Below are 121,896 nucleotides of genomic sequence, written 5' to 3' on the forward strand. Positions count from 1 at the left end.
CAATCTCATAAGGACTTTAGGTCTCACCGCATGAACTCCTCGAAGTCAGCCAGGACACACGCCATATGCAGACTTTGGTGCTTTCCCAACCTTCTTGATATAAAGGTAAACGATTCTATTGCCAGGAGTTCGGGACAGCCTAGTTTTGTTAGAGGCTGTATTGTAGGACAGCCTACGACAGTATGTCAAACGCTGAACCATTCTGAACGCCTACGGACGCCGTCCCCGGAAGAGCTGTAGTTACAGTTTTATACGGTTAATATTCATTTGGGCTTGCCCACGTACTTACTTCATGCTCTTTATTCTGTTGTGCACTGTTAATGCTTCCAGTTAACAAGATAGTATTATGACTAAAGAATTTCTTTTAGCATTTTAGTGTGAGTCTGCTGGGTATATCATTAGGCTTTTTTTTTTTTTTAAGATTTTATTTATTTATTCATGAGAGACACAGAGAGAGAGGCAGAAACACAGGAAGAGGGAAAAGCACGCTCCCTGCAGGGGGACCGATGTGGGACTCGATCCCAGGATCCCTGGATCATGACCTGAGCCAAAAGCAGACACTCAACTGCTGAGCCAGCCAGGTCCCCCATCCAGGTTTTATTTGTCTGAAAATATGTTTACCTTCACTTTTGAGGAATATTTTTACTAAATAGAGAATTCCGTGTTCACAGTTATTGTCCTTCAGTGTTTTCATTGTCATTTGTTTTCCATAGTTTCCACTGAGGGGTCTGCTGTCTCCATCTCTGTTCTTGTTGCTCCTTTGACTGTTAAGGCTTCTTTTCTCCTCTAGCATTTTAAACAATTTCTCTTTGTCTATTGATTTCAGTAGGTTTACAACGATGTGCCTGGGTGAATTCCATTGCATTTATTATGCCTGGGGCTTATAGCAATATTTGAATCTATGGCTTGGTTTCTTTTGTAAGTTTTGCATAATTCTAGTCTATTTTTTCCAATAATGATTCTGAACAATTTCTCTCTTCCTCCTCCAATTATACATTAGATTTTTTTTTTACTGTGTCTCATATATTTCCTATAATTCTTTTTATTTTCCATTCTTTATTTTCTTTGGCTTTTATCCAGTTATTTTTCTACTGACCTACTGCCAGATAACTTACTCTCTTCAGCTGTGGCTAATCATCTACTTTGTACTAAATTTCAATCACGGTGTTTTTAATCCTCCATTTGATTCTATTTTATGGATTCCACTTCTCTGCGAAGTTATTGAATTATGTTAGTCACAGTTATTTTTTATCTGTATTCAATAACTCCAATATTGAAGTTATTATCTAGAAGTCTATTTCTATTGGCTGGACTCTTGGCATGATTGGTGCTTCCTGACTGAACGCTGGATATTGTGTTGTGAAATACTACAAGGACTCTAGAGGGGCTTCAGGTCTGGCATCTAGTTAGAATAAGAGATGATCATCTTGAGTTGTTTTATTATTATTTTTTTTTAATCTAAGGTCTTGAACTTTTTTTTAAGATTTTATTTATTTATTCATGAGAGAGAGAGAGAGAGAGGCAGAGACACAGGCAGAGGGAGAAGCAGGCTCCATGCAGGGAGTCCGATGTGGGACTCGATCCTGGAACTCCAGGATCACGCCCTGGGCTGAAGGTGGTGCTAAACTGCTGAGCCACCTGGGCTTCCCTTGAGTTGTTTTAACACCAGGTTTCAGTCTTTGTAAGATCTGGTCTATTTCCAGTTTCTCTTATTCTTTATTTCTACAGGAGTTCTGACTTAAATCTGAAAGAATTTACTGAGCCTTAAAGTTTATTTTTATCTTTATACAATGAAACTGCTTAAAATCTCTCCTTAGCTGCTCAGCCTCTTTGCTACCACTTTCTACTCACCTCATCTCTGCATGCACAGCAGAAGACTTAAAGAATGCTTTGAGAGGCAAACAGATCAGGTGTGGAAATTCACTACACTTCACATGCCTTTGCTTTGACACAAGTCCTGGCTGCTTCAGAAGCTCTGAACTCACATTTTGTATTCCTAGCCCTGGGGAATTCCTGAAAGCCTCTCAGGGCCTGATTTCTGCTCTGCTTCTCAGCCTCTCTGTGCTTGTGTAGGAATTTGCAAATGCCTCATTAGGAAAGCGAGCTTAGAACACAAAACTCACAACAGTGAATTGTCCTCTCTGGAATCTTGACCCCTCGGGTCCTTAGCATGCCTCCAGTGTCTGCACGTGTATTTTAATCAGGTTTCCAGTTGTTTTCAGTGGGATAATAGGTCCAATACTAACAAGCTTACCTCTTCCAGATGTGGACTCTGAGAAATGTTTATTATCCTGGGCAATAAAGATAGCAAATGAGTGAAAAAGTATTATGGGTAAAGATTTATAAGACTTGTTTATTTTTACACTTAGAAAAACAACACAAAACTGTACTCCCTCTTATAACTTGTGGTCTTTCTGATCGGAAAATAGTGCTACTGGCTATCATGAAGAAACACTCCAAGTTATTTCCTAAAGTTGGGAGGGTTCCCTTAAATCATTTGCTGTTCCCCATTCATCATAGACCAGTCTATCCAAGGACTTCCCCACCCCAACATGGTATCATGCCTCCGGGGACTTCAAGTTTATAATTATCAGACTCCCAGCTAGATGTGTTTCAGTGTCTGCTCAGTAGGTGTCCCAAAGAAAGAAGGAAAGGCAGAGTCCTGCCTTTGCTACTGTGTGCCAGCCTAAAGGTGTGAGTAAAATTAAAAGAAAAGAGCAGAACAAAAAGTGAAAAAGATAGTAGAGAATCTATTTAATTTAACATGCAGGAAATGTGTCATTAATCAACAGCAGCCCCTTACATGTATGGAGGGAACTCTGAAGAAGCAAGTGAGGAGGTTTTGTTCTGGTACAAATACAAGTGATTCCCAGGTACATCTGATCAAAATGCAATGTCAAGGAATTTCACTCTTATTTGGGTATCTATTTTGAATAGCAAGGTGATGGATTCTAAACAAGCACAAAAGAATTTGATTGAGAAACCCAAACTACAAATGAATGATGTGTTGTTTATGAATAGGTAACCTAACCCGTAAGCATAGAAGAGAAGTTCCAGCTCATGTACAATTATTTGTGATTCTAGTGCTAAGTTGTCATCCCCCCTCACTGGTTGAGCTCTCAGCCAGCAATCCTTTCATGCACACAGTCCTTCCCCATGAATGTACTGATTTGTTCCTCAAAAAGAGGTTCCTGGAGGAGCAGCTTCCACATCCTGGGGAACCTGTCAGAAGCAAAAGTGCCTGGGCCTTGGTCTGCTACATTATTCTAGGAGCTGGCACCTGCCTCAGGCTGTTACACTTCTAAACCATAAACTAAGACCAAATGCCAACAGACAGTCATATGCTTGAACCTGTGTCCCGAGACCTCCCCTGCTCCTTCAGGGGAAGTTGCCTCTGTCCAAAGGCAGCATCACAGGCTAATGCTGTGCTTGGGTGGACACATTTCAATCCTACTTCTTCTGAGAAACACACTTCAGAGGCCAGGAGCCTGCGGCATCCTCTCGCCCTGCAGTGGCATCAGTGAGACTTAAAACTCCGGATCAGCAGAGGGAAAACTCAGAGAGGAAGGAGCTGCGGTGGTCCTTTGCAGAGCCCAAAGCCTGTGCTCAGATGCAGGGTCTCTCTCTCCCAGTATCTTAACTGAATAGCCAGCAGCTCACCTCGATCGATCGGTTCACACAAGCATCTGCTCTGCAGTTAGACCCACTTTTTATTTTTTTAAAGATTGTATTTATCATGAGAGACACAGAGAGGCAGAGATACAAGCAGAGGGAGAAGCAGACTCCCTACGGGGAGCTCGATGTGGGACTCGATCCCGGGACCCTGGGATCACACCCTGGGCCAAAGCCAGATGCTCAACCACTGAACCACCCAGGTGCCCCTAGACCCACTTATTAAAAAGGTGCTGCTGTGCAGGAGTCCCTGTGTGCCCTGCACCGTGGCTCTTGCACAGGAAGAGATCATGGGTGCAGTGGTCCACTGTGTCTCTCCCTGGCCTGGAAGCTCCACTGCCTGCTTGACAGAGCCCAGCCTGCAAGTGACCAAGCAAACGCTTCACAGCCTGTGCTGGCCTCAAGCCCATCAGGATGGCGCTTACGTCAGGTTCTGGGGACCTTGCTGTCAGCATCGGGCAACATCACTGCTTTGATTCCAAGTGTGAGCTTCCCCTTCTCTGGAGTGTATGCAACCACATTTTCTAGAAACAACCCTGCAGAGACGAATCTGCCTCCTGGTGTGATTGGGAATAAAGCCAAGAGGCCTATTATGCCCACAGCATGGTCCCTTCTGGAAAAATAACCTCGTGGCCTTTCCCTTGTGAAAAAGGTAGTTTCTGCTCTGGTGTGGTCCTAGCTCTCTGACTGCCTTGAAAAGGGAAGCAGCCCCAGGAAGTCCCACGGCCCCGCCAGCCATTGCTCATGGAAGCATTGCTCACCGGCCGGACACTCACCCTACAGGGAGTGTACACACGTACATGTGTGCACACCACACATGCACTCATGTACAGATGATGCATGTATGAATGTGTGTATGTGCACACATGAGGCCACCAGTCCCTCCGCCCCCTCCCAGCAACTCTGGGACTTGAGCCCGAGCTGCTGTGCACAGAAACTCCACTGTGCCAAGACAATGGCACAGCTTAGACATGTCCACCCCACTGTGTCACTGGGGAGGCCATACTCAAGAGCCCTGTGTGGCCAGCATGCTGCAGCCACCAGGCAGGCTCACAGACAGGCCCAGCTTACCCTGAAAGCAATGCCCTAGAGCAACTTCAGCAAACATTTCTGTAAAGGGCCAGAGGGAAGATGTTTCAGGCTTTGCAGGTCATATGGCCTCTACTGCAGCTCAGCTGAGACCGTTCACAAATGGGTGTGGCCGTGTCCAATAAAATTCCCTTTATAGAATGAAGCCAGGCTTGGCCCATGAACAGATGCCCTGCTTAGAGCCACGCCATCCAGTAGAAGTTCTCAATGAAGGAAATGTTCTCGGTGGCCCTACCTGGTGTAGGCACCACCAGCCCCATAGGGCCTGCGAGCACTTGAAACATGGCCAGTGTGACCACAGAGCTTAAGTTTGCACTTTATTTAAATTAAAGTAATTTAACAGTAAATGGCCAATGGGTCTGGCGGCTCCCAGACCGTGCGGCTGCTCGGAGGGAGGCTCGGAGGCTTCATTTACCACATCTCTGGGTGCCCGGGGCCACTTTCCCTGCTTACCCTGACTCCTTAACGTCTCCCCAAGGCCCAGAGATGGTTTACTCCGCGTGACGGACGGGGCTGCTACACGATCTTGCTGGAAGTGAAGGAAATTCCATTTGAGTCTTTAAGAGGCTAAAAGTGGCGAGCCCAGAAAACACTTTTTTTTTTAAGACGTTACTTTTTTAAATGGCCGGAGTTGAAAGATATTTGTTAGAAAATGTGTTTCAGCTAAGGATGGCACATGATGTTTTTCAACTCACAATGCACTTTCACTGTGTGCGTCTGAACCCCTGGCAACCGTGCTTCAGAGGAGGCTCTGAGACCCCCACCGCCACGCCCGGCCCGGCGGAGAACACAGGGCGGGGCCGCCCCCTGCACCGGGACCACCCGGGCCCTGGCCACACCCAGCCCCAGCCGCCTCCAGGTGTCCTTGACTCTGAACAGGAGATGGTGGCATTCCACTTACAGGTCTAAGGATCCGCTGAGGCCACAATGATAAATGGAAATAGCCAGTTTGAGTCAATAGCCATAATTAACAATAATAATTGATACCCTCTTCCCATCACCAAGGGTGACGATGAGCCAGGCGGTGTCCAGAGGTTTCTGTTCAGACGAGCGCGTCCCACTCAAAAAGACCTACAGGAACACACGCCCTATCGTCCGTGCTGTAGGCCTCGCCCACCGTCACGGCACACCCCATCTCACTCCTCGCCGTCATGCACCCCGGCACACACTCCGCCAGGATGCCCCCTCCTCCTGCGGCCACGCACACTCTGGCTATCACCTCCTCCCACTGGCCCCTCACCCGTCACCCACCATGACTGTCACCCACTGCATCCTGCCACTGTACCACACTCCAGTACCTGTGGGAGTCGGGGCTGTCCAGGAAAACAGCAGGATGTGCGCGCTGGACGTTATTTTAAGAAATGGCGCTGCGACCCGCCTGGCGCTGGAGGCCCCTAAGCGCGGCCCACCGGAGCCGGCGGGAGGCGGACCCTGTGCCCGGGACGCCCGCGTTTCTGGGTTGGACGGAACGGCACAGCCCGCCACACCCCGGAGCACCGCCTGCTGCACTCGGATCCTTCAGAGCTACGTGTTATTCTGACATTAAAAATGGTCTTCGCAGCCCCGTCCTGACCGGTGCCGCACCAGACGCCTGCGACCCAGCCAGCGCGGCCCTGCCGCCCTCACCCCGCCTCGCCCTCCCCCTGGTGGCCCGGTCAGGACCTCAATCCCTGTCCTGCACCGCCTCTCCGTGGCTCGCCTAAGAACGACAGCCACCCTGCAGGCTCAGTTCAGGCTCCGGGAGTGGGGGGTCACCACCCTGCCGTAGGACGCGGCCATGTCGTGGACACCAGTGGTGGGGGCCCGACCCGGGCAAGCGTCCTCCACGGGGAAGGACGCTCGTCCTCAGCCCGGCACCGCCCACCCCACCGAGGTCAGACGGAGGGAGGAGGGGCTGCGGGCGGGCGGGCCTGGGCAGCGGAGCCCCCGCGAGGCTGCGCCAGGGCTGGGCACGGGCCCCGGGCAGAGCTAGCCGGGAGGTCGTGGGGGACGCGACAGCACTCGGGGCGGCCACCCTGTCCAGCCATGGAACTCGCCTTCTGCACAACGGCCCAATGCTAGGACGCTGGGCTGGCTGCAGCGTTTGGCCTGTGACTGGAGCGCAGAGACTGGGCTCAGCTGACGGGAACTCGATATGGCAGCGAGCAGAGCATCAAATCCCTCGCATCCTCCTCCTCATCTCCAAGAAGGCCATAGCCGCGTGAGGACCTCGGAGCGCCAGGCACAGTCAGGCTGCCCCAAGGTGGCCTCGGCTGGCAACGGGGGGGGGGGGAGGGGGGGCTGCATCGGGCCGGCTGCTGAGCTCGCTCCTGCATCTCCCTCTGAGGTGTCCCAGTGGACATCACAGCACTGGATGCTGACAACAAAGCCTGTGGGGGTCTGACCCCTCCCACAGCTGCCACCTGCCACTTTCTTTTCGTGAGGCGACAAGTTGGGTTGCTGTTTCAGCATTTCATGAAGGGCTCTGCGGCCCCAGAGGGAAGCCCCGGCTCCAGCCAGACTGCTCCTCCCTGGAGGCCCCAAGGCCTCGCTTCGCTGGCACCACCGTCCCTGTCCCTATCACCTTTTTCCCGTGGCCCCACCAGTGAGGAAATTGGGGGTGGAGTGGGCTGAACGCCACCAGCTCCTGAAAAATGAGCTGCTCACTCTGGAATTGGGGACCTGCAGGGAGACAGCACCCTGGTCATCTCGTGGAGCGACCGGGTTGACTCAGTGGCTGGCATGAGGTGGGGCCTGCCCGCTGCCTCTCGCCCTTTGGCACAGGCACCCAGCCACCCGCCATCCTGTGGGACTTTCTGCTGGGACTACATTGATTTGAGTCCAGTCCTCCAAGACATGTGTGATGTGATGGGACTGGTCATTCAAGAGGTGACATGTGCCCTGGGGCTGCAGGTCAGCTGGGAGCAGCAGGAGCAGGTTCGGCAGATGCAGCAACAAGTGCACCTTTCTCAAGGGCGCAGCTTCAGGCCTTACATGGTCACACACCTGGAGGCCTCAGTCCCCTGAGTGAGCTCGGGGTGGGCCTTTGTTTCAGACAGGATCCCAGCCCCGGGGACAGCACGACCACAGCCCCTCCTCCTGGACATGCCCCCACCCTGCCCGTGTGGCCTGACTCAGCCGTCCCCCAGTACCTGTTCCTCTCTGTGTCACCAGGCTGTGCCCACCAGCTCCTGCTTACAAGCACCACATATGCTCCCCTGATGTCCCTCCCAGGGGCCTGGGTCTTATTCATCCTTGCTCCCCCTACACAGGGACTGGGATTTGAATTTGGGTATTTCTGTGACCTTTGGGTAAGTTTATGTATCTGCCAACCTTAATTTTTTTCATATGTAAAATAAAAATCAGTGAATGGTCAGAGTAGACACGTGTTGGTTTGTTGACTTCAGGTGCCTGGGCTGTGGCTCTGTGCAGGCCTTTGGGGAAAGGCAGCCACTGAGCTGTGCCTATAGGGCAGGTGGCGTCTGCAGCTGCCCCCCAGGTCTTGGGCGGCTCCCCCCGTCTCAGGCATGGAGGTCTTGGGCATGCCAGAGCTTGGGAGGCGACAGCTGATCTCAGCACTCGGAGACGGCTCCTCAAGCCTCTGCGTCCCCCGGGAGCCCTGCCATGCGGGACGCTCAGGCTCTGCCAGGGGCCTAGCCACCGAGACCTTCCCATCACTTTGGGGAGGGGAGAAGGCCCAACGGCAGCGAAGTGTGGCCCGTGAACAGAGAGGACTGCTCCATGGTCTAGTCTCCCTTGCCGCTCATGTCTTCGAACACCTGGGCTCCACTTGGGGACCCGCATGGGTTTCCGGGAGCCGCGAGCTGTAAACACCAGGAAATGCTTTAAAAGGGCAAGTTGAGTTCTGCCAAACCACATCCCTGTTCCAGGTCCCTCGCACGGGACTGGTGTATCGAGGAGAGCCCTGTCCGGAAACCCTTCATGTATTTCCACTTGGATCTTATTCAACCAAACATGTGCTTGTGTGTTCAGCGGAAAGTAAACACTTGCCCGTGGCCACGGCGTGTTTGCAGGGGCTCAATTACAACATTAACGGGGCAGATTTCGAGGTCTCTGTGCAGCGGGAGAGATTACAACAGCACCTCTAATGAAGGGGGGCGCCTGAGATAAGACCTAAGGACAATACTCGGCTTGTTTACTCCCTGAACTGGATCCGCCACCCTGCTGTGGGCCTGGGTCTCAACACAGCGGAGGGACCTCGTGACCCCAGGCTGGAGCAGTGGCTCCGGAGGAGACCCAGGAGGCAGCAGACCATGCCAAGGGACGGTGGACGGCAGCAGGTGGGCATGGCATCGGCTGCCCCTAGCCGTGGTGTCCAAGTCCAGAGGGTCTGGGCTGGCAAGGTGACCCCGCAATGCCCAGTTATTGCACCAGAGCCCCGGGGCTTGCAGCAACCTCTGGAAATGGCACAGAAGCTCTGGAGAGAAGGCAGGCGAAGACTTGGCCCGCAGGCTGGATGGGACCCACCCCTGTGAGGGAGGAACCCACAGAGACTGGTCACAGGGCCCCCGGCCAAGCAGCCAGACAGTGGAGACGAGGGGGGATGGACAGTGGGGACGAGTGGGGGTGCAGCTCAGAGTGGACAGCCACCCCCCGCATTGTCCCTGCTGCCCAAGAGCATCTGCAGACCCCAAGCTGCTCCACGAAGGCAGCCAAGGGGCCCAGGTGAGGCAGGGGCCACTCAGACCCAGCAGCCCCCTCCATGGTGGACTTTGCTGCTCCTTCCCAGGGGATAGATGACTGTGGACGAAGGATAACAGTCTGGACTCAGCACCTCCTGCAGGTCACAGGTGTCGTCAGAGACTGAGGAAGCGGTTTGGAGCGAGTGTGGACGGCACGTCTCCACACCAGCCTCCCCAGAAGGACAAGTCAGGAAAACTTGACACGAGGACATGTCCAAGGGCGTCCATTGGTCTCGCGCCCCCACCTGGAGTCTCCGATCAAGGAGGGAGTGCTCCACATCTGGAAGTGGTGCTCTGTGAGTCCAAGAGTCTCAAGCCGTCTAATCCTGAGCAGTTGGGGTGGCTGAATGGGACTCAGACATGGGCACTGGGCAGTGCAGGGTGGGCGCTTGCAGTGGTAGACAGGGGCGGGGGCATGGTGGCTGGCAGGAGCACCAGCAGGAGCATGGAGGTGCTCCTGTGGGGCTGGGGGTGAGCAGAGAGCCATCAACACTCTGCACCCGCCCCCCCCCCCCGCCCGCCACCTCCTCCCAAGGCCTGTGACCGGGGCCAGGTGGGTGAGCGCGGAGGGTACCCGTCATAGCCGTCTCTCTGGCCCCTAGCACCTGCTCCATCCTTTGAGGAGCCAGATGTCCCTGTGTAGCTGTCCTGGGGTCACCACAACAGAGCAGCACAAACCAGGTGGTTTACAACAGACACTCATTCTCTGAGTGCCAGAGACCAGGAGTCTGACATCAAGGTTCCCCCGGGGTCTGGGGGAGGACCCTCCAGGCCTCTTCCAGCTTCCAGCAGTGGATGGAGGTCTTTGGTTTGTCCTGTCTGTGCCTCTGTGCATGTCTCAGGAGGACATCCACCCAGATCATCCAGAACCATCTCCTCTCAGGAACAATAATTATACCTGAAGACCTTTTTTCCAAATAAGGCAAAGGAATTTGCAGTGACTTCATGGAAATGTGTCTTCAGGCCCCAGCATCCAAGCAGCACGGTCCCCTTTGTGGGGGCATATGAACCACCATTCGGTTGTGCAGCACCACAGGGGTGCCCATGTGAGCCTGCTCCCACCTGTGGTGTCCCACTGCAGGTGGTGGCTGCCTCCTCTGACCTCTCAGTGTCCAGGGAGGAGCACGTCAGAAGGGACACTGCCATCCACCAGGAAAACCAGCCTGCACGGCAGCGGGAGGCCAAGGGGCTGGCACACCTGGGGCAGAGCGTGTAGGACCCAGACGGCCTGCTGTGGGTGCCCCCAGGCAGCAGGAATAGATGGGGGCTGCAACCTGGCTTGGGAAGAGTGTGCCTGTCAGGGCCTCAGCCTCTTTGGAATGAGGGTTGGGCTCAAACCCCAAGGGAAGCAGCCCAAACCAGCAGAACAATGCAATGATGCAGGGGGAATGGGATGCAGGGGGATGGGATGTAAGGGGATGGGACGCATGGGAATGGGATGCAGGGGGAATGGGATGCATGGGTATGGGACGCACGGGGATGGGGTGCAGGGGGATGGGACGCAGGGGGATAGGGCTGACTCCCCCCACTGCCCCTTGGTCCCTTTCCCAGGCGCTCCCTGTCGTGGCCAAGGGCTGCTGCCTCTGCAAGCATGCTGCTCAGACCCTTCCAGGATCCGCCTCAGCTGTCAGGAGACTGGCATTGACAAGCAAGCTGGTGGCCCTGAGTCTGGCACAGGACTTGCCAACGAGGAGGCTCGGTCTGGGGTCCAGGGGCTCACTCCTCAGCCAACCTGCACCTCCTGGCACACCTGCCTGACCCCTCAAGGGCACGTCCACACTCCTGCTCAGTGTGTTTCCTAGAGGATCCAGCCTGCCGTGATGGACAAGCACACGGGGCTCCCTTGGTCTTAAGCCCAGAGCACAAGAACCCCAATAAGGAGCCAGCAAGAGGGGACAGGCAGGATCAAGAAGGGTACAGGCAGGAGCCAGGACCACTCATTGGGCTGACCTCCATCCCAGAACCGGGCAGAGCAGTTAACCAGCAGCTGTAAACTGCTGTGTAACAACATCCACGAGGAGACACAATGAATGGATATTTCGGGGACGCATGGATCCTGGCACAAGAGGCCACCGCCACTGCATGAAATATGAATCAAGGACATGTGGATAAAGACAGCAAGCTAAGGATAGGGTTGATGACACATCAGCTTGGGAAGGAGCAGCAGTCAGATCCTGTCTTGGAAACGAGGCAAGGCTTCTCTTCCCTCTTCAGAGGAAATTAATAAAAATATTTGCAAGTTATTATGAAAAAATATGTATTAGCTCCCGGAGTGATCATTTAAAATCAGTTACTTGGGAGACCAAGCACATCAGGATGGAGGGGACAGGCCACGAGGCAGAGGAGAGCAGATGTCCCAAACAGGGAAGCCGAGGGGTGACAATGGGGTATATAACCCAAGACTACATTTGTCTTATGCTGTTACCTCATATTTTAATCCTATAAAAACTAAAGCACATCAAAACTGCTCCCCTGGAGGTGGGGTGTAGGTCCAGCATTACCTTCCCAGGGGGACCCACAGCATGCTAGCGACACCCACCAAGTCTGGGCACCCTCCGAGAGCCCCAAGGGGTCTCTCTCCTGGCTCCAGCACGGGAACCAAACACCGGCCATGGGCAACGGGGACCATCTGGTCCCTGCCAGCACCCCCGATGGCCGTTCCTCCGGGTCCTGAGACCCAGAAACAGAAAATACACGAGAAGTGGAGAGAGGCTCAAGGCAGGGCCTATGAATCTCTACTTGTACGCTGAGGAAACCAGCGAGCACAGCCTCCAGCCCACAGGCAGAGCACTGGTCCACGGGGCCCGCAGCACAGACACCTCGGTCTGACGGCATCTGAGGAAGCCACAGGCAAGGGCGCTGAAGACCAAACCACCAGAGAACCAAGAAGTCCGCACACAGGGTGAGCCCCGCACACACACTGAGTCTCGCACCCAGACTGAGTCCCTGCACACGGGGTGAGTCCCACACACAGAGTGAGGCCCACACACGGGGTGAGGCCCACACGTGGTGTAAGTCCTGTATTAGCCGTGGCAGAAAGAGGATGGGACCAGTTCCACATCCGGCCAGGGTCCCAGCAGCCCGAGCACCCTTCAGCACCACGGCTGCCGGTGGGCCTGTGCAGTGCCGCTCCATCCTCTGGGGTTTGTGTTCATGCTTGTGGTGAGGTGTTGGCCTCGTCTCCTTTGCTGCACACCCTCCCCGCTTCCTGTGTCCCATCTCCCGACGTGTCCGGTGTGCACCCCAGCCTGGCGGCCACCGGGCTGAAACATGGGGGCTCTTAGTCCCCTTAGGGCACTCCCAATTTCCCCCGTGGCTGGGACACATCTCCCGCCCCTATGGAACCTGCCTTGAGGTCTCATGTGCAGCACCTCTGGATTCAAGAGGTGATGGCTCAGAGCTCAGAGCTCAGGTCTGATTCTTAGAGCCCCACTGCAGGGTGCAGCCACAGCCTCAAGGGGCTTCGACCCTCCCAGCTCTACCCTCCCCATCACCTCAGGGGAGGCACTGGGCTCTGCTGGAGGGATGGGGGGCACAGTGCAGCTTCCCAGACCACAGGACCCCCACCCAGTGGGAGTGGATGGCCCTGCCCCAGTGTCCCCAGCCAAGTCCCCGTGGGCAGGACACTCAGCCCCCTCTGATGACAAGGGCCCCAGACTTCAGGCCAGGGGGGAAGTGGCAGGGCGCTGTCTTGGCCGGCACAGGCGCTCCCTGCCCGTGTGAGGCAGGACAGCCTGAGGCTCCTGTCAGCGGCACGACTCTTGGCTCCAGGCAAGCTGCTATGCGGTATTATTCCCTTGCTGCATTTTTATTAAAACCTTAAACCCAGAATAAAGGCAGAGAAATACAAATTTATTTCTCTTCTTGAAGAGACACCTGGCAACACGTCCACAGAACAATATCCATAATCACTTAGCCAAATTTCCATACCATTTGACTCAATTTTCTGGAAAGCAGAGGTATATTTTCGGAGCACAGAGATCGGTGTGTAATCTTCACCTCCCTGCCTCCCACCTGGAGCCCCACAGCGCGCAGGCACCTCCCTCCAGGCAGGCGGCCAGGGTGCAGCCCGAGCAGGGGAGCGCCTGTGCTGGACCTGCCCCCCGCCGCATCTCCCTCCCGGGCTCCCATGCAGGTCACAGCCCCACTGGATGGCCCCACAGGCTGAGGGGTAGGGCTCCGGGACGGGATCATGATCAGGGAGGAGCCAGATTAGAGGTGTGAACACCCTCAGGGCACCACACAGGGCAAGTGTGGAAACCTTCCCTCCTGCAAGGAGGAGGAGGAGGAGGAGGACGGCCAGATGAGCCTCAGGGTAAGACCTCTGCATGCCAGGGACCAGGGGACAGTCTCAGGTGAGACCCCCATGCGTGCGGATGCACCTGCCAGGTGATGCTAAGGTGCATACAGACATACACTCACCCAGCCACTGACCCAAGAGGTTCTCAGGCCCCCAGGCCAGGGTAGAGCCCAGACCCCTCAGGGATGGGGGAGAGGCTCAGAGAAGAGCCCTCAGCCTCACTGGCCGGCCACATACAGCTCACAGAACAGGCTTCCAGGACTTCAGCTAGGCTTCCCACACCCCAAGCCGACCACGGGGTGTACAACATGAGCTCGAGGGGGCTTGAGGTGTTTTCAGCAAGTGGGGAGATGACACACTGGAAACACACGTCCATGAAAACATCTTATCTTGTCTGTTCTTCAGCACAGCTTGCAAGGACACCCCTGAACCCAAAAGCACAACATCATGCAAGGCCCCGTTCAAAGCAGCCGCCATCGTGTCTCCTTCCCTCGATGCCGGTGTCCCGTAGCTTCTCCAACACCACTGGTCCCGTCCCTAAGCCTTCTGAGCCTGAACACTAGTTCTACTTCTATCGAATTTAGGAACGTGATCTGTTATGTCATTAAAGAATAAAACGTTTGAGGCACAAAACAGTTCAAGAAGGAACAAGAGGGCCTACAAGAGTCCCATTCTACAACCAGAGGGCGCCTGTCACTCAGGACAGATCGTCCTTCTCTGTGCACAGAAGCTGATACACATATCCATAAGCATGTTGATACATAAATGTAATTACATATGTACATCAAATGTAAACATGATTACATGCACGATAAGTACACAATGTGCACACATGCTACCACGCTCCCCCGAGCACACCTCCTGCTCCCATCTCAAACACACCACACACAATCATCCTCCTCCATGGCTCTGACCCTCATGTCCAATCCTCCTCAGTAATTAATTATTACCTGGTCCTGCAGTAATGCACGAGGCAGCGCGTCTGCTGCTGACCATGCAAGAAGCTCCCAGTCTGCCCACTGAGACCTCTGTAGCTGTCATGACCCTGGATACTCAGCTGCGGCTGCATGGCAGGAGGCCATGATGACACGGCAGTGGCGTGGACTGGGTGAAAACCCCGTGAGGGCCCAGGGCCAGCCCCTCGAGGGAGATTCGGGGAGTAGGGAGTGACCCATGGCCACGGGCTGAGCCACATGTACCCCATGGGGAACTTGGGTCCGCCTCCCCAGGGCAGGCCAAGTGCCCCCGAGGCATGGCTCTGCAGGTATCATGCACACGATGACAAGAGCCGATGACAAGAGCCGCTCCGTGGCACAGTGTCGCTGACAGCAAAGTTCCCAGGACTGCTAGGAGGGCAGCTGCAGACAGGTGAGGAGCCACCAAGCTGGTAGGAGTGGGATGGCACCCACGCTGGGACAGAAGGAAATATGCAGGGACCCACGGAACCCACGTGCACAGCTCCAGTCATTGACCTCCTTGGAAGGCAACAACCTGGCCCATAGGGTAGGGCTGCAGATTCAGATCCCTCCCCAGGAACGAAAGCTTGAGCCATACAGCAAGACACCAACATCAGCCAGAGGGACACCTGAGAATTAAGGATAGAGGGCCAGCCCTAGGCCAGCGCAACCCCCTCAACCCCTCCCTGCGAGCGCCCCCACAGAGGTGTGAGGAACACATCTACAGGCCATGAGTGTCTCAGATCTTCACCCCCAGGACTGTCACTGATCTGAAGCCCAGACACCACGCACCGATATCCACCACGGCCTTCACGTGGAGGCCATGCTCTCTGCAAGCAGCCTTGCGGATACCACACACCCATCTGCGGATGTGCAGGACCCCTCTGACAACTAACTCTGGCTCAGGAACTCCTGAAGCCTTGTCACACTTCCCCAGAACTGTCCTAGTCTGACATTTCACCGACTTCCTTCCTCCCCTCAGCCCTCTTCCATGAGGATCTGACCTGGATCTTGCTCAGCTGGCCTCACGAGCCTCCACCAAATCCTTCGCATAGTGTCCTTCTCCAGCATTTATCCTAATAAAGCTCTCACGTAAGTAATCCCCCTTGCTCTGCTTTGGGGGGACCCAGCACAGATGTGAAGAAAATCTAATAAAGCTACATGTAAGCTATTATGATGAGTGGACAATTGCTACGATTACTTAGCAAGACTCGTAGATACAAAATCAACATACAAAACTTAAGTGCATTTCTGTGTACCAGTGACAGGTAAAAATTCCATCTTAAAGAAAATACAAAAAAAAAAAAAAAAAAAGAAAAGAAAATATAATTGCATTTTTACAATGAGGCCCCTAAGAATAAATCTAATAAAAGTTGTGCAAAACATCACAAAGTTTACAGAATGTTGAAAGGCATTAAGACAAAAGTAAACGTAGAGAGGTATACAATGTTCACAGATTGAAATAATCATTGTAAATAGTTGACCTTCTCCAAACTGATTTATAGACAGTACAACCCTATTCAAAACAATATTTTTGGGGGAGGGAGGACTGGATTCTAAATTTTTTTTTTTGATTCTAAAAATTTATATGAAAAGAAAAAGGTCAGAAACTGCCAGGGTTTTTTTTTTTTTTTTCTTTTCTATAAAAGATCTTATTTATTTATTCGATAGAATGAACAAGCACACAAGTGCACAAGGAGGGGGAGGGACAAGAGGAGGGGGCTCAGATTCCCCACTGAGCGGGGAGCCCAACACAGGACTCGATCCCAGGACCCTCAGATCACAACCTGAGCTGAAGGCAGCCACTTCACTGACAGAGGCACCCACACAACCCAGCCGGGGGATTCCTGAAGAATAAAAGTTTGAAGTACTTTCCTTGAGATATCGATGTCTATTGTAAAACTACAGAAATTAAGTCAGTCTTGTTTTGATGCAAAGAGACACTACTTGACCAACGGAACAAAATAATGAATATACAGATTTTTGGCTTATGACAGCAGAATTTCAGATCAGACTTCTCAATTACTGGTGTCTTGAAATTGAACACATTTATGGAAAATAAATGAACTGGTCTCACACCTCACACCATTTGTAAAAACTCATTCCAGGTAAATTAAAAACAAAATGAGGAAGACAAAACTATTACATGTGTATCTTTCCTGATTCCAGAGTTGGGATGTATTTCTTAAACAAATGTGGCATTTGCTAATACAACATTTTTATAAAACAAAGACCAACAGATGGGTCTATATTGAAATTTAAAGAAAAGACAACCACCAAGAAAGCATACTAGAAGCTGAGAAAAGGTATCTGTAATATCTAGGACTGACAGAAGACTAATTTATAGAATATGAGACCCCCAAAAATCAGTAACAAATGGTAGGAAACTCTCAAAAAAGTACAAAGGGAAGGAACAAGCAATTCGCATGCTGGAAATCTCAATGGCCAGCATTTGCATGAAAACACACCCAACCTCATTAACAGTTAAGAAATAGAAGTTAAAGCATGAAATGCCAGCAGCAGTCAGCAGCCAGATTGGTGTTAAAGTCCGTCCATGTTTGTAAAAGCTAAAAATTGCAAATAATCCAAACACTCATGAACAATAAAATGACTGAACTGTGGTGACTCCAAAAACTGGAATAATTTAGAGCAATATGTGAACTTCAGTTACAACTGGAGGTCAGTTCTCAACATGAGACTTATGTTACGGGTATCAATATGACCCTACATGTAAAATGCTGAATTACATGGGGCACCTGCATGGCTCAGTCAGGTAAGCATCCAACTTCAGCTCAAGTGATGATCTCTGGGTTGTGAGATCGAGTGCCGTTTTGGGCTCTATGCGCAGCGTGGAGTCTGATGGAGATTCTCCCTCTCCCTCTGCCCCCCACCCGGCTCACTCGCTCTCAAGTCAACCTTTAAAAAAATAATAACAAAATGCTAAATTACAGATTCCATTAACAATCTGTTATTTTTGGCAGTGCAAACACAGGTGGCAAAATTACAATGAAAAGCAGGGGGTGACTGACACAGGAGTCAGGACGACTTATCTACACAGAGAGGGCAGGAAAACAGGAAGAGTCAAAGGAGGCTCCCAGATTATTAGAAATGCTCATATTTTAAACTAGGAGGTAGGAACATGTCTTCTGGCTTCATAATTAATCTTTAAACTTGACATATAGAAATTAATTATAGAGAAAAAACCATATATCACCAAAAGCTGCTTCTCAAAAAACACCACAAACAAAAAAACCACCAACAAACAAAAACCTGATAAAGAGCACTCCAATGGAACAGCTCTTGTCAAAATCATCTTCTTGCCAAATGCAATGATCAATTCTCTATCAGAATCCACGACTGTCTTTCAGCAGCATTCAAAAGAGCTGAGTACTGATTTCCTACCATGCTGTTCCCCTTGGCTTCCCCAACACTCCCATGCTCCTGCTTGGCCTCTGAATGTTGGGAGTACCTCTGGCTGAGTTGTGGATCTTCGTCTCTACACCTTCTTCCTGGGTAATCTAAGTCCCATGCCTTCAAATGCTCCTTTTATGTTGATAATCTCCATATGTTTATCTCTAGCTCTGAGATAAACAGAGCTCCTCTGAATCCCAGACTCATAAATCCAGAGTTAACATCTCTGACACTCTATCCTATAAACTTTAGCTGCTTTGGCTTCCCAGGACAACCACAGGCACTGAAGTTAGAGAAATTTCCATGTTCTGCCTAGGTTCCCTCTCCCTGCATGGCAGACTGCAGACCTCCTTCAGGTAGTAAGTCAGAGCGACTGGAGGGCTCATCTCGGTTGTTTGCCAAATCTGAGGTATCACAATCCTCCACTGCCAGGTATACATGGTCTCCACCTGGACATACCCAGTTTCTTTGGTTGCGTTTGGTTTGGTTTGTGTCAGGCAGAATATGTCTGGTCTCTATTATTCCATCTTAGCTAGAAATGGAGGCCCACCCTCTCTAATAACTCTGAACATACAAATTAATAATGGTACCTCATAAATGCTTAGTTATTTGGTGAATGAAGTCCCTAACTTTAAAACTAATGAGTACAAAGCAGAGTCTTGTCTTGACAGTGAGGAAAAACAAATAGCAAAGTGGTAGACTTAAATCCAATCACGTAAATAATCACATTAAAGGCAAATAGTCTAGAAATTCCAATTTAAAAAAAAAAGAGAGACTGTTCAAGTGAATTAAAAAACAATAAACATAAGTGTACCAACTATATGTTGTTTGCAAGATATCTACCTTAAATATACAGTCACAAATATGGTCAATATAAAAGGATGGAAAAGTTATACCATGTTAACACAAATGAAAAGAAAGCTGGAAGGACTATAATATTGACAGAGTATATTTCAAGGCAAAGAATATTACCAGAGATTGCAAAGGTCACTTTACAGTGATAAAGGAGGTCCATTCATCCAGGAAATATAATTCTAAATACTTATGAACCTAACAATATAAAGCAAAAACTAAAATTCAAGGAGACAAATTCAGAATTATAGTGAAAAGATTACACCCAACCTCATAAATCAAGAAGTAGACCAAAATTAGTGAGATGCAAAAGACTTAAACCAACCACCTTATCCTGACTTCACAGAACACAAGAACAGCAGAATAAACATTCTGCTAACGTGTACCCAGGACTTTACCACTATACACCCTATCTAAGGGCATAAAACAAATCTCAATAAATTTAAATGGAGGGGCACCTGGGTGGCTCAGTCACTCAAGTGTGTCTTCAGCTCAAGTCATGATTCCAGGGTCCTAGGATCAAGCCCCTTAGCAGGCTCCTTGTTCTGTAAAGGACCTCTTCTCTCTCTCTCTCTCTCCCTCTGCCTGCTACTCCCCCTGCTTGTGCTCTAATAAATAAAATCTTTTAAAAAATTTAAATGGTTTAGTCTCATATAAAGTATGTTCTCTCTGACCACAGTGGGATTATATTGTAAATCAGTAACAGAAAGGTATATGCAAATTCCATAAAAATTTGGAAACCAAGTGACAAACTTCTAAATAACCCATAGGTCAAAGAATTTTTAAATAGGAAAGCTGGAAAGTATTTTGAAAAGAAAAAAAATGAAGAACACATTAAAATTTGTAGAATGCGAGGAGCCCAGGTGGCTCAGCGGTTTAGCGCCACCTTCAGGCCAGGGCCTGATCTTGGAGATCCAGGATCCAGTCCCATGTCGGGCTTCCTGCAAGGAGCCTGCTTCTCCCTCTTCCTGTGTCTCTGCCTTTCTCTGTCTCTCATGAATAAATAAACAGAATCTTAAAAAAAAAAAAAAAAAATTGTAGGATGCACAAGAAGATCTTAAATCAATTACCTTCTATCTCAAGGAAAAAAAAGAGTAAGCAGAAGAAAAATAATAAAGATCAGAGTAGAAATCAATAAAATAAAAAGCGTTAAGACAATAGAGAAAATCAAGGACAACAAAAGCTCCATAATTGGGAAGATAAATGGAACTGATTAATCTCTAGCTAGTTATATAAGGAGACAAACCTCCCATGCAGAAGAATTTAACATAATTTATGTAGGTGCTCCCGCTCAAGGAGGTAGAACAGAACTCCTCTTCCCTAAATGTGGGCTGCACAGTGACCTCCTCCTGAAGAGCACAGGATGAAAAACCATCTCAGCCTGGTGATCAGGGTCAGTCAGCATTCACGGTGATGAGCCGCATTCGCAGTTTGCACCCTGGATTCCGTGTGATGAGAAGGGCATGTTACTTCTGTGGTCTTTCTCCTCAAAGCTTATAACCCCACACTAATCATGAGAAAAACATCAGACAAAACCCAGTTGGGGCATTCTATAAAATATCTGACCAGTACTCCTCAAAACTGTCCAGACCTTAGAAAAACAAGAAAAAAGCCTGAGAAACTGTCACAGTCAGAAGGAGCCTAACGTGATATAACAACCAAATGTTATGTGGTGTCCTGAACAGAATCTGAGAACAGAAAAAGCATCATCCAACAGAAATAAACAGGAGACACATACATAATTTATAGTTTTCTAGTAACAATATTAAAAAAGTAAAAAAAAATAAATAAATAAAACACACTGGTGAAATTTTAATATTATTTTATTTAAGCTAACATATACAAAATAGCACTTCAACATGTAGCTGTATGAAAAAATATTGAGCTATCTTACATTCTTTTTTCATACTAAATATTTGGAATTTGCAGTGTGTTTTACACTTATAGCACATCTCAATTCAGAATAGGCACATTTCAAGTGCTCAACAGCCACCTGTGATGGACAGGCAGCTCTAAACAAATAGCTATGATTTAAAGTTGACAACAATTGAAAACTACTATAGTCATAGTGATGACTCTTGGTTAATTGCAGGCTAATCCATAGATACCGCTTTTTCGGACAAGTTTCATTTTGTGGTTAAAATGACAACAACAAAAAAAGAGTAGCAGCTTTGTTCTGATTCTCTATGTATAGTCATTTGTCTGGATTCTTCTCCCTGCACACTGTACCTATGGGAGACTGTCGACACCATGGGCTGAAATAAAAATTTCTCCACTCAAGCACAGAGCCTGATAGATGCTTAAGTTTTTAAAAAAGAAACTGGGAGGAAAAATTTGCAAATCACTTACACGATAAAAGACTTATATCCAGATACATAACATAAACAATTCTTAAAACTCTGTAAGAAAACAACCCAATAAAAACATCAGCAAATATTTTAACAGACAAAATTTCATGGCAGATAAGCACATGAAAACACACCCAATGTCATTAGACACCAGAGAGATGGCACCACACACCTGTGAGGACCTCTCGTGTGGAGAGGGCACTCTGGGAAGCGCGGACAAGCATGGGCAGCAACTAGAGACAGTGACACACTCTGACCACAGTGGCCTGTCTCTGAACACCTCAGCCATAAACCTACCATAGATGGTCTAGCCGTTCCCTCTCCTAGTCACCAGAGAAATAACGGCATTTACTCAGAGAAAGAAGCTTACACACCTGTTCACAGCAGCTCTCTTTGTAACACCAGAAACAATGTGAATGGCATTTGTAGGTGAATGTGTTTTCTTTTGCCACAGGAGGTAAAGCTCTTAATTTTTTTTCCAAATGGTTTGTCCAAAGCCGTTTACCCCAAAGCATCTGTTGAGTAATCAGTTCACATATCTCTGAAGTGAACCTTCACAGACTCTAAGGACCCATGACAAACACCAGCTTTTGGATACTTTGTTCTAGTCCACTGATGTTTCTGTTGTGTCCTACCACTTCATACATAGTAGCATTTTCTTTTTTGATATATGATTTTTGATATATGACAAATTTCTGCGTCTTTTTCTATTCTTCTTTTTCAGAAACAAAAAATTGAGGGGAAAAAAAGGAAACTTCCTAGACATTCTGAACTGTACCTATATCCAGTCAGAAGGAAATAAGAGAATCACGGACTAGTTAGGAATTAAGGACATAGAAAAGCACCCCACGAAAGCCTGTGATGTAACTCAAGTTAATGCAGAGAATGATTCCATCAGAAGCACAAGAAAAAATTCCATTAGCATTCAATTCAGGAAAAAATAAACCAAACGAGGAAGAGGAAAAGCATTAAATACAGAACAGTAAATTACAAAAAAAGCAAAAAATGGCATCTATACATAGTAAAATGGTAATATCAAGAGATAATTCTTGAAAGACATAAGCTATAATTCCACTGGTAAAAGTGATCAGGAAGGAAAAAGAAAACACGAATATGTAATATTAGGAATGAAAGGGTTATAATTCAAATATAAGTATTTCAGGCATCAGTATAAAAATTAATGCCAACAAATTTGAAAGCCTAAATGAAAACATGATTTTCTAGAAAAAAAAAACGAGCTTGGAATTCAGAAATCTGAGTCTCATAAGCAAAGTAGAAAAGCAAATGGTTGTTTATAACCCACCCACCAAAAAGTGTCAGTGAGCCAGTATGGTTGAAACTGAGCAGAGTCACGGGAAGTGATCTTCCAAAAGGAGGCCAGAGAGCAGGCCAGAGCGCACCTTCTACCACGTCCAAGTCCAATAGACCTGAGCAACTCAGCCTGAGTCACCAACACAGAACTGACCAATTCTGCTTTCACATTTGAGCTGCACTCACTTATTTCCACACACCTGTAAATACCACTATTTCTGAATTCTAAATTCCTACATGCCACTCCACACCCCTTGTCCACTTAAATGCACATAACAGGGTGGTGCATCCTCTTGCTTACCGAGGCCCAGCCAGCTATGCTCAGCTTACACAAGTCTTCCGGGATGACTGGGGTAGGAAGCTCGTCTTCACTGCTTGTGGCCATAGCGTTCACACCAGCATTCCCAGCCACAAGGAGTCATGCTCACCACAGGTCACTAAACCAACCACCAGCTCTGCTGCACACATGACCCCCAGATGCTATACTTTCTGGTAACACTCTTCATGTAGATTTTGTGCCTTGTGACTCCCCTTGAGTATGACCATGGTTATTTGATAAAAGTGCTTTCTTCCTAGTAAGTGGGGTTTTCATGATGCCTGTACCATTCTGTCCTATGAAGCCATAGGACAAGGAGAATCACGATGCCATGAGTTCTGCTGGTGACATACATGTACACAAGAAGGAGAGACGGCACCCTTCCCTCTTCAGTCAAGCCCATCAACCCAATAGGACTTGTGGGAGACAAGTTCTATCTGGGGATGAACTGCAGCCACAGTACCTGACCTTCCTGGGCAGTAAAAGGCACCCTCACTGGCAGGAAAGCTAAGCTGGACTCACGTGAGCTGCCCAGGGCAAAGGCTCCCCTCCACCAGGATCACAGAGCTCTCTTTATGAAGAAACTGCTAAGGGCCTGACTCAATGCAGTCATCTCTGATCTTTACAACCACCCTGGAAGGTTAGCACAATCATTCTCTGGATGAAGCAGCAGCTCTCCCACGGCCACACCAGGATATAGGTCTCCAGAGACGACTCCCCACTGCCTGCTATGAGCTCTCCCACTTCACTCACCAGGTGGGAGCCCCGAGTCATCACTGATGATGATGGCTCTGGGCCAGGCCTGCCCATTCATGCAACGCCTCCAGTGGGGTCTAGAATGAGTTCTCGCAGGGCCATGTCAATTGAGACAGCGTGCTCGGGCTCTGCGGCCCCCCCCCCCCCCCACCGGGGCACCCTATCAGACAGTGCCTCCATAACTTGCAAACCATGCCTGAGTACTTGACAAGCTCCTGGGCTCTGACAGAGTCTCAGTCCCCAGATCTGGATCAGCATTTTTTCAGAGTGGGTTCTACTGAGGACTAGAGGAGAAAGGCCTTTTAAAAAAAACAGACTCCAAGGTCAAAAATCTTCGGGACATCTCTCTGGGAAATACAGGTGGCCCCTGTTTTCAAAAGTCTGTGTCATATCACTCGGGCGTTACAAAAGACCTCCATCAGTACCCATTCCAAGAGGATTTCACTTTATGAAGAGAGGCAGGAAGCACACAGAAGGCCCAGCACTGGATCTGCAGCAGTGGAGTGGCAGGGATGGTAGTTCCCACACCCTCTGGGGCCATGCTAGCACCTCGGCACCCAGTGCCCTCTGGGGCCATGCTGGCATCTTGGCGCCCAGTGCCCTCCGGGGACACGCTGGCACCTCAGCGCCCAGTGCCCTCTGGGGACATACTCGCATCTCAGTGCCCAGCTGCCAGAGCCTTTATCCAGGCTTTCTCTTGATTTTGTGCCTCTGTTGGCAGCATGTGTCCTCAGGAAAGCCTGAGGAAGGTGACTTTGGGGTCTGGGAGCATGCGAACACTTCTCTACGGGAGCCCATGGCAATGCTCCTTCACCTACTCCATTCGGGCATGCCAAAGTTTGCCTACAAGTGTCCACTTTGGGATGGTGGGGGAACCTGTACACAACACATCATCAGTTTTGGGAAACTTCCAGTAGAGATACTGCTTCAAATTTCCAATTTTACAGATTTTTAAACTAAAACTGGTACCATAAAAAGTTCTGGCCTTCACCACAGATTTCATCTTTGCAGAGCCAGCACCTGAACTGCTCCTCTGGTTTTAAAGGGCCTCGGACGGGAACCTAAGACAGCTAAAAAGGGATGGGGGTGGTACCCCTCTGGCCACACCCTGAGGGCTGCCAGGTTTCATGCCAGTCCACATGCCAGGTTTCGTGGACGGCACAGCTCATGCACTGGTGTGACAAACTCCTGACAAACTGCCAGCCTGGCCTGCGAACCTAGAGGGTGACCTCGCTGTCTTCACAGAATAGTCAAGGAAGAGCCGATACATCTGAAAGATAATTGCTTTTAATTCTATAAGTTTCACTTATGCAACACCATAAAGGCAGATTTATGTGACTTGATACGACATTTTTACAAAAAACAGTTTCCCCCACATCTGGTCAGTAGTATATAAATATTTACAATGAAAAAATAGGCAAGGAAAAAGGAAATCTTCATTATTCAAGTCAGTTTCTTTCCAATGCTTATCAGAATTTGAAAATAAAATAGTTCATTAACTTTGTAGTCATCCGTATTTACATATCACTTCAGCCAACAGATCAAGAAATGGAGGCTTGTGGGTCTTCTGTTCATGACCCCTATGTAGGCTCTACACTAATTTTAGAAGTTATCGGAAAGAGTAAATTAAATATAAAAATGTAAACTTTGAAAGAAGATAAACTTTGAAAGAAAGATAAACGTGTAAAGGTTCTTACAGAGGTTAATATTTTACACACTACAAACCAAAATAAAATGCTCTATATATTTTCTTAGAAGGGACATTCTGTTTCAATTTAATTTGATTATATAACAAAAACTGCCTCTAAGGAGGATGTTAAAAAAATAGCAATGACAATACCATCTTAACTGATGAACATCCATTCGCTCTAATTTCCTCTAAAAGCAACTGTGATTTCTTAAAAAATGACAAATATAAATTATATCATGGAGAGCTTATGAAGCCTCAACAAAGTGTGGTATCTCTTAAATATGAAGACTTTAAAAAATAAATTTGAATAGTGCAAACCAGCCTATTTAACTTAGTGATATTACAAATATATTCAACTTTCCAATGTATAAAAACATGACTTTGATTCTATCAGACGCCATGCCATTGAAAACACTGAAGTACTTGTGGGCAGGAACAGTAGGCGTCTGTAGCATGCCAGTGGCCTTGAGGATTTAAATGTGAATGTTTATGTCTCATAATGCAAGTAGTAGCGTCCATAGATCCCTGTGAGGACACAGAAGGGTTCACGTGTGGGAGCCACGCCGCCCTCGAGAGCCCAGAGACACTCGGAGCCTTGGCTCTCTGGCTTCGTAATGCTCATTAAAGTCCAACCTGAAGCTAAGAAACCGAAGACTTTCATCAGAGCTGGTTGTCAGCAACACCAGAAACTGCTGCACGATGCCCTAAGAACAAAAAAAAAGGAGTATCCACTTTAAAGAGGAGCTATCCACAGAACATAATAGCCCCCCCATGCCACTGCAGCCTCATTTGGGGTGGTTTTTCCTCCCAGATCAACAATCTTGCAGGAACACCCCCACCACAGCAGGCATCCCAAGGAAGGAAAGCCAGTCCGGGAACCCGAGTTTCACAGCCATGTTAGGAAGAGATACCCACATCCACAAATACAAATGCACAATCCATACATTTTATTTAAAAGAATTAACCTATAGATTTTTCCTTTTGCCCTAAGTTCTATATGAATAAGCAAAACAGCAAAGCTTCTGACGTTAAAGAAGCCTATTCTTTTCATTTTAAATTTAAAACCCAGTGTTACACACTCCCTCTTTTACCTGAGTTATGAAAGAGCCCGAATCGTGGAGCCCTCAAGGGAAAACAGAGGGTGAACATGAGAGACAAGGGATTATAACTGAAGTTTACTCAAACTTTCAAATAACAAAAACTGGCTGCTTCTCTGCAGGGCTGAGTTGCTTAGGAGCACAAACCCCATCCCTGCCAGGCTCCTGAGCCACAGCCAGCAGATGTGGGTCTGTCCGATATAGGTGATGTGGGTCTCCACACTTGCAGACCTGGGAAAGGCCCCCTGCAGAGAAGTCGCCACTGAAACTCCAATCCCACCAGTCTTTTCAAACCCTAACAGCATCTCTGTCCCTCCCCAGTCCCTTCCCATGCTCCTGCAGATTCAGGAATGTCACACAAGGGAACTCACACCTGAGCAAGCACACAGTCGGAGGCCATGGACACCCCTTTGTCTTTCTGGGAGACCGAAAGCTTAGGATACAGTCCCTCTCCTGAGAATGCTACTACCAAAAGTATAGGTGGAGGCTTCTTGTCAGGAGCTGTGAGGGACACTTCTGTCCTTGGGTTGAGGATTCCAGATGAGACTGCTCCTGAGCAGTGGGGCATGGCACTGCTAACACCCTGTTGTTTCAGGCACCAATAATTCAAAAGAGAACAGAAAAGGGCTTTTTCTGTTAAGCAAAAGAAATCCTAATAGCCATGATTTAGAAAGAAGGTTAAGATTATAATCTGAGTAAAACTGGGATTATACAGATTAAGATTACTTTTCAAAAACGTATGAAGTCTCCCAGGAAATGTGTACCCATTCCTATCTCTTTCAGAAATGAGCACAGCGACACACATTTTTAAGTTACAGATAACTGCGTTACAGATATACTACTATCTTCACCAACAGTTTGGAACTAACCATTCCATTTTAAATAGAAATGTGAATTCAAGTGGTGTAGGTATTTCATTATCCAAACACCCATCCGGTGAAGGTATTTTTGCACTGAGCATAACCTCATCTTTGCCACCATTTAGGAAACATATTTTCAACAAACGTGCCCTGGTCACTAATGTGAGAGGAAGCCCATCTGCAAAGGGACAAAGTCCTCCCCAGCTCACATTATGCTGAAGACAGCTACAAAAGTATGAGGACCCTGGGAAGCAAACCAGATGCCTATGGAACACAGAGGTTGCTTCATTTTAAATCATGAACCACATGGAGACATTAGCACACAGAAACAGAATTTTTAAACATTTCAACGTCAATGCTTGTCTTTCTAATTAGTTACCAGCAACCAAATGTAAAACTTCTTCATAAAACCTTTTCACCTTTATCTCCATCACTAAAATCACACTGAGACACAGATGGACTCAGAAACCAAACCACAACATAGAAATAAAAAGCAGAGCACACAGACTCTGTATATCCGCTTTTCTCACAGCCTCCTGGGTCTGTGGCCCTGAGTTAAGCACCTGCTGCCTCGTGCTCCCCGCACGGCAGTTCCCCGCACACCTATGCACTTCCTGTCTCACCTCAGGCTCCCACAGGGTTCTGGGGCTGCAGAGCTCAGCCCCTACAGGGCTCCCACTTGCTGCTGACAACACCAAAACCACTCCAGGCCAGCACCCTTAGCCCAGGACCTCCACGAAGGTCACAGCCAAAACTGGGCCCCACTGAGGGTGGTGTGTGGACCAAAAGGACTCTGTGTGAATCATTTGACCGCAGTGCTCAATTGCAGAAAAAGAACAATATGACTGGGACACTGTTCTGTCACTCCAATGCGCACCTGGTAGAAATGTGTCAAAATCCGCAGCTGTGAGCACATTTTCGGAATAGATTCTCGAAATTCTTGAATCCTCTTATTCTCCTCCTCCTCTTCTGCTGCTGTCACTCCCCACCGGCCCTGAAGAATCAGAAGGACCAGGAAAGTAAAATCTGGGTACAAGAAGCTTCCAGGGTAGGACTGGGCTGGAAGGTGAAGGTAGGGAAATGTATGTTTTCTACACCCTTTGTGTTGCTAAACACCTTCACCATAATCTGTTGATGCCCAATCGCACTCTTGCTTACTTTTTCCAATCAGTAAGATACCTTGGAAATATTTTATATCAATACATATGAGCACCCAGAGAACTTGCTCCTTGTTTTAGTAACTATAGGACTCCATTGCATAATTGTAACACTTGCAATAATTTGTCACAAAATAACCAGTCTTTAGTTACTGAAAGCTATGTCTTGTATCTTTCCATCATTGTGGACACAATCACAGACCTTGGAACCAATAGTTCAAAGTCCTAGAGCCCATTAACCCTTCACTTTGGTGGGAACGCTTCTGGCTATTTCTCCTAAGCATGGTGGATCTTTTTATTTTGGAAACAGATCTACTTCTATTTTTAAAAGATTGTTCTTAATGAATGGTGAGTCTAACTAAATGCTTTTCAGCTAGCCTATATAGGAATTAGAGTACGATTCTTGTCTTTTTATCAATGGGGTTATTCCGTTGTGATGATAAAACTTTAATTTCTTTTACTATTCTCTATGTTACCTTCTGGGAGCTTTAGTATTTTAACTTCCATGTTCAGCCCATGTCATGGTGCTTGGCATGTGTGAGGCAGGGTTGAAATACAGCCACCCAGCACCACTTATCGATGTTCCATTCCCCACTGTTCCATTAAGAACTAATGATCTCAATGTGTAGGGCTGTCTCTGGACCTTATTCTACTCCCCTGATTGTCCTTGCTTGAGCCAACACCATTCTTCTCATTGATGAAGTTTTATTAAGTCTCGAGGATGTCTCGAGTTGAGTATATGTATACTCAACTATAAATGTATTCTTGTTCAAAACTCTCTTCACTGCATGCTACACCTTTCCACATAAATTTTACAATTTATTGTTTTCTACAAAAAATAAAAAAAAATTATACCCACCAAAAAAAAAAAACTGTTGGGGATTAGAACTGGGATTGCACTGAATCAATCAGTTCTCCAATTCACAAACACAGTATACTCTTTGACTTCTCAAAACTGTATACTCCTTGACTTATTGAGGGCCTCATTACCATCTCTTGTGATGCAGTGATAAGCAAGCTTTCTTTGTAAGGGCCAGAGGAGCACATACGTTGGGGTTTGTGGGCCACCTGGTCTATGTTGTTACTCAGGTCTACCACTAGAGCACACGAGCAACCACAGACAACACAGAAATCACTGGCATGGCTGCTCCAATAAAACTCCAACTACAGAAACACAGAGGGGGCCAGGCCGGGCCTGCAGACCCTTGGTTGTCAAGCCCTGTTTTATCGTTTTCTGTACAAAGATCTTCCATGTATATTTTTTATTACATTATAATGCTCTTTTAAAGATATTTTTTAAATTTATTTCATTTGTGGTTGATTAGAAATATAACTGATTTTTGTATACTGACCTTGTTTCCTGTTACTTTGATAAATTCATTTATTAACCCCAGCTAACTTATCTAAAGATTATTTTGGATTTTCTATGTCCACAACCATGACACCGAACCCTCTCACCAAAAAAAAAAAAAAAAAAAAAAAGACAGCCTGCTTATATGCTTGCACTTTGTATTCTTTTGTCTTGGTTTATAATGTTGATAGACCATCACTGTCACACTGAATGAAGAGCTGATGGTTCTGGGTCTCACTCCCAGGACTGCACCATTAAGCATGAGGTTTGGACTCAGATATTTCAAGCAAACCTTCTTTCAGATTTTCCTTAGAATCAAATGATCTCTCTCTATTGAGACGATTGTGCAATTTTCTCCTTTAGATTGTAAATATGGTGAATTTCAATATTTTCATCAGAATGACACACAAACTTTGTACTGCTAGGACAAACAGAAACTTGTTTATAATGTCCTACCCTTTGATACATCATAACTTGGTGACACTGCCTTTGGGCTTCATGACATAGACCAGTACAGAACAGAAAGCAAAAAGGCCAGGCTTGTCTAAATGCTTTGTTTCATCAATTTGACCTTAGAACCAAATAACTATCTTACAAAATTAAATTCAATTTTGTTTTATAAGTTAAAAGCAAAAACAAAACCAATTAATCTGTGTACTGAGCTGGGGGCATAACCTCATGGGAGTAATTATGTCAAGTGCATTACAACTTGGATTCTGATATATAAAACTAGCATGTGTCCTTCTCAGTAACTACTGTTGCTACCCTGCTGGGGTCAGTACCAGCATGTATGTAGAGACAGCTGTGTGCACATCTGTGTATGCTGGGGGGTTGGGGGGGCTATCAGATAGCAAGTAACAGTCTGCTCATGTTAGAAACCAGGATTTCCAATGTAGAAGATAAACAAAGAAAAGAAAGTCCCTTTAATCCTAAACTTGAATTGGAAATACCATTATGAACATGGGGGAACAGAGGAAAGGAAGCACAGAACCAGGGGGAGGTGGGTGGCCCACTAGGGACAGAAGCAGGAGGCAGGCTCCTCACAGAGCTCGCAGGGCGCGGGGCTCGGGGCGGAGTCCCTCTTGCAGTCTCTTTAACACTGCAACAGTCTAAATGGTTGCTTCGTCAATCATTTTGCCCACTGAATTTAAATAATTTCTTACAGTTCCAGTTTTAACTGTCCTACAGTATCCCAAATCACATCTGAATAAAACACACTGAATAATCATGACTCATTGTGTAGATCTGTTCCACTCTAGCACTGACAGTTTATAGTCTGGAGAGAGAAACATCAACTCCCATATCACTGGCCGCCCTGCTATTATGAGGGTGAAACTCCCAAGGACTGATTTTTGTAGATTTTATATAGTTTAGTAATCCTCCAGAAGGACAGATTCTCTGGGGCTGTGTGAAGCTCTGGAAATCACAGCAGTGACTAGGTTTTACTGAATGCTTCCCAAATGATAAGTAACTAACATATCCTACACATGTCTATGGGGTTTTCCTTAGGTCCACTCCCATTTTACAAAGAAGGAAACCTTTCTTAGGATAGTCAAGCCCCCCAAAGGCATAATGCTGGTGAGCATGGTTGGGATGGGGTCTGCGGCAGGCCTAGCACCTTGGCATGCTCACAAAGAGGCCAGGCAGCATTTCAGGGTCACACACATACCCACTCTTGGTGAAAAATGGAGCAAGCCCTCCTTCTGTTTCCAAAAAACCCTGAGGAGACAGTATACACTCTAAGGGGGTTGAGAGCTTTCTAAGCTAAAAAGATCCTCACACAAATTTTAAGGGAACATTTAAAAACAAAACTAACCAAATTGTGTTATCTAAAAAAATCTGACGCTTGGGTGGGGCGATCAGTTAAGTGTCCAACTCTTGATTTTGGCTCAGGTCATGATCTCACGGTTTTGAGATCGAGCCCCACATTGGGCTCTGCACTGGTGGGCAGTCCGCTTGGATTCTATCTCCCTGTAACTCCAAAATAATAAATAAATAAAACCTTTAAAAAATTTGTCACCATCCCAAGAATAAGCACCTTGGGAAAGAAAAAATTACAGAGATGACACCAAATATAAGGAAGTCTATAATGAGCAACCTTGTTCAGTAAATCTTCACAACCCAAGGTCATACAGGACATAATAACATCCTTTACTAAGGTCACTGGAGGTCGCTGTAAGTGCACAGCTCTGGTTCCCACATGTCCAGGTGTGTCCACCAGCTAGAGGTGACCAGGTATATAGAGCCAAAACCACTCCAAAGAGACAGCAGCGCCCATAGGCTATCAGGATTCTTGTGCACGCAGTCCTTATGCTCACAACGGGATGACAGTGAGGATGACCACTCTGCCTGGAACAGGGTCTCCTCAGGACTCTAAATGCAGGTGTCCAGGAACATTTCAGCAGGAAAATTATTTGTTGTATTTGCGATTGTAGTGGCAATGAACTCATTTATATTAAAACTATAAACCCACTGGTAGAAAAGCCATACCTCAATCTCATGCTGTTTCTTTTTCTCTTCAAACTGTAATCGTCTCTGTAGCTCTTCCAGGGCAGCTCTGTATATTGCATCCTGAGTGTTCTGAAGTTCAATGATTTGATCAAACACAGCTCTAAGTTGATTTAAAAGTGCCTGAGAACAGGAGACAAGGTTTTTTTCTTTTTATGATAAGAACTCCAACATGCTAATTACTAAGTTTTTCATAAAGACATTGGTAATTAGTAAGGAGAGAGTCTGTAAAACAAGTCATCGACTCACACTCCCAAAGTGCTCTTTGCCCGTCTACTCTCTTTTACTGAGTGCCCTGTGGTATGCGTTGCACTAGGTCCTGCCCAGCTCGGGGCTCCACGCATGCTTCACAGCCTCTTGCACCCTCAGAGCAGGCTCATAAACCATGGTGCAGCCCCAGATCACACAGCTGGTGTCAAGCAGGGGTCTCAGGAGTGCAGTGACTCCAAGGTCAGAAAGGAATAGGAAAGCAAGTCCATCCTATTCACTTTTTGGTGCCAAATACACCAAGGCCAGACACAGACAATATGAGAAAGGAGATTCTTAATCAAATAAAAAAAACAAATTCAGCACAGTTCTTCAAAAAACAGTTCACAGCAGGAAAGGATGGTTTAACAATGGAAACACATCCCTGTCACTGGCTCACTGTCCACATGTGCTGCACAGTGCCATACCTGAGCATCAGTCATCGTTTAGTTTTGTTTTCTCCCAGCATGGCATGGAAAGAGGGCAACAGAAAGAGATCTATACAAAAATCACTTATGTAAATCAAAACACATCCATTCAAAACACCAGATATACATCCGAGGAGGACTAGCAAACAAAGACAAGTGCACCAACGGTAGCGATAGGGCTAAGACAAAGCCCAGCAAACACAAGGGGTCTTTCATGGATGACAATAGTGCACCACAACTGAAGGGGAGGGTTACAGACTTAGAATTGAACAAGAAGGCTTTGGTCCTGAGGTAGAAACTCCCAGTCATTATTTTACGTTTTCTTTTTTTTTTTTTTTTTTTTTTATTTTTTTTATTTTACGTTTTCTTTATTTATTTTTTTTTTTTAATTTTTATTTATTTATGATAGTCATACAGAGAGAGAGAGGCAGAGACACAGGCAGAGGGAGAAGCGGACTCCATGCACCAGGAGCCCGACGTGGGATTTGATCCTAGGATTTGATCCTAGGTCTCCAGGATCACGCCCTGGGCCAAAGGCAGGCGCTAAACCACTGCGCCACCCAGGGATCCCTATTTTACGTTTTCTTTAATCCCTGCCCTAGTTTCTGTTTCTTGTCCCAGACATCTACCATTGAGATTCTTTTTGATTCTCACATCATTGTTCTGAGAGTTCCCGGCTCTATCCTCTGCCAGCTTAGATTTAAAAAGAAAAAAAAAAAAAAACCATTAACAACAATTTGAGAAGATAATTTTAAAATCACAGAAAAATAAGTCACATGTTAAAACTTAACAGCCACTCATGATTTATATAAGCTATCTAAACACACTAGAACTACAAAGACCCTCCTTAATTTGATAAAGATCCTACGAGATCTGCAGGCAAACATCATAGTGAATGGTCAAAGAATAAAACATCTCTTTAATATCGGGGACCAGATAAAGAGTCCTACCCATGCTCCTCAGGGACCCAGCTAACACCTCAAAGCAAGGAAAAGCAGAAAGCAGACCCTCTGGAAAGAAAGAAACAAAACTGGTTTTCCTTGTAAAAATAAAATTTAAGCAGATCTAGAAACTCTTGGAATTAAAAAAAAAATGGATAAAAGATAAAAGTAATGAAACAAATAGCAGGCCTCCAGACCAGCCAAATACCATAAATGTAGTAATAACCTACAAAAGATCTACAAGATGTTATGGGAGAAAGATGACATGACTTTATTGAGAAGCACAAGGGAGATGGAGTAGCAGGAGGGGTGCCAAGTTCACAGACATGAAGCAGCAAGGAAGCTGAGCTGGTGCAAACGAGCACCCTGGCTCATCACTGGTGGGCAGGTGCCAGGGCCAGTGAGGATGTGTGCAAGGCCATTCCCATTTTCCTGCCCAGGGTGGAACATGTCCCTTCGAAGGGTCAGTACCACACGTGCACAAACCCCACTCACTTGTGGCTGCTGCTGCTGAGGGTCAGGTGTCCTGGGACTCCCGGTGAACACTGGGTTCCCCATAAGGCTGCTTTTCTCTTTTGGAGGGGTCTTACTTGATAAGTCAAAAGTAAACCAAAGATGGAGACGGGCCAATTTTTTTTTGTTTTTAATAAAGATTTATTTTCTCCAATTTGTTTCTTTATTGTAATCAAATAAATACTAGTATTCCTAGAACAGTTCATTAGTTCACAAGGTGACTGAGTTCTCTCTCTGACTTCAAGCTACGTATGCAAAGGGCTCTGTCAGCAGTCTGCTTGACCAGAGAACCAGAAGTGTGCGTTCTGGGTGGCACCAGTGTGCAGCAGCCAAAGAAGCAACACAGGATCTTCCTCAGCAATGCACAGGCGAGAATTACACATGTGCACACACCTGCACCAGCAGTGCCACAACCCCACCTTTAAAACCATGTGTCTGTTTAATAAGCTTGTGTTCTTACTAAAGGAGACACCAAAAGAGACTGAATTTCTCTGTCAGTAACAGATGTTTCTAATCTGTTCTATATATTGGGTTCCTTAAAAAATAAAACCTCTAGTGATTATTTTAAACCATTAAATTAAAAGTAAAACCATTAGCAGAGGCTATTTCAAAAACGATTACTAAGCCTTTAGCCTCACAACTCCTTCCCTGCCGTGACTCGGCAACTCACACGTACACATCCATGACCATAAGGAAACTGTCTTACAGGCAAGAATATTTTCTCCTTGGATTCTGTTCACATCAGTGGGAACCTCCTAGAGGCAAGAAGTGTGACTGTTTCGAACTGTCAGGGTGGACAGGGCTGAAAGCCAGCACTGCCAGCTACTGACGGCTCCTCATATCCCACAGGGTGCCTGCTGTCGTTGTGGAGCATACCTTGGAAGTTCACATGTTCCCTGAAAAGCACAGACCTGAACCACATTAAAGCTCTGTAAAATACACACCATGGCTTTTAACCACTGAAAAACAGAAGTAACTAACTTAAGTCATGAGTCAGGCACCATGATAGAACGGTTCCTGTGAATTACCATTTACCTCTTGCAGACCTGCATGAGAAAGACAAGTGTCTCTGCCTCTTCCCGTAGGACAGCACTGTGCCCGCAGAGCCCCAGGCAACAGCATCCCCTGTGTTACTACACCAACTCATCTGACAGCACAGGAAAAGGCCTGTTGGCCCACAGACACACAACCTACAGAGACAGTCACTACAGGCTCTGCCGACACAGAGTGGCTCACTAAGCGCAGCCAGGGCCAAAAGGCTGCAGGTGGCTATTTCTTAAATTATTCGTTATAACCAAAGGGTTTTAAATTACTTTTGTGCCATTGTTTCCATATATTTGTAAAAGCTTTCTGTATAGAAGCATCTTTGGGCAATTTTTTACACAAATGAGCGGCAGTTTAAGTAATAAAATTTGTCATCCTGAGTACCTGTTTCCCAGCCATGACTGGAAAACCCAGATCTGCTAATGGAACAGTCTCTGTGAAGTAGTACATTCCCTTGAGGGGGGTACAGGTAGACTCTGATGCAGCCCTCCACGAGCCAGAAATTTCTTTGAAGTCACACACTGAATGTCAAAAACGGCACATGAAATTTTGACTCGTATGTCACAGTATCTTTGTTTCAATTGAAAACATGTTCCTTGCTTCCCCAGACATCAAAATAAAATCAGAACCCCACAAGGCTTGGCCATGTGGAACAGCAATGTTCAGAACAGGGTCTACAGGGAGCAACATGAGCAACAAAGCTGGGGCCATGTGACACTTAAACCTTTTCTAGACAGGAGGAGGAGGGGCAAGATGGCGGAAGAGTAGGGTCTCCAAATCACCTGTCCCCACCAAATTATCTAGATAACCTTCAAATTATCCTGAAAATCTACGAATTTGGCCTGAGATTTAAAGAGAGAACAGCCGGAATGCTACAGTGAGAAGAGCTTCTATCAAGGTGGGGGGGGGGGGGGATAAAGAAACAAAAGGCATCCAAGGGGGAGGGGCCCCGCGAGGAGCCACGAGTGCCCCCAGGACAGGAGAGCTCCGTCCCAGAGAAGCAGGAGCTTCACCAATCTTCCGGGTCGGAAAGGCCTTCACAGGGTGTTGGAGCAGGACCCCAGGAGGGCGGGGATGCCCTCAGGCTCCCTGGGACAGTAACAGAGCAACTGCGCACCAGGGAGAGTGCGCCGAGCTCCCTAAAGGCTGCAGCGTGAGCACGGCTGGACCCAGGAGCAGCTTGAAGGGGCTTGGGCAGAGGAAGAGGCTCCGTGCGGAGGGGGCTGTGCAGCCAGGAGCACGAATCCCACAGCGCAGGCACAGGCCCGGAGCACTGGGCAACGGGACACAGCCCAGGATACGGCCTCCCCCCGGGACAGGCAGAGGCCAGGAGGGCCCAGGACCTCAAGGACGCTCCTGCCCCGAGCTGAGCAGATCAGTGGCCCCGCCCCGGAGCCTCCAGGCCCTGCAGTCGGAGAGCTCCCTAGTTACTGCGTGGACTGAATCCAGGGCTCCAGAGCTGGCCGTGGCCACTGGGGTTGTTCCTCCTGGGGCCTCGCGGGGTAAACAACCCCCACTGAGCCCTGCACCAGGCAGGGGGCAGAGCACCTCCCCCAAGTGCTAACACCTGAAAATCAGCACAACAGGCCCTTCCCCCAGAAGACCAAATAGACAGACAAGTTCCAGGGGAAGTCAAGGGACTTAAAGTATACTGAATCAGAAGATACTCCCGTGTTTGTTTTCTTTCTTTCTTTCTTTTTTTTTTTTTGCTTTTTGAGTTGTTTGCTTCCCCCACCCCCCCTTTTTTTTCCCTTTCTTTTTCTTTCTCTTTTTCTTCTCTTTTTTTTTTTTCTTTCTTTCTTTCTCTCCTCTTTTTCTCCTTTTCCCAATACAACTTGTTTTTGGCCACTCTGCACTGAGCAAAATGACTAGAAGGAAAACCTCACCTCAAAAGAAAGAATCAGAAACAGTCCTCACTCCCACAGAGTTACAAAATCTGGATTACAATTCAATGTCAAAAAGCCAATTCAGAAGCACTATTATACAGCTACTGGTGGCTCTAGAAAAAACCATAAAGGACTCAAGAGACTTCATGACTGCAGAATTTAGATCCACTCAGGCAGAAATTAAAAATCAATTGAATGAGATGCAATCCACACTAGAAGTCCTAACGACGAGGGTTAACGAGGTGGAAGAATGAGTGACATAGAAGACAAGTTGATGGCAAAGAGGGAAACTGAGGAAAAAAGAGACAGACAATTAAAAGACCAAGAAGATAGATTAAGGGAAATAAACGACAGCCTGAGGAAGAAAAACCTACGTTTAATTGGGGTTCCCAAGGGCGCCGAAAGGGAGAGAGGGCCAGAATAAGTATTGGAACAAATCCTAGCTGAAAACTTTCCTAATCTGGGAAGGGAAACAGGCATTCAGATCCAGGAAATAGAGAGATTCCCCCCCCCCCAAATCAATAAAAACCATTCAACACCTCGACATTTAATAGTGAAGCTTGCAAATTCCAAAGATAAAGAGAAGATCCTTAAAGCAACAAGAGACAAGAAATCCCTGACTTTTATGGGGAGGAGTATTAGGGTAACAGCAGACCTCTCCACAGAGACCTGGCAGGCCAGAAAGGGCTGGCAGGATATATTCAGGGTCCTAAATGAGAAGAACATGCAACCAAGAATACTTTATCCAGCAAGGCTTTCATTCAAACTGGAAGGAGAGATAAAGAGCTTCCAAGACAGGCAGGAACTGAAAGAATATGTGACCTCAAAACCAGCTCTGCAAGAAATTTTAAGGGGGACTCTTAAAATTCCCCTTTAAGAAGTTGTTCAGTGGAACAATCCACAAAAACAAGGACTGAATAGATATCATGATGACACTAAACTCATATCTGTCAATAGTAACTCTGAACGTGAACGGGCTTAATGACCCCATCAAAAGGCGCAGGGTTTCAGATTGGATAAAAAAGCAGGACCCGTCTATTTGCTGTCTACAAGAGACTCATTTTACACAGGACGACACCTACAGCCTGAAAATAAAAGGTTGGAGAACCATTTAGCATTCAAACGGTCCTCAAAAGAAAGTGGGGGTAGCCATCCTCATATCAGATATAATATAAATTTACCCCGAAGACTGTAGTGAGGGATGAAGAGGGACACTATATCATACTTAAAGGATCTATCCAACAAGAGGACTTAACAATCCTCAATATATATGCCCCGAATGTGGGAGCTGCCAAATATATAAACCAATTAATAACCAAAGTGAAGAAATACTTAGATAATAATACACTTATACTTGGTGACTTCAATCTAGCTCTTTCTATACTAGATAGGTCTTCTAAGCACAACATCTCCAAAGAAACGAGAGCTTTAAATGATACACTGGACCAGATGGATTTCACAGATATCTACAGAACTTTACATCCAAACTCAACTGAATACACATTCTTCTCAAGTGCACATGGAACTTTCTCCAGAATAGACCATATACTGGGTCACAAATCAGGTCTGAACCGATACCAAAAGATCGGGATAGTCCCCTGTATATTCTCAGACCATAATGCCTTGAAATTAGAACTTAATCACAACAAGAAGTTTGGAAGGACCACAAACACGTGGAAGTTAAGAACCATCCTGCTAAAAGATGAAAGGGTCAACCAGGAAATTAAGGAAGAATTAAAAAGATTCATGGAAACTAATGAGAATGAAGATACAACCGTTCAAAATCTTTGGGATGCAGCAAAAGCAGTCCTGAGGGGGAAATACATCGCAATACAAGCATCCATTCAAAAACTGGAAAGAACTCAAATTCAAAAGCTCACCTTACACATAAAGGAACTAGAGAAAAAGCAACAAATAGACCCCACCCCCAGCAGAAGAAGACAGTTAATTAAAATTCGAGCAGAACTAAATGATATCGAGAACAAAAGAACTGTGGAACAGATCAACAGAACCAGGAGTTGGTTCTTTGAAAGAATTAATAAGATAGATAAACCATTAGCCAACCTTATTAAAAAGAAGAGAGAGAAGACTCAAATTAATAAAATCATGAATGAGAAAGGAGAGATCACTACCAACACCAAGGAAATACAAACGATTTTAAAAACATATTATGAACAGCTGTACGCCAATAAATTAGGAAATCGAGAAGAAATGGACGCATTCCTGGAAAGCCACAAACTACCAAAACTGGAGCAGGAAGAAATAGAAAACCTGAACAGGCCAATAACCAGCGAGGAAATCGAAGCAGTCATCAAAAACCTCCCAAGACACAAGAGTCCAGGGCCAGATGGCTTCCCAGGGGAATTCTATCAAACGTTTAAAGAAGAAATCATACCTATTCTACTAAAGTTGTTTGGAAAGATAGAAAGAGATGGAGTACTTCCAAATTCGTTCTATGAGGCCAGCATCACCTTAATTCTGAAACCAGACAAAGACCCCACCAAAAAGGAGAATTACAGACCAATATCCCTGATGAACATGGATGCAAAAATTCTCAACAAGATACTAGCCAATAGGATCCAACAACACATTAAGAAAATTATTCACCATGACCAATTATTCACCAAGACATGAAGAGAAATCTCACAGAGGAAGACATGGACATGGCCAACATGCACATGAGAAAATGCTCTGCATCAGTTTCCATCAGGGAAATACAAATCCAAACCACAATGAGATACCACCTCACACCAGTGAGAATGGGGAAAATTAACAAGGCAGGAAACAACCAATGTTGGAGAGGATGCGGAGAAAGGGGAACCCTCTTACACTGTTGGTGGGAATGTGAACTGGTGCAGCCACTCTGGAAAACTGTGTGGAGGTTCCTCAAAGAGTTAAAAATAGACCTGCCCTACGACCCAGCAATTGCACTGCTGGGGATTTACCCCAAAGATTCAGATGCAATGAAACGTCGGGACACCTGCACCCCGATGTTTCTATCAGCAATGGCCACAATAGCCAAACTGTGGAAGGAGCCTCGGTGTCCATCGAAAGATGAATGGATAAAGAAGATGTGGTTTATGTATACAATGGAATATTACTCAGCAATTAGAAACGACAAATACCCACCATTTGCTTCAACGTGGATGGAACTGGAGGGTATTATGCTGAGTGAAATAAGTCAATCGGAGAAGGACAAACAGGGTATGTTCTCATTCATATGGGGAATATAAATAATAGTGAAAGGGAATATAAAGGAAGGGAAAAGAAATGTTGGGAAATATCAGGAAGGGAGACAGAACATAAAGATTCCTAACTCAGGGAAACGAACTCGGGGTGGTGGAAGGGGAGGAGGGCGGGTGTTGGAGGGGAATGGGTGACGGGCACTGAGGTGGACACTTGATGGGATGAGCACTGGGTGTTTTTCTGTATGTTGGTAAATTGAACACCAATAAAAATTAATAAAAAAAAAAAAAAAAGAAAATTATTCACCATGACCAAGTAGTATTTATCCCCGGGACACAAGGCTGGTTCAACACCCGTAAAACAATCAATGTGATTCATCATATCAGCAAGAGAAAAACCAAGAACCATATGATCCTCTCATTAGATGCAGAGAAAGCATTTGACAAAATACAGCATCCATTCCTGATCAAAACTCTTCAGAGTGTAGGGATAGAGGGAACATTCCTTGACATCTTAAAAGCCATCTACGAAAAGCCCACAGCAAATATCATTTTCAATGGGGAAGCACTGGGAGCCTTTCCCCTAAGATCAGGAACAAGACAGGGATGTCCACTCTCACCACTGCTGTTCAACATAGTTCTAGAAGTCCTCACCTCAGCAATCAGACAACATAAAGACATTAAAGGCATTCAAATTGGCAAAGAAGAAGTCAAACCCTCCCTCTTTGCCGATGACATGATACTCTACATAGAAAACCCAAAAGCCTCCACCCCAAGATTGCTAGAACTCATACAGCAATTTGGTAACGTGGCAGGATACAAAATCAATGTCCAGAAATCAGTGGCATTCCTATACACTAACAATAAGACTGAAGAAAGAGAAATTAAGGAGTCAATCCCATTTACAATTGCACCCAAAAGCATAAGATACCTAGGAATAAACCTAACCAAAGAGGTAAAGGATCTATACCCTAAAAACTATAGAACACTTCTGAAAGAAATTGAGGAAGACACAAAGATATGGAAAAATATTCCATGCTCATGGATTGGCAGAATTAATATTGTGAAAATGTCAATGTTACCCAGGGCAATTTACACGTTTAATGCAATCCCTATCAAAATACCATGGACTTTCTTCAGAGAGTTAGAACAAATTATTTTAACATTTGTGTGGAATCAGAAAAGACCCCGAATAGCCAGGGGAATTTTAAAAAAGAAAACCGTATCTGGGGGCATCACAATGCCAGATTTCAGGTTGGACTACAAAGCTGTGGTCATCAAGACAGTGTGGTACTGGCACAAAAACAGACACATAGATCAATGGAACAGAATAGAGAACCCAGAAGTGGACCCTGAAATGTATGGTCATCTAATATTCGATAAAGGAGGAAAGACTATCCATTGGAAGAGAGACAGTCTCTTCAATAAATGGTGCTGGGAAAATTGGACATCCACATGCAGAAGAATGAAACTAGCCCACTCTCTTTCACCAGACAGAAAGATAAACTCAAAATGGATGAAAGATGTAAATGTGGGACAAGATTCCATCAAAATCCTAGAGGAGAACACAGGCAACACCCTTTTTTAATTCAGCCACAGTAACTTCTTGCAAGATCCATCCACGAAGGCAAAAGAAACAAAAGCAAAAATGAACTACTGGGACTTCATCAAGATAAGAAGCTTTTGCACAGCAAAGGACACAGTCAACAAAACTAAAAGACAACCTACAGAATGGAGAAGATATTTGCAAACGACATATCAGATAAAGGGCTAGTTTCCAAGATCTATAAAGAACTTATTAAACTCAACACCAAAGAAACAAACAATCCAATCATGAAATGGGCAAAAGACATGAAGAGAAATCTCACAGAGGAAGACATGGACATGGCCAACATGCACATGAGAAAATGCTCTGCATCAGTTTCCATCAGGGAAATACAAATCAAAACCACAATGAGATACCACCTCACACCAGTGAGAATGGGGAAAATTAACAAGGCAGGAAACCACAAATGTTGGAGAGGATGCAGAGTAAAGGGAACCCTCTTACACTGTTGGTGGGAGTGTGAACTGGTGCAGCCACTCTGGAAAACTGTGTGAAGGTTCCTCAAAGAGCAGTTGCACTGCTGGGGATTTACCCCAAAGATACAGATGCAATGAAACGCCGGGACACCTGCACCCCAATGTTTATAGCAGCAATGCCCACAATAGCCAAACTGTGGAAGGAGCCTCGGTGTCCATCAAAAGATGAATGGATAAAGAAGATGTGGTTTATGTATACAATGGAATATTACTCAGCAATTAGAAACGACAAATACCCACCATTTGCTTCAACGTGGATGGAACTAGACGGTATTATGCTGAGTGAAGTAAGTCAATCGCAGAAGGACAAACATTATATGGTCTCATTCATTTGGGGAATATAGATAATAGTGAAAGGGAATATAAGGGAAGGGAGAAGAGATGTGTGGGAAATATCAGAAAGGGAGACAGAGCATAAAGACTCCTAATTCTGGGAAACGAACTAGGGGTGATGGAAGGAGAGGAGGGCGGGGGGTGGGGGTGAATGGGTGACAGGCACGGAGGGGGGCACTTGATGGGATGAGCACTGGGTGTTATTCTGTATGCTGGTAAATTGAACACCAATAAAAAATAAACTTATTAAAAAAAAAAAAAAACTTTTCTAGACAAACTATTTTCAAACACATGTGGCCAGACACTCACTTAATGATGGCAAACACAGAAAAGACCATCCCTGGATAAGAACACAAAGCGCCGACATGGAGTTCCCTGCACATCTTCACCTCATCTTCCTGAACTTACAGACAGGTGGCCATCTGCTGTGTCCTCACACAGCCTTGCCTGGTTTACTCAGTCTACAACACAAAATCATCATGGTGGTTCATCTAGGTCTCCTGAAGCCCACAAGGGGACACTACTATTACACCGAGGAAACATATGAGTGTGATTATATGCTTTACTGCTTTTACATCCATTTCAGTGCATGTTCTTGTTCTAATTTTGCTCAGAAATGGTCCACCTTGAACTTTAGATTATTAATAAGACAGGCCTAGTTACTACTAATGTGGGCATCAGGTGATTTCTAAGATCTGCCATGTGACAGGAGCCCAAGGAGGAGAAGACTATTATTATTTGTGTTCCTGTTTGTAAATGGTATGTGGGTCTTACTCTGGAGTCGGTGTCCAGCAGACAGCGGGAGATGATGGTGTCCAGGAACACCTCATGTGCCGCGATGATATGGTCCAAGTCTTGGGCCTGTTGCACCTTGTTCCAAAGTTCATCCCAAGAACACTCAAGCACCTAGGAAACAACAATGCAACACTTTGGGTTGTGTCATCCTGGTATAGGATCTTTGACAAAAGACACCCCACAAAAGCCTAAAACATTGACTTAAACTAACATCAAAGAATGCTCTGAAATGTACCTCAAATGTAATGTAATACTGCATTTGGTGAATGAAGTGGACCATCTCAGATGCCAGAATGTGACAGTGGTGCAGCACCCCAGAGAACTCTGCAAGAGAGCCAAAGAGCAGGTATTAGACACCACAGAAACACGTTTCCCTTCCTGTAGAACCACTGGCTTTTACTGATAACCCCTTGAAATAGAAAATGGCACTTCTGTAACTAATTTCCATGCCATTAGAGCTACACAAGGGTTTAGCTGTCTAATCACATTGGATTACTTTACATAACGTAAGGACCTGAATGGCATAAAATAAAATAATTGCATCTGAAAATTAAATAGACATATTTCATCATATGAATATAAATGTACGTTCAGTTCTGTGACTTCTTTACAACACATCTGTCTTCTGCTGCTGTGCAAGACTTCACAACTCCCAGTGACCTGGAGACAAAAGTGCCATTTCCTTAAGGGCCGGATTGGGATCCTGTTACCTGAGAGAAACGAAGCAGGAAGGAAATGGGCCTGAGCCCTCTACTCTGCTCCTGTTCTTTGCAAGACTATAAAACCATCAAAAGGCTTGGAGGTCACCAGAGAGGAGCCATTCTCTGCTCATACTTTTAATTTTTCAGAGTATTAGGGGAGACCATGGCAGAGGAGGGCTCAAGCAGAGGGGGCCACCAAAGGAATGGTTACAAGCACATTTCATTGGGGGTCAGACAGAACATATTGATGTTAATTAGCTCCCTAGGTAATCAACTGTTGCTGCAGGCAGTTATTCAAGAAATCATTCTTGTCCCTTTGTAAGAGTAATGAGGAAGTGAAACCCATGACAAAAAGAACAGTGGGGATATATACATAAAAAGAGTAAGAAAAAAAAAAAAGAGAAGTGCCTCATTGCCCTTGACATTGAGGGGGGACTTTGCTGGCCTGGGTCAGTATGCAGTGCTGGGCCCCATGAAGCAGCAGCAGGCCACCTTGGATGGGGTAAATACTCCCATGCAGAACAGGCTACTGGCTGCAAATTCATCTATGAGCCCAAAAAGAAGAATGTAGTTTCCTACTAAAACTACCAAAGGGGCAGAAGTGTCTCACCTGATATTCAGAGCCTACTTACCTAAAAATTATTTCTGGCATAAAAGAGCACCATAAAAGCTTGTTTTAAGTGGGAATCATCCATATCACCATGTCAGGATGCTTCTAAAGGAAATGACTGCCATTGATACCTCCACTGTGGGCTTTACTCCAGAGCTGGAGTGACAGGGACTGTGCTACCTTTCCCCCTAAGGCCAGGCAGTCTTACCTGGAGAGACTGTGTATACTTAAAGCATCCAACACGCATGAAGGTGTGCACCATCCACACTGGTTCTTTACATGCTACACATGAGGACACCCAGGTCTCGCTGTGGTATCCCATGTCTCTGAATGTCCCCTCTATTAGGAGTGCTTCTGAAGATGCGCGGCTTTGCATGGACTCACAGTGGATGCCCTCGGCTCACAATCCATCCTACTGAGCCATCTGTGCAGTTTATACCTCTCCAACCTGACGTTCTTCTACCAGAGTTTAACATCACCGCCAAAATCGTAGACCTCATCGCAGACCTCATCGCATATCCTGATGGACGTGCATGAAGACAGTAAGCAAGCTCCTCTCAGCACTGTCCCTGAGGCCCCGTGTGTGTTACAGGAACACAGAAATCTGTGTGGCTCATCTCAGCATCTAGTTCAAAGCCAGTGTTCTATACACAAGGGGAAAAGCTCAATCCATCCAGTAAACACTATTACTGCTCGTGTCTTTCTGGTTAGGGGGTCTTTGCCGGGGTGCTCTCACCAAGGTCCCAGTGACAATCCGGCACTATCGGGATCACATGCTGGGTTTTAGTTATATGTTATACAAGTTTAATAACATTTTTCACATTTCATCTTTGAACTCCATACACACCAGGAACTTCTGTGTGGCATGCACAGTTTGATAACACAGTGGCTAAGTTACTGACTCCACTTTATGATCTTGGATTTACATCACTGCACAATTTCTCCACCGCCCATCATTAATCCACCAGAATCTCTCATGTCACCCACGTCAAGAGTTGAAAATGCAGCTCAATGACCACAAAACAGAAGCATCTAGAGAAACAACCTAGAATTCATGGCATTCGGCCTCAGCCAGTCCTCCACAGTGCCCAGAAACTCTCTCCTTTCTCTGCCTGATCTTCCAGCTGCCACTACCCTGGAGTCCTCCGTCCACCAGCTCCCTCCATCCTTCCCAAGAGACACACCCTCAGGCGGGAAGCTACTCTGGGCCCAGCTCTCTTGTCCTCTGCCCAGGAATGCCACATCAGCCCTGGCCCAGGTCGCCAAAGACAAGGGACAGCTGGGGTTGGTCACCAGTCTCTACCTTAGCTGTTTTCCTGCAGTGTGGCCCTACTAGAGCGTTCTCTCCTCCCTGAAGTACTTCCTTCTATGGCTTCAGAGAGACGACTCTCTCCAGGTCCACTGCCCATTTTCCTGGTTGTTTTTCTTCATCTCATTTAGGAGAGCCTGTTTTGCTGCTCTTTGCTGCAAGACCTTTTTTTTTCCCTTCTCACCCCATTTTGAGGCAAACTCAATTCCGTGGCTTCCAGAATTATCTACATCTTTATCTCTGGTTCTGATCTGTCTTGGGCTTCATCAGATCAATCCAACCAGATGTGTCACATTATGTTCTTAAAAACACCTCAAATTAAACAGAAGGATTACCCCCAAAGTGTTCCTCCCCCAGTGCGCAGGGCCTGGTGAACGCCCTGCTGAGCCCAATCACCCAGCCCTGCCCACCAGAGCTCCCTCAAGTCCGTGCACTCTCCCCAGCCCCAGGGTGCTGTGTCCACCACAGCCACCCTCCCACAGGATCACAATCAACGCTTCTGCCAACCTCCAATGTTGCCTCTGAGAACCACTTTCCTCAGAGATGCCAGAGTGGCTTTTAGAACCAAACAAATCTGAGTGTGTCCCACTCCCTGGTGCAAGTCCTCCTGTGGTTCCCTCTGCCACTGAAGTCAGACTACCCAAGACCCAGCCTGTGAAGCCCTCGAGACCTGGGTCTTGGCCCATCCTCCCCACCCCCACACCCTTTCCTTCACTGACATGCTCACATCCACCCAGGTGCTACCTTGGACACCAATGCCTCCGCAGAGCCCTTGAACACTACCCACATCCACCAGGTGTGTCCTTTTCATGTTCCTAGATCACCTGGTCTCTTCCACATCAAACAACTCATCACAGGGCATTCTAAGTTCTTGTTTAAATGTTCATCCTGGGATGCCTGGGTGGTTTAGAGACTGAGTATCTGCCTTTGGCTCAGGGTATGATCCTGGGGTCCTGGGATTGAGTCCCGCATTTGGCTCCCCATAGAGAGCCTGCTTCTCTCCCTCTGCCTATGTCTCTGCCTCTCTCTGTGTCTCTCATGAAAAATAAATAAAATCTTAAAAAAAAAAAAAAAAATAAATGTCCATCCTGCCCTCATAGCCACCACAGGGGCCTTGTCTGTCATATCCACCACTGGATACCAAGAACAGGCAGCACAAAGTAGGCCTTCAACAATCATTTGCTGAATGAGTGACTTCGTCCTCAAAAATTAAGGTGGATGAGTGTATTCCCCCGTGTTGTGTTTTTAAACGCACACCCTGTTCAAAGGCCTTCCCTGACCAAGGCAAATTAGCAACAATGTTAAAAGAGGTGTTCTTCCCTTTAACAGTGTAAAGTACTACCAAATACTTTATTTTCCTTCTAGAGAAATCAACCATCTTTTCTTCTATAAATGAGTATACAAAATAGCATCTTCAATGACATTCTTCCAAAATAAAACCTCTGAGTTTTATTTTCTGAGGGACCTGTGGCCACTGCTCAGAGGCACTGCACACTGAAAAGGAACCTAACAACTCATATAATGGAAGTCTGAAGTCCCTACAGTGCTGCAAGTCTTCCCTACATGGGAAGTCACATCCTAGACCTATACTCAGAACCTCTCATGGCCTAGTTGCTCTCTAACAAATGACTAGGAACCCAATTCATAAATACAATGAATTTGTAAGGGACAATTTGGTCCTTTAATGCCTAAAAAAATCTAACTTACACCAGAAATACCCCTTGGATCTTGTTACTCAGCACCCTGAAAATACATTTAATACATACTTCACATATAAGTGCTTGTGTTTTTATGGCTGTGGCTGACCTACAAATAAAGAATCTCAAAAAAAAAAAAAGAATCTCAAAAGCAAAGCAACACTTGCACTGAGGTCCAATAACTACATAAACATAATATGTCTCTCACTAGGCTAATTTCACAGCAGACAACTTCATACACACAACCAAGAAGAAAGGTTCTTCTGTGAGATTCTTTAGGATGGAAATGTAAGATCCACATTTGTAATTCTGTGCTGCCCTCTATGGGATGCTGGGAGAACTTCAAGCCTGATTTGAGCAAGGCAGGCTCTGGAAGAGCCTCACCACAAAGCTGAGCCATCTCCAACTCGCACTTATTCATCTGGAGGTGCTACAGTGAGAAGGGTTGTTAAAATGATTTTTTTTTTTAAGTTTCTTTAAAAAAAAAATACCCTAAAACAGTTTCTTCACAATTGCAAATCACCTCCTTCAGCCTGTGTTTCTAACTAATGCTACTGTATTTAAAAGTGACTTGGTCAAATTACCCATCTCATTTATTTCTCAAAGCTAAGGGTTCAAAGAAGTTGGTAGGAATCAGGACTTTCCAAAGCTCCTTTGTGTGGAATCTCTAATCACCACAAAGGTCCTCCTGCAGAGGCCATTAGCTGTCCATCATATGGCCAGGCAGGCAGCAATGACACCAGCATAGAGCCCCCCCACCCCTGGGCAGCACAGGTAAGTGCACTACTCAGACTCAGTCCCTGTGACCCCAGGAAGCAAGTGCTGCTGTCCCACCCCAGATGAGGGAACTGAGGCAGAGGAAGGAAATGAGCTCATGGCCTCAGCCAAGTGCTGGTGGCCTACAGACTCACCTAGCCAGTGCCGCTCAGCATCTGTGCTGACCATGAACCACATGGCTTACGGGTCCAGCACAAGGGAACTCCATATAAATCTCTAATCACCGGGGGGGGGGGGGGGGGCACCTACTCATCCATGCAGACAAAGATGATACATACAGAGAGAAACTCTGAAGAGAAAAATGTCTACTCACTTTTTAAGTTACCATTTCTGCAGTCTAGAACACTGTCCACAGTAGGATGAACATTATCATTATATTAATCACAAGGAAGAAAAACAGCTGCCAATTACACCAACAAAATGTAGCAGAGGGCCTGTGGTGGCGCATCTCCCACCTCCACCACGTTCATTTTTATTTCTAATAAGGACCAAAAAGGAGATCGTTTTAATACCACTCCCCAGGTGGGGGGGGACCTCCATCTAGGTCCCTCCGGTACACAAAAGAAGAGAAAGAATACAAGCTCATTTAACCATACTTGTCTATTTCATTTAGTTAGCTGCAATATGAAATACAAATTTAGTTGCTACTAATTCTAATACTTTTTAGATTAATTGAATCCAACAAGAACAAAAAGACTCCATACCACTAGAACCCAAATCTTTTTTTTTTTTTTAGAACCCAAATCTTTAAACAATTTTCGTATCAACAATTGTTTTTTGTCTAGCTGAAAGACAAATATATAAAAACAGGCATAAACATCTTGGGAGACCAATACTGAAAACTCCTATACTAAGCAAATCATTTTCAAGTGTAACTATTCACTATTATTAAAATATTTTGATAAATATTTTTCAAATGATATTTGTGGTAATAATTAATGATCCTGTATACATACACCAAGCCTGTTATACACACTGCACATGTGTGAAAAGCTCCAAAGGTGGTTTACAGGAGCACTTTAAATAATCTTTCTGTATTTCTGCCTCAGATTTATAGTTGGCGGGATGTTTCTAAATTTGTTGTATTAACAAAAGCTAAGTAGCTAGTTGATTTCTGCTCATTTAGTTGCCTGAACACTAACAACTTTAAAATATTCCTTATAACTAAAAGAATATTACACCCCAACAGAAACATGAGTAAAAAACTAGTTTCCCGAAAAGAGAAACACAAATGACAAAAAAACTGTTTATACTCACCATTTAAAAAGCATTAAAATTTTTCAAATAAATGGATGTTAGCTGAACAAGAGTAATACAGCCAGCCGCTAGGCAGGGCTTTGCTAGTGCGGACATGCCCTCAATCAGCACCTCGTTCCCTGACACCATCTGATGATGTGCACTCAGAGTTGAAGTATGAGCACTAGTGCTTGCAAATGTAAAGTAAAAATAGAATCCATACCTGCTACCTCAGCTATTCCATCTCTAATTCATCTAAAGAAATATTTAGATGCATATAAATATATACTTAAACTTTATGGCAGTATATTCATGGGAAAAAAAAAAGGGTCAGTGAAAGAAGCTAACACAAAGCTCTCTGTAACACCATGAAGTTATGTTAAAGTGATTAATGCTCTACAAGATAAAGCATAATACTTCTCCCACACACAGAAAATCAATCAGAAGTCTGTGACTTGAGGAGAAAAAAGCTTGCGGACTACTTCAATACATGAGAAGAGCAAATTCATGCTGACCCTGGTGAGATGATACTGAAATCAGCAATGTGTCACAACCAGCTAACAGCTAGAGCCAGAGGCCTCCCTGTGACAGAGCGTACACACCACCCAGAGACCGTCCAAATCAGGAAGAAGGGAGGACGCGGGCACCACACCACTCACGCCACAGCCCGGATGCCACCAGGGGAGGGTGTGAGGCTGGCAACAGGACAGTTCACCAGCGAGCACCCAGTGGACTGCATGAGTCACCCCGCAACACACCATGGGAAAGAGGGACACAGTGAAGAGCAGGAGACCGTGAGGTCCTCTGAGTGACGGATGCCTCCTTCTGCCAGGCAGCCCTCATGGATTGGAAATGCTCCAAGACAGTATTTCCTGTCCACGACCACTATGGTATCTAAAGGAAAACATTCTCTCTTGCTTCTTTCCCAGCTATAGCAGAGGCTCCTTATTATTAATTTTCTACAAAGTGAGTCCAGAGAAAGCAAGGCAAGGAACGTAAGGGGATCCTGATCCCCAGGAAAAGACCAGCTGTGAATTCAGAAAGCATGGGACATGGAATATATCTGTCAACACACAGGCCCCCAGCTTCGGGGTATACCTATTCTGGAACTCTGGGAGCTGCTCCAGGATCAGCCTTGACCTAGTAAACATGTACAGATGACCCGTGCCTGTCTTCAATCAATGGCTCCTTTTTCAATAAGCACTTTCACCAAAAGATTAAGAACCTACAAGTGTCACTTCTCTTTAGAGAAACGTTGTTGAAATACTTTCTCAAAGGTTTTGACCAAATGAATTTCAATATGAAGATTTCAAAATTATCCATAAATGAATGAAATTATTCAGTATTTGTAACATTAAAATAAACCTGGCTAGCTGACATGAGAATCTTTATTATGGCTTATAATTATAAAGTAATATTACAAAATATTTCCACGTCCTGGTTTATGAACCAAAACAAACATTAAAGCAATTCCAAAATAGACTTTAATCAAAATACTAAGTGAATTTTAAGTGAACCAGCAATTTATTAAGCAGCTTTCCTTAAAAATTAAAATAAAATCCATATGTAAACACTAGAGTACAAACGAATGTGACTCTGAAAAAAACCTCATGATCTAAACAATCTAATTTGACTCACATTCTGACTTGCACAGAAATCAAGATAAGCAATATTACAAATGAGCCTTTTCACAAAAGCCAAATCCAAAAGCATGAATGCACTCCTCTGTTTGCCAGGCTGCAACGCAGGCCCCCTGACTGCCCAGCAGTGCATTTACCTGGCATATTTCTCAGGAGCTTTGCATTGCACATATGTCCCTTTCGAATGTCAGTAAGGATGTATTCCATCCGCTTGGCCCTCCAGAGGAAGTTAAATACTCTCAGGTAGTGGCTCATACACTCTCGGGTAAATACCTGTGAAGAACAGCACAAGACAGACTGTAGTACTCTGTGATGAAAGCCCCCCTCCCCCCCTCCCCGGACAGATCTCCACCTTTCATCTTTTTATCTTTAAGCAAAAAAAGCCAAAGCATACACAATCAACTCTAATAAACTCTACGTTGTACACAACCAATTATACTATAATAAGTTTCAGGAAAGGATCATTACTGATGTGCTAAGCATCATGTCAAGCAAACTCACAGGAACAGCAGGTAGATATTTTTATACCAATTTTATAGACTGAGAAACAGAGGCCTAAGGTTACACGGTTAGGAAATGATACGTCGGGACTTTGAGCCTAAACCATAGTCGAAAATGTGGACTCTTAACTCCAACTCCAGCTCTGGCTCCGTAGCAGTTTTTTCTACCTGAGCCCACCTGAGGGAGATAAGAGGGTGGCAAATCTCATGGAGGATGGGCCTGGAACAATCTCCAGCCTGTAAAGAGGGCTCCGGGTTGTTTTCACATACGTATTTATGGCTCTTTCACTGCAAAATGGCCAGCGGTGTCACATCCCAGGAGGATGAGCCCCATGGGCAGGGGTGGGGTGAGGCCTTCCTTCCATGCCCGCCTCCCTCCTATGGGGGCCAGATTGAGCAAATAAAAACACAGGACACCAGTTAAATACGCATGTCAGGTGAACCACAAATAATCTTCTAGTGCCCATCTGTCCCATGCATACACGTAACAGGGTTTTCTGCAGATGACAGCCAAACATGTTTCTGACACCAAGGTGTGCAGAACAGATGTGGGCACATGTCTGCCCTTTTCCAGACACCTCAAACAAGGAATGCGTCGCCTTTGTTACCAACACTCCCCTCGCAGCACAAAGAACTAGGAACAGCCTACCCAAGTAGGGCTTCTGCTTCCAGCAGCTCTGAGCTGCCCCTCCCCACCCCAGGTGCATGGCCCCTCAGCCTGAGACCTTCCCCCTCACACCACTCCCAGGTACTCCCTATGCCCTAGCTACTCCCACACCCCACATGGCCCCCAAGGACACAGGCCACACACTTTTCCCTGGTCTCACCAATGTCCCTTTTCTCCAGACAGAATATTTATCATTTGACCCTTGCAATTTTAGCACTTCGTTGTAGACTGCTTTGCCTTCTCTTTTTTGTATATTCTTGGCACTGCTCATATGTTACAAGGACTACCTGTCTATTTTTCTGTAGGCCTTTCTGTGCCAGTATTTGGCAGGTGCTGAATACTAACTCATGACGGCACATCTAAACAGGAATGGTTAGGAACTGTTTTGAATGGACTCTGAAATCAACTGTGAATGTTTTGGGGATTATCTATTTTGCTGTGCTGCCCACACTACTGTTTTTGTAACTATAAACAGTGACTGAAGGAAACAATTTTATAAATGAATTAAAGAAATCTTTGTTATACAAATGCTATTTCAAGGGACCCTTTAAGTGCCAGGTTTCCCAGAGCACATTTAATGTGCAGTTTAAACATCCAGTTTAATCAATTCTTTAAAAACAGTAACTGTTTCAGAGAAAACATTCCTTCCCACTACATTTGTATAGGGGAAATACCCTCCATGTTTCATTTTGGCATGTATATGGTCTTTCAGTTCACTGCCTATGCAGTATACAGTTCAGAAAAAACATTAAATAAGTTTCCGACACCTTATTTAATTCCCGGGAGATCAAGGACAAAGAACTGAAGGATTTTATCCCATCCAGTACCCAAGTGAGGAGATGAGAGATAATCTCTACATGTCCTTCTTCACAGAATTAGCAAGAAGTTAAAATTATACTGTCATAAAAGATAAAAATCATGTGACTAACATAAGGTATGTCCTCATAATTAAGTTTTCTACAAAAATGACAATCTCAATTAATGAGAATAGAAAAGAAACACAGATAATATAATGTTTAATAAGGAAAAAGAGGAAAATCCATTTTCTTCCAAAATTTGATCTAAAAGTGTATTTTTAATAATAAAATATTCCAGTTAGCTGAAAATGTAACAAGCTGAGACAGAGGCTTGCCCTAGGACTGGAACAGCAAAAGCCAGATGTGCAAGACATCACCTCCCATACAATGTCCCCAGCACATCCTGCTAATTCATTACCAGCCCTGCTCTCCTTCCCAGAGTAGCCTCCCAGGCGTGCCCTCCAGCTGCTGGAGTGGACAGGTGACTTGTTAGCCATAGACAGAGATCCATCCTAAATTTTTAAAAAATAAATGTGTAACAAAGTTCTTCTATTGACTGTTTTGACTAGAGCTTTCAAAAATCTAAAATGTAAAAAATATACTGCATAACCACGTGTTTATATACAAGCTATGCCACTTCTAACTGTATGCTCAGTAAATCTGAAATATTGTGAAATAATTAAGGAACTGTGTATATGGAACATGTCCAATCTACCTAATATTCAAGGCACTTATACTCTGAAATAAGAAATACTTTACTATGGTACCTTTTATACTAAGAAAAAAATAATATGCAACGTACTCAATATTAATAAAGTAGATAATATCAAAGTTTTGGATTTAAATAATAATGTATAGAACAGAATTTTTTGTTTAAAGTAGGCTCCATGCCCGGCAGGGAGCCCCACACAGGGCTTTAACTCAGGACCCTGAGATCATGACCTGAGCCGAAATCAAGAGTTGGACGCTTAACTGACTGAACCACCCAAGAGCTCCAGAACAGAATGTTTTAACAAATAAGTATCTACAACTATTCAGGATACAAGTCAAATGAGGAAAAAAAGTAATTTGAATGTGACAAAAAATTAAATAGGAGAGCAGTTCTGCATTCACATACTGGGAGCCCCCATCTCGCAGCAAGCATGCTGCAACAGCACAGCAAGAGCAGGGAGAGGACGCCCTGGAAAGCAGCCTGGTGGGGGTGAGGCTCACAACTGGAGAAATTTTAGAGCCAAATTATATTACCTCTTAACAATAATCTAAAGAGATGAATGTCCTCCTTCAGATGTAAAATGACTGAAGTCAGCTCAAGGACATTTCCTGGCAAAGGAGTTTACTCTGGTATGATAACAGCATGCACCCGGAAGGAAGGGGCTCAGTTAACTGCAGACACAAAGAGCTCCTGGGGTTACACCCCTCCCCATCTGGACTGACGTGGACAGGAATAGCACTTTGGTGAGGCGCAGCAAATGCACTACAGATAACCGTACAGCCTCTTCCCGTCCATTTCAATGAACGCTAAGTATATTTGATCTAAACAGTAAAAACGTGACTCCTGTAAAATACACTTTGTGGTTCCTTTCACATTATCCTGAATTAGTAGCTATGGTCTAAGAACAATGAAGCACAACAAGCAATCCGTTTATTAAATACCTGCTGAAACCTAGGATGGAACAAATGGTATTTTTAAGAATCCTTAAAATTATAGACCATCTCAGCGTTCATTAATGATCATCTAAAACACATAGCGATTGTTGCTTCAGTATTCATTCAGTGGGTCTCACCCAGATGTTAAGCAATCGCCTGCCTGCACTAGAAGCTCACTGAGAAGACGGCCAGTTCTACAACAACATGACGGCTAGCGATGTGAGGAGCCGTGGCTGATGTCACGTCACCCAGCACTGCCTTACCGTTGCAATTGGCCCATCGACGTGGTAGTCCAGGCTGAACACGTCCCACCCGGTATCACCTGGAGAGACCTGGGAGCAAAAACACAAACTGCAGGCCTTCCCACCAGTGCTAGGCTTCCTGCCAAAGGATCCAGCCAGTCCTCAAAGAAAAGGCAGTAAAATAAAGCCCAATTTTTGGAAAAATGCTCAATAGTTCTGAGCATTAGCCACATGAGAACTCCATCTTTTTGCCAACTCCTGTACCCTCAGCACTGAAACAATAGGCACCTAAGAGGTGCTCTACAGATACTGTGGAAAAAATGGCGTATTTTTTAATGAATATGATAAAATCTGTTTCAAATTTGTCACTGTATTTTTATGGCAGAAACTCACTGCCTTATATGTCCCAAATCCTTTAAAAGTCAACATTTTAAAAACCGAACAGGCTCTGCTAATGGTCCTTTATCATAGCTAAGCAAACAGTGTACAGTGTTTCTGATATTCATTCCCAAAAAAAAAGTCATCTTCTATCAAACTGAAATTAAAAACATAGATTTTTGATAAATCTTATTATTTTGATACGTATTATTATTACTTTCTGTTCAGAACGTCCAACAGGTATCATACCTGTGGCTTCTGCAACATTACCATTAACAAGAGTAAGGCTAACTACACAATGCACTGCCAGGCCTGTGGCAAGCACTGCGTGTCCTATGCCCACCTAAGATCACGTAGCAGCAGGCACAACCCCCATCCACCAGGTAAGACTACATGCACTTAAACAGGGAACACTGATGGGAGGGCTGGCCAGGGAGCTCACTGTCTACACAGGACCAGGACCACAGTACCTCTAGGAGCCTCACGTCCAATCTCTTGAGGATCTCGGGGCTGTCAAACTGGGCATTGGTGGCTCTGACAGCAGTTTCGAGAATTCCAGTCAAGTTGTGTTGATACAAAGTTGTAGCTGGACGGACAAGTTCTGGTCTTAACAGATTTTAAAAAAATAAAATGTTACTTGAATTCTTAATGAGATTTATAAAAACTCAAAATCATAAAGAGTTCAAATTATAAACACTAAAATGAAAAAGAAACAACTACAATATGAGTACAAAAGTTTCACAAAATTAGGGGCACGTGGGTGGCTCAGTGGGTCAAGCAACTAGCTTGGCTCAGGTCATGATCTCAGGGTCCTGGGATTGAGTTCTGCATCGGGCTCCCTCCTCAGTGGGGAGTCTGCTTCTCCCTCTCCCTCAGCTCCTCCCCCAGAGCGTGAACAAGCACACGCACATAAATGCATACACACTCTCTACACACACGTGCATGCACGCACATACTCTCTCTCTCTCAAATAAAATCTTTAAAAAGTTTTACAAAATTGACTGTCAATAGAATTTTGCCAAGTGTTTTGGAAAGTTAAACACTTAAGTCTCAAAAAATTAATTTTGATTCTGCTTCACTTGAAAATACTTACATGTGCCACATATGTTAAAAAATAAAGTTTTTAATTGAAGTCTGGCCTGTAGCAACATGAACTATTATATAATCCCCTGCAGAGATCCGATGGGAAGAGAGATCCTCATTAAATCAGGACAATCACACATATGGACATCACGATTCTAAGGGTGACCCACTGCACACCCTTTGGACACTGGACTGTCAGTGCCACAATATCTCCAAGGCACGGGAAATGAACAAATGAAAGGACTTCTATGTGAGAACTTTATCTCTTCAGATTTCATCTTACCAGGATGTTCTATGAGGATTCAACACATTTTCCTCTAATGCAATTGATTCTTTAAAACAAGAACCCTAAGACTCTTTATCATGCTGAATCTATGTGTATTCATAAAAATGCAGTCTTCTTACTTGAGCAAATCCATTAGGTGCCTTATGAAATCCCCCTGGCCAAGAAGCAGGTACCGCCTGACCGCCTGCATGTGGTCCAGGAGGCTGTACTTTCTGTTCAGAACATCCAATAGGTACTTGCTGGTCTCAAAATAGGCCGCATCAATTTTCCCCCGAAATGCGTTCTCCAAATCTGTGAACACATCTGCAGCTGTAAAGAACAAAAGGAGAAGTACACAAACGTCTATAATCTGTATTTTAATAAAGATAAAACTAAAGGCTGCCACGTACAAAAGCCGTTGCCAAAACCCACAAATGGCCTCAGAGACAGATATGACAGGCCATGTGTGTGCTCAGGAAGGCGTGAGCCCCAAGCCCCAGAAACTGGAAATGCTGCTGTGTGGCCGTCTGTGCAAGCAGCCTGTGCACTGTGACCAGAAAGAGGAGCCCCAATAGCAGCTGGTCATTTCCAGATATAAAGGTCAAGTTATCCTCTACAGTGTAATGAACTTAAAACCACACTAAAACACGCTGATGAAAAGTGCAGTATAAGGGAGGTATTCAATGCTGAAATCGCCTACACGTGCCTACATGACACTTTTGAAACCCATCTCAAGAACAAACAGGATGGCACATGTAAAGACTGAGCTCCGTGAATGGCTAGTCTGGCTGAAGGTCTGGTGCTGTCACATGCAGCCACGACATGAAGCTAACCATGGGGGAAGACGTGTGGGGAGATTTTTCAGAGAACGTGGAATAAAAGCAGGCCTAACTCCAAGCAGTAACATAAAAAAGTAAACGTTTCCATAGTTTTATACTGCAAAGAAATAGCACAAGGATATTACACACATACTAGAGCTTTTTCCTGCTAACTTATACTTCTATGGCACAAGACAGTTTATAAAACTAAGTATTTGATTTTATTTAAAAACTATGACAACACTTAACAGTTGGGGCCTATCCTCCACTCTCATTTGTAAAACTGGACTCTACTCTTTGGTCACACTTCCAAATATTCAAAATTTTTCTTTTTCTTTTTTTTTTTTCAAATATTCAAAATTTTTCAAATGTGAAATACAAATTCAATTTTTCCCCTTTTGTGTTCCTGTCAGTCTTTCCAGGTTTCCTATCTTTTATCTTTCCAACCATACTCCTAGCCTAATGGCAAAGAAACCCCTGCCCTGTAGCCCAAAGCTACAGGGAGGACAAGGGGCTGAGCTGTCGTCAACGTAACCAATGGGAGCAGTCCAAGAACTCAATAGTGGCCATAATCCACCAGGCACGACTGCAGGCCTCATAACGACTTTTGCCTCACTGGCAAAAATCCTTGTCTGCACGTCTCCACAGTGAGCACGGGTACCACACTGTGTGGCCTGAGCTAGTTGTCTTCTCTGGGTGATAGGGAAAGGTCAAAATCTGTCAACACAAGTCTCCTGGCTCTCCTTCATTATTCTACCTCGTCAACTGGGGTATTTCCCAAAAATCTGTTCTTGGGTCACATCTCTCTCTATTCTAAGAACTAGGGTCTGTGCATCCCTAAGAAGTATATGCTAAATTGTCTGTGATGAATGCACTTGGGGCAAGGAGGGAGAGGCATCTGACCCCAACAGCTGGAGTATTCACTACACTAAGGGGCCCTGTCCTTAACCAGCATGGTGACACAGGGACTTCCCAAAGCCCGACAGCTGGCCCGAACCTCGGTCTGGATTTTCAACATAGCTTTTCCAATACCTTGGAGACCTCATCTAGTGAGTCCTCTCAGATACTAAAAATCAAATTGGGCCAAAATGTACATGAATAGATGCTCAACACCACTCATCATCAGGGAGATGCAAATCAAACTACAGGGAGGTACGACCTCACACCTGTTAGAATGGCCAGAATCAAAAACAGAAGAAACAACAGGTGTTGGTGAGGATGCGGAGAAAGGGATACCCTCATGCACTTCTGGCGGGAATGCAAACTGCTGCAGACCCTCCAGAAAACAGTATGGAAGGTCCTCAAGAAGTTAAATATAAAAAACTACCATATGATCCAGTAATTCCACTACTGGTTTTTTACCCAAAGAAAATAAAAACACTAAAAGATACATGCAGCCTATGTCCACTGCAGCATTAAGTAATCTCCTAAGTATGAGATATGGAAGCAGCCCAAGCGTCTATCTACAGATGAATATGTAAAGGAAATGTGGCATATGTACACAAGAGAATATGATTTAGCCTTAAAAAAAGAAGGCAATTCTGCTGTTTGTGGTAACACAGATGGACTGGAGAACATTATGGTAAGAGAAATAATGCAGACACAGAAATACTGTCTGGTATCACCTGTCTGTGGAATCTGAAGTTTTCCAACTCAGAGAAGCAGAGGGTCAAGTGGAGGTCGCAGGGGCTGAGGGGAGGCGAGGACCAGCACAGGATACAAAGTTTGGTGATGCCAGGTGAAAAAGTTCTGGTGTCTAGCATTCACATAGTTGCCTACCACCAACCCTACAGCACTGTACACTTACAGCAATTTATCCATACATCTCATTTAGCACTTCTTATCTTTTAGTATTTACTATTCATTATTTCATTTTATTTTCCATGTTTTATCTTCATAGCTAGACCGTAAGCTAATGAAAGGCATAGTCATTGTCATGTACAATAATTGGTATCATCTTGCCTACATCTGCCACGCTGTGCCATATGCAGCATGAGTCAGAATAAGCACGCGAACAGAAACAGCCAAGACCAGAAAGTTGTCCGTGCACAAAACACCATGCAATGATGCGAAAAGTAGGAGAGGACAATGGTGAATGAGGGAACCAGAGAACATCTAGAGCAGGGCAGCACTCTGAATACAATCAACACTTGTGAATTCCTGCTGATTCCTGAATAAGCCGCTGTCATAGGTGCAGCCACCAAGAGCAACAGTTTTCCTTTCTTATCTCAGCAAACTATCGCTGTATCATTTTTTAAAAATAATACAGATTACTAAGAGTAATTTACTATGAATAAAACAGCCACACCTAGTCCAATACTTATTAAGTCCACATAAAAAAGGGAATTCAAAATTTACATAGTAATATTTTACACACATCACACTATATATTAAGGTATTCTGGATAACAATTCAGAAAACGTGTCAGTCCTATTGGACAAAAAAATGCTTCCAGCAATATATATACACAACACCCTCACCACAGCGATCACCATCATACCATCCTGGGGTGAGTCCGCAGACTGGGTCACAGCTATCATCTTCGTAGTGGGTGTCTGGTCATGACAAACCTGGTGCAGGAAATTTATTGATTTTCCTATCAAGAGGACCTAGAAAAGAAAACATCCTAGAGTTACTTTTACATAAAAATCATTGACCCTTCAACTACTACAAATATTCCTGAGCAACAAACTATTAATTAAAAATTAACAAGAATATCTGGGATAGTATCAAGTGAGTTCTAAAAAGACATTATTAACACACACATATTTATAGGTCAACACATTCAATTAATACACACTTCTATAATGCAATAACATTTTAAGATGATAAGTTTTGTCACCTGATGCAGGCACATACAGGTAGATACAGATTAAAATATCAAAACCACGAATCTCCCTTCTGGCCTTACCTTCCTGGACTGATCCATTGTAATAAAGGAAGGGATCATCGATTTCCGTAAGGTGTACTTGTCCTGCCATAGCCGGTCTGTTTTAACTGCTGGATCTGAGGCTACAAAGAACTGAGAAAAGAGACATAGCAACATCAGAATGTGACACGGCACACTATCCACTAACGGCAACATGGAAGAAGCCATTCTGAAAGCCAAGCTCTTGAGATACAGGAGACTGAGCCTTTATACAGCGAAACTTGTCTTAGAAAGCATTTTAGCTACATCACTCTCTAAATGATTAGATGTTCCAGGCTTTTTAAGTGGAAGTATAATGAAACAGGCTTTTTCCTGAAGATTTATGATCCTCAAGAGGATTATCTGTTGTAACCTCTGCTAACTATGAGGGTCTGGGTGTGAGGGCCGCTGCCCAGAGGTCCATGTGCAAGTCTGGAACACAGCGGGGCCAACACTGCCATACCGTACTCGTGGACTGCTGGCTACAGGCTAATGTGGACAGATAGGCAGGCAGGCAGGCAGTACCAGTCTACCAAGCAGCACTGCCGTTAAGTGACCTTTCTGAGAACCACCTTTGCTCAGAAGCTTCTTCCCCATTCACAGTGCTCAACACCTTTGCTGACCCCACCGACCAGCTTGCCTCCTGACAACAGGGCACGGAGAGTGGGGGGTAAAATAGAGCTAAATTGCTACTGATTCTAGCCCATCTCCTACCACAATAAGGGCACCACTCTCAGTTTTCAGTGATGTCCTAATACACTAGTGCTTTTAGCTCTATAACTCAATTTCTAACAGCCGCTGAGTCAAAGCAATTCTTAATCCTTACAGATGTGCCAGCCTTCCTTTCCATACGGTGGTGTCCACAGACACTCCCACAAGTGGGATGCGCCATTCTAGATTTTGCCCATCAGCTGGTGAAAGCATGGCTGCTTGTACTGTTATTATTCTGACAAAGGAAGTTGGGGCCGTTTTCGTCATATGGGTGGTCATTTGCTTTTATTCTGTAAACTGTCTTTCATCTCCTCAACCCATGTTTCTACTGACTTTGTCCTTTTCTCATCAATATATGAAAACTGTTTGTTATATTAGGGATCATGACCATTTGTGAGGCAAGTATTACAAAGTTTTGTAAGTTAATCATTTACCAACATCTACAGTATGTTTCATGTTTTTGCTTTGCTCCATTTTTGTTGTGTAGGTAAACATCATCCTGTGTGGCTTCTGAGTTTCTTGTCTTCCTAGGTTACACAGACATCCAACATAATTTTCTTCCAGCATTCCTGCCATGTTATTTTCATAGCTCAGGTCCCTCATCCCTCTAGGATTTACCTTGGACATGATGTAGGGTCTAGGTTTCCTTCTGAATGGCATTCGTCTAGTGGTTGAGCCAGCTAGCACCTTCTTCTGAATGCACTGTCTTTCCCTCTGAGCTAGGACGCCTCATCAGAAACTCTTGCTGTCATTAATTTGATGAATAGATTAAAAGGGAAGAAAGTTGACCAGGTCGAGAGAGGCTGAGGTATTTGGTAACATCTTTATTTTCCAGCTTCCAATGGTGTTCTATCATCATGAACATGGAGTTATATGGATCTGTGTTCCAGTCCATACACTTATTATCCTTATTGGCACTCCAGGTTTCCCATTCTGGGATGACAGGAGCCTCTTCAAGCTAGCTGCAAAGTCCTTTAGCCTTGACCTTTAGTCTTCCTTGCTTCTGGTATGGAAGATGCTCTAGGCTCATCTTCCTTCTCCCCTAGACCAAGAATCAGCCACTCACCCAAGGAGCCCTAGTTCATTTTAGGGAGAAATGGCATTTGAACCAGAACCTCAGTAGTTGGTACTGTCTTAAGTTAGAAGCTGAATGGTCTGAGACTCAGCACTGACCATGTGACCAATAGCACTCAGCTCCCTAGCAAGACTGTAAATCCACTGAAGTCATAACATACCTAAAGTCCCTCTTTGGTCATTCTTACATAAGTTCCAAATCACCAGGTGAACAACATACAACCCTCAGGAAAGTATATCCACAGAGACAAATGTATTTAAAGAATTTTAAAATATTTGTAGTAATTATATAACAATATAAAATTAATGGTTTCCTAGCAAAACATAACCAAAATTTACCCAAGGAGAGAGAACTTGAAATCAGAAATGTAAAATGCCTACTTCACTTTTAAAAAAAAAAAAAAGACATTGTTACATTGAAGTATTCTAGACCACAGAAAAATATACAGACTGCTTGAGTTTATTTTATGGATCTCTGTAACACTAGCACAACCTTATAAAAATAATACTCAAAACGGATGCCTGGGTGGCTCAGTAAGTTAAGTGGCTGACTTGATTTCAACTCAGGTCACGATCTCAGGGTCCTGGGATTGAGCCCTGCATCAGGGTCCAGGCTCAGTGTGGAGTCTCCTTGAGGATTCTCTTTCCCGCTGCCCTTTCCCCTACTCTCTCCCTCTCAAATAAATAAATCATAATAATAATAATAATAATAATAATAATAATAATAATAATAGTAATACCCAAAATGGAAACTATAAGCCAGTTTCATTTGTGAATATAAATGAAAAAATTATGAATATTATCCTTGCATTACTGGAGTAATATATTTTTGGCCAGGGTACTTTACACTTTCCAATACACTACTAAAGACAAAGGAATATATAACAAATTACAAAATAGTATCACGTAGTCATTAAAACTAAAGTTCATTCTTAACTATCACAAACTGAGAACTTAGTGGAAAAAAAAAACAAAACAGATCTTGTTCCCAGGGGGAAAAAAAAGAATATATCCACAAAATACACTTTTATATGCTATACAGCAGTTTCAGAGATCATGCTTTATAAAGCCTTGGTACAGAAGAATAAAATTTAATAGCACGGAATTTTCATTATTAAAAAACCACAACACCTTATTTGGTTAAAGCAGGAATGCAAAATCATATGCTTCAGAAATATATTCAATGAAGGCTGGAAAGGTTTTTCTCATTGTTTACTTTAAATTTTAAAAAAAGTTAAAGGGTTATAAAATTCCAAGTATACACAGTGAAATGGACACAGAGAAATACAGAAAATATATTAACAGGTCATCTATTCATGATGAAATTACTAATAAACTTTTTCTGTTAACAGGCTCAAAAATTTTCAATTAGTATTTTTAAATCAGAAAAAAATACTATCCAAAAGAACTAAGTAATTCAAGCCAATGAGTGAACATATGGTGACAATAAAAAAACTTTTCAGTAAGATAACTTTCCCAAGGCAATCAAAGAAAAAAGACATTTTCTTCTGTTCACGGAAATCTACTCCCAAGGATAAATATTTAAGGAAACAAAGTTTTTAATGATGTTAACGACTTATATTCAATCCTTAAGTCAGGGCTAGATGATATCAATTACAGTCAATCTCCTTTGTAAGTAGATATTTGAATAAATGCCAATAATTTATGGTCATGAAGAGCACTATCTGTATTTTCAATGCAAATTTCTTATTTTTAGGTATAAATTGCAATTACAAAAGTATTTATTGATTTTTATATTTTAGATTTTTAAATTTATATTCCCTAATTTTAAACACATAACTAGTGACTGCTTTGAGGAATAACTGGTCCTACTATAATGAAGCTATTATCACTTTGTAAGATATACTTCAATTATCGCTGACAGAAAATTTAAAAAATGTTATAAGCCCACCATGAGTAACCTGAAAGGTCACCCAATTATCACGCTATGATTGCTCTGTAGCCTACCATTCAACACCAGATGAATTGCATATGAATTGTATTTACCAGTTATTCGCTTAAAGAGAAGAGCTAGTTTCTACAAAAAAAAAAACACTAATTTACCCTGATAGAGCACAGTCAGGTTTTTATCAGTTTTTATCAGTAAGAGCGATAAGACATTTTAAAAGATAAAAAACTCAGACAATTCAGTCTTTCGAAATTATGAAAGCATCACTTCATCTGAGGGCAAAGTTGCATGCAATCACTCTCCCAGCAAACACCGAGAGGAATAGGTACACCCTAGCATTTAATTAATCCTCTGAAAAATATATAGTTATAGAGGAAAAAAAACCAAGGCCAGAACATAATTGCTTTTATTTCATTGATGCATTTTCCACTCAAGGTTCTTTGATTTTCACCATGGGTCAAACACAGAAAAAACAGAAAAAAAGTGACATAATTGTACCATGATTTCTCATTAACTGTTGGACAAATGCCAAGCCTCCCTACTAAAAACAGAAATGAGGAGGGTAATTTTCTGAGCAAGCAGCTTAGTTTCTAAGAAACAGATCTATTATTACACACAGACCCCAACTCCCAACTGTCAACAGGCAGGCACCTCCCCAGAGTTCCCACTTCTGCCACACCCAGAGCAGCTAAGGTGGTTCCAGACCCAAGGCAGGGAGACTGGAGGTGGTAAGACCCGAGGCAGGGAAAGATAACATCCACGGCAAATGAACGAACCAATGTGTCAGGGGTGGGGCACAGAAGTGACAAAACAATAAGATATTCTATATGGTAAACTTATAAATTCAGTAATTCTTAGCAAAGTTATAAAAGAAACAGAATAACAAGAGTGCCAATGCACCCACAGATATTCCCTAAAGCAGTCACTGCATTAATCTCTTGTTCATTCACTGACTTTCTAAGCCAAGGGTGTAGATTTTTAGAATCTTTTTGGAGCATCTAAGTAAACACTTAAGTAAGTTCGAAAATTTCCAAATTCTGCAAAGACCTTTTTATCTGTCCATCTTTTCTTGCTCCTTATTGAAGCCCCTCACCCTTTGACAAGAATTATCCAAAGGCAAAAAATAAAAATCAAGTAAATTAACACCAACTCCGTTATTCTTACTTTAAACTGGCATAATTTGCTCACCTCAGTCACTGGGGAGAAAACCCATGGGGAGCTCCTGAAGGCCTAACGGATAGTTTCTCTAGGTGGCAGTAGTAAAACACCAAATGTTTTCATTCATACTGCTTTGTAATAGCCAAAAATAATTAGAAACGTTTCCCCAAATGTTGAAAGTACTTTCTAATCATTTACAATATCCGTAAATTCTTAGAGTGCTCTATTTTTGCCCACCTTTGCACTTCCTAACAGAAGATAAACAATGTTAAGCTGGATACCGGTTCTTGCTGGTTGGGCTAAAGGGTCCCATATTTTTTTTAAGGGGTCCCATATTTTTACAACAATTCACAGTAAAATACCAACTAGAAGACCTAGAGACTATTTTTAATGATTCCATACCAGAAACCGCAAAGCTCAGAGGCCACCTATAAGTTTTTCTTTCAGGTAAAAAGAAACTCATTCTTGGGCTGTAGAACAGCCAAACCCAGGGCAGCTAGGGCAGGACACTGACTGACCACTGCTCAGCAGCAGGAGAGAGAGAACCCTTTCCAGAGAGCTTCCTGGAAGGACAAAACTAGGCTGTACATGGCACAAGCTCTGAATAGCCAGCAGCAAAGAGACTAAGATCTCCTGCTCTTAGCAAGAGCCTAAAGCAAGAAAGTCAGCAAGGAGTAGACAGCTAGGTCAGGGGATCCCTGGGTGGTGCAGCGGTTTAGTGCCTGCCTTTGGCCCAGGGCGCGATCCTGGAGACCCAGGATCGAATCCCATGTCGGGGGAGCCTGCTTCTCCCTCTGCCTGTGTCTCTGCCTTTCTCTCTCTCTGTTTGACTATCATAAATAAATTAAAAAAAAAAAAAAAAAAAAAGACAGCTAGGTCAGAGAAGGAAAGTCCAAGAGCTCCAATAGGACAGGCAAGGGCAGAAAAGGTTCCCAGTCCCACAGCCAACTGGCATTCCACCAAGCCCAAGGCAGGAGAACTGAAGCCTGATGTACAAGTTCACGTTTGTGTTAACTCCACAAGAAATGAGCTCCCACCCACAGCCTCAGGGCCAGTTCAAAACTTTTCCTGGAGGTTTTGCTCTAAGGGTTCTCGAGCTGGGGTTCTTGAACACAGAATGCAGAAAGGGAAGGGAATTCCACTTTTATTGGTACTAACTTCTATCTGAAATTTAGCTTGTCCTCCCATTATAAGTGCAAAGAACAAACAACAGTACCCATGACCATCACCAGAAGAAATCATATACTCTCATCACCTGTTAAAAGCTGGTGCACAGACTTGAAAGTCACTCATCTTTCTTACTGAATGCTAATAAAACATATACCTATTACCGTATCACTAATTTAATACTAAGTGTCCAACTGTGGTTTCAATTCACATTTCCCTGATAACTAATGTTTCGATTCTTTTCCTGTACTTACTTAAGGCCAAATTGCAGATGTCCTTTGGAAAAATCTCTGCTTTGGACATTGTCTTTTTCTCAATTGGGGTATTTATCTTTTTGCTCGAGTCATGACGGTTCTTTATATATTCTGGATACTAGACCCTTCCCACATATATGATTTGCAAATATTTTCTCCCATTCTATGGGTTATTTTACTTTCTCAATAACGTCCTTCAACGTATGTAAGTTTTTAATTCTGAAATGGATGAAATAATTGGATGAAATCCAATTTATCTTTTTTTGTTGATTAAGCTTTTGGTGACATATCTAAGAAACCACTGCCTAATCCACAAATATTTACACCTATGTTAATTTCTATAAATATTACAGCTTTAGGTGTGATATCAATTTTGAGTTACTTTTTATATATGGTATGCAACTAAGGCCCAAATTCATTGTTTTGTGTGTAGATATCCAGCTGTCCCGGCACCACCTAATGAAGACTATTCTTTCTTCAATGACTGGTCTTGGAACACCTGTTAAAAATCAACTGAACAAAAATGAACACATTCATTTCCAGACTCTCAATTCTACTCTTTTACTGGCTGTCTATACTCATGGCAGCCAGTACCACACCTCTGAATGCTCTACATTATAATATGTTATGAAATTAGGATGTGTAAGTCTTCCAACTTTGTTCTTTTTTTCAAGACTGTGTGGCTTGCACTGCTATATAACTTTGAAGACCAGCTTTCCCATTTCTGAAAAAAAAAAAAAAAAAGGGGGGCACTGGAATTTGATAAGAGATTACATTCAATCTGAAATCATTTTGGGAACTGCTGCCATCTTAAAAGTATTACATCTTCTAATCCATGAGCATGGTGGTGCCATTCCATTTATTTAGGTCTGCTTTCATTTCTTTCAACAGTTTTATGGATTTTCAGTGTGCAATTCTTCCACCCCCTTCCTTTAAGTTCTCCCTAGGTGTATGATTAGTTTTAACCCTAGCATACATAGTACTACTTTCTTAATTTTATTTTTGGATTGTTAATTTCAAGTATATAAAGATGTGACTGATTTTTGTGTGTGGCTCTTTTATACAGCTAATCTGTAAAACTTATTAGGTATATACTGTGAACATTTCAGTTTTCTATATATAAAATTAGGTCATCTATGACAATTTTTCTTCCTTTCCAATATGAGTATTTTTGTTTCCTAACTGCTCTCCTATCTAACTGCCTCAACTAGAGCCTCCAGTGTGATGCTGAGTAGAGGTAGGGAAAATGGAACTCCTACCTTGCCCCTGATCTTGGGGACAGAGCGTACATCTTTTCACCAACATGATATCACCCATTAGGGTTTCACAGATGTCTGTGATCAGGTGCAGAAGTTCCTTTCTATTCTTAGTCTGAGTGTCAAATTTCATCAAATGCTTTTTCTGCATCAATTGGGTTGTGTGTTTTTCCTCACTTTGTTAGTGTGATGTATTACATTGATTTTAATTACATTGAACCTTCAATCCTGGGATAAGTCTCACGTGGTTATGGTGTACAATCTTTACCTTCTAGTCTATTTTAGTACTTTGTGAGGACTTCTGCATCTATATCCATAAAGGATATTGGTCTGTAGTTTTCTTGGGTTGTCTTTTTCTGGCTTTGGGATCAGAACAATACTGGCATCACAAAATGAGTTAAGAAATGTTCTTTCCTCCATTTTCTGTTAGAATTTGAGAAGAATTAGTGACAACTTTTTATATAGGTGATGGAATTCACCAGTGAAGCCATCTAGTCCTGGGCTTTTCTTTACTGGAAAATTTTTGAGATTAAGGACTTTATCTTCTTACTTGCTACAGATCTATTCAGATTTAATATTTCTCCAGGACTTGGTGTTGATGGTCTGTGTTTCTAGGAGCTCTCAGGTTTTATTACCTGGAAATGACTTCATTTCTCCACTCTTTCTGAGATGGCATTTACGGGATACAAAATTCCTGAATGACAGTTTTTCCTTTCGGCATTTTGAACGTGGCATCCTACTGCCTACTGGCCTTCATGGTTTCTGAGGTGAGATCAGCTGTTCTAACCGAGGACCTTTTCCATGAGTTGTCCTTGAGTGAAACTTCTAAGGTTCTCTGTCTTTCCACAGCTTGATTACAAAGTGAACTCTTGTGGGCCTCACTGAGTTTTCCTACTTCAAGCTCCTCAGACCAGATAACCTGTTATCCTACCTGCAAGGCACTTATTTTCTTCTTCTTGCTCAAATCTGTTGAGCCACTAGCGAATTTTTTTCCTTTTAACTGAAAGTTACTATACTTTTCAACTCCAGTATTTCTTCTCTGGGTACTTTTTACAATTTCTGTTTATCCACATTTTGTGCTTTCTTTGATTACAGAACAGAGCATTTCCTTATACAAGTATTTAAGTCAACTACTTTTAAAAGAGTGGTTATAAAGCTCATATATAGCTACTTACCATTAACCAGACACTTGAAGAAATATGATTTTACAACTAAGTTATAACTAATCACACAGTTGAGGGAAAATCAGGCAGGAACTGAAGAGACGAAAATATCCAAATTTTAATGGTGTAAGGGTCAGAACACAATTGTGTAAACTACCAAATGTGTTTGGTAAATATAATATTTAAAGAGAACCTTCCCAAAATTAAAGCCTTAAATGAACATTTATAAATGCATGGTTCAAGAGAAAACAGAGAAGTCGAAGACGACCATAAGTAAGAGAAAGACCAGTGGGTATTCAAATTTTATCTAGTGCTCTTCTTATATTAATTAACAGCAAATAATGTACTGCATACTTACTATTTGCCTGACTCAACCCTCAGGCATACACACAATCCCATGAGATCGGCACTACTACTGTACATACAGAAAAGATGTGGAAGGTTAGGCTTGGAGAGAATAAAATACTCGCCGGGAGACACAGCCAACAGAAACTGAAGCCAACAGTCAAACCCGAGTCATCAGACTCCAGAACCTGAGCCCTTAAGCTCCACCCAACACCTATAAAGCAGCTGAGTTCTAACAAGACCCACCAATGGGCGGTATAAGCCCTCTGGCATCACAGTACTAAACATGGAAAGCCCAGGGCACAGAACGTAATAAACTTTATGTAAAGAAGGACTAATTTTATTTTTCTTTAAGATTTTATTTATTTATTCATGAGAGACAGAGAGAGAGAGAGGCAGAGACATAGAGGTAGAAGCAGGCTCCATGCACCGGGAGCCCGATGTGGGATTCGATCCCGGGTCTCCAGGATCGCACCCTGGACCAAAAGCAGGCGCCAAACCGCTGCGCCACCCAGGGATCCCTATTTTTTTCTTTAATAAAACCTTCAGTTTGCCTTACACATATCTAATGCACAAGAGTTCTTCAATATGAGTATCCCAAATGTAATCTATTCCAGTCTTAAAGAGTTTGCTTTTGTCTTACCTCAGTAAATCAATGTTCAAAAATAGTAAAGATAACAGCCCAGAGGAAAATCAATTTGAAGTCTGTTTCTGATTCTATCTACATTTACCATTGATTCTCCGATACCACAATTAGTATCAACAAAATAAATGAAATAAGCCCAAATCACACATAAGGCAATCAATAAAGAATTGGTGGTACTTTTAAGGACCTCTTTAAAAACACAGATGCATACAATGGATTAGTGGTATAATTAAAGACTACTTGAAAAATCTCATTGCTAGAAAATGCAAACTAATCTCAAGACAAAAGACAAAAATATTACAATTTAGAATTTAGGTGCTAAATTTTATTTTATTTTATTTTATTTTATTTTTTTAGGTGCTAAATTTTAAAAAGATAATTAGCTGGTTTGTGGCTCTATTAATTGGTAGTAATATATATGCCAGTAGGGTCCAAACAACTCCTATCCCAACCTCTGAAGAAAATCAGGGTCATGGAATAAACTGATTGGCAGCTATTCAAAAAGTTATTATCACCCAAACTCATATTATGATTTACATACTACTTATTGGGTGAGGAAAAAGGTGGAATTTTATTAATAAAAAGAGACAAGTTTTCATTTTTTTTATAATCTTTCTTTTTTTTCCTATATAAATCTTTTATTTTTGAATGTCATTCCAGGAAATCTTGACTCAGTTCTATCTGGGAATGAGATAAAGTCCAATTTCAATAAGAATTCGGGAATGCATATATTTCCTATTAGGTGCTGAGCTCTGGGGCTGCATTTGTTAACCAATAGCACGACACATAAATGGGCTGGCTTTTCAAAGCAGTTGTCTAACAACCAAATGGATAAGCTACTCTACCTGACCCTGACGCCCAAAGGTAGACCAGCTGGTCTCAGTCAGGACACTGAGTAATTACTGAGAGAGTAGAATGTTCCTTGTTTAATGTTATGCTCACCATACGATAGGAGGATCTTGAAAGAAGCATGAGCCACAACTTAGCTTTTTAAAATAATCAGGCTAAAATATCACAAAAACTATGTATGTTCCTCTCAACAACAGGAGGTGTAATGAGCTTAGTGATAAGGAATAATACCAGTGAAACCTAAGAGATACAAGTCTAAATAATGTATGCAAACCTTAAGAAAACAAAGCAAAACAAATTAAAATCTTGACAGAAGGCAATTTTTATAAAATGCGTACAAAAACTAAAATAATAAAATAACAATCTAAAATGCTAGAGATTACGTGGATAGCAGGGCAGAACCTGGGGTAGGTGCAAAATTCCTCATCTAAAAGACAGGAGTGGATTAAAGAAATTGGTTTATTCCTGACATTGGCATTTAGAAAAATACAGGTTAAAATAGGTTCTGAAAAACTTCAAAGTGACCATTAGTAAAATGAAAGCAGAATAGATTTCAAAGCTTTCAGCTCATGTTTTTTAAAAAAGATAGCTTATTTAGCTAAAGAAACACAGAACATAGAGGCCCCTGGGTGGCTAAATGGTTGAGGGTCGGCCCTTGGCTCAGATCATGATCCCAGAGTCCTGGGATCGAGTTCCACATCGGACTCTCTGCAGAGAGCCTGCCTATGTGTCTGTCTCTGCAGAGAGCCTCCCTCTGCCTATGTGTCTGTCTCTGTATCTCTCATGAATAAATATATAAAATCTAAAAAAAAAAAAAAAAAAGGAATAAACAGAGAGCATATAAAAACCTTTCTTCTTAATCTATAACTTCACTGGGACGCCTGGGTGGCTTAGTGTCCAGGGACCAAGTGCTGCGTCAGACTCCCTACAGGGAGCCAGCTTCTCCCTCTGCCTATGTCTCTGTCTCTCTGTCTCTCATGGATAAATAAAATCTTAAAAAAAAAAAAAAATCTGTAACTTGTGTGACCCCTATAAATATTTTTAAAAACTTTTGACAGACCTGCCAAGTGGATTCTAAATTCACATCTATGTAGAAATGTGCAAAAACAGCAAGGAAAATTATGGAAAAAGCCCCTACCAGATATCAAACTGTAAAGCTATGGTTACTTAATATTGATGAACAGCAAACAAAAACATTAAACTCAGAAAAAGGGAGTCCAGAAACAGACTCAGGTGCACATGGGAATGTGGTATATGGTAACCATGGCAAAACTAATATTGGGGGAGGGGCAGCAATCGAATCTGTGATTCTCTGCACTACTCTCACTTTTCTCTAAGTCTGAAATAATGTAAAAATAAACAGTGAAAAGAAAAATAATTTAAAAAATGCAATCACAGATGCACGATAACCAAATGTATAAAATCATCCCATGATTCAAGTCTAGACAGACAGACAAACCCACCAGAAAAATGGGCAAAGCATAGGCACAGCAATTAGTAGAATAAAAATAACTGATAAACATGAAAAGTTGGTCAAATTCAGTAGGAACCAGTAAACCACAATACAGGAATAAAAACCATTCCTAGAACTCCAGTAGGAGTGCTACCTTCCTAGAACTCCAGTAGGAGTGCTACCCAGGTGGAGCAGAAACCAAGAGGGCTGACTGCAGGGTGCTGGAAAGGGTAGGACCAAAATGGAAAGGCTGCATTCCCCAAGAGCAAGCAATCCCGTCTCCTGGGACTGACCCTGGAGAAACTCACCAATGTGCACAGGCAGGTACAGAAAAGGATGTTCTTTTTGATGATGTTCAAAAGGTCTACACCTACAAAGACCATAACCTCTGTCAGCAGAAGAGATGCTACAAAAAGTGGGGTGTCTACATCTATTACGTGCAGTAACAAAGGACAACCATAACTCCATGGAGGAACTACCAGACACAATGAGCCACCTGCACCTGTAGGTGCCACCCAGTCCTTCAAAAGCACCCCCAAAGCCATCCTCTGCGGTTGGCTCTGCTGCCATGCATATTTTAAAAGCCACTGATTCCAGCACAACTGGTCTATCAGAAACCACATGAGCACAACGTGAATTTCATGACGGCTTCCATCAAGTTCATCCATCAGAAAGTAAGTGAGAGGAGGAAGCCATGATAGGAGAGCACAAATCACCAACACCAGCCGCCTCCTGCCATGGCCACAAGCTCCCATCAGAGCTTCTTCAAGGTAAAAGCCATATTTGCTCCAGAATGCAAGGAGTGCTTAACCATTTAACGTGTGTCAACAGTGCTTGAGCTTCTGTGAAGTTCAGTGTCAGAGGACCTGTGGTCTTAACTGTAGGACTGAAAACACATATGTTGCCTTCCAGCAGAACTCACTGTATTTCAATAGGCAAATGGCATATACACAGTAACTTCACTGAAACAGTTAAACAGCACCTTAGTAAGTCCAAGTGAGTTTAGCTTAGGTGGTAACCTTGAGAAGCCACAGAATGCAATGCTGCCTCATGAGGTTAGGAGGACAAACTGGAAGCCCTGGCCCTAGCTTTGCCATAAACCTGGGTAGGAGTTTCCCACCATTAAAACCAGGATAATAATGTTCCACTGAGCACATACAGCTATACTGCTCAGCAGTACATGGCTTTCAAAGCTCTGGACAAATACGCATCGTTGAGTGAAGGGGAAACAGCTGTCCTGGAGTCCATGCCCTCCCCCACCCCCCCGAGTCAGGTGTGAGGCTGGAATGGCATTCCTTACTTCATGGTACGTGTCCTCAAGCTCCCCATCGTAGATCCAGCGGTACAGGAAACTCAGCACGGGGTGTGACACCAAGCTGAGGATGTGCTGCACCAGCGACCTCACATATGGGTCCCCTGTCTTCGTGTATGCATGCACGGCAGAGGCCAGCTCACCCCCCTTCCTTCCTGTGGAACACACATGGACAACAGAGGCAAGTTACTCTCCCGGGACAAACCGTTCACAGCACACAAACCAAAATGCCCAAGGAATCAAGATGCAGTACATCAGTGTCCTGACTATCACTCTGGGCATAGAAGTGGCAGTGAGCCTGTCACAGAACCAAAAGAGCAAGGGATGGCTCCCAAGTCATCACACATGCACCTGCATCCCCTGGGCCGCTCCTGAGCTTTTTGGCAGCAAAATTCTGGTTTGCTCTTCAAGCTACAGCATGATTTTCACCTTTCCTGACTGAAACACGTGTTAAAATTCACACTAGATACTGCACTCCAAGATACAAAAGAATACTCCTAAAACATAAAAGTTCTACAAGAATACTTGTATTTTACTGCTGTCTGTTTCCTTCCGGTTTTCTGTGGATGTCATGTGCTAGTCTCCACCCACTAAACCGCAGCGGCTGAAACTTACCGACTGAAACACCCTGCTCTATGTCTACAGTGCCCAGTATCCTGGGAGCACAGCTCAGTACAGAGTAATGGCAGTGACAAAAATCAGGTCCATAAGCACATGAAATGTTTATGTTAAGAATGATTTTCTTAAATCGCTGAAAGAAGTTAAGGAAGGACTGATGTGGTCTGATGGAGGGGCACAGATGTCAGGCAGCCAAAGGAGCGGGAGGCCCAGGACTGGAGGAGCTAAGTGAGCCGTGGAAGGGGAAAACAGAGGAGTCTGGTAGGATCCCACGGGTGGGGGGCGTGGGGGGGTGGGGAGTGCTCGGCCTCGGAGAGAATGACACGCTCATGCACTGTCCTCCAAGGCTTTCTCTTTGAGGGAAGATGCCAGGAGGTAGAAAAGACGCTAGGAGGTGGGGCAGGCAGGGAATGCACGGGTGGAATGGTGAAGTTGGATCCAGACATGCTGGAGTTCTGCCCTAGCTAGCATCACCGAGTTGGACGGTGGCAGCAGACATGGGACCATGACCTAGGGGCTGACCCCTGGCTTCTCACGTCTCACTCAGGCCTAATGATCCTAAGAGGTGGAAGCTGTCAGTGTTCAAGCATTACAGACAAAGAGAAAAGACAAAGAGGTCTTGGGCAAGGCAGAACAAACAGTGAGACAATACGTTCAGAAAGCAACTAGAAATGCAGACCAAGAGCCTAGAAGAGGCCTCAGCCAGACACACATACTTGACAATGTGTAGCACACAGCTGGAGAGCCTGGATGTGGGCCATAACCTCACGAGGAAAAACCCCACAAGAAAGGCTGCTCAGTCAGAAACAAACAAAAGAGGCACAGAGATGAACAGTTACAGCATCAAGGATCACAAAATCCTTAACACTAGACCCTCTTCTTTCTTCCTTCATTTTAACGATATACAAAGCTTCCATAAATACAAAGACACGGGAGCCATGTTCACAACTGGTTGTTCCCCCCTAAGTTATCTATTAACTTGTATGTAACTGGCATACTTCTGGCTCTTCTACAAAAAAGATACAGGAGAGATCAGGCACAAAAATAAATGTGTGTGACGTTCCCTAAAACCCGCCCTGAAACAGAACAGGTCTATAAGACAAAGAACAACCTTGGCAGTGGTCCACCAGGGCTGCAAGAGTCTTCAGTCTTATCTTGGGGTCGTAAGTCCAAACCAGGAGGCGCCGGAGAGTCAAGCTATTCTCAAGGCCCAAATTCACACCCTGATCATCTTCTAACTGTAGCTAAGAAACAATAAAGACAGAATATTTAAGTACAAGTCACCAAATACATCCATCATTTCTTAATCCATGTAAAGTGAATGTAGAGAAGGGATCTTCTCATAAAACTGAAGCAAGAGGTCCCTTTAAGCTATTAGTGATCTGTTTACAGGAGAGGCGGAACCCTGACAATTAGCATCACTTGCTTCTCCTGAAGCTTTAGGGGTATCCAGACCGTACAAACAGTATTAGCAAACAGATTTTTTATCTTTTAATCTTTTAATCTTAATTTTTTATCTTTTTATCTTTTAATTTTTAATGAAAAACCTTAAAAATTCCATATTGTTGCAGTTTTGTAACACTGCAAATCACAAAGAAATTAAAACACAAAGTTTACCTGGGAATGTAAAACAGAGAGCAACCGGTAGTACTCTTTTAGTTCCTGATGCAAGGCAGCACAAAAACTCTGCAGGAAAAAGTAGGTGTCATGAGAGCACAACACAGTCCTCACACATCAACCCACAGGAACTGTGCAGGCACAGTGCTTTACAGCAGTTTGGGGGTTCCGCATGACTTAAATTCTGGTTCTGTCAATGGTCTCCCCACGTTCAAGCACCACAACATCTATATTTATTGATGTTAGGAAGCTATTATCCCTTAGCAATGAACTTTGCAGAAAAGGAATGAAAAAATCAGGTTACAGCAAAGAGTATTTACTTTAGACAATAATCTTTTAAGATTATATTCCTTCTTGGGGACGCCTGGGTGGCTCAGTGGTTGAGCATCTGCCTTTAGCTCAGGGTGTGATCCCATCTGGAGATCGAGTCCCACATCGGGCTCCCTGTGAGGAGTCTGCTTCTCCCTCTGCCTATATCTCTGCCTCTGTCTCTGTGTCTCTCATGAATAAATAAAATCTTAAAAAAAAAAAAAAAAAAAGACTACGTTCCTTCTATTTCTTCAGAGTAGAGTTTACCAAAATTTAAAAACTAGCAACGCCATGCCAGTTTCTCCCAATTTCTCACTATTGTTTGTACCGCTCATTCTCCCCACCCACATTATTAAAAACACCGTGGACCTCTGTGATCTTAAATACTGCAAAGATGTCAAATCAGAAGCTGTGAGAAAGACCTTCACATAGTCCTAAGACAAAAACTTCCCAGAATGAACTCTGGGATGGAAAACCAAGCATATTCAGTGGGAAGAACCTGCAAATTAAAAAAAAGTTTTCTTTAAACACCAGCCTCTACACTTTTCTGTGTATTTTAAAGTGATATGCAATCCATCATCTCTAGGTGTATTTTTTTTTTTTAATTTTTTTTTAATTTATTTATGATAGTCACAGAGAGAGAGAGAGGCAGAGACACAGGCAGAGGGAGAAGCAGGCTCCATGCACCGGGAGCCCGATGTGGGATTCGATCCCAGGTCTCCAGGATCGCGCCCTGGGCCAAAGGCAGGCGCCAAACCGCTGTGCCACCCAGGGATCCCTCTAGGTTTATTTTAATGCATTTACATACTCTTCTGTGTTCACACTCCACCAACAGCTACTGTGAACAATTTGTAGTATTTAGTTACCTCTGTCAATACACACCGTGGTCTCTCTTTTCCTGAGTGGACCACGAAGGCTACAATATCCTATTATCGAAATTCATTTAAAAAGAATCCTCGGGCAGCCCCAGTGGCTCAGCGGTTTAGCGCCACCTTCAGCCCAGGGTGTGATCCTGGAGACCAGAGATTGTCCCACATCGGGCTCCCTGCATGGAGCCTGCTTCTCCCTCTGCCTGTGTCTCTGCCTCTCTCTCTCTCTGCCTCTCATAAATAAATAAAATCTTAAAAAAAAAAAAGAATCCTTTTTTTAAGAATTACTTTCATAATGAGATTTTAAATAGACTAAGCACTCCTCAAAATGAATGGTGTCCTAAATGTTCTGGTAACAATGAACGTACCTGACCCACAAGTCCAAATGAACGGTCCAGGCTCCTCTGATCAGTGTATTTTCGGATTTTATTATGTAACCATCCCAACTCAGCAAGTCTGACTGCTGTATCCCTCAAAGATTTACTTAGGTTTGCCTGAAAAGAAAATACATCAAAAGTTAAAAATTAACACTAGAATTTCAATTATTATTTTTCTCAACTATTTGTACTTTCAGTGTAATTCTTCGGTTCCAACACACGGAACTTAAAAGTAACTAATATACCATCTGTAAGAACAGAACGAGGTTCCAGGAAACAAAAGCACCAGGCACTGGCAGGGAAATAAAACCTCCATGTAAGTGCGGGGCTCAAGGAGCATCACTGAGGCATGAGTGGCAGCCCCTCAGCATGGCAGCAGATTGTGTCATCAGCTACCTCTTTAACAGCGGGGAGCTGCAAAAGACTGCCGACATCAATAAGGGGCTGTGGGAAAGGAGGTTCTGGAAGGTGAACACAGGCAAGTGGAGGCACCTTATCTGGAACTGCGTCTTGAGAGCACTGCCAGAGAACGCAGGAGGCAGGCACAGCAGAAGGGCCCCAGCACAAGCCTGTGAGCCACAAACACACAGGGAAGCAGGAACCTAACTGGCACTCCCAGCTCTGAAGATCCAGCCCCTGTCACCCCATCACACCTCATCACGGCTCAGACAGGGCTGGGTTACTGCACCTTGGCCTCCACTTTGTAACAGTTCTCCGTGGTGCTCATCTTGATGTTCTTGCCATCTATGCCCTGGAAGACGTACAAAATGTCTCTGACCAGGGCTGCTTCAGTCACTTCCCCAGCACCTGAAGGACAGTTTTTGTAAGCGTAACACATTTTAAGAGGGAATAAATTTTAAGACAACACTAGTTTTACATTATGTATTTGCAACCAGGACAAAATTGTGAACCTAAAAAAATGAGCTTAAGATGGAAAAAGTATGAAGCTCGAAGAAACAAGAATTTTCTAAGTATATGGAAAGCATATAATTTCTTATACAAAAAGTCTTTAAAAAAAAAAAAAAAAGGCGCCTGGCTGGCTCAGTCGGTGGAGCACTCATTTCTTGATCTCGGGGTGGTGAGTTGGAGCCCCACGTTGGATAAAATCTTAAAAAATAAATGAACAAACAAAGCAGTACATAGGAGCTTCATATATAACCAAGGAGCAATACACAGAAAAGGGAGCAGCACAAATCTATCAAAAAGGATGGGTAATTCTCTCACAGCATCTAGAAAACTGTGCTGTTGGAAAACTGTGCTGTTACAAAGCATGCAGACAAATGTAGGTCCATTCTCAACCACATGAAGAGAAATGAATACAGTGGAAAAGTCATGATTTCCATAAACCTTGAAACAAAAAACTAAGTCAGAATTTAGGTTGCAGCAATGACAAGGAGGCAATGCTCAGAAATCCAAGCTGTCAGTGGGAGGGAAAATGTAATGAGTCAAGGTGAGCACTCCCAAAACCAGGGTAGTGAGGCAGAAGGTGAGGACAGGTTCAAGTATTCCATAAATATTAATTACATTGACTCCTTGGTAGTACTGTTCAAATGTCACCCACCTTTCATTACAGACCATTCTATTTTCTCCATCAATTACTAAGAGACAGAAGTTGAAATACCCAATTGTAATTGTGGGTCTGTCTGTTGGTTTTCCTTTGTACATTTGAAGCTCTGTTAGCAGGTGAATATACACTTAGGAGTACTATTTCTTCCTGAAGAACTGACCTTTTCATTGTTATGAAATGTCCCTCTGGCCCTGGCAACACTCCTGCTACTGTCTGGTTTGACAGTAATGAGTCCGTCCATCCTTCTATGGTTAATGTTTGTACGATGTGTTTTTTCATCCACTTATCCAACCTGTGTCCCCATATTTAGAATGTATCTCTTTTGAGCAGTATACAACTGTCTAAATAGAATTTCTTTAAATATCTTTTTTTTTCTTAACGATTTTATTTATTTGAGAGAGAGAAACATAGCAGGAAAGGAGAAGCAGACTCCCTGCTAAGCAGGGAGCCCAATGCAGAACTCGATCTCAGGATCCCGGGATCACAACCTGAGCCGAGGCAGATGCCTCACCAACTGAGCCACCCAGGCATCCCTAAGAATCTTTAAAATGAAGTATCTAATCCACGCACATTTCATGTGACTACGGACATGTTTGGTTTAAATTTACCGCACTGCTGAATGTTTGCTATTTACCCTGCTCTTCTTTCCTCCTTTGCACGTCCTCTCCAGCTCTTTTGGATTAATCAAGGATACTGTAGAGTCTTTTTTTCAGTTAGCTCTGTATATCACACAGGCCTGAAGGCACTGGTTAGAGATCAGGAGCCACAGCAAAAAAAGGAGCGGAGATGGGCATGCTCATGGTCTGGAAGCCAGCCTCCCAGCCTAAGCGCCCACAAGCAATTATGTGGTACAGGACAGACACAGGTGGGCAGTGTGGCTGCACAGGCTGGACCTCAAACACTGGGCTGTACTCCCAGGTCCACACAAAACACCCCTGGTGCTCGCCTTCTACGCAAGCACTGATAGTAGCCAGAGGGATGTCAGAACCTGCAGATTATGAGCCGGCAATGAAGCCTATTCCTCTATTCGCAGATGCTTATGTTTCAAACACTGCTATTCATAGGGCTCTCTTGAAAAAAAATCAAACATTCTATTGGAATCTAACAGAGCTTTAAAACTCTTAATGTGTCCACTTAGCCATCAAATAATCTTCAACATCCTAGGCACTGCCAGACTTCCCAAGGCACATCAGACCATACTTCAGCATCTGAACCTCTCACCATGAGAACTACTCAACAACTGTAAGCGAGGACTCATTAGTATTTTAAGATAAGGGAAGCATAAATTCTAAATATGCAAAAAAAAAATCTACATTTAAGTCTATCCTTACTCACCACCTGCATCCCCTTCCCTCCTTGGTCTTGTCACGTTGCGAGAAACAGTGTTTGGGATACCTTTTGAGGTAGTGATTTGTGAAGAAGGCTGGTTTGTAGTTAAAGTCCATGCAAGACGTGACCCCAACTGCTGCCGAAGACAGTCTCCCACTCCAGGAGCATGATGAGGCTGTCTGAAAGAAGGAAAGAGCATTTCATATCTCCAAACATCCAGGCTACTCACTTGAAAGACAAAACACTGCTGGAAATTCTGCTCATATTACTATATTGAATTACATAACATTAGAAATCTGAGCTAGGTGAGTGACATCGCCCTACTCAAATCCATCAACTAATCAGTCCAAGGGCTCTTTGGGACCTCTAGGGTGGCATCAGGCACCTCTTACGTATTTCTTCTATATTGAATTACATAACATTAGAAATCTGAGCTAGGTGAGTGACATCGCCCTACTCAAATCCATCAACTAATCAGTCCAAGGGCTCTTTGGGACCTCTAGGGTGGCATCAGGCACCTCCTACGTATTTCTTAGCTTAAAAATCAAAAGCTATTTGACTTTTCTTTACAAACACATAGCATAGGTTACCCATCTAAAACCACTTTGAAATTCACCACTAATTTTAACTTCAAACTTAAGAGCTTTCATCCATCCAGCATTTGTGATCACAGAAGTAAAAAATCTGGAGTGCTGTCCCCTGTTCTATATGCTCACTAGTCTCCCAGGATTTTGCAATTTATTTTAAAAATGTACAAATATAAAGTCAAAAGCAAAAGCACAAAAGGTCAAAATAGCTTTTGATAATTTGGAGAATATGTCAAAGCTGCTGTTTTGGAGGTGCCTGGGTGGCTCAGTCGATGAAGCGACTGCCTTCAGCTCAGTTCATGACCCTAACGTCCTGGGATTGAGCCCCACATCGGGCTCCCTGCTCAGTGGGGAGTCTGCTTCTCCCTCTTCCTTCTTGTGCTCTCTCTCTCTCTCAAATAAATAAATAAAATCTTAAAAAAAAAAAAAAAAAAAGGAAAGAAACGGCTGCTCTTTGAAAATCTAAGACATGACAGCTGATTTCTGAGGACATATGTTCTGATAACTGCAAAAAAACATATCGCTTCCTGGGACTGCACCACACAAATGAACCTCCATGGAGCAGACTGATTACTGATAAAAAAGAGGGAGAGCTGTGCTCCAGTTATCTTCAATGGGGGAAAAAAAGTCATTAATAATACTTATTAAACTATGACCTGCTTAAACAAGTGAAATCTTTAAAAAAAAAAAAAAAACTATGACCTGCAATACAGTTCTAAATTTAAGAGAAAAATTCTAAAGGACCACTTCAGCTCAAAGTCCTCTATACAGTTCTTTTTCACAACAATTATTTCAAACTCTAAGGTAAAAATGACAAAGTCTATCGACTGTTTCAGCCAGAACATAAATCAGAGATTAAATCTGTAAAATATATCCTGCTGTCTTTCTAGAACACCAGACTGCATTTATAACCTATGTGTGCTACACACACACAAGATTCTAGTGATGTGAACATAACTGTATTAACGTAATTTCCTATGACACTATGCTCATGTGAAACACCCATGACGATGAATCTCTAGTCACTGTTCTGTATAAATACCTACTGGATGACAGTCTGCTTTAATGTGATCACCAGGAATGAGCCATGCATAGAAATATGTAAAAAGACAAGGAAAGCAAAGTTCCAAGTCCACTACCGCATTAGCAGTGGCTTCATTCCCAACCACAAACTATATCTCCTGGAAACATGAGATCTGACCGCACATTAACCATGCGTTCCCAGAGCTACTTATCTTAATTCTCGAGCACTACAAGGTGTTATAATTGTCAGTCTGAAGACCTCAGTACTTGAGGACAAGAAAGCTTTATTTCAGTTTACTTATTTTTTAAATAATAAAGAGAATAGCACACATGGGTAAAGGAGACCAATAATCACTGAAGAAACTATGGGAATCCAGCAAGGGAAATGTCACTCAGTTACCTCAAAATGAAAGGCCCATCCTATCATACTTCTGAAATAGGGCCTTACTACTATGCACTTGCATTAACAAAGTAGAGTAGGCCAAAAAAGATTACAGTCAACCATGACTAGAGAGGAAAGAATTCCCATTTGAAACAGAGAAGAATAAAATCCTAAGAGGAACAATCAATGTGTGCAAGCTTGATTTACCCTGGAAGGAGAGACTGCGGCGTTGGGGTTGGGCCATTTAAGGTGTACACACTTATGCTACTGACGCCACTGCTTCCCATGCTACCAGCGCTCTGGGTCGACTGGGTGCTGCGGTCCTGGTAGTTAAGCGGGAGCGTCTGAGGCCTGGCGTAGTAGTAGGGAGTCGAGTGAGCATCTCTTGGTAATGCTTGAGCGAATAATGCAGCATAGCTAGAAACCTGAAAATGAAGTCCAGTAAGAAATACAGAGATACAGGGGCACCTGGGTGGCTCAGTCAGTTAAGCATCTAACTCTTGGTTTCAGCTCAGGTCATGATCTCAGGGTCATTGGATCGAGCTGTGCATCATGCTCCTCGCTCAGCATGGAGTCCATTTGTCCCTCTCCCTCCCCCCAGTTGTGCTCTCTCTAAAATAAGTAAATAAAATCTTCTTAAAAAAAAATACAGAAATATAATATTACAGAACACTTCCCAAATCAACAAATATAATTTGTATTCAGATTTTAGTTCTTTCTGTAATTGATTTTGTACTCAGTAAGCAATAATTTAGTTGTTATACTTTTGAAATATGGCAGAACTGATAAAAGTTTCAAACATGTTCCTCAGAATCCAAGCAAACTAAAACCCAAACAATCATTCAAATATTTTTGCAAGTGTGGTGCTATCCTATAATGGAAGACGGCTCCTTACTCAGACGTAGGCTTTCAACATAAACAAGCCTCCTGCACCACACTCCTGCCCCCATAGGCCCTCAAGTTTCTGTAGTGGAGCACCTTCTTGCACAAGACACTCGGCTCGCAGCAGCCAGACAGCTCTTCCAACACCACGTGGGCTGGAAACTAAACCCACGTGGCAACAAAGTTCGGACTGGTATGACAGTAATTAATGTTCATGATGATATCTGAAGACACAAGAAAACCTAAAAAGTCCTCTAACTCATACAGAATTGAGTATTAATATGCAGCTATGCTCCTATTAACAACTTGTGAAAACTGTTTTTATGCTCTATTTCATGGGACATTCTTGTATTTGAGGTAATAATATAACTCTGGAAAATATCTTAAGGAAAAGCAGTGAGTACCCTGTCTAAAGAAGGAAAGAAAAGAAAATCTCTTGACCTTCTAGGACTACCAAGAAAACTAGACAAGTTATTTTTTTCTCAATTATTTTCAATTATTTTTTTCAATTATTTTTTTCTCAATTATTTCTCAATTATTTTCTTAAGTACAGAACCCAATTCCTATCAAAATTGGTATACTTGCCCTAACTAGACACTAAGCATGTTTTAAATAAAGGCACTGGCCACCTGGGTGGCTTGGTTGGTTGGTTTCTGCTTAGGTCGTGATCTCAGGGTCGTAGGATTGAGCCCCAGGCCAAGCTCCCTGCTCAGTGAGGAATCTGCTTGGGATGCTCTCTCATTCTCCCTCTGTCCCTACCCCACTCTCAGTGTGCACTCTCTAAAGTAAATAAATAAATGTTTAAAAAAAACAAAAAAAGGCACTGAGCTGCCAACAGCCTCTTACCTTGTTCGGCTGCTTGCGCGGATCTTCACTAAGGCTTAGCAAGAGGTAGAGAATTGACCATTTATTTTTCAAAACTCCCTGTTTAAAAGGAAAACATTAAAAGAACAAGTCTGTACGACTCTCCAGCTTTATCTACCTTTCTCCTAAATGATCCTTATTTCCAAAATAGAAACATGTTTTTTTTTTTTTTAATTCACATGGTAACAAGTCTAAGTGTGTTCATTTTTCAGGTATGACAAACAGTGCTACCCAATAGAAGGCTGCAAATAACATTTTCAAGAGGTCATGACCTCCTGAAACTAACCAACCCCAAAGTCCCTAATGAGAACATGTGTATAAATTACCCAATTCCGGAATAACAGCAATTCCCCTTTAAAATACTTCTTAGAATAACCAACTTCCTAAATGTAGTGATTACAAGAAAAATGCCATCATGAAACAGGTGAACGCTTCCCCTCCCTTATCAAAGTGCCATGTAGGCCATAAAAGAGAATAATTGAAAGAAAAAAAAGGGAGATTCTAAAGTATACGATGTAAGTCTCAGCACCACGTATACCGAAACTCAAGGCTCTGCAGTAAGAGTTCTCAAAACAAGCAGTACCTAGGTTTCTATGTAAGGTTATCCTATGGACCCCATTACTTTCCAATCACGTCTCACTCCACCATAATAGCCCACCCTCAATACATTTTCCCCAAATCTACAGAGCATTTCTACTCCATTCATATGACCTTACCTTTTAGATGCACAAGCTGGAATACATGAATAGCTTTATTTATAAAACCACGGGATGGTTACTTACTTTACACAAACTCTTCATTATATAAAATATTCCTCTAAAGTTTCTTTAAAGAAAAAGCTCAAAAAAAAAAAGAAGAAAAGAAAAAGAAAAAGCTCATCTCAGGTATTTAAATTATGGTCTCACTTAAAAAGTTGATTTACACACAATTTTTTAGAAACAAGAAACTCACCAGCCCCGACAGAGTCCTCACTCTGGTGGCAAAGAGACAAAGGAGCAGATACACTCTGGTGGGATACGTGAAATGTCAGACATGGGTGAGGGGGGAGGTCACTAAAGTGGCCCATCATTTATGAAAGGATCCCCAGAGAGGGCAGGGTCTCAAAGAAGAATGGGTGATGCAGGCACAGAGGAGGGAGTAGGCATGGCCTTTTCAGGGCACTGAAGACAGATCACCCTGGCCAAAGCCAGGCAGAAGCATGGACACCAAAAGTAGAACAAAGCATCAGATTAAAAGGGTCTCCAGCGTGGGACCAAGAAGTCCAAGCAGGAAGCTTCTGAAGGCATGACTGTATCTGCTGACTGTCCCCAGAGGCTGGACTGCAGGAGGCAGAATGAGATGCACAGGAAACTGCAGTCATTCAGGAGAACATGGTCAAGGGGGAGGCGGACACTTGGTCTCTGCAGCCACCCAGGCAACCTTCGCAGCCCCCTGTGGGGAAGGTCCTGGACTCCCTGGGCTCAGTGACACCACGGGTACAGGAGCAAGGCTTGAAGCCCATTTGCCTGCCTCCAAAGCACCACTCTTCACCAGATCCCATCTCCTTGAAGGGCTAGGAAGCAATCAACTAACAGCACTGCCATGTACAGTAGGCCTGCGGGGGACGTCCTCAACATGTCACCTCCTGTAATCGGCACAACCACATGGGGACACAGGCCTTATTCTCCACAAATGACAGAAGCAAAGGTGAAAACCTAAACCACCTACCTACCTCACAGAGCCACATGCTGGGATACAAACTAAGGTCTGCCTGCCTCCAAAGGGGACAAATGAGAGGCATGCCTGAAAAGGACAACTAACAAGACTTGGGGACACAGCAGATGTAGGGAGAGGAATCGTCAATGTGACATTCAGGTTCCTGGCTCTTGGGAATAGACCAACAACATTATTATTCACCAAAACGGCAAACGTAGAGGAAAGAACAGAGGTGTGCATGAGTGGCTCTGAACGGACGCCTGGAGGTATGAAACAAGAAAACACAGGCATGTTCCTTCCTGGTCTGAGGCTACTGAGCTGTAAGTCCCTGGGGGAGTGTCCCATGGAGCGTCAGGATGCCCAGGGGGCTTTGTGAAGACAGCTGGAAGTTTCACCCACACAGCGGGAGTCCTGGGTTAGACCTGTAACTCTCACTTTAGAAATAAAGATGATATACAGAGTGGAGAGCAAAGGAAGTTGTCAAAGTGAACAAAGCTGTGCACCAAAAACTCATCAAATGGCACATATAGAGGAGGCGGCATCATTTTTGTTAACATGAACAGAGCAGGTGTGTAAAGGGCCAGGCTCAGCCTGAAGAGCCCCTGGCTCCGGGCAGCTGCAAGGAACTGTGGACAGACCAGGGAAGCAGGGCGGCACCAGGCGGGCAGGGGCCATCAGCAGCAGGGAGGCCTGAGGGGCTGCAGAAGGCACAGATCACCAGAGCCAGGGAGCCTGGCACAGGAGGTGGAGGGGCGCAGGGGTGCCTGGCAGGAGGGATGAATAGCTTGGCACCACTACTCACTGGCCTCAACCCTGCCAGCTCCAGGCAAAGCCAACCAGAAGCCACAAAACAAAGAGAGCCCTGGGACTGCCACCTGCACCTGTCAGCCCTCCAGTGCACAAAGCAGGGTGCAGAAGGGTGGGGTAGAGACCTGCTGGGCAACCAGGATAAATAACTCCAGAATCACAGATGTTTTAAAGGCTTCTAAACTACTTTAGACCCTGTTATCTCGGATTCTGAAATCTAAAGAACCATGATTCAGACAGAAAACTTCAAACGTACACACAAATTGAACTTTAAATATAATACACATTAGTGCACCCTAAGATCTGGAGGAACATCAAAACAAAGCGGTTAACTGACTCCAGCCGGTGACACAGAATGCTTCTCCCAGCATTCATACCCTACTAAGGTTCACCTCCTCCATGGGCCAGCCACCCGCAGCCCCCACGACCCTCCACACCTCCTATACCACACCCTCACCACCTGCCCCTTTCTCCCGGCATGCAGCACAACTTTTTGCACCTGCTGCTGCCCTCACCAGCCATCCTCCCTTCTCCAGTTCTGTCAGCCACATTCCAGATTGCAGCCCAGGAATACCAAGACCCCTTCCCCAACATCTCTATACCACACCAGATCCCATTTGCCAAGTCCTGCCCACGCCTCACACAGGAGCACAGCTGAGAAGGGTTTTCAATGAAAAGGCAGGATCAAACTTTAAAACCAGGAACTGCATGTTTTAGCAAAAAGATGGGAGCTGTTAATCTGCACATATTTTTCTAATTTGTTTAATTACTAGTGTTCTATTATCGTGTCCTAATATTGTTCATCCAACAACAAAATGTTCAAAATCAGAAATTTTTAAGTTATTCACTATAACAGCACCAATTAGGGTGTGATGAACACTAAAGTGTATCAAGAAGACAAGCTCTTGGGATCCCTGGGTGGCGCAGCGGTTTGGCGCCTGCCTTTGGCCCAGGGCGCGATCCTGGAGACCCGGGATCGAATCCCATATCGGGCTCCCAGTGCATGGAGCCTGCTTCTCCCTCCGCCTGTGTCTCTGCCTCTCTCTCTCTCTCTGTGACTATCATAAATAAATAAAAATTAAAAAAAAAAAATAAAGTGGATTTTCCTTAAAAAAAAAATTAAAAAAGAAGACAAGCTCTTGCAGCTATGGGTAGTCAAGACTTCCACCAGTGTGCTTCCTCCCTGTGATGGGACGAAGCCACCTGCACTACAAACTCAGGTGTCCATAATTCCAATTACTTTCCCCATGTGGCTTCCGTCTTCTTTATAAGCAGTGTGGTATTAAATGCAGCTGAAAATTACATTTAATATTGAAAAGCTCTTAAAAGCCAAACACAATCTACATTTAAAACCCATTCCCCAGCATAGGAAAGTGGATGTGAGACCACAAGGCCCCAAATGGGTCTGATGGCCTCACCCCAGTGGGACACGTGGTACCTGTGAATGCAACTTTCTGTGCAGCTCTGAAAATAATGCAGCATCCGCTTCTCTTCTCTGACGGATAACTGAAAAGTCAGAAAAGAAAAGGACTGTGTTAATCACATACTCTAAAATCCCTCTTATGATCCTGTTTCACCCATGGTAACAGGTTAACTGATGTCTGAAAAGAATCCTGAGCTTAAGAATCAAAATAATTAGCCAACAAGTGGCATTTCAGCTCTACCTATTTGGTCAATGCATTTAATATCTCTGACGTTTGTAAAATATGGATGTTATTAGGCAGGAATCAAGGAATTTAAAAGTTAAAAGGGACCTTTTAGATTCTATCTACAAATATTAATAAGCAGTCTAGTGAGGCCAACTACCACCAGTTTAATTCATTAATGACTACGTGAAAGGAGAGATGTATACTCCTGTAGGAGTGGTAAATTCAAAGGGCAATAACAAAAGTTTATCATTCATGATAGCTTACATTAAAACCACACATTCTAAGCATTTCTTTGAACATGTACAGCAAATATCAGTAAATGTCTTCAGATGCCCAGAGCTATGCTCACTAGTTTCCTGAAACCCACATTAATACACGAGAAGCCCATGTTCTGGTCCATTCCATTAAGGATGAGGCTACACACTGGGTCTGGGCACTGAGGGAGGAGACCCCACTCACCCACACCTGCGACACCACACACACCACCTATACACTCGCGCCTCTCACAGGAACCCTGCCATACCTGCTACCAGAGAAAAGGCACCATTTTCATGATCTAGCTAATAGCGTCTGTAGGCTCCAAGGAATCACCCAGCAGGACTAATTTCTTAAAATCTCATCAGCCAAGTTCACTTAGCTCTATATGTTCCAACTGGTTTGCAGAAAGACTGGCTTGATGGCCAATGCTTTTTCATATACATCAGCTAGGAAAGGGTCTTGGTATCACATTCGGATCTTAGAAACCACATACCAGAAGTTAAATCATCCCAATTACATCTGCACTGTCAAGTCATCCTATGCAGAGAGGTAAAGCTATCTTTAAAACGTATTGCAGAAAATAAAATAAAATAAAATAATAAAATAAAAAAAATAAAATAAAAATAAAAATAAGATGTATTTCAGGATGCCTGGGTGGCTCAGTGGTTGAGCATCTATCTGCCTTTGCGTCAGGTCATGATCCCGTGGTCCTGGGAGTGAGTCCTGCATCGGGCTCCCTGATGTCTCTGCCTCTCTCTCTGCATCTCTCATGAATAAATAAAATCTTTAAAAAAAAAAAAAGATCAAAGAATTTACTTCCTTTTAAAACATATAGAAATACTCCAAATGAACAGTCACTAAATTAAGAGATGTTTTTTCTATAGAAAGAGACTGACACTAACTCAGACATGCGAAATAATCATGGGACAATAAAATAGTAAATAATACAAATAAAAATAAACAATATTCACCAAAAAATGATTTATCCAACAGACTGCAAAACAAATCTTTACTTAGAATGTACCCCACTCACAAATGTGAGAAATTAAGAATCATTAGGTGTTAAACTTTGTCACACATGAGTTTTGCAATTTGTTTCAATATAAAACACCGTAACCTTTTATATTTTAAGTCGGGTATATAAAATGGAAAATGACCTTTGTGTTATTCCAGAAGACAGAACCACCCTAATTCAACTAACCTACCAAAAACTGTAATCAAATTTCAAAAATGCTAAAATGTAAAAATTTTATCTAGGAATTAAGGAAATATGGTAAGTCAGTGGTGCCCACTACATCCACTACATGAGAGAGACATCCATAGCACTCCACCACTGCAGCTGGGCCATCTGAGAGCTGGGGATGTTGGGGGGAGGTCTGGGGGGGGGGCAGCAATGGTGGTAGTGGTTATGGACACCTGGTGGATGGACACCTGGTGCTAACAGGCAGAAAAGGTGCATGGTGTCAATACACAACAAGTCTTATTTCAAAACTGTAGGATATTACACAGGAAAAAAAAAAAAAACTATGCATGGCTCCAGCTCTCTTATTTTTTTTTTTTTAATTTTATTTTATTTATTTATGATAGGCACACAGTGAGAGAGAGAGAGAGGCAGAGACACAGCCAGAGGGAGAAGCAGGCTCCATGCACCGGGAGCCTGACGTGGGATTCGATCCCGAGTCTCCAGGATCGTGCCCTGGGCCAAAGGCAGGCGCCAAACCGCTGCGCCACCCAGGGATCCCTCCAGCTCTCTTCTTAAAAGAAATCTCAAGACTTCCTTGCAATACCCACTCCAGCAATGTCATGCCAATTCTCAGTTTAAATAAACCTTTTTTATTTAAACTCAATTAGCCAACAAATAGTACATCATTAGTTTCAGATTAGTGTTCAATAACTCAAATCAGTTGCATAAATGCCCAGTGCTCATCACATCACGGGCCCTCCTTAATGCCCATGACAAACTTTATTTTTAACTACTACGTGTATGGATAATATGGTCACCAGGAGACCCTGAAATGTAAATTTGCAAAAGGAATAATCTATTAATATAGTACCTAATAGTTAGAGCTGTCACTAGTAATTCAAAATGTAAAATAATCTAAAGTCTGAAATGGAAAAATAATCTAAGATGTAATAGTCATCAGGGTTCAAGAAGAGTAGTGTTCTTATGTTTAGTTTTATAGACAAGAAATGTAAATAAAAAGAAGTGTTTAGAGGTTAACAGCAAGATAAATACTCCATTTTCACCTCTTACATAAATAATATATCACGGTAAATAACACCAACGGATGGGTCATTTCCAAGCTGACTGCTCATCAAACCCAAGTAAGCCAAGGTGAGGACTGCCAGGTCCAGGTACTTGAGCACAGTGCCTCAATCACCAAGGCCCCTCACCTCCAGCTCCGCTACACGGCCCTGTTTGACATGCTCAGACCACTGGTCAAATGCAGTGAACAAGGCACCAACTGGCAGTTGGAGACTATGCCATGAAGGAGGGAAATCCTAGAAGGTGTCACCACTGGTTTGCCAACACAGTCAGAAGTAACCGAAGTCCATTTCATCTAGGCAGTTAACAGCCAGACCTCAGCAAGGAAAACAAACTGACCTTCATGGCAAGGCTTGCTTTTCTGGCAGGTGAAGCTGGGGTGGGACAGCCCAGAGAACTGTGAGGAGCAGGCCTCTGGAGAAAAACTACCCTCCGACTGATACAAGAGAAATTTCCTATGTGGGTCTTTCTGCACAAAGCGTCCCTCCCTCAGTCCCAGAGTACAGAGAGGCAGCAGAGCCCCACCTTATACAGCCAGAGAACATCACAGTACCCCGGTGCTAATAAATGAAAAGCTTTCTTCTCAAAGGTAATGATGTCTTTCTTAAGCTTTCAGTATCAGCTCAGAATTAAAAAGTTCATAAGTTCTAAAGTACTAGAAGTCTGGAGGTTGACAATCAATAGAAACAATACTGAGCATTTTCTTGCCAAGAGCATTCTATGATATGTGGTCAAAAGGTGCATAATAAATACTGCAAACCACAAGATATGCATGAGTGCACACTAAGCCCCTTATGCCCCTCATACTCAGTCACTGAAGCATCCAACTCATGATTTTGGCTCAGGTCATGATCTCAGGGTTGTGAAATCAAGCCCCACATCAGACTCCACACACAGCAGAGTCTGCTTCTCTCCCTCTCCCTCTGCCCCTCCCCTCATGCTCTCTATCTCAAATAAGTAACAATGAGGAAAAATACATACGTTCTTTCTTGATTTTTTCAGCTACAAGAAATTCATCTCTTTCAACAGTTGGGGCAAAGTTGCTGCCAATAACTCGCACAGCGTACTGGAACTGCTGGGCTACATCAGCTGAAAGGTGAACACAAGGATGCAAATTATTGCCAATTAGGGTAAGTTCTGATCACCTCATGCTTCAGTGGAGACAGTAGATTGGGCATATCTAACTACCTCCTACTTTCCTAAAGTCTTAACACTGCAGGCAGAGGAGCTATTAAGAAACCAAAGTAAATGAATGACATACAGTTCCATAAAACAAGAAAGGGACAGGCCTGCAGTCTGATGAATTCCTAGGAGACAAATCCACTAAACTGAGAATAAAGAATTTTATTACACACTTCTCACTCACCAGGACAGACTATACTGGGGGTCACAAAACAAACTTTATTAAATACGAAATAACTAAAATTATTCAAATTATGCCTCTCTATCAATAACAGAATTAAACCTGAAATTATCAGAATACTGAAAAATCCTCAACCATCTGGAAGGCAAATAACACTGTATAACACAATGGCCAGAGAAAGTCTCAAAGAAAACCAAAAAATATCTTGAACTGAGTGAAAATGAAAATACAACACACTAAAATAGGTGGGACACAGCTAAAGCAATGTTTAGAGAAAACATATAGAGTATAAAATGCTTTTATTAAAAATGAAGATGGGTCTCAAATCAATCTCAGCTTACAGAATAAAATCTAGAAAAAAGAAGCAAACTAAACTCAGGCCATTATGAAATAATAAAATAACAGAAATAATCAATGACATTTAAAAGAAAAATAAAAAACAAAATCAGTGATATCAAAAGCTTGTTCTTCAAAAAAAATTTTAAAAAAGAAATTGAGAAACATAAATTTGTGACCAAGAAAATTAAGACACAAATTTAAGGATCAAAGAGGTGATACTTCTTTTTTTTTTATTTTTTTAAATTTTTTTTTTTTTTTTAATTTATGATAGTCACAGAGAGAGAGAGAGAGAGGCAGAGACACAGGCTGAGGAAGAAGCAGGCTCCATGCACCGGGAGCCTGATGTGGGATTCGATCCCGGGTCTCCAGGATCACGCCCTGGGCCAAAGGCAGGCGCCAAACCGTTGCGCCACCCAGGGATCCCAAAGAGGTGATACTTCTGATCGCACAGAAATGTTTGAAAAATTTAAGGATCAAAGAGGTGATACTTCTGATCGCACAGAAATGTTTGAAAATGAAAGCTAAATAACTGCCATAGATATTCCCCCCCAGGAGCTGGTATGACATAACACCCAGCCCGTAAGTGTGGGCTGCTCAGTGTCTTCCCTCCAAAGAGGAGAGCACGGAAATGGGGAAGAACTTCAGGCAGAGAAGACTTCTGAAAAACACACCTCAGCCAGGTGATCAAGGTCAAGACAACAGTGACCACAGTGATGAGTGACCCTGACATGATGTACCCTGGATACAAGGTAATGAGAAGGACAATTTACCTCTGGGACCTTCCTTCCAAACACACATAACCACAGTCTAATCATGAGGGAGGGAAAAAAAAAAAAAAAAAAAAAAAAACACCAGCTAAATCCCAACCAAGACATTCTATAAAATAACTAACTTTTAACCCTCGAAACTGTCAAGGTCACCAAAAAAATAGTAATTTTTAAAGTCTGAGAAACTCTCAGAGCCAACAGGAGCCCAAGGAGAGACGATAGCTAAAGGTAACATGGTACTCTTGAAGGAGCCCTACAGGAGTAAAGAGGCATTAAGGGGTAATAAGTGAGAAAATCTGAGTAAAGTATGTAGTGAATAACCACCAGACCATACGAACATTAAGACACTAACAATGGGAAGGGCATGGAATATAAAGGGGACTCGCTATGATAGTCAAAATGTTTCTGTAACTCTGAAATTATTCTAAAAGTTTATTTTTAAAAACATACTAAGTCTAAAGCCCATCTTTCACCAATCATGATTTATTGATCTGGAATGGGACCATGGTACCAATGTTTTCAGGGGCACCCGAGTGACTCAGTAAGTTAAGCAGCTGACTTGATTTCAGCTCAGGTCATGAGCTCAGGGTCGTGAGATCAAGCCCTGTATCAGGTTCACATTCAGCGCAGAGTCTGCCTGAGATTCTGTCTCCTCCTCCCTCTGCCCCACCCATCTCCCCACCTGCTCTCTTAAATAAATAAAAAAAATATTCTTTAAAAATGTTTCAAAACCTCTGTTTTAAAACTTTTAAAAAATAAGGCAACTTAAATGTGGGAGGAAAATGGTTTCTTGGGTAAACTCAAAAAAGAATCTCAGCCCATATCCTACAACATATACAAAAGTTAACTCAAATATGTCATAGTAAGCATAAAACATAAGTCTAAAACACTCTTAGGGAGGAAAAAAACAGAAATCTTTGTGACTTGGAGTTAGACTAAGAATTATGTAAGATACCAAAATCCTGACCCATTAAAAAATGTGATACACTGGAGTCCATCCAAGATTAAACTTCTGCTCTGCAAAGGACACTGTTAAAAGAATGAAAATACTGAGAAAACATTCGCAAAACACAACAAAGGACTTGAATTCAGATATATAGAGAGAACTCTCAAAATTCAGTAAAGGGTGAAAAAAGAAATCCAAATAAAACATAAGCAAAGTGTTCAACAGACAATTCACCAAGAAAATGAACAGCAAAGAAACACGTGACCATACGCTTGAGGACATTCGTCATTAGGGAAACATAATTTAAAACCACAATGAGGGGATCCCTGGGTGGCGCAGCGGTTTGGCGCCTGCCTTTGGCCCAGGGCACGATCCTGGAGACCCGGGATCGAATCCCACGTCGGGCTCCCGGTGCATGGAGCCTGCTTCTCCCTCTGCCTATGTCTCTGCCTCTCTCTCTCTCTGACTATCATAAATAATAAATAAATAAATCTTTAAAAATAAATAAATAAATAAATAAATAAATAAAAAATAAAACCACAATGAGGGATCCCTGGGTGGCGCAGTGGTTTGGCGCCTGCCTTTGGCCCGGGGCACGATCCTCGAGACCGGGATCGAGTCCCACATCGGGCTCCCGGTGCATGGAGCCTGCTTCTCCCTCTGCCTGTGTCTCTGCCTGTTTCTCTCTCTCTGTATGACTATCATAAATAAATAAAAATTTTAAAAAATTAAAAAAATAAAATAAAATAAAACCACAATGAGATGCCATTATTCACCTATTAGAACTGCTGAAATAAAAACAGACTGCCACCACCCAGGCAGGAAGCTCTCCAAGCTCAGGAGCTCTTCTCACATTCTATCTGGTGAGCATGAAGCTGGCACAGGCACTCTGCAGAACCTTCTGGCAGTTTCTTTAAAAGCTAAGCATACACTTTCCGTGTGGCCTAGCAATCCCACTTGTAGGTATTTTATTCCAGAGAAAGAAAAACTTATGGTCACATAAGACTCTGTATATGAACATTTGCAGCAGCATTACCTATAATGGCCAAACCCAGAACCAACCCAGAGCAGATGTGTACAGCAGCAGCGAGTAGACACAGCGTGGTGCGTCCAAGCCCAGGACACCCAATGCAATGACATGGAGTAAACTATGGACACACACACCGCGAGTGAACCTCAGACGTGTTCAGCAGAGCGCAAGAGGCCAGGCTCAGGAGGTTACACCCCATATGACTACATCTATGTGACATTCTGGAAAAGGCAGAATACAGTGACAGAGAAGAGATCGTGGTTTCCAGAGGCAAAATGGCAGTACAAAGGAAACAGTAGTGAAAATTTTTTAAGAACCAATAAATATTTTTTAAAAGGCAAAAGAGCAGCAGATGCAGCTTCCAAAAGGTAAATAAACAGAAGCTGGGAAATCAAATACAACAAAGACAACAGTTAGAATTGAGGGGAAAGAATTCATAGCAAAAGTCTTCCACAGTCAGTTCTCAAATGCATGGATCACCCAGTGTTAACCCAGATAAACTGTTAAGTCCCACACCTAGACAAAATTTCAGAACACAACTGTACAACTGATATATAGCAGAATTTCAGAACATATAGAGAAAAATCCTAAAAGCTGCCAGATACAGCTTCAAAGGAATAAGAAACAGTTTAACACCAGACTTGTCAGTAATGAAGAAATACCTTCCAAGTGTACAGAGGGAAAATAACTTTAAACCAAAATTATCTGATTGATAATTTAAGAGTATGAGAATAGCAGAAGGAGGGAAAATGCAGACATTCTCACACTTGTGAGCACTTATATTTGGTAAATCCTGTTGAATCTACTTCTAAGTGTGCCCCAGATATGCCCATGCCATAGCTGCCACCCACCTGGCAAGGAGTCTCCTCAGCAGCTTGGTCACCCATTCCTACTTTGCCCCCTTAAATTATCCACATGGTAGTCAGAGTGATTTTTTTAAAACCTAAATACTACCATTGCTCTGCCTGAATCCTTCCAACACACCCAGAATAAAATATAAACTCATGAGGATAGCCTACCCGACCTGGTCCCTCTTACCAGCCCTGCTTTGCAGTCTTGCCAATCCTTGAGCACGTAACACCCACTTCCAGCTCAGAACCTGACCATCTTCTCCCACATCTGCCGGGTACTCATTCCACCACTTCACCTGGTTCTCTATTTAAATGTCATCTCTTCACACTGCCTTCCTATCTCAAGCACGCCCCAACACACATGCACACAGGCAAGCCCACACTAAATTCTCCTTAAACACCACTATGGAGCACAAAATGTGTTTAGGGCTTTCTGAATGCATACAAAAGGGGAGAGGGCAAGCCAAAAGAAATAATCGAAGTATTTCTGTGGAATCCTAAGATTAGGGAGTTTTTCTTCCTCATACTTTTCCAAACTTTTAAATTCTCTAAGTAATAAATATTTTTTTATTTTTTTAAAGATGTATTTATTTATTTATGATAGAGAGAGAGAGAGACAGAGACACAGGCAAAGGGAGAAGCAGGCTCCATGCCTGGAGCCCGATGCGGGACTTGATCCCGGGACTCACAGGATCTCGCCCTGGGCCAAAGGCAGGCGCCAAACCGCTGAGCCACCCAGGGATCCCCCAATAAATATTTTTTTAAAGATTTATTTATTTATTTAATTTATGAGAGAGAGACAGAAAGAGAGAGAGAGGCAGAGACACAGGAGGAGGGAGAAGCAGGCTCCACGCAGGGAGCCCCATGTGGGACTTGACCCCGGGACTCCAGGATCGCGCCCTGGGCCAAAGGCAGGTACCAAACCGCTGGGCCACCCAGGGATCCCTAAGTAATAAATATTAATTTTATATATATTAAAAGTGGCATTGAGGCACCTGGGTGGCTCAGCCGGTTAAGTGTCCAACTCTTTATCTCAGCTCAGGTCTTGATCTCAGGGTTGTGAGTTCAAGCCCCAGGCTGGGCTGCACACTGGGGGCATGGAGCTTGCCTAAAGGAGAAAAAAAAATGTGTCACTGAAAACTACATGCTTACAAAGGAGCGCCTGTAAAACTATTCTACTTAAAAAAAATACTTCTAGATTCCTAGGATTCTGAGTTCTAAAAAAAAAAAAATAGTTCATTAACAAAATATTCAAGTATTTTGAGAAAAGGAGCAGTATGCCTCGACAGCAAGTAACAGGGAGGACCTCGTGAAGTGGGCTGTGTACAAAGGCCTCTCTGAGGAAGCAGCCCTCTGACAGGGAAGAAGTCTGCCCTGTGAAAGGATACAATGAGATTCACATGTACACTGTTCCCCAACAGACGCCCATGCCACTGGGTTCTAAAATCCAAATCATAAAAGCTAAAGTCATTCCATCAAGAGCCCCAGGTGAGGAGGTCTAGACTGTAGCTCTTTAATGATTGGCTTAGCCCAAGATTAAAAATGAGAATATTCCACAAAACATCTAAGGAATGTACTAGGTCTCCACCTCCAATCTGCTCTGGGTGTCAGGAGCCTGGAAGGGAAGCCAGTGCTCCTCTGCCCAACCTCTGAAAACCTCTTTTTGAGAAGAACTAAGCACCAGTAAATTCAAGGACACACCCTGTCCAACAAGAACCAGAGAGCAGACGTCATGCTGCGCTCGCTCACTCTCTCTCTCTCTCACACACACACACACACTCTAAGACAAGCAGGTGAAGACGGAGGTGAGAGGCTGTGCCACAGGCAGGGCTAGTACTCTGCTGCCTCCACCCAGCACACAGAGAAATGAGCTGTCAGTTCTACACAGAAGAACAGGAAGGAATTAATTCAACACATCGGGTTCTGGAACCAAAGCTGTGGGTTCCAATCTTGGTTCTCCAATTCACTAGCTCAGTGACAGTGAGCAAACTACATACTCTCTGCACATCTGTTTCTTCAGCTAGAAGGTGAGGGAGTAAGTATTCCAACTTCCCGGCATCACTGGGAGCTAAGTACATACACTAGCTCACAGTACAAGTGCAGTGTCTGCCATTAGTAGGTACTGGAAAAATGTTAGCTATTTTTATTATTATTGTTATTAATCTGAAAATGTCATCCCAATGCATGTTAGGTCTACCACAGCCGTTAAAACTGCAACTCAATAAAGTGTCCAGCTTTTAACTTCTCAGCAAGATACTTTGGTCTTCATTTTGTAGATTTCATGTAGGAAACATATTAATTCTCTTCACCTGGTGTGATGAGATTTATTCTCTAGAAAGGATCCTCGAGCTGAGCTGCAGCTTAGGAGAGGCTGGAGGAGGTACAACACCAGGACAAGAAATGCATGGAACTGCGTAGTCTTAATCCAAAGAGCACTTGGATGTAGGCCCAAGAGTGTTAAATGGCAGCTACCTTCTATATTCCAAGAGGGCTCCACACACTCATATAAAAGAAAACTGAACACAGAGATTTACAAAGCAGTGTGGCTCGGGAGAAAGCACACAGTGCAGCTGTGACCTGTCTGGTAAGGCCCGAGTATGTGCCTCACTGCTTCTCCTGTGTGCATACGATGCTGTGTCCTAAAGGACAGACGACATGCCAGCTAAAGCACAAGTGCTCTTGACGGGATGAGCACTGGGTGTTATTCTGTATGTTGGCAAATTGAACACCAATAAAAAATAAATTTATTATTAAAAAAAAAAAAAAAAAAGCACAAGTGCCATGTGGAACACGAAACCAGCCACGCTTCATGCCTCCAAACGCAGGTCACAAAGACTGCACGTTAGTGTGTCAGAGACCTAGCTCCCAAAATCCCCGGAGATGGGGCCACAAGATCAATTCTGAACAAGCATCACATGTAGAGAATTAAAAATGACAAGGTGTGAAAGCTTAGATACAGTAAAAGGTCCCCTCTTCGGCCACTGCCGCCGGGCCTCCAGAGCCCCACCGCAACCCTGTTATCTGGTTCTCCCGACCACAGGTGATCCGACGTGCAACTCCAAATGAATGAAAAGCAATGCTCCAAGACAAAAACAAAAATAAAAAACTTTGCTCTAGATTTGTGGTTCTCAATCTGGTCTCAGGGCCCCTTTATACTCTTACTATTAAGGATCTCTAAAAGGACTTATTTATATAGGTTAAATCTATCAATATTTACTGTATTAGAAATTTAAACCAAGAGCATTTTTATATTTTAATTCATTTTAAAATACATTAAGCCCACTAAGCACAACTTTCAAATAATGGTTAAAACTTTGAAATTTCAACATTTTAGTATTCAGTGCACTTTTAAACACATACTTAATATAAGTTTTAATGTCCAGTTAATATATATTGATTCCCCAAGTATGTAATCAAGGGAAAACCATAACTTATTGGGAACTTCATCAAAGGCTCTTCACCGTTTTTGGAAAATCATGAAAGCAAACAGCAATAGCACCTGAGGTCAGTGAACCGGCAGGACAACCCTCTTTCCCTTGCCTGCACCGCAGCCCAGAGAACACTCTGCCACAGATCTGGGCAATCGTCTTACCTCAATGCCCCGTGCACGACCATCATACCTGAGCACTGATGTTGAAATCCTGAATAAAAGTTCTGTATTTGTTATCTCACTAAAAAGATGATTACAACATATGAAAAGGACTGTTGGCCCTGACAGAGGTGAAAGACTGTAATATCAAGAACACTGTTTCCAAACAGAAATAACTATCCAAAGACATAATAAGTAAAACATGTTCTGGGAGAAAGGCAAGGATATAGAGAATTTTCCTGTCACGGGCTGGCAGGATTTCAAGCAAATTCGCAGGCTGGAAAAGGTGAGAAATAGTGGTTATACCGACTTTATAAACATGTCAAATACCATTACAATTAGGTGCTTTGTTTCTGAAGGTCTTTTAAAGCCAACTGTAAAAAAAAAAAAAAAGTTAAATACTTTATGAAAAACTGATTCAGGAAAAAAAAAAAAAACTGATTCAGGGGCATGTGGGTGGCTCAGCGGTGGAGTGTCTGCCTTTGGCTCAGGTCATGGTCCCAGAGTCCTGGGTTCAAGCCCCGAATCAGGCTCCCTGCATGGAGCCTGCTTCTCCTTCTGCCTATGTCTCTGCCTTTGTGTCTCTCATGAATAAAAATAAATAAAAATCTTTAAAAAAAGAAAAAAAGAAAAACTGATTCATATGAAACTTGTATTAAAAATAACAATGGGTGCCTGGGTGGCTCAGTTGGTTAAGTGTCCAACTCTTATTTCAGCTCAGGTCATGATCTCAGGGTCCTGGGATGGAGCCCCACATCAGGCTCTCCGCTGGGCATGGACTCTGCTTAAGATTCTGTCATCTCTCTGCCCCTCCCCCTGCTTGCCCCAGCTTGCTCGCTCCCTTGCTCACTCTCAACAAATATCGGGAGCGCCTGGCTGGCTCAGTCATAGAGCACCAAACTCTCCACCTGTAGGTCATGAATTCAAGCTCTACATCAGTGTAGAGCTTAAAAAAAAAAAAAAAAAGTAACAAGTATCAATTATTCTTCAGTATCACAGCATTGAGAAAGCAGTATTACAAAAGTATAAAACCAATTGATTATGACATTAGGAAAAGAATCAATCAAGTGCTCTTGGTTATCAGATAAAATACCCACTAATGAAAAAAAAATTTTTAACAGTCAAACATTGCAAAGGCAGCATTCTTTTTTTTTTTTTTTTTTTTTTATTTATTTATTTATGATAGTCACAGAGAGAGAGAGAGAGGCAGAGACACAGGCAGAGGGAGAAGCAGGCTCCATGCACCGGGAGCCCGATGTGGGATTCGATCCCGGGTCTCCAGGATCGTGCCCTGGGCCAAAGGCAGGCGCCAAACCGCTGCGCCACCCAGGGATCCCCGTAAAGGCAGCATTCTTATAGCTCCTTCGCTCACTAAGGCAAAACAAATTAAAATAGAACAAGGCAAGTTATTAAATACTTATAAATTCTTCAGTAAATAGCATAATTTGGAATTGTGAATATAATTGGCAATCCTAGCTGTTGAGAAAAGAACAAACAAGGAATCATCTTTAATGCATTTTATGATACATTTTATTTGGAAGAACCCCCTGGGATCTCACAGAGAGCCTATTTACTCTTAATTTAAACACAATTTTAAATAGAGTGGAGGGTATAGAACTTTGCTGAAGTGCTTCAATCTCCTTGAACAGGTGAAACAGTCAAAGGAGCCTCAAATATTTTTTAGATTTTTTTATTTCATTGAGAAACATCATGCTACCTCACAATGAGTGGCCTTCAAAGTCCAGTTGGGACAATGGGAACAGACAACCACGTGGCTGATCCCCGGAGGAAAACTGAGGACCTGCCGGTGTAATGAAAACACTGATGTTGGAGTGAGTCACAACCAGCAACCTTAGCTCTGACTTCTCAGATTAGGAACTTCAAACCAGAAAGGTAACTGGAGCGCCCGAGATACACACAGATGAGCTGGAGACAAGACCTGAAGACAGCACGCCTGGCTGGCAGCCCCAGCAAGGCCTCTGCACCAGATTCTGGGCATTCTGGGTCCCCAGATGCTCCCAGAGCCTCTCCCTCCACTCAGGCCTGTTTTAGCACCTCCTCAGAGGCTTCCCCGCACGCCACTCCATTTTCATCACAGCATTTACCGCTAACATGCATTACCCTAGTATATCACGTCTCCTCCACCAGCACGTGGCACCTACAGAGGAACGGCTTGTCTGTGCATCTCTGCATCACCGGCACCTAGTGTAACGCCTACAGGTGCAGAGCCCAAACACTTGTTGGATGAATAAAGTGACAGAGTTAATTAAACTTCAAGAAATGTAGCAAGAACTGTGCCAAGTTGGTGCCACTTTACAGACTGGCCAAAAAAAAAAAAAAAAAGAAAAGAAAAATCCATCTTTATCCCTTTACCTTATCATAGAACAGAAAACAAATTATGTACCTAAATGTCATAAACCAAGAAAGGTCAAAATTCAGTCTCAATGTTTTCAAAGTAATTTTGTTTGACCTCTTCCAGCAAAAAACTGCCCTTTTTCTTTGCCCCACTGTGGTGCTTTAAGGAATAAAGCTTTAGGGCTTCTCCAACTGTCCAGAACACCCAGGTCCCCGCCCGCCACGACCCACGCGGGGAGGCCCAGCCGCCCTCTCAGGGCACCGCGGCCCCCGACGTCCCCACTGCGCGGGGCGAACCCTCGGGAGCGCGAGCCCGGGCCGAGGCGCGGCCTTCGGAGCACAGCGTGCAGGTCACAGTCGCCTGCCCCTCGGCGTGGCTCTCGGAGCTGCTCGGTTTTCCCGAGGGGCAGGGACACGCCGCGGCTCGCCACCCCGGGCCCCGCGCCCCGCGCCCCGCGCCGAAGGGGGAAGCGCCCGCGAGCCGCCCGCGCCGGGCCCGCTCGGGACGGCGGGGGGGGGGGGGGGGGGGGGGGGGGCAGCGGTGACTCAGCCCGGCCTCCGCCCCGGGGCCGCAGCGCCCGCAGGCAGGCACAGCCTGGGGCCAGCACAGCCTGGGGCCGCCCCCCCCGCCCCGGGACGCGGGCCCCCGCGGCCTCCGCGCCTCCGGCACCCCGCGGACGGGCGGCCTCTGGCACGCGCCTTCACGCCCGAGCGCGGCCCAGGCCGCTACCTTCGCTCCTGCCCAAGATCCGGCAGCACAGGTTCTGCAGCAGGACGTTCGGCGACTTCTGGTCCGGGGTCGCCATCCTCGCCCGGGACGGCCCTCGGGGGCCCTGCAGAGCCCCGGCCTCGGCCGCCCGGCCCCACGCCGCGCGGGGTCTCGGCGCCCCAGACAGGCTACGGCCCCGCGGGCAAGGCCGGCGACGACGCCGCCATTTTAACGGAACCCGCCGAAACCGCGGGCTCTTCCCACAATGCGCCGCTTCTTCCGGGCGCTCGGAGCCGCGGGTGCGCCCGCCTGAGAGCTCCCCGGTGCGTTGCGCACGGTCCCCCGACCACAGGCGCCAGGCCTGGAGGGTTCCGGAGCACCAGCTGCCCCGGGTGCACGAACCCGCCCCCCCCCCCCCCCCCCACGTCCCCGCCAGGTCAGGACGGCCCAGGTCAGGAGGACAGCTTTGCTTGGTGCCCAGTAGTCCATAAGAATAGCTTTTTAGTTCTTTTTTTTTTTTTTTTTTTTAATGTCTGGTTACACCTTTAGTGGAAGAAGTCCGCTTGGAGGAGTACAGGCCTCGGGACCTTCCTGCCGCGATGGCGCCGCTGCTGCGCTGTCTGCGTCTGCCTCAGGGCAGCCTGCGGCTCCCACGGGCGGCGCGCATCCGGCCCCGGGCCCAGGAACCGCCCCGGAGGGCTGCGCGAGGCCGGGAGCACCGGCGAGCACCGGCGAGCCCCGGGAATCTCCAGCGACCCCAAGGCAGTGCACGCTGAGCCGCAGAAGCTGCAGCCGCGCAGGAGGACCGCCCGGCCTCCTCCTCGGCCCAGCCGGCCCGGCCGGGAGCTGCGGTCCACCTCCCCCCGCCTGCCTGAGAATTTGGGATGAATATGAAAACAGCTGATGTCTCCAGATGACCCGAACTATATCACAGAGAAACAGGCACCTTCCAGCCATCGAGTGGCCAAGCTCCCATCCCTTCCCCGGTTGGAGAAAAGAGGCCGCATAGACCAGGCCCCCTGAGGTCTCCTGCTGCAGGTGACGCCTGCACACGCGCCCCTGGAGAAGGGCCAGGGCCCTACACTTAACACCCATCTTGGCATGCTTGACTTCTAGAAGTGGGAAAACCAGAAGCGGCACAAGGCAAAGGCCGGCACCTCACACCAGGGCAGAAGTGCAGGCTCAGGTGGCAGCAGGAGGCCCTAGCCTTCCCGCCCCTGCACCCCCTCCCAGCGGGCCTGCTGTGCGTGCGGGGTTCTGAGGTAGCAGAGCTGGGTCACAGACATGATGGCAACGTCACCAAGGCCATACCAGGCACTGAGAGGGAAGGACAATAGAGAACTCGTGGCCCAGCAGAGCAGACGTGTGCTAAGCTGTCCTGACGTCATCTCCTGTCCCTGAAACGTACCCAAATGTACCTTTACGCTGCCAGTTTGAAGAAACGCAATAGGTGGGTATGTGACAGGATGTCAGACACAAAACTGAGGACCCCATGCTCTAAAGAAAGCCATGGAAAATGGGAGGCCGATGACACCTCAGGATTGATAGGACGTAGCCAAGCAGGCATTGCTAATTGCCATCACCCCCATCCTGAAGGCCCATCCACAGCTGAACAATTAATTGATGGTGGAGAAGCAAGGGGTTCTGGAGGTCCTGAGACCATTTCAGAGACACGAGGACCGGCCCGCCAGGAAACCGCAGAGGCCAGGCCCCCTGCACAGAACCTTCAAGGAGAGTCAAGTCACACACGTGTCCCACAGAGGATTGGGCTCAGATGCCACACAGAGACAGCATCAACAGCCATCCGGGGCTGACAGTGAGGACCACCGGCAGAAGGTGCAGCCAGTGTGGATGTTCAGCCCCCGTCCTGATCCCTCTATCTGGACTCCAACTTGGAGAGTTAGAATCAGCAGTGGAGGTGAAGGGAGAGAGGACAAGCGCCTTTTTCTCCCTTCATGCTTCAGACTGGATCCTACATGGAAGCTTTGAATTGACCTGGACAGAACCTTTACAAACTAAATAGGACTAACATGGTCATGGTGCCTCAAGTATCGCTAAGGACAAGACTTACAGGGAAGCTCCCTAACAACCTGGGGCTGTTTGCCTGGAAGGTTTGAATGTGGCTGCGAGCAGGACAGGCCCATCCTTCCCTGTGTACTCTCAGAGCCACTGCCTGCCCTGCCCTAATTTGCCCTATATCCTAAAGAACCCTGGAGTGCAAGCTCCCAGGACAGCCGGCCTCCTGGTGGGTTCAGCCAAAGGTGTCAGTGGCAGAGGACTAGAGGTCAGGAGGAGACGACCAGAGTTATCCCCCTATTGCATCTGCCCCTCCCCTTGTCTGTGCCAGCTGCTGAATGTCCTCTACAGCAACACCTGCTACCAGCCTGCTCCTCTCCTCCTTCATGGCCCCAGGCCCCTCTGTGCAAGTCCCCTCACAGATCTCACTCCTGCTGGGAGATTCCAGAACATAGGATACCAGTAGCATTAACTCTTCCCACTGTCTTTTCAGCCCTATGAAAAGTAAGCATTTTCTGCACTTGCTACTGAGTTCCTCTCCTCCTGCCTCAACCACCCATGACTAATACCCTAGATTACAGTCCCTGTGTTGAAATTGCTGGAGTGGTATGTATTTTACAGACTAGTCCCTACTATCTAGTTCTTGCTAATGGGAATGATCCCAAGGAAGAGATCCTCCATTGAGATTCCAGTATTAGGTTGCTCACATGTCTGAGCTCAGATATGTTGGGATTTTTTAAAATGATTTATTGATTGATTGATTTGAGAGAGAGAGCAGGGGAGGAGCAGGGGGAGAGGACAGAGTATCTCAAGCAGGCTCCATGCTGAGTGCAGACCTGGGGCTCCACCCCAGGACACTGAGATTATGACCTGAGCTGAAGCCAAGAGTTGGACGCCCAACCAACTGAGCCCCTTAGGCGCCCCTGTTGGGATCTTGTTGAAGGGGTAATCCATCATATGTTGAAGTTCCAAAATGGGTTCGTATTATCACGTGTGGCTGCTCCAGACAGACCGCTGGCTGAAAATAAGACTTTGGGAAATTAGCTGCTGTAGTCAGCTGTCTTGGTAGCAGTGATGACTACCAAGACTGTAGTGTGGGTGGGCCGGACTGGAGTGTGTTTGGAAAACCTGGGTATACCTTAAGGTATAGTCATAGAGCCAGGGAGCTCCAACAACAGCCCCAAGAGGAAGCTCTTATTCTATTTTTTTTAAGATTTTGTTTATTTTTTTTTAAGATTTTGTTTATTAAGAGAGAGAATGCATGGCAGAGGGAGAGAGAATCTCAAGCAGACTCTGCTCCCAGCACGAGCCCAACTCAGGACTCTATCTCATGGCCCTGAGATCATGACCCGAGAAACCAATAGTTAGACACCTAATCAACTGAGCCACCCAGGTGCCCTTCTTCTTCTTCTTTTTTTTTTTTTTAAGTTGTTTAAATTTATGTTTTAAGTAATCTCTACACTCAACATGGGGCTCAAACTCACAACCCGAAGATCAAGAGTCTCATGCTCTACCGACCGAGCCAGGCAGGTGCCACAAGTAATCTCTTATTCTTGGACTTACAAAGTAGTCAGAACTCAGGACCAGATTCCAAACTTGACTGTCCAAGTTGTAAATTATGATGTAAGTTGGACATGCAGTCCTGCCAAGACTCTTCTACTAAGGACAGGTCATAATTGAGAAGAAGAGGGGCCTGAGATTTGGGGTGGAGACATTAGAGTGAACCCCAAGTCAGCGAGGCCTTCTAAAACAACATAAAACCTCTCTTCTGTATGCAGAGAATGGCCTTGATTTCCTTGATTTCCTGAAGCAATTAGAATAGATATTCTCATGAGCAAATAAATTAAAATGGAATTCCACAGAATTCAAATAACCCAAATGGAAGAAAGACAGGCTGCTCCAGAGAAACAAAAATAGAAGATGACCTTCCAAATAAACCAGGCGGTGGATGTAATTAAGGAGTTCTCCCATCTGCAAAATGCCCTGCAGAGGCAAGAGTACTAATCCATGTCAGACTTTAATAAATCAAGGGCCTAGTAACTACCAAATAAAGAGTAAATATATTGATGATTATCAAACTGCAAAAAAGAGTAGAATATAGAATAAAAATTTTCATCCACAGAAAGAAAATAAAAATCCCCCTCCCCAGATAAAAATGAATATAGGACAGGAGGAACGAGAGAAAAGTATATTTAAGAGAGATAGTATATTTAAGCCAAAATATTTCACAAATAACATTGGATACAGGTGCCCTGAGTCCGCAGATGGCAGATACAATTCTAGTCCCTGTGTATCAAAGCTGGGTGCCTGCGCTCCACCAGCCTGATCCTCACTGTTGGTGTTGACCTTGGTTGTGAGCCTGAGGTCCTGTGGGTCCACTTTCTCCGGGGCAAAGTCACTCTTTTTCTCCTGACTTTTTTTTTTTATTATTTTGTTTATTCGTGAGAGACACAGAAAGGCAGAAACACAGGCAGAGGGAGAAGCAGGCTCCCTGCAGGGAGCCTGAGGAGGGACTCGGGACTGGATCCCAGGCCCTGGGCTGGAGGCGGCGCTAAATCATTGAGCCACGGGGGCTGCCCTTCTGACTTTCTGCGCTGTGATGCTCGAACTTGCATGGAGAGCTAGGCGGCAGATCCCTCCATACGGCATCTCCAAGTGAACTATACGAAGTTGTCCTACATGGAAGGTGTGTTTATTCTCCCCTATTTGTTTATTTAGTAATTTACTTCAATCGGTACGTACTTGGGGATATTGATGTTATACCGTGGGTTTTCATCTAGCACTGCCTTACTCGCTCAGTCTTCACCCTTCACAGCTCTTTCATCTGGCTCCTGGCTCCCTTTGACATTCTCTCATCCTTGTGAGTTCTTAAAAATTCATGAGTATACTTCATGTTTTGTACTCCTATTTTAGATTTATAATGGATTGAGTAGAGAGTACAGAAAGTCCCACATAGCCACCCATCCCTGGCGTGAGGGTCCCCTACTATTAACATCTTGCATCAGTGTGGTGTATTTGTTACAGTTACTGAACAGCATAGACACACTACTATTAACTGGGTGATGGGATATTGTGATGAGACCATAAATCCCATGGTCATGCACCACTGTCTCATCTTTTCTGTAAAACGGGCCCCTTTGTGTGAGGCAGGGTTGTACTAGATGCACCTGCCTCTCCACAGTCCCTTCACCCCGTGTGAGCATGCTCCTCCGTGCAAGAGTCGGGCAGCTCTGTCCCCCTTCACCTTGATGTAGGCAAGATATGAAGTCCTTTTCTATCCTTTTTTTTTTAAGATTTTATTTATTTACAAGCAAGAAGGAAAAGCAGGCTCCATGGAGGGAGCCCGATGTGGGACTCGATCCTGGGACTCCAGGATCACGCCCCGAGCTGGAAGGAAGACGCTCAACTACTGAGCCACCCGGGCATCCCTTGTATCCTTTCTTTCATGTCACATGTGACATTGTAGGAAAATTGCATTCAAGCTAAGTGGGAAATTTTGTGATTAATGTGGTTATGGGTGCCCAACTCAGCTCCTCAGATCTTCTCATGCCTGATTGATTGGAACTTATGAATGGTCTTTCAGACTACAACTAATTTATAAATTGATATTCACATTTCTTTTTTGAGATCATCATGATTTATTGTTCTGACATTAGATCAACAGAAAGAAACTCCAATTAGGCTTTGAAAACTTGTATATTTCGGGGAAATGTCATTTAAGCATTGTAAGTAGATGGATAAATTACTTCAGAAGTCAAGCAGTCAGGGGCAGTCTGGGTGGCTGAGTGGTTTAGCGCCGCCTTCAGCCCAGGGTGTGATCCTGGAGACCAGGGATCAAGTCCCATGTCAGCTCCCTGCTTGGAGCCTGCTTCTCCCTCTGCCTGTATCTCTGCCTCTCTCTCTGTGTCTGTGTTTCTAATAAATAAATAGAATATTAAAAAAAAAAAGAAGTCAAGAAGTCTTGAGACACTGTCCTTGTTTTATGTGCACAGTGTTTCTTCATACTTTTTAAGAAATTGGAATTGATTTTCAGAGGTTGACATTTGACAGGTATTGCTATAAATATCACTAGGACTGAAGACTCTGGGGTAGCAGGAGCCTCTGTGCCCCTGCTTCCTAGAATTGTTTTTGCCTCCGTTCTTTTATCCTGTTACTTGGGTCTAGATTTACAGTTTTTAAGACGTATTAAATTTCTTAGGATGGTGTTCAACTGGAACGTTGCTTCTTTGATTCTAAACGTATTTCAAATTAATCTTAAAATACTATAAGAAAGGAACTACAAATGGCTTCTCATACTGGAGAGGAAACATCTGTCTGAGCACAGAATTCTCTTGCTGCTCCTCACAATTCCCCAGGTAACAATGCCCTTACCATGAACTTGATTGATGAACTGGTTGAATGTTGGCATTCTGTCATCTGGAGCTGTGGTGGAAGATTGAGCAACCCTAAAACGAGCTTCCCAGGGAGCGATGGAGGGGAAAGAAATGGGGGAGAAGGCTGCACCTCCCAGCTGGTGAATAACACCTGGAACGTCAGGGTCTCAGGTCGCTGGGGCTGGGCTGATGTATTGGGAAGATTAAACCCACCTCTGCGATTCAGGATGGGATGCATCCTTCAGGTTGCAGGTGACAGTGGGTCTGGCCCTCCTGATTTGGCCCCAGGCCTACGAAGTGGGTGTAATGTCTTCTTGCTTGCCTCTTAGCCTTTGCTAACGCTCTTGTGAGCCAGGCTGGCCCCAGAGCATGGTGTGATCTCTAAGGCGGTGTTCCGCCTGCCCAGTAAGCATGCTGTGCTTCTAGGACCCAGACTGGCTCCATCCAAATACGTGGCCCCAGGGCCCATGGGACTAGTTCTCAGGAAATGCGGTGTCCTTGACATTGTGGGACCCCTTGCTTCCCCTGGGCCACTGCGGCCACCTCATGCATCCTCACTTCTCCTGCCCAACATCGAAGGCCCCTGACTGCCGCTTTTTCAGTGTTACAAAGGGGCCTCCGCTTCAAAGACATTTTTGACTGCTTAATATATTTTGATTACTACTCTCCGATGTCTCCAGCCCTTTAGTCCTGAGGAATTCAAGGAAAGCTGCACAGGAGAAATCTGATAAGGCATTTGAAAAAAAAAAGAAGTTAATTAGTTTTCCGGATGATTAGAGTGCTTATTCCCCTTTTGCTTGAACAAATGCTTTACCCGAGTTAATAATGCAGAGATGAGGAGCCTCTTTCGGCCACAAAACCTTCAGCTGCAAGCTCTTCAAGGGGCTGCCGTGGCTGTCCGAGGCCTCCCAGGCATTTTGAATCAGGGAGCTTTGTGTTCAGTGATTGATTTGAAGCACATGAATCACTGGACGGCTCATTTATTTCTATAAATATCTATTATAAATTCCCTTGGCAGCAGCAGAACTCTGTTCATCTCTGCAGAGTGGAGAAAAGCATTTGTTCTTTGTCACGTTTTCATATTTGCTGTGCCTCACAAAACAGCTAAATGGACCACTGACCTACCGTGCACAACGGCCGCTGTTTCTCCATTGAACATAAAATTAGCTTGGACATATTCTTATAGGTGCAGCTGGAATAGAAAAGGCAAGTCTGCATCATACAAGGCACAGAATTAAAGCCAAGAAAATTCCCATCCCATGTTTTACACACCAACACTTTAATGCACATGAATTACCCTATTACATGGTTCCTCACCCTCAGTAACATCCAGTGTGCAAGGTGAATATAAGATAGCCATGTAGAAACCCCCTGGGTCAGGTCTCATTGTGTGCACACCCACTGCACAACTTCACACAACAAAGTGTGGTAAGAACACCCAGAGTCAAGGACAGTGGTGGTGTGGCAGCTTTGCTGCAGGCAAGGGCGGGTCATCCCACTACACCAGTCTCTTTCTAAGCTGAAAAACAGAACTGCAGTATTTTAATTTCTGACTCTTGTTGAAGAACTGAAGATCAGGTCCCGTGACATATGACCTCATCTCACCGTTATCCTGCAGCACTTCCATCAGGAATCACAGATTTGCTCACTGAGCTCTGCTGTGTTATCCTTGGTATCATAAATGGATTGCTTCAGTTTGCTCTTTCTAAAACTGGATCTTTATTCTCTCCTGACAATTTTATTTAATAACTAATTCTCTATAGTTAGTAGATTTGCTTTGTTTTTAAAATCAGAAGCTATGGAGAATTCAACATAACAATCTGAAATGCTAATCACATCCACAAATTTATCACACTTAACTTGATCTTTGGTGCACAGAATGGGGTCAAAGTTCATGTGAACAGCAGGAAAGGAAAGGGAAGCAGGTAAAGAGCCTGGGGAGGGGGAGGTCTGTTTTGCCAGCTTCCTGCTGGGAATTTTGTTCTGCTCACTGGGTTCTAGGATGACCTCCCAGCTCTCTTATTTCAACTGTGCTCCTGGGGTCCTACCTCAGATTTCTAGGTAAAAAGCCCACTCTTTAAGCTCTATTTCCAGAATACCAAAAAGCATTTTAGTGACAAATAGGATCCACGACCCTCCTGTGTGAAGAAAACCCAGTCAAATTCCAATGCTCTGCTCTTAATTCCTGCAGTTTCCTTAAGTCCTCCATCATCACCTCTTCCATCACCTCCCCGACCACCAATCCCACTCACCTCCCCATCAGCTCCCCCATCACCTCCCCCTCCTCCTCCATTACCTGCTCCACCTCTTCTGCACCTCTACTACCACCTCTCCCCTTATCTCCCCCACCATCTCCCCTACCACCTCCCCTACCCCTCCCCAACTACCTCCTCATCCACCACCTCCACCTCTTCCCCATCACCTCCCCCACTTCTTCCCCCCCCCCCCACAGCTCCCATCTTCCCCACCCCACCTCCCCCACCTCCCAAAGTGCTGGGCTCTGAGGCCTTTTTTTCAGTTCTCACAGTCTTTCTACATTTCTAAGGTTTTCCTTTGGCATCTTTTAGTCTGGGAATTTGTCTCCATATATTCACCTACAGAATTGTCTTGATTTTATTGGCAATATTATATACACACAATTCTCTAAAAATTAATTTTAAATTCATTTAATTAATTAGCTAGTTAATTAAATTAAAGGAAAAAAACTGGGACTATATCAAAATAAGAATCTTTTGCACACTGAAGGAAACCATCAACAAGATGAAGAAACAATCTACTGAATAGGAGAGGATATTTGCAAATGAAGTATTGGATAAAGGATTAGTATCCAAAATATATAAGAACTGATGCAACTCAGTACCAAAAAACAAACAAAACCCCCAAATAATCTAATGGAAAAAAGGACAGAAGACCTAAATAGACATTTCTCCAAAAAAGACATCCAGATGGCCCACAGACACATGAAAAGACGCTCAACATCACTGATCATGAGGAAAATGCAAATTAAAACCATAATGAGAAAATGCAAATTAAAACCATAATGAGATATCAACTCACACCTGTCAGGAGAACTGGACTCAAGAAGATAAGAAACAACAAGTGTTGGTGAGGATGTGGGATAAAAAAGGAAGCCTCATGCACTGTTGGTAGAAATACAAACTGACACAAAACAGAGGTGGAAAACAGTATGGAGTGTCCTCAAAAAATTAAAAATAAAATTATTGTATGATCCAGTAAGTCCACTACTGGGTATTTACCCAAAGGAAATGAAGTCAGTAATTTGAAAAGATACATGCATCCTTGTGTTACTGCAGCATTATTTACGATAGCCAAGAAATGGAGGCAGCCCAAGTGTCTACTGTTAGGTGAGTGGATAAAGAAGATATGGTATGTATGTATGTGTATATATATTATATATTACAATATTATATATTATATATATTATATATTATATACAAAGAAGATATGGTATGTATGTATGTGTATATATTATATATTATAATTCCACATACATATATATATATAATGGAATATTACTCAGCCATAAAAAGGGTGAGATCTTGCCATTTATAACAACATGGATGGACCTAGAGGGTATTATACTAAGTGAATTAAACCAGAGAAAGACAAATATCATGATTTCACTTACATGTAGAGTCTAAAAAACAAACAAACGAACCAACAAAAACCAGAAACAGACTCATAAGTACAGAGAATAAACTGGCCATTGCAAAGGGGAGGGGGTATGGGCAAACAGGTGATGGAGATTAATGGGTACAAACTTCCAGCTATGAAACAAGTGAGACATGGAGATGAAAAGTACAGCATATGTACTGTAGAGAATACAGTAGAGAATAATACATGATGATGTTGTATGATAACAGAAGGTGACTATACTTTTTGTGGTGAGCATTGTATAGTGTATAGAATTGTTGTGCACCTGAAACTAATATTGCATTGTGTATCAACTATACTTAATAAAAAATAATTTTTTTGTTTCCAAGATAAAAGTACACTGAAAAATTGAGAAACCAGAAAAAACTACCTAAAGCATAATAATCAGGCATAATTTCACCCATAGGGGTAGCCACCACAAATGGTTCAGTATCTTCACACCTGGTCTTCTCCATGAGCAGGTGTGAACATACACCTAAAACTGTACTACACACTCTTCTGTGTCCTCCCATTTCACTCAATATTCTATTTCATGTCTTTCTGTCATCAAATAGGATACAGCCTTACTTTAATGGTAGCATAATATTCTGTCTTAATGGATATATCATAATTTATATTATTAATTTCCCTCTTCATATTCTTAGACATCCAGTTGTTTTCAAATTTTTCTTTATTGCATATAAGAAACATTAAAACCATTTTAAAATAGCTTTGGACTCAAAGTTCCTGCCCCTGGACCCTGCCTGGCTTCCTGGTGCCAGGACATTGGTGCCCCTCAGAGCCCACGATGGGCTTCAGATGACCAGGGAGCACAGCCAGGTGATGCAGGGCACTGTGCGGAGCATCCTCCTTGTGCTGGCCTCGTGCTGCCCTCTGCCGGCCAGATAGCTGGATTACTACCTGAGACCTGGAACTGCCGCTGAGTTGAATCCTCTGGTTTTACAGAATAAATCTAGTAAGCATCATCTCATTAATAGAATTCTCATAATTCCACAGATAAATCTCTTCTATACTGGCCCACAGTCTTCGCCTTACTGAGAAAAGCTGCTGTTGGAATAGTCCATCTCATTTGCAGCATGCTTGCAAGACTGTTCCACTCCAGCATCTGCAAGAGAAAGCAGGAGGCAGCAAACTGCAAAAGTCTTCAGAAAGCCTCACCTCAAGCCCACTACCGGCCACGTGGCTCCAGGCAAGCAACTTCTCCCACTGTCTGCTTCCTCCTCCTTAAGGTAGAAAGAACATCTTTCCCCTGTAAGATTTGGAAAGGTTCCAACCAAGTTAATGGTTAAAAATACCTGGTGAACTTTTGAAAATCATAGCCATAAAAAAGAATCTGGATTGTCTATTAGTAGATTTCAGTGTTTGAATTTTTCAGGATTGCACAAAAAGACCAACAGAGAGACTCATTTCATTACACTGAATCTATTTTAAAATGAAGCCTAATTCAGCATTACATGTGTGTGAAAATTGTATTACTCCATGGCTTAAAATTTAATCAAAGATTAATTGAGAAGTAACAAAAGGTCTAAATATATAAAATTATTTCAATAGTAGTAATCCATGAGCAAAGGTCTGGTCCGCAGAGATTCATGACTCAGCAAGCAGAGATAGTTTGTCTACATGACGCACAAATCACCCTCTAGAGCAACACTCTCCGCTTGAAATGTGAGTCACCACGGAGATCACATATATAAAGTAAACTTTCTACAACCATGTTTTATACGTGTAACATTCATTAATTAACTAATTAATTAAGATTGTGTTGCTATGCATCTTCCTTTCTGAGAGGGGACATTCCAGCTTCTGAAGACCTAACTTTTATTCTAACTCTGGCCACTGAGCAAACACCTCTCAAATGCTGGTGAGCATGTTTGAGACAGCACGTCCTAACCCAGTGGGTGCACCCTACCCCAGAGTCCTTGTACCAGTAAATTGGTGCTAGCTGGCATTAGGTCCATTTGACCTGCTAACTTGCCTGATCTCCTCCTGGCCACAGTAGAGACACTATTATGTTAGTCCTTACCTTGACTCGCCTGGATCTTGTTGCCCTCCATTCTCACCCATGAGATATGATATGTCCATACTGAGTTTTTGTTTTTCTAATTAAAAAGTGAATTCATGCCTATTAAAACTTTGAACCTCGCTGAAATGTGAGGCAGACCTTAATTGCATTGAAAGAGCCCCCAAAACTAAATTGGCATTGTAATTACAGCTCACAGAAGTGGGCCAGACCCTGCATACTGAACAGAACCAGAGTGACCGATAAACAGGAGGTTTGAGTGGGATCAAGGAATCTTCTAACAAAATATTCCAAATGCATGAGATACAAGTGCAAATCACTTATCACAACAGGAAGCAGGAAAACCATGTGATTTTTAAAAAGAGAAGATGAGTTTGTCATCCAGCTCTTGGAGTGCATCAAATTGAATTCAGCCCAAGCAGGTGTTGAGAACAAAGAACTTTGCATTATTTGTTTTAAGTAGAAGGAAGATCACTTGCTAAGCACCATCAACCACCGGGTTAGCACAGAGGCCTTCACTCAGTGTATTACGAGGTGGTGGGGGGAGCTTGTCTACATACTGTTGCCTATGTTGTTCAAAAAATGGTGGAGAACCCTACCTGCGGGAAGAGATCTTAGTATTATAGTGAGCCAAAGACAACTTCAGGATGTCTCGGGGGCTTCTGTGCAGGTCCTCAGTTCCAATCCTGCTCAGACTGCCTCACTTAGAAGACAGGTAAGACACGGAGCTGGGCGACTCCTTGGCTGGTGCTGTCCATCCTGCAAAACAAAACACTTTCCTTCTCTCTTTCTCTGCTTTTGTCCTTCCTTCTGCTGAGAGCTTTCAGCCTCTGATTTCAGCAGCTTCCTGTTGCATCCTTGCTAACAAGCTCACACAAACACCAAAATAAAACAGATAGAAAAATTGTCCAGCGAGGTTTTTAAAGCAATGACAATAAAAATGCCTCAAGAAACAATTGTGAACAGTCTAAACAAATGAAAAAAATAGAAAATCTCAACAAGGAAATAGAAGTTCTAAAAAAGGACCAAGTAGAAATTGTAGGATTGAAAAATACAATAACAGAAATGAAAATAGACTGAATGAGCTCAATAGTGGGACAGTGGCAGTGAATTTGAGGACAGATCAATAGCATTTACCCAATCTGAGTGACAGAGGGAAAAGTGCTGAAGAAGATGAACAGAGCCTCGAGGTCTATGGACAATGACAAATCTCGGACATTCTTCTTGTCTGTGTCCCATAGGGCAGAATAAAGAGCATGAGGGCTAAACACTTAGAACTGAAAACTACCCACATTTGGCCAAAGAAATCAACCTACAGGTTCAAGGAGCTAAGTGAACACCAATCAGGATAAACTTAAAAAAAAAAATTCCATACCAAGCCACATAAAAATAAAACCTCTTAAGACAAAGACAAAGGAGAAATGATGCATAACCTATTAAAAAAAAAAGCCAACACAGAGCAACAATCAATGTCTTGTCCAAAACCATGGAGGCTTAGAGGAAGGAAGAGCCGAGAGAGAGCAATCCGTCAACCACAAACAGTTGAAGAGAAAACCACAGGCCCAAATGGCGTCACTTAGGCCAAGTCCTGAAGTCAGGACTTAATACCTGATGTGACCACACTTCCAACTCCACCCAGAATGTAGTGTTGGTCAGGAATTCTTGGATGGGTGCCAGCCAATCTGCATGTGGCCTCTCCATCCTCTGAGGAAGAGGAGGTGGCCTGCACTATAGGCAGGCCCCTTGTCTTTCCCCCTAGAAAGAGACTGTCCCAGGAATAAGCCTTCTCTTTTGCTAGTAACTTTCTCTCCTCGTCTCTTTTTATAAAGACCTTCCATTTGTACAAGTTCCCAGAGCTCCCCTCTACTTGCTAGATAGAATGCTGCCCTGTTCATGAGATGTTTAATAAAGCCAATTAGATCTTCAGATTTCCTTGATTGTTTGTCATTTAACACCTTCCACCTGGCAAAACTATCCTTTGAGAATGAAGGGGAAATGAAAACATTCTCAAACAAAGAAAAACCCAGGGAGTTTATCCGCAGCAGACCCAGCTCAAGGGACGGCTGAAGGAAACTCTGCAAATGGAAAGAAAATGACAAAAGAAGACTGGGAATTTCAGTATGAAAAGCAGGACGGTAATAGTAATAGTGGTGATAGGACTAAATATAATAAACCGTCCTTTATTTTGTAAATGTCTTAAATAATATTTAATGGCTAAAGCTAAAATCATCACACCACCTGATGTGGTATCCAACATATGCAAGAGCAGGACCTAATGGAGATGGTGAAAGAATCTGAATGGAAGCAAGATTCCAGCACTTGACTTGAAGTGGTGAGCTAACGGCAGAAACCAGAGAGAATTTATGCATGTGTCCAAGTACACGTACTCAGTGTTTACACATATACACACTGTATACACAATGTACAATGTATCCACACACATACACACTGTATCCACATACATGCATACTGTCTCCACACACATGCACACTGTATACTGTATACACACACATACACTGTCTCCACACACATGTACACTGTATCCACACATGTGTGCATTGTATCTGTATATGTGTACACTGTATCTACACACATGTATACTGTACTACACATACATACCCTATATCTCCACACACATACACTGTATCCACATATGCATACACTATGTCCATAAATATATATATTGTAACAGCTAGAGCAAGCACTAAGAAAACCATACAAAATGATACACAAAAAAATGTTAAAAAGAAATTTAAAAATAATTTCTAAAAAATATTCAAGTGACCCAACATAAGAAAAGAGAAACAAAGGAACAAGAAACAGAAGGAGCAGACACAAATAATAAAATGGCAAACCAAAGCCCTAATGTATCAATGACCTTAAATGAAAGTGTCCTAAATACCAAGTATTAAGATTAAATGCAGAGATTATCAGAATAAATAAAAACGCAATTCAATTACACACTGTAAGAAGTTCAATTCAAATGTCATTACATAGGTAGATGGAAAGAATAGAATGGAAAATGATATATCATGCAAACATTAATTTTAAAAAAGCAGGAAAAAAAAGCAGGAGATGCTCTATTAGTATCAGATAAAGTAGACTACAGAACAAAGAAGTCACTAAGGATGGGAAGGGACATTACATAACGATAAAAGGATTCATCAACCAAGAATATATGTAATCCTAAATATTCAGACACCAAAAACCAGAGTTTCAGAATATATGAAACAAAAACTGAAAGAGCTAACAATGTAGGTAGGCAAATCCAAAATCGTAGTCGGAGGCTCTAACCCCCTCCACAGTGGACAGACAAGTAGAGGAAAAATCAAGAAGATGTGCGGGAATGAAACAGCCCCACCAACCAACAGACCTGAGCTAGTATTTTTAGACCACTGCAGTCAGCAACAGCAGAACATGCATTCTTTTTAATGAGCACAAGAAACAAACAATCATCCAGGTCACAAATTCAACAGAATTGAAATTGTGGAACATGTTCTCTGACCATAATGGAATCAAACTAGAAATTAGTAATAGAAAGACAACAGAAAAATCTCCAACATATGGAAACTAGACAATGCACTTGTAAATAATCCATGAGCCAAAGAGACAGTTGCAAAAGAAATTTTGAAAATACATAAAGCTGTATGAAAATGAATGTGCAGCATATCAAAGCTTGTGGAATGCAGCTAGAAAAGTGCTGACAGGCAAGCGGAGAGCTCTGAATGCTTACATCAGACCAGAAGAGAAGTTTCAAATCAATGATGTATGTTCCCAATTCAAAAAGCTAGAAAAATAGGGCCAAAATAAATCCAAAGCAAAAAAATGAAGAAAATAATCATGATAAAGGCAGAAATCAATACAACTGAAAGCAGAAGAAACATAGGGAAAATCAGGGAAAAAACATTGTGAATCATAGGGAAAATGCAAAGTTGATTAGTTCTTAAAAAAATCAACAAAATTGATAAACTTCTGGAAAGGCTGAGAAAGATAAAATGCACAACTCACCAGTATCAGGTCTGAAACCAGTAAAAACTATAGCTACAGATCTACAGTCATCAAAGGATAACCAAGGAATGCTATGAACAGCTTACACTCTTACACATCAAAACTTGAAAAGAGAGGATGCCTGGGTGGTGGCTCAGTGGTTGAGCCTTTGGCTCAGGGCGTGATCCTGGGGTCCTGGGATCGAGTCCCACATCGGGCTCTCCGCAGGGAGTCTGCTTCTCCCTCTGCCTATGTCTCTGCCTCTCTCTGTGTGTGTCTCTCATGAATCAATACATAAAATCTTAAAAAAAAAAAAAACTTAAAAACTTGGAAGGGTCCAATTCCTTGAAAACCACAAACTACTAAAATTCAGCCAAAATGAAATAGATAACCTGAATAAGTATATAACCTCTAAAAAAATTCCACTTGCCACTAAAGTTTCCAAAACAGAAATATCCAGACCCAGAAGGCTTCACTGAAAAATCTCACCATTTAAAGAAAATTACAAAATTATTTCTATAAACAGCAGAGAAGGGAAGATTTTGTGAGCCCAGTGTAACCAAATAATACTCAAAATGTATAAAGATCTTGTGCAGGGAATCATCATTATATAACTTAAAAATAGGCAAAGGACTTGAATAGACATTTTCTCACAGAGGACACACAGATGGCCAACAGGTACACGAGAGGGTGTTCAACATCACTCATCATTGGGAAAATGCAAATCGAAACCACAAGGAGGTATCACTTTACCCCTTTTGAATGACTATCATATATTTTTTAAGATTTTATTTATTTATTCATGAGAGACACAGAGAGACAGAGAAAGACAGAGAGAGAGAGAGGCAGAGACATGGGCAGAGGGAGAGGCAGGCTCCATGCAGGGAACCTGGTGCAGAACTCGAACCCAGGACTCCAGGACCATGACCTGAGCCAAAGGCAGACACTCCACCGTTGAGCCACCCAGGAGTCCCTGAATGACTATTATAAAAAAGACAAGAGGTAATGAGCATTGGTGATGATGTGGAGAAAGGGGAGCCCTCATGCACTGTTGGTGGGAATGCATGCTGGTTCAGTTACTGTGAAAAACAGTATGGAGCGTCCTCAAAATTCAAAATAAAACTACAATATAATTCAGAAATCCCACTTCTGGGTATATATCCAATGGAAACAAAATCTTTCTCTCAAAGAGATAGCTGCACCCCAAGTTCATTACAACGTCATTCACAATGGCCAAGCCATGGAAACAACCTCAGGTCCCCATCCATGGATGAACCCACAGAAATTATGTGCTGTACATATGGAATGTTATTCAGTGATGAGAAAGAAGGAAACCCTGCCCTTTGCAACATGAATGAACCCGGAGGTCATTCATGCTAAGTGAAATGAGTCAGACAGAGGATAAGCATTGCATATGGCATGACCTCACTTATTTGTGGAATCTAAAAAAGTCAGACTTCTAGAAATAGAGTATATTAGTGGTTATTGCGGGGCTGGGGGTGTCAGGGAAATGGGGAGATGGTCAAAGGATACAAACGTTCACTTACAAAATAAGTAAATTCTGGAGATCTAATGTACAGCAAGGTGATCACAGTAAACAATACCATATTGAGTACTTGAAACTTGTTAAGACAGTAGATCTTCAGTTCTTGCCACACACACAAAAATACAGTAACTATGCGAGGTGGTGGATGTGCTAACCTTAATGGGGTGTTTCACAAGGTTTATCAGGTCATCACATTGTACATCTGAAACACACAGGTGTTATTTATCAATTATAATAGTGGAAATAATAAAGGATGCACATAAATAGGCAAAATGCGTCCTTCGGATTTATTTTTATTATTTAGAATCCTACCATCTCTTAACACAGTTACATGCTCTTTTCTATATGTAAAAAATGCAACAAGATATTTCAAGTGAAAGGAAAATGTCTTTTACTTTAGGTTAGATGAGAAATACCTTGTCAGGAAATGTGTGTCCTATCCACCTCACGTTCCTCTTACCATCTAGTTGAGATGAACAGAAAATGGTCTTCTGATAGTAAATCAATATCAAAGCAGGATAGAAAGAGTGTTTTATATCAGGTTTCCGTAATGCCAATGTCTACAATGCGATAATTCTTAAAAACAATGCTGCAGTCTCTGCCAACAATAGACTCAAAAGTGCAATTTTGGCAAAATAAATAAAATGATGGTTAAAAAAATGCTTTTCTTCTGCAATGATCTCATAGGTCACAACATTGAAATCAAGGACACATTTCTTGTAGCATCTATGGGAGACAGTGAAAAAGAGAAGTCATCGTCACATGATTAAATACGGTAGGAGGAGGTGAGGGGCACCTGGATGGCTCCATCAGTGAAGTGTCTGCCTTGGGCTCAGGTCATGATCCTAGG

The 121,896-nt window shown here is 43.8% G+C and overlaps 1 protein-coding gene and 1 pseudogene across 1 annotated transcript; both read right to left on the reverse strand.

Annotated features, from left to right (window-relative positions):
* LOC112927509 (large ribosomal subunit protein eL34-like) overlaps positions 1–231 on the reverse strand; it is a 427-nt pseudogene extending 196 nt beyond the window's left edge.
* A 20,536-nt stretch (positions 232–20,767) lies between these two features.
* Positions 20,768–103,680, reverse strand: TUBGCP3 (tubulin gamma complex component 3). The gene is made up of 22 exons (XM_026008846.2): positions 103,451–103,680; positions 92,462–92,569; positions 88,746–88,813; positions 84,788–84,865; positions 83,267–83,484; positions 81,074–81,246; positions 78,860–78,978; positions 78,163–78,288; positions 76,617–76,685; positions 76,111–76,243; positions 74,370–74,536; positions 61,088–61,198; positions 60,677–60,785; positions 57,499–57,688; positions 56,481–56,616; positions 55,654–55,722; positions 51,917–52,052; positions 44,045–44,133; positions 43,789–43,920; positions 32,339–32,479; positions 28,218–28,334; positions 20,768–26,087 (listed from the first exon to the last, which is right to left on the reverse strand). The coding sequence occupies exons 1-22, from the start codon at positions 103,524–103,526 to the stop codon at positions 25,929–25,931; spliced, it is 2,724 nt and encodes a 907-aa protein (XP_025864631.1). The 5' UTR covers positions 103,527–103,680; the 3' UTR covers positions 20,768–25,928.
* Positions 103,681–121,896: the final 18,216 nt, after the last annotated feature.

The sequence above is a fragment of the Vulpes vulpes genome, chromosome 6, assembly GCF_048418805.1.
Source record: "Vulpes vulpes isolate BD-2025 chromosome 6, VulVul3, whole genome shotgun sequence".
In the NCBI taxonomy this organism is placed as follows: domain Eukaryota; kingdom Metazoa; phylum Chordata; class Mammalia; order Carnivora; family Canidae; genus Vulpes; species Vulpes vulpes.

What these genes read in the sequence shown, in the direction of transcription:
- TUBGCP3 (XM_026008846.2), bottom strand. Translation starts at nt 103,526, where the DNA reads ATGGCGACCCCGGACCAGAAGTCGCCGAACGTCCTGCTGCAGAACCTG. An exon ending in TCTCTGTTTTACATTCCCAG is followed by an intron (nt 76,244 to 76,616) that starts GTAAACTTTGTG and finishes ATTGTTTCTTAG; the next exon opens with CTACAGTTAGAAGATGATCA. An exon ending in TCGATGGGCCAATTGCAACG is followed by an intron (nt 52,053 to 55,653) that starts GTAAGGCAGTGC and finishes TGTTCTTCACAG; the next exon opens with GTATTTACCCGAGAGTGTAT.